The sequence below is a fragment of the Lycium ferocissimum genome, chromosome 1, assembly GCF_029784015.1.
Source record: "Lycium ferocissimum isolate CSIRO_LF1 chromosome 1, AGI_CSIRO_Lferr_CH_V1, whole genome shotgun sequence".
In the NCBI taxonomy this organism is placed as follows: Eukaryota; Viridiplantae; Streptophyta; class Magnoliopsida; order Solanales; family Solanaceae; genus Lycium; species Lycium ferocissimum.
The window spans coordinates 13,749,134-13,892,814 of record NC_081342.1 but is presented as its reverse complement, the minus strand read 5'-3'; the positions used below and the strand labels follow the sequence as shown (position 1 = coordinate 13,892,814).

Below are 143,681 nucleotides of genomic sequence, written 5' to 3'. Positions count from 1 at the left end.
TATGACATTTCTAGTCTTTTTAGATGATTTATTTCTTTTCCTATACTATTATTTTCTTTCGTTTTTTGTTTCCAATATGATATTTCATTTTTTCGACACGTTCCTCTCTTGTCGTTGATATATATGCGATGGTATACCCATCTTCTTGAAATTCTGAATCCATTCCCGTAAACATCAAATTAAATAATTTAATTTTATCTTTAAAATATAGTGAAAATGCATTTCACTTTATCATAACTAAGTGATAAAAGTGTAGTATATTAAAGATACATGTTTTGCATTAATTAGTTTATTAAACAGGGGAATGAATAAGTTTTTACCCATACATTTATCCTTCTTTACTCACATTCCGTCCCTTTTAAGTATAATATTTTACTTTTGCATAAGTGGGTTAACCGGGTGAATGATTCTCTTTAGGCATAATACATAAACATACCCTCAAATTTAGCTTCAGCTGGCAAGTACGGCCTCCAATTTTGAGTGTGCACAAGTAAGCACCTCAACGTATATAAAGTTGAACACGTAAACACAAATGCTAACATGACACATAAATTTTGGAGGTGTTTAGATGATAATTTTATAAGTTGGAGTGTTCAACTGACAAAGTAGAGACAAATCGAATTTTTTCAAGTTTTGCCATAGATTCCCAAAAAAAAAAAATTGAAAAACTTGATTTGGGTAAAGGTTTTCAAGTTATGAAAATGTATTTGGCCATAGTTTTTCAAAACATATATCACTTTTTATTTTGAAAAAGATGAAATATTATTTATACGCATAAGTTCTAAAAACTAACAAGAATACCAACCATACAAAACATACATACTCCCTCCGTTCACTTTTACTTGTCCACTATATATGGAGTTTGCACACTCCTTAAAAAATAATAAATGACGTGCATATTTTATCATGATACCCATATTAATTAGTGTGTTTATTGGATTAGAAAAATGATTTGAAAGGAGTAATTAATGTTAAGGGTAAAACGGGAAAAACGAATTAGTTTTCTCTTGATATGTGAAAGTAGACAAATAAATGTGAAAATTTATTTTTGGAATAGTGGACAAGTAAAAGTGAATGGAGGGAGTATTTGTTAATCCCAAATTATGCAAAACATGATATTTTAACAACAATTGCTAATAACACACTTACTAGCTACGACAATTCAAATTACAATACAAAGATCCATCCATGCAAGAAAAAAATAACAGTAGTAACAAGTTATTCTTTAATATAATCTTCTCACATTGTACGAACAATCTTCCCTCTATAAAAGAGACTGCTTTAATTGTATCAACGTGGTAGATATGACTTTAATGGAGGAACGTGGTAGAAAGAATTAGCTGAATAATAAATAGATAAGTTTTTTTTTTTTTGGGGGAAAATGACATAGGTACCTACTTAAGACTCTTTATTACAAAATATATAGATAGTTTTCCTTATTTACAAAACATAACGATATTTTACGAAACATGACGGATTTTCATATATTTTTCATTTTTTTAATTTTTAAAAAATATTTTTTTAAAAAATAAAATTATTTTTTTTTAAAAAAAATTAATTTTTTTTAATTTTTTTTTTTGCTCAAAGGCTTAAAAAATTATCTCAAATTTTTGTGTATGAAAGTTGTATGAAAAAATGTATGTAATGTGTATGGGTGAGGAAAATTTTTAATATAGTTTTCATACACAAAATTGTGAGCGAAAACTTTAAGCCTTGAATATTGTATGAAAGTTGTTACACTGACGTTGTAGTTGTATTAATTTTTCAGAAACCTAATATGAATTTTATATATGAAAAAATGTGAATGAAATTCTAAGTCTTGAGCGAGATATACACATTTCATACCATTCTCATACATAAAATTTTGAGCGTAATGTTTAAGCCTTGATCAAGATATACATATTTCATACGTTTTTCATACATAAAATTTGGGCGAACTTTTTAAGCCTTAAGCAAGATATACACATTTCATACACAAAAATTTGAGCGATTATTTTAAGTTTTGAATGTTGTATCAAAGTTGTATACAATGTTATTATAGTTGTATTAATATTACAGAAATCTAACATGAACTTTATACACGAAAATGTAAGCGAAATTCTAAGTCTTGAGCGAAATACAAATTTCATACCATTTTGATACACACAATTTTGAGCGGATGTTGTAAGCCTTGAACGAGATATACACATTTCATGCATTTTTTATACCGTTTTCATATACTAAATTTAGAGCGAACTTTTTAAGTCTTGAGCGAGATATACACATTTCATACATAAATTTTTGAGAGAAAAAAATAATTTTTTTAAGAAAATAATTAAAATAATTAAAATAATTTTTTTTTTAAAAGTATGTTTTGTATAGGACTTGTAATGTTATGTTTTGTAAATAGAAAACTATCGTCATTTTTCATAAATATTTCTCCTTAATATGTATATAGACGTACTTTACCCATAAATTTTTTTGTAAAATACAAAAGTTTGGGGTAGTTTTTAAAAGTTTTGAAAAGATCAAAACATAGATCTTGGCCCAAAAACAGGTTTGAGCCAGAATTTGGGAATTTGAAGATTTGTTTCAAAATCTGTCAAAATTGTATGACCAATCAAAGATTTGAAAACAAATCTTCAAAATATGCTCCCAAAATTTATGGCCAAATGGGAGCTTATGCACACCTAAAGTTAAAGGGTGTACTTACTAGCCGAGACGAAATTTGAGGGTCTCTTTATGTACCTTCTCTTTGTCGTAAGCATATGTATAAGTGGCGGGTAAATTTCATGAATGGTCACTTAACTGTCACTTTTTTTTTCACTAAAGTCACTTAATAATATTTTTTAACACAAAAGTCACATAACTATCACTTTTTTTCCACCAAAGTCACTTAACTATGATTTCTAACACAAAAGTTACAAAACTTTTAGCGTACTAACACAAAAGTCACACATGTTGAAAAATTCAACTGCCGATGGATAATTTTTTTTTTTTTAATCCAATAGATACAAACTCAATTAAAAAGAACCAACTCGATCCAAAACTCATGTAGATTTTAAAATATTAAAGAAACATAACCAATCCTTCACCAAATATACGATCCTTCTCTCTAGGGACTCTTAAGAAAAAAATGTGTGGAAATAAAATGTTCATTCTAGGATTAACTTTTTTCAGTTTGATAATTTCTTTTTCTTCATAATTGTAATGCAATTCAAAATCTTTTTCTATATGATTCATGTTCATGACCGAAAATAAAATGTTGTGGCTTGTAATGCTAACTATTGGATGGTATAATTTTCATGATTGTAGTACCCAAAAAAAAAAAATGTATCGGACGAAGACATGACCGTAGATATGTCCGTCTTTAATTATTTAATTATATACTAACGACTAAAATTTCTGGAGAATTGTTCTTGGAATAAAACTTATTTTCATAAATATTATATTGCTTGATGTAAATATTAGTTAACTTGATTAATTTACTTGAAACGATTTTTTTTTCCAATATAAGAGCATATTGACCTTTTTTTCAATATATATTGAAAAGTGTTATATGTTGTTGGATAGTAGGAAATTGAATTATATGGAGCAATAGTTATTACTATTTTAATCGGAGGTAATAATCTTGTGATTTTTTTTTTTTCGGATCGGGTCGGTTCTTTTCAATTGAGTTTGTATCTATTAGATTAAAAATAAAAAGAATATAAATATTACCCATCGGAAGTTGAATTTTTCAGTAGGTATGATTTTTGTGTTAATAAGCTAAAAGTTTTGTGACTTTTGTGTTAGAAAATATAGTTAAATGGCTTTGGTAGAAAAAAGTGATAGTTATGTGACTTTTGTGTTAGAAAACATAGTTAAATGACTTTGATAGAAAAAAGTGATAGTTATGTGACTTCTGTGTTTGAAAAGATAGTTAAATGATTTTGGTGGAAAAAAAATAATAGTTATGTGGCTTTTGTTTTAAAAAATATAATTAAATGATTTTGATGGGAAAAAGTGATAATTTAGTGAAATTTACCATAAGTGGGTTACTTGGGGAAAAAATTGAGCACAGAGAAAAACGAAGGAAAAAAATTCAGCTGGTAGTCAAAACTCAAAATTTTCTTAGCCCTAATGGAATCCAAGGGAGATGAAGCCTCCCATCAACACCCAAAACAAAGCAAACCCACAAACCATTCTCCATTTCCATCAACTTCAATCCAAGAATCTGCCTTAACAATTTCTATTCTGCCCCAAGAACTCATCACTGACATACTCTTAAAGCTACCAGTGAAACCCCTCTTGAAATTCAGGTGTGTTTCAAAATCTTGGCTTGCTTTAATCTCTAGCCCTCAATTTGTCAAGACCCATCTCAGTATATGTGCTAATGACAAGGACTACACCAACCATAGGGTTGTTTTGAAAGTAAATTCACCTGAGTTCAATCTCAAGGACTGTTCCCTTAACTCTTTGCTTTATGACCCTGTTACCGAGGCATTTGACTTGGGTTATCCTATGAAAAATCCCCGAAAACCCCTTAGATCTATTAGGATTGTTGGTTCTGTCAATGGGTTGATTTGTCTTGTCATCGGGGTAAATGACTTCTTTCTGTGGAATCCATCTATTAGGAAGTTCAAGAAATTGCCTGATCCTACAGATGGTTTCTATATCATGTATGGTTTTGGATATGATGAGTTTCATGATGATTATAAGGTAGTGGCTATTTGCAATAATCTGAGATATAACGGTTCACATCATGTTGAGGTCAAAATATATAGTCTAAAAAGTGATTCTTGGACAAGTACCTATGAGTGTTGGAGTGGTGGGGTGCTATCCACTAGGTGGGGTACTCTTGTGAATGGAAAGCTTCATTGGACTACAACAACTACTACTACTCGTGTTGGTGTGAATAATCCTAAGGACATCATTTGTATTGATTTGGCTGATAAGAAATGGGGAAAGGTGGAGCAACCTTGCTATGGAGAAGGAGATTTTAATTGTACGTTGTCCTTGGGAGTGTTGGGAGGTGATCTTGCTTTGTTTTATGATTATCTGAGAACTCACGCAGATGTGTGGGTTATGAAGGAGTATGGGGTTAAAGAATCTTGGACAAAGATGCTTACAATCAATTATCCCAATGATCCTACGGCGTATCTGTTTCTTCATACCTTTTGTATGTCAAATAAAGGAGAAATTTTGTTTGAGTTTGGATCATCTTTCGTGGTTTACAATCTAAATGATAACTCGATCAGAAATCCAGAGATTACCAACTGTAATTTCATTAGGCAGGCAATCATCTATATTGAAAGCCTAGTTTGGCCTTTACTGGATAAGGAACCAATAATTCAACAGCAATGAAGACTGGAAAAGGTTCAGATACAAGATGTATGCATTTGAGCTTTCAAAAAATGATCTAACTAAATTTTAGAACCTACCTATTGACAAAAGTAGTATTCGTCCAAGTTCAAAAGAAAATTTCCCTTTCTTCACGCGAATTTTGAAATTCTGCAATCCATTTTCATCATTCTCAGTGAAGAATGAATTCAACTTCTTGTTAGCCTCCATGTAATAATCATTTGGGGCCTGATGGCTTCTTGATCTGTCATGAAGTTTTAATTTCCTTCTTGATCATGTATTTGATCAAAAGTGTATCCGATTCCACTGTTACGCCCTGATAGGTATGATCAAGACATCATTATAGTCCACATGCAGACGTTAGGGACAATTAATCTACTCCCCGCTGACTGCATGTATGGCAATGATGAATCATGGGTTTCCCTGTTTTACTGCTCATTTTCTATGTACTAATATTATTTCGATGTGCATATAGCAAGACTTACCTACGTTCACTAATTGCATATCACATTTTGTTGGTAGGTTCAAGTCTAGTTCGTTGTGACTTGTGACAAAAGGTTGAACAGGCTTCTCCTTCACTTGAATGTCTGTTATATGTAATATCAGGTTGAGATTTATCTGAAATAGAAATTGACCGCCCTCTTCTACTTATACTTGTCATCTGTTAGTCTTGATTTGCTCCATTTGTAATGATATCTTGACAAAATGGAGAAACGGAGTGCAAAAGCTTATCTAAAGGAAAAGTAAAAGGGCCTCTATGGTAATGCATTTGTTGTTAACTTTCTGATCTTGGTTGAAAAATTTCTGTCAAACAAATTCCCTTTTAAGGCTTGAACGAACATTAAAGACCTATTCAATATTTGCCTGTTTACAGTTACAGTCAAGTTTGGAATTTAACAAAATGAGTCATTACATAGATTATATAAGTTATTACATAGAAATATCAAAACAAAAAGAGAAACAGTATGCAAAAGTAACGGCTACATACTTTGCTTGATTACACATAAGCACTAGTCCTGCAGGTTACCAAAATTGAAACAGAGCAACGGCTTATTCAAATGGTTGAAACTGAATTGGAGCAGAGGAAGCAAAGCTGTGCATATAAAGGTCAATTTTGAAGGGCAATCTCACTTTATTGTTTCTTCTGTGTGCCATATTGTTTATATGTTTATTTAGTATTTGTTACAACATGAAGGTCATGTAGAAAGTGTTCTGTTAGCGTTAGGATAACCATTTGCTTGCACCTTAGTTATGAAGGTAATTGTGGCTTGCCATCAAATTTGATGCCACAAACAATTATGCTTTGGGATATGTTTGCTTGAGCACTGCTTCAAAGTGGAAAGATAGTTGTTTTGTGTGTGCTTCTTGTGCTGTAAATACTGTTTAGTTACATCAGTCATCAGTTAGCAGGGGTGTAACTACATGGTCAGTAAAGGGTTTAACCGAATCCCCTTTTACAAGTTAATTACACTGTGCATTAAAATAATTTTCTTATGTGCATATATGTAAATTGTTGAATCCCCTAAATACAAGAAAAGCCTCTAGTATCGTGGTAAAGGTGGCTCAAAAATTGTTTTAGGTTGTAGGATCGAATTCCAGGTGTAAAACACTTTACCTTTATTAGAATTCCTGGTTAGAAAGACCCCTTGTTCCATGCTGGTTTCAGATTGAGTATATGGACCTATGCGATTTAGGTCGTATGCATCACATATGTGGTTTAAAGAGTTTAACTAATATCCACTGGTAATGTAGTATTATTTCCGCTATAAGGTCACATTTATCTATTATAATAGGTAAAACTCGCCTTACTTTCAACATTAGAATTACATGTTAGATATCTTTTGGATAACCTGATATTGTAGTCGTTATATGTAAATTAAACTCCTGGTTTAAAATATTTACTTGAGTACCTGTAAACTTTATCTTAGTTTCTCTCTCTTTTTTTTTTTTTTTTTTTTAAATAAAGTTTTCTCAGTTCTTCTTATCTTGTTATATCTCAGGTTGGCAACTTGGCTGCCCCAGTTGAAGAATGGACGGTTCTATGCCAGAAAGGGGTGTTGTCAATGTATTTAATCTATACTGTGGTTTCAGGTTCTTAATCAATTAATGAATGAGTTGAAAAGATTGCACCCTCTGAAGCTATTGCTTGAGTCTGGTCTTTCCAAAGTATTTATTCTAAATTCTTGTTTTTCATCCAAACTTCTTTCAGTGTAATTGTAGCTTTTCTGATTGATTATTTAAATTTTCATTTTTATTAGCTTATGATTGGTGTGACGAATAATACTTATAAATGACTTCTACAATACTTTTCACATGTTCAATCTTGCTACTTCTCTGTTTGGGGTGAGTTGGGAAATACTCTTGGAGATAGAGGAGGCAATCACTAATGGAGACCACGAGCTAGAGGTTGACAATAAGTTCTTTCAAAATTGACTATTCAAAAGATGCAAGAATATCCGATAGAGATTGACAATAAGTTCTTTCAAAATTGACTATTCAAAAGATGCAAGAATATCAACACCTAGGATTACCACTACATTAAATATTCTTACTCTACTTACCAAAGTATAATTTTCCTTTCGAAGGAAAATCAAATAAACTTTTGCATTGAACTTAGCTTCACACTGGCTGTAAGCATGGAGAATATATTGATTTGGAATCTTCAGCAAAAAATATATTGATTTGGAATATTACATTGTAGTGCATTCTTTGGTACTGACTTTTTATTTTTTACCACTATATAAATTAGAATCTATTGAAAATATTTTAAAGTGCATATACAGATGTATATATCATGAATTATAAGTAGTATTCGACTTAAAAAAACTGCATGAACATGAGTACAAATTTTCATCAATACAAGAAGTAACAAAAAATAAATCTAAACATACCTGGTATAAGAGTCTGTTTGGATGGGCTTTGAAAAAATAGCTTATAAGTTGTTTTCAGCTTATAAGTCAAAGAAAAAATACGTTGGGGTAGTTCAATTTTTTTTTTTTTGGCTTATGATAAGCTAAACCAAACGGGCCAATTATTTTTTTGGCTTATTTACGTACAAATGCGCTTTTTTGTTCGAAATAAAACAAAAAAGTTTGAAAACGAACATTTTAGTTGTTTTAGCAACTTATAAAATAAGCCACTCCAAATGGTCCCTAAATCTGCAACTTGCCTACTGCTTTTTCTGACAGAGAAGATTATACATACTCTTGATTGATAAATGATAAGTCCATTCATATAAATTGATTAGTGAGCAAAATTTAAGATAACGAGTAGGACAATTCATTTTTTTAGTTAATTTAGTAACGAAAGTAAACCAAAAGTTTTCAGTTTCGGAGATGGAATGATTCGGTGACAAAATCTGTATTCTTTCTATTGATTAACCTAGCCCCTAATGTGCACGAGAATATATAGAAGGAAGGTTTTTGTAAGACGTCAGTCACCCTCAAAACAAGGAAAAGTAAATAAAAGTAAATCTTTTCTTTTTGTGGACTAATCAGAAAAGTTAATCAACTCCAATAATTCTAAAACCTTTTTATTTAGGTTATGCATGTGGGGTGCTATAATTATTGAAAGGCTTGATATAAATCAAAACTCTCTTCCTCAATTATCCCTTTTGCTTCATAAGATGTATGCAAAATATTGTCAGGGTTTCCTTTGGGACCTTCCGTCCAGTGCTTGAATGGCTGCTTTTTTTCCGCCTTCACTGCTCCACGGCCTTACTCTTGAACATTCTTTTAGTAGAGATGGATGGATTGAGTCAAAATGGGTTAAATTAATAAGTGAATCGTGATCATCTGACAAAGTTTGCTTGAGTAAAATATATTGAATCAAGATGCATCAGTTAATGAGTTATAATTTGACTCGCCTATAGGATTTTACTTGTCTCATTTTGACTAAGCATACATTGGGCGAATTATACTCAGCAAATTTCTCAGGGGTTGTTTGGTTGATTGTTTTGACATGGTCAATCATAGTATAAATTTCCGAATAAATAATACAGTGTTTGGTTGATTGCATGCAAAAGATCACTGCATATCTGTTGCAACGTTTGGTTGGTTGTACCCATTCACGTCTTTAAGATTTTTCATAGGAATGACACTAAATAGCCGTTTTGTTAGTAGTCCCAAGTCGTGGATGGATGGCAATTGTTCTTATATGGTCAATCTTCACCTCTTGATCTAGCTTTTGGGTTGAGTTAGGCTCAAGTTCTATTTTCTTGTCATATTTTCTGGAGATATGCTAGGCTAGGATTATGATCCTTTTTTACTGCTTTATGTTGCTGCAAGTATTATAAGTGCAGAGCTCAACAAAGCAAAAAACTATAATTCTCTTTGTTGCATCTATTCCAATATACTTCTAGAAATTTTCTATCTTCCACTGTCGTTTCCCTTAGTTTTTTTCTCTTAAAAAACCAACATGTTTTAAGCACTCCTATTTAAAACATATCCAGTTTTAAGAACTAATTCAAATTTCATCTACTCGAATGATGAACTTTTACACGAACTTGATTCAAGTTTAGTGTGGTATAATTCAAGAGATGACACTTACAAGTGTCCTGGGAGGCAGAGATGTGGTTCTACAAACAAATTTAGTATATATGTTGAAGGTCTTGTTTCGTCAAATTTTCTGGAGTAAGTTTGAATAGCTATTGATCAATGGGGGAGGATGGAAATTCGTGCTCTTCGAGGTCTTGTGCTCATGATGAACTAACAAAAAATTTATAGGTAAATGATTCTGGAGATTTAGCAAAGAGGATAACAAAATTGTGCCAGGAAGTAATCAGTGAAAAAATTGACAGTAGCTTCTTTTATTATTATTATTATTATTATTATTATTATTATTTTTTTTTTTTTTTTTTTTTTTTACTTTTTTACAATTTTCAATCCTGTAGTGTTGGCGGTACTTGCTTTGGAATGGGAGGAAATTAGGTTTCTGGCAAGATGTGGTGTGTGGAAAGAGGAGTTCCCTCCTATCTGTCAAATTTCTCAATCCTTTAAAGCTGTAGTATCTGATTGCTGAATGACGAGCCCCAAAGGATGGACGATATAAGATGGAAGCCTAAAACAAGGGGAAAATTTATAGTTAAAGAAAATTACCATGTTCTCATGAGGAACGATAACATCTTAAAAAATTGGTAATTGATGTATGAGTCTTGTCTCGGATAATTTGATGATAGGAGGTGTCAAGTTATGCTGTAGATGCTACCTTTGTCAGGCGGAACGCAAATCTGCTGGTCATCTAGTTTTTGCATTGAAGGGCTACTCACAAGAACATGGTAGCTCTGGGACGTGTTTTTGAACCAGTCATCACTGAGAGCTAGCTGCTTTTTGAGGGCGGTACAGTTGGGGAAAATGTTTAGATGTAGATAATGTAATGCAACTTCTAGAATTTGTTGACTGTTAAGCTTTTATGTTAAGACTCAATTTTTTTTTTTGTACAAATTTGCCTGTTAATGAAAGCATTACTTTATCACAAAAGGATCTTTTGTATATGTTTACGAATGATGGAATTTGATCAGAAAAGAAACAAAAAGCTGGATCCTAATGATGGGATTTGATTTTATTTTAGTTTTAGAACTCTGTTGCAGAATTATTCTGCAGTATTTGTTAGCACCTATCAAATTTTCGCTTGATTTTGAATAATTACATGTTCAATAGATTGTTTACTGTATAGGATGAATTCGAGTGATTCAACTTCTCATGGAAGCAAGCCTTGGCATAGTCAATTAGAAGTGAATGCCTACACATTTGATCGGAAAAATAAGCAGCGTGTGGAACTCAGAAGTGAGGATCTGGCAATAGGACCCTTATAGAGAGGGGGATTATTGGTGATGCAATTAGTTTATCTGCATTGCAAATTGAATGCACTTATTCATTTATGAAGTTTATTGATATGTTTTCAGGATATATTCTAGACACTTAATAACTTCTAGTTTATGAAGTTTTCTTAAAAAGAGTCTTTGGTCGAATATGACTAAGTTGGAAATATCAATGCAGAGAAACATTATGTCCGGTATTCTATTTTCTCTTCAGTTCATGTGAATTTTCTCATGTTTCTATGATCAATATAACAGTGAAAGCAGTTGCGATATTTTCATATAATGGGTTTACTGTCGTCAGTGTAGATGATAATATATGCACATCTCTGGGTTTTAAGAACTTCAAACTGAATGTGCTGGCTTCTTGGAGTGTGATATTGCTTATATCAATAACGAGACTGTGTTAGTTAATTCTCGGACTATTTCCTATATAGAGAAGTTCCCGAATGTTCTGCATCTATTGGCACTTCTGGTGTATAGGTATCGAGCAATGGAGAACATTACTAGGACAATGTCATTAGCCAAGGATCCCACAGTTGTATTTGATTTGTTATTGGATTTTTGGGAGTTTGTTATTGGACTTCCTCTCTCAACAGGTCATAAGGGTATTGGATAATTCATTTGATTTTTGACAGTTTGCTTTGGAATTTTCCAGGCAGGGGCGGACACACGTACATTGAAGCGGTGTCAAGCAACACCAATTCGTCAGAATTTTTTTATTTAACATACGTATAAACAGTATTCAAAAACAGATATATATAATCAAAAGACACCGCCTGGCAGAATGTGTCGCGCAGTCTGGTGTTCCGGAGCTTTGTAAAATTGGGATAGAGGTTGTAGCATGTAAAGGTCGATTCCTGGTCTTCTCGGGGCTTAAAATGGGTTATACCAGCACAGCCATGGTTAATACAATATGATACGGATATATTATGAAATAATACGTAGCAACCATCCAAACAAGTTGTTATTATTCAACACCCATGCTTCACAACGTAAATCATACATACATCTAAAAGTAATTTGCATATGGAGAAGCAAATTGAAGAAACTCCTCATCACGCTCGAATACAGACATGTCTTGTTCATTCAACATGACGAATGCTTCGGTGCCATCATCTCGGTAGTTCAGCAAATTGAACAATTTATTGTAAGGACCAGTAGCTATGGTTGCAGCCACGGGTTTTCCCCAACCAAAATCAACATCATAAGAAGGAAATTTACACATACTGCTGCAAGTGTACTCATCAAATTCCTCCTTCTGTGGTGGCAATACTTTAGCTAATTCAAGAATTTCTAAGGCCCATGCATTTTCTTTGATATTATCTCTGGTCCTATATAGTTGTTTTTCTTTCCTCATGAGACCAACTATTTTTGGTAAGTTCATGTCTGCCTCATTGGAAATATGTGTAGAGAAGTGAGACAGAGCATTTCCAACAGAGTTAGGTGGTAACTTTGGCGAAATCATTCCTCACAAATCTGGGTAATGGGATTAATTTAGAAGGGACAAAGGAATTACCTGAGTTCGCCGTCGCTGCTTTAGCAGCACATTTGAAAACAAGTGCACTAACGACTTCAGTACTTGTAGGATTTTTCACTACTGTTTCACTAACAACATAGGACTTAAGTGCACTTATTTTTGAAGAGGAAAAAACATACCTTTTTTTTTTGTGTACAACCATCTAAATTGATGGAAATACAGGGGAATCCAGAGGACCAGTTGGTGGTGATGGAAAGGTAGTGCGGTAGTGCCAATTATGTAATAAAGAGGAGATGTTTTCGCATTTGGATCGCGAGTTAATGTTGCTCCAATCAATTGAAAATTGAAAACCATTGCATCCATCTCCAATCTTGGGTGACAAACATGTACTAACTTCAATTCCTCCACATTTAAAATGTGTTAACTGAATCACAGCCATGCCATAATCGGAATCATTCGCCCAAGCTACACCAGGAGGGAAGATTAAATCTTTGACACTACAATCTTTGTGATTGAGAACTTGAGACATAGGTGCATCAATTTGCAAGTTCAAGAACTCAACACCCTTGCATTGCAATCAATCGTGACGTTATCTTTCATGCTTCCTGCGTACGGATAATAGGAGACTAAAATTTTGGAGAGGCAGTTTTCAAGAAGTTTTGATATTTGGGCAGGTTTATTAGAAAGTGCACCTAATTAATTTTTGGAGTAGAAAAAACCAAAGGGTATATAAGTGTATTTGGCCTTGTTCAATGAGAGAAAGTTTGTGCCATTTTTGAGTGGAAGGTGTTGGAGAAAAAGGTTTAATGAGTTTCTTGGAAGCTCTTGTTACGACATCTAATGCATTAAGTGGGGCCATTTTTCTGCTAGCAAACCCGTATGTGGTAGCTAGACTCAAAGCGAGACTCTCAGATTGACCTGACGTTTCTTTTCTCTACTTGTTGATCGCTAAATCTTCTCAACTGTGGTTACACCAAATTCTTCACACCACAGTTTTATAGACCTTCTCTACAATGAAATTGATTTGCTGCATAATAAGACAAAGTACATCACCACGTATATAACTGTAGCGTTCCTAAAATCCAATTAAGTTTTAATATCTTAAAGCAATCGCGTTTACGAATATTGAAAATATTGTTTGGCTTAATAACGACGACGATGGATTAGAAAAGTACTATACGAACATGTTGTTAGGATCAAGCGCAGCTGATAGCAAGGACGCGACTTTATTACTTAACCAAGCCCACCAAGCAAGCGCCATGTTCGACCATGATTTCCACCCGGCCATCCCCGGCCCATCATCTGGGCCTCTCCATAGGCAAGATGTTAGTGTTACCCAACAATCCCCCCTTCCCAAAACCTGCTATATGAAGCATGTCTTCATGGGAATCGAATCCATGACCTTAGCTCTTATACCAATTGAAAGTGCAACAGCGGGGGCGATTGTAAACTATTTGGATTCTAATCGACTGATGATGACTAACAGTTGACTATCAGGCAAACAGTAATATTGAAACAGGCGGGTAACAGAATCTAATAGTGCAGAAAGTAAAGTGGCGCCATATACTTTTATACGGGTTCGAACTCAATGTAAATGCTAGTCCAAATCCTCTTGGATTGCAAGAGGGTTTCTCCGTAAGCTCTGAATTTGTTCTTGAGTAATGTTGAGGGTATATTTCCTATGCATACACCAGCAGTCTTTTTCTCTCTAGTAACAGTTGACATACAATGCCTCACCAAATAATATTTTTCTCTCTTCCTCTTTTGAATACACAGTAAGTTGACTAGCAGATTACAATGCTTATTAAGAGTAGAACAAAGAACTGAAAGTGCTTGGGATAGGATGTTCAAAGAGTGCTTAGGATAGGATGTACATTTTTATTCTTCTTCTGTGTGTCCTAAATAGTCTTCGTGCTTGATGTCCTAAAGGTACAGAGCCAGGAAACTCGAGAGATTTTCATCCTTCGAAAAATTTGATTAATTCTTTTTTTAAGAATCAGGTTAGAGCTTATTGATTGTTGAGTTCATTTCGTCTTGAACTTTTTTCCTTTGTTAACGTCGTTGATTTCATTTCAGTTCTTTTCTTGCTTGGATATTCTTCTTTCTATCTGTTGTGACAGATTTTCCTTTCCTTTGTTATGTCCTTGATTTGTTCTCTTGATTTGATAGTTTTCCTTTCTTTGGTTGTTATTGATTGACTTCCTGATTGGGATATTTGCTTACTTGATTGTCCAATTTGATTGTTTTCCTTTCCTTGGTTACTTGCTGCTGACTGGCTCCTGATTTGCTTCATTGATTGACGGTTGTCTCTTCTTCTAATTTCCTTAAGGAGTCGACTCTCCTCAAAATAGCTTGATGCTTGCGGCAATAATTCTTCCTTTTGTGTTGTTGATGTCCTTTCATTTGCTGCACATGTAGTACATTAGTTATGGACATAATACATAAGTGATCCTCAAATTGGCCTCAAATGGTAAGTATCTTCTCCAACTCGGCACACTGTGTAGACTCAACTTATCTCCACTTTGTCAGTTGAATACTTACAAAATGATCATCTAGACGCCTCCAAAATTTATGTGTCACGTCAGTGCCATGTCGGCATTTGTGTTTACGATTCAACTTTATACAAGTTGAGGTGCCTACTTGTGCACACCCAAAATTGGAGGGCATATTTGCAACCTGAGGCCCAATTTGAGGGCATGTTTATGTATTATGCCTTAGTTATGTCACCATTAAAAATAAATCATAACACATGTTAATACCTGGTTCGAGGATACATGGACAGAGTATGAATATTTAGGTGCGGTAAGAATGGGAGATGGAATTTTTTTCCTAAACCAACAGAATGATCATTAGCTAATTTCATTTTATATAATACAAGAATCACTCAACAGGTATAATACTTATAGGTCAATACTTGGGGTCACCTTCGTAAATGTTATGAGTAAATAAATGAAGATAACATATGATTGTCGTAGAATATTGAAAGCAAATACAGTGATGTTCACAAAGGGATTTTAGGCGTGGCTAGTACTATCGAAATCGTAGTTCGCGAAAGTTGGAAACTTTCTCGAAAGGCCACGAAAAAAGTTTTCAGGAATTTTCAATAATGCCAAAACACTTTAGAAAGAGGAAGAAGTTGATAATACAAATAGATTAATCCATGAGGAAGAAGTTGACAGTATAAATTTGGAGGAAATTTCAATAATGTACAATCCAAAGATACAAAATTACATCTACGTAGTCATATTTTTAATTTACATTCGCATAGCCAATTTTTCATGGTATACAACATTATACAACAATTACAACAATATACACTTACTGTAGAAAATGTATCAACCTAGTATAAAAGTGTATAATAATATCTAAGAGGTGTTTATACACACTTTTACATTGTTATACAATATTATACAACTTATACAAGAGGTGTTTATATATAAGAGGGGTTTATACATAATGTTTAGAAGGTGTTTATACACACTAATGCTACACTGTATAAGAGGTGTTTATAAACACTTTATCGAAATTCTAGATCTGGTTCGCCAGCGCAGCCCAAAAACATCGTTGACCTGAATTTCGATCTATTAAAACAGAGCTTTTTTAGGTTTTTGCTCTAAATCGATTTTTGGTATTTCGGTTTCCCACCCCACGATCGGAAACCCTAGATCCACCATCAACTATGGTTGGCCAAATGCCAATGCAATTGCAACCTCAGCCACCAACGACGGCTAGGTTCCTTATCAATAAGCAGAAAGCGCTCAGCCACCGACAACGGCAAGGTTCCTTTATCAATAAGCAGAAAGCGACGACAATGGTTTCGCCGATCAAATGCGTCTATTTTCTCGCTTCTCCTCTCACATGCAAAAACAGCGATTAGAGCGGTTAAAAAAAATAATTATGGGCTAAAGCGGGTAATACTTTGCCCTAATTGTCATTGAGTGTAAAAATCCCATGAAAATATGTGTGTGATATGCACTGATGAACATGACATACATGTGTATCTGCAATCTACTTACATCTAGATGAATGTTCATCATTCAAAATTAAATTGATGCCATGTATATCATTCTCCTTCTTTGATATTCACAAGGAATACACGATAAAGTCCGATTTGTTCTTTTTCAACTCGAAGTACAAGCAAATCCATGTCGTTGTGAATCAACAATGATGGATGATCGTCGTTGACATTGCTCGCTATTCTGAACAAAAATAGGTAACGTTGCCATCGTTTTCTTTGAAAATTGGTCACTGAAAATAGTATGAATATCTCAAAATTGGATTTAATCCCTATGGAAATTAGGGTTGTTCAAAACGGGACCAAAACCAATAACCCGAACCAAAAAAATACTATTGATTTATCTGTAATCGGTTATTAGTTTAACGGTTTAGCTATACCGGTTTAGGATTTTTTCTTAACGGGTTAACAATAATCTGATAATAATATTAAATTACAATTAATAATTTTGCCTTTTCTTCTGAAACTCATGCTCCTTGTAGTAGCTTGATGAAAACTTAAGTAATTCTCTTGCATCGTGAGGTCAAATAATTTGCTAAATAAGATCACGGTTTTAATAGTGTCTTCATAAAGTTGCGTGAATGCTGTAAACTAGTGAAACCCTTCCTTGGTTAAATTTAGAAGCCAGTTTCTCAAAGTATTTGTGCAAATTTATACTAAATTTTTCAGTAATATGAATCTTGCTACATACCCTTACTGAAGCTCTCCTTTTAGATTTGTTTGGGAAGGTTCTAGTGATTATTTTAATACTATTTCTGTCCCTAGTGCGGCTTAACTTTTAATTTAGAATTTGACAACGGTTAAACCGATAACCGAGCCGTTAACCGATTAACTCATGAGTCATAACTAATAATTAATATCTTAATGGATCTGTAACATTTTAGCTTATCTACCAACCGATAATCGACAAGCCGAACAGATAACATTCAAGACCGAATCGAATCACCCAATAAGCACCCCTGAATCGAATGACAACTTGGTTGAGATTTCTTCATTGGAGGAAACACATAATTATGTTCGAATGTTGTTGAGAGCCAGAATAATACCTATTGTTTATCTTAGGAATCATATTAATTGATACATATTATGAAGCATGATAAGGAAGGAATATTTATCTTCCTATAAATTGACGGTTACGGTTGGATTTTGGTATACAATGCCAAACTTTTTGGGCTTCAATTACTAAACATAATTCATGACTAAAAATATGCCAATAAATACTTAAGTTGTATATAGGTGTTAATATCCCAAGATTTAATCGAGAGGGTGTTTATGAAAAAGAAGACCGGAGGGGAAGGGCCTATTATAATTTATTTTTTTGAAAAAGAATTATAGTGTCAAAATATTTCTAAATATTAATTTGTTCCTTTTGACACATCAATCATTGGTGTGTTTCACATAAATAGTCTCACGGACATTGGTGTTCAAGAAATACATATCTTGTCAATTACAGTGTCTATGTTAATAATCTATATTGCAAAAAACGTTGAAACAGTAACTTGGAAAAAAATTCTGAAACAGAAAACAGAAACTAGACAGATTCTGGAAAAACAAAAGAGAAGACGAAAAACAGAAACTGGAAAAATAATAACAGTCTCTGAAAAAATATGTAAGAATCAAAATCGAGCCCACTGAATGCACGGTGTGTCCTTAAGGAAATTATTCCCCTCAAGTACTCGAGGTTAATGGAATACGTGCTCCCTGGATAGAACGATCGTACTCACCGATGTATCGGTACCTAAAACCACGGTGTCAGCGAATCACTCAACGGCAGTAAATCACACTAGAACGTATTTGTGCAGAAGAAGAAGAAGTTTTGAAGTTCAGAAAATTCGTAAGGAAAAATCTGAGGAATTAAACAAATTTATAGCTATGGTCCAAAAAGATTATCAATCAATCAGATCATTTGACCGAATCCGAATCCGAAGCCGAGCCGAGTGACGACGACGGTGCGCAGGGAGACCCTCTTCTTAACCCTTTAGCAACAAGAAAGAGGGCTTCTACTTTTAAGTAGGAGAACTTTTCTTTCCACTACCAATGAGGGACAAATGCTTATTTCATAAAGTAAGAGGGAACAACTCATCTCATTTTCCCTCCACTTCTTTTCCCTCCATTTCCCATTCAACCTATCAAATAAACCCAACAATCCCCCACATGAATGGGGAATAGCTATAACATAAAGGAATGCACGGACGAGTGTGTAATTTACAAGCAACGATTAATTGCATCTGGCTAAGTAGGTTTCCCTTTGAACTTTCCGTACTGAACATATGTATATCGATATACTCGGTCAATCTGTAAATTTGATATCTTTGAACCGTCGAGCTATGGTGTATACCTAGACAACCATATGTCACACAATCAACCCTTTACCGTCTATAGTTCTTACGGTTGTGCTCGTTTCAGCCATGAACACCTCCTGGTTTCATGAGTGTATAGAGAATGGGTTTTTTTACAATCATCCTCTTTGAAGCGACTTACACTTCACACTCACATAGGTGATTCCTAAACGTGTTATCGCGTAGATACACTATTTGATCAAACCTGCCAAACTTAGAAACCATTAAAAAACTTAAGCTTTATTAACTCGTTAAAAAGCCTTAATGTTTTATCCTTGTTCCTGAACATTGTCTTCATCACGAGAATGGATTGAGTTATTTGACAATGCCGAACCGTCAGTCACAACTTTGTTTGATCTCCTTGAACCTAGCTCTTGGGATCTCCAGTCTGCTAGGTAGAGTTACCGCCATGATGACTTGTCCTAAGCCTTAAACCCATTCCCTTAGATGATCTTTCAACCGTCTATCTAGTTAGGCCTTTGGTAAGTGGATCTAACACATTATCTCTAGACTTTACATAGTCAATAGTGATAATTCCACTAGAGAGTAGTTGTCTCACGGTATTATGTCTCCGTCGTATGTGACGAGATTTTCTGTTATACATAACGCTCCCTGCTCTACCTATTGCTGCTTGACTATCACAATGTATGCATATAGGTCCCAGAGGTTTGGGCCGGGAATGGAATATCTTCTAAGAAATTTGAGCCATTCGGCTTCTTCACCGCGACCTTGTCTAAAGCTATAAATTCAGATTCCATCGTAGAACGGGCGATGCACGTCTGTTTGGATGATTTCCAAGACACTGCTCCACCCCCAATTGTGAAAAATATCCACTCGTGGATTTAACTTCAGATGATCCGGTGATTCAATTTGCATCACTATATTCCTTAATCACGGCGGGATATTTGTTATAATGCAAAGCATAGTCTTGGGTATGTTTCAGATACCCCAAAACTCGTTTCATTGCCATCCAGTGAGTTTGATTGGGATTACTTGTGAACCGACTCAATTTGCTAATAGCACATGCTATATCTGGTCGCGTACAATTCATGATATACATGAAACTTCCCAACACTCTTGCATAATCCAATTGTGAATCACTTTCACCTTCATTCTTCTGAAATGTATAGCTCACGTCAATTGGAGTCTTGGCAACATTGAAATCTAAATACTTGAACATATCAAGTACTCTTTCAATAGAATGAGACTGCGATAATGCTAGACCTTGTGGAGTTTTATGAATTCTGATTCCTAAGATCAAATCAGAAACTCTTAAGTCCTTCATATAAAATTTGCTAGCCAGCATGCGCTTAATAGCATTTATATCGGCAATATCTTTACTCATTATCAACATGTCATCAACATATAAACAAATAATGACTTCATGATTTGGAGTGTTTTTAATGTAGACACATTTGTCACACTCGTTGATCTTAAATCCGTTTGCCAACATTGTTTGGTCAAATTTAGCATGCCACTGTTTGGGTGCTTGTTTTAGTCCATAAAGTGACTTAACAAGTTTGCACACTGCCCTTTTTTTACTAGGAACCACAAATCCCTCAGGTTGTTCCATGTAAATTTCTTCCTCCAACTCTCCATTTAAGAAAGCTGTCTTAACATCCATTTGATGGATTTCAAGACCATGTATGGCCGCCAGTACCACTAACACCCGAATAGATGTTATCCTTGTTACCGGTGAGTATGTGTCAAAGTAATCAAGGCCTTCTTTTTGTCTATAACCTTTGACCACAAGTCTTGCCTTATATTTGTCAATAGTGCCATCAGCTTTCATTTTCCTTTTAAAAATCCATTTTGATCCTAAAGGTTTATTTCCAGGAGGAAGATCAACCAATTCCCATGTGTGGTTGTTCAAAATTGATTCAATCTCACTATTGACTGCCTCTTTCCAGAATGCCGAATCAGAAGAAGACATCGTTGCTTTAAATGTTTGAGGCTCATTTTCAAGCAAGAATGTCACAAACTCTGGTCCAACGGAAGTAGATGTCTTTTGACGTTTTGCTACACCTTGGATCCTCTTCACTTGGTGCATTTTCCTTTGGTTCTTCCCACTGTCGTTTAGATATTTCACTTGACGACTCACATTCAGTTTTATACGGATAAATGTTTTCAAAGAATTCAGCATTATCTGATTCAATTACCGTATTAACATGAATTTCGGGATTGTCGGATTTGTGAACCAAAAACCGACAAGCTTTGTTGTTTGTGGCATATCCAATAAAAACACAATCCACATTTTTTGGTCCGATTTTTACCCTTTTGGGTAAAGGAACTTGTACCTTTTCTAAACACCCCCACACTTTGAAATATTTCAAGTTGGGTTTTCTTCCTTTCCATAGTTCATATGGAATAGATTGTGTTTTGTTGTGGGGCACCCTGTTGAGTATTCAGTTAGCTGTAAGGATAGCTTCCCCTCACAAGCTCTGCCGTAAACCAGAGCTTATTAATAAAGCAATCATCGTTTCCTTTAATGTTCAATTTTTCCTTTCCGCAATTCCATTTGATTGTGGTGTGTAGGGGGCAGTAGTTTGATGAATAATTTCATATTCTAAACATATCTCTGCAAAAGGAGATTCGTATTCTCCATCCCTATCACTTCTAATCATTTTTGTCTTTTTATTTAATTAATTTTCCACTTCGTTCTTGTATTGCTTAAATGCGTCAATTGCTTCATCCTTACTATTAAGCAAATACACATAACAATATCGAGTGCAATCGTCAATAAAAGTTATAAATACTTTTTCCCATCGCGAGATGGTATTAACTTCATATCACATATATCTGTGTGGATTAAGTCTAAAGGATCTGAACTCCTATTAATAGACTTATATGGGTTATGTTTAACAAACTTAGATTCAACACAAATTTTACATTTTGATTTATTACACTCGAATTTAGGCAATACTTCTAAATTAATCAATTTTCGCAAGGTTTTGTAGTTGACATGTCCTAAACGAACATGCCATAAATCATTTGACTCCAATAAGTAAGACGAAGCTAAATTCTTATTAATACTGTCAACAACCATTACATTTAGTTTGAAAAGGCCCTCGGTGGGGTAGCCCTTTCCTATGAACATCTCATTCTTACTTATTACAACTTTCTCACTAACAAGCACGCACTTAAAACCGTTTTTGACGAGTAGTGTGGCTGATACTAAATTCTTCCTAATTGTAGGAACGTGTAGAACGTTGTTGAGAGTCAGCACCTTGCCGGAAGTCATCTTCAGAAGTATCTTCCCATATCCTTCAACCTTGGCTGTTGCAATATTTCCCATAAAAAGCTCCTCTTCGGGTCCAGCGGGAGCGTAGGTTACAAATGCTTCTTTTACAGAGCAAACATGTCGTGTGGCACCAGAATCAAGCCACCACTCCTTTGGGTTTCCAACCAAATTGCACTCTGATAGCATTGCACACAGATCATCGATGTCATCAGTCTTCTCCACCATATTGGCTTGTCCCTTTTTCTTGTCCTTTTTTGGGAGACGACAATCTGGGGCTTTGTGGCCAGCTTTCCCACAATTATAGCAGTTGCCTTTGAACTTTTTCTTGGCTTGCTCCTTCTTTTGTCCGGTGAACTTCTTTCTTTTCTTACTTTTTGGGGCAACCTGTTCAACGATATTCGCTCCCATAACCATTGAATTCCCATGCGACTTCTTCTCGGCTGGTTTAGATAATTTTTGAAATCTCTCCACGAAGGAGGCAACTTTTCAATCATTGCGTACCACTTGAAATGCTTCATTAACTACCATACCTTCAGCATAAGGTCATGAAAAATAAGTTGAAGCTTTTGAACTTGGGTTCCAACGGTTCTGCTGTCTATCATTTTATAGTCTAGAAACTTGGCAACCACAAATTTTTTCAAGCATGCGTCTTCAGTCTTATACTTCTTCTCAAGTGCATCGCACAATTCTTTCGAAGTTTTCATAGCACTGTAGACGGTGTACAAACCATCCTCCAAAGCACTTAGGATGTAGCCCTTGCATAGAAAATCACTTTTGTTTCCATGCCTCAACAATCATAAATTTTTCATTGGCCGGCATATCTGCGGCAGGCACAGGAGGGTCTTCGTTGGTAAACTTTTGCATACCAAGAGTGGTAAGCCAAAAGAACACCCTTTGCTGCCATCCTTTGAAGTTGGCTCCAAAAAAAAAATTCGGTTTTTCCGCCGGTGGCACAAAAGAGTTCGGCTTGTTGCCGCAATAGTCGCAGAAGTAGTAATGCTTTCAATTGTCATTTCTTTTCACTGTCAAAATTGACAAACTGTTTTAATAATCTGAATAGCAAACTTTTCACAACAACAACGACGAAGTTTTTATGTTCTTCAAATCGTTGTGCAAGTATGAACTTTAATATTCCAACGAAGTTTTTATATCTTCAAGTCAGAACATTAAATTTCATACGGAATAGAAAACCACACAGGTTTTAGTCCCCAAAACAGAATACAGATTAATATATAAAATATAATTTCCTTAAGATTGTTAATAATTTGTATTGCAAAAAACGTTGAAACAGTAACTTAGAAAAAATTTCTGAAATAGAAAACAGAAACTGGACAGATTCTGGAAAAATAGTAGAAGATGAAAAATAGAAACTGGAAAAATAATAACAGTCTCTGAAAAAATATGTAAGAATCAAAGTCGAGCCCACTGTTTTGGAGTTCAGAAAATTCGTAAGGAAAAATCTAAGGAATCAAACGAATATGTAGCCATGGAAGTCAGACACGGGGATCCGGTTCACTAACGGGTCAGGATTTGGATAATTTATTTAATTAATTAAATAATTAAAAAAAAGATTATCAATCAATCGCATCATTTGCCAACGACGACAACAAATCGACAATGAGGAGAAGAGACACTAACTCTTCTTAACCCTTTAGCAACAAGAAGGAGTGCTTCTACTTTTAAGTAGGAGAATTTTTCTTTCCACTACCAATAAGAAATAAATGCTTATTTCATAAAGCAAGAAGGAACAACTCATTTCATTTTCCCTCCACTTCTTTTCCCTCCATTTTTCATTCAATCTATCAATTAAACCCAACAGTCTATCCCGTCGTCGTCGTTGTCCCTAGCTAAATTTGAATGCCAATTGACAAATCAGTGACTGTAATTTGAGACGGGGATGAGACGATTGTAGTGAGCTGGGACGGGATGAGACGGAACGATTTCATAACAGGATAGGGGGATGATCCGCCTGGTCCCGCTAATCTAATGGGACAGGACGCGGTAGGAGAGGGACGGCATATCCTGTCCCATTAGATAGTCTTAGTTTCAGGAAAATAGTCTCACGGACATTGGTGTTCAAGAAATCTCTACATATCTTGTCAATTAAATGTGCCTATCTTGCGTTGTCCCTACTAAATTTGAATGCCGAATTGACAAATCAGTGATTGTAGTTAATGTGTGCATAATTAGGCTCAACTTCCACACCATCTGCTCTTTTAACCAAACACGCACAGATCAGTGACTGTAAATTCATTATCTTCCTCACTACATCATTTCTCTCTATTTTTTCAATCTTCCGTATCAAGAGAGATGTTAGGGTCTCAGTGCTGCAAGAATCCACCAACATTAAGCTCAAGTAGTGGAAATGGGAGTGTGTTAGAACTTGGAGGGTTCAACACATACGTTTCTGGTCCTTCCACTTCCAAACTCGCCATTCTCCTCGTCTCTGACGTTTATGGTACCTCACCTTTAACACATTAGCATTGTGAACTATGGTTTGCGTAACTAGAGTGTCGGCTATGGCTTCGGTCAAACAATGTATTTATTTTTTAAGCACATCTGAACTATCACTTTTTCATGAGTTTCATACCCAACTATCAGTTGTTCCCGTTTCGTAGCTAGACTATCATCATCTATGTATTAAAAGTTAAAACGCACCTAGTTGAGTAGATGGTGATAGTTCGGGTAGGGAAAATGAACAACTGATAGTTGGGGTGTAAGACCCGCAAAAAGTTAACAGTTCAGGTGTGTTTTTTACCATTATGTCTTTTAAAAATTAAAACCCAATAACTTAAAAGGATTAAAATTCAGAACTCATAAGCTTCAAATCATGGCTCCGGCAGGGGCAACTGGTTCTGCTACATTTGCATTTCGATTTCTGTTTCTTCCCCCCATTTTTTGGTAAGATTAGCATTGTAGTTAGAGGTGTCCGCCAATCTTATGAGTAGAAAAATACACCAGTTAGAGCCCCTGCAACAGGATATATGTAATGGTAATCAAGTTATAATTTTTAGTTCTTAGAAGTTACTCCTAGTTTGCTTTGAGTTTTTCAAAGTTCAAGCAAATATGGGACAGTTAGCCATATATCAGAGATTCTAATGACCTCTTGATTTCCTCGTTTGGTTTATTATAATAGAAGGATTAACTGCTTTTTGTTTTCTTATTTTTATTTTGGAAGACAATAGCTTATGGTCATAATTCTTTGCAGGTTATGAAGCACCAAATCTGAGGTACGTACTGCTTCTCAAATTCAGCTTAGAGTTGTCGAATACCTTCTAAATTAGTCTTCTTACCCGCTTCAAGATTATTACTTTCTTACATATTTCTCTAAATATCCACTGAGCCAAATAGACTGGTCCCACCACACAGATGTGGCAGTAGTAGGAAAGGCTTCTCATTGTACAGATGGGAGTAAAGAAGCTAAGTCTAAATAAAGCGGATTCACATAATTGATCTACGTAGTTCAGGATTAAGGACTAGTTAATTGATTAATTGGTTGATTCATCTCAATACGTATACTTTTAGAATGTTTCTGCTTCTGTGAAACTTTCTATTCTTACTTCTCAGACGTTGGAATATTCTTTACTACCGCAACTCTTCCAGAAAATGAGTCTTAACTGCTGGCGACTCAGTGGTGTCTTATCTGTGAATCTTTTGGTTACATCAAGGGAAGTAGTTGGGGTCACCGTTATTTGTGTTTGTCCAGTAATTAAGCTGCAAGAAGTTCCTATTTTATCTCGAGCTGATCCCACAATTCAACTGCTTTTATGTAGGACGATCGCTGACAAAGTTGCAGCTGCAGGATACTATGTGGTGGTTCCTGATTTTTTCTTTGGTGATCCTTATAATGAGGAGAAGTCTTTATCACCCTGGTTTGAATTACATAAACCAGTATGTGTTCAGCATTTGTTGAAAGTTGAAACTTAATCTTTGTGTTTTAGTACTAACATAGCTATAGATTTGCCTCTTGAGAGTCAGAAGAGGCCATGCCATCAGTATCTCATTTCTCAATTCATTAAGCTGATCATGCGGGGGAATGTTCCGTGACATTTGTAGAAGCAGACTTGCTATCATGCTACTCATTGTTTATTTTGTTTTTCTTAGGATAAAGGATTTGAAGATGCAAAACAGGTTGCTGCAGCTCTAAAAGACAAAGGTATATCTGCAATTGGAGCTGCAGGGTTTTGCTGGGGTGGTAAGTTTTTTATCTTTATAGTTTTAGGGTTATTTAACCCTTGCCGGTACTAGGATATTAAGTAAAGAGAAACTTAGATCTAACATAGAAGATAAATATACTAGACCAGTAACATGTAAATTTTGTCATGAAGGTATTGCCTAAGGTACGTGTGGGGTAAGAGAATGATTCATCATGGAAAATTATTCAAATTTTTGCATTGTAAAAATAATGTTTGATAACATTTTGAGTATCTTTTGTTGATAGAAGTGAATGGAGCAACAGTTGGGTAATTTCCCTTGAAGAAAACATTTTTGACAATTCAAGGTAGTTAACCATTTTGCCCCGTGCCAGACAATGAATAATGTTATTTTTTTGGTGTTTGGTTAAGAGAAAATATTTTCCTAAGAGAGATTTTCCCGGAATGTAACTTCCCTTCACTTTCCTTTTCAACTATTCTAACTCTTACTCCATATGACTTGCTCCAACGAAACACTCAGGCATTATCATCAACCTCAACAGCCGGAAAAAAAAAATCATCAAAACCAATCATCAATCTTTAACAACTAGTTTTAGCAAATATTTCACTCACGAACCAAATGCAAAGAATGAAAAAGCACTTTCTTTCAGACAAACTCAACAGACCTGAATCTACATAAAGGGTCAATTTTCTTGTGATCCTGATGTCTAGTGCTTTTAACAGCAAAGGTAGTTATCGACCTAGCTAAATCTGACGACATTCAAGCTGCTGTGCTATTGCACCCATCATTAGTCAAGGTTGATGATTTCAAAGGTATGGCTGTTATTACTAAAATCAGCTATGATCAGATTAAGCTATTACTGCTGATTTTATACCGATTTGTTGCGCATTCACCCATTTCATTTGATTTTCTCAATGTCACTTGAATCCTAGATGTTATACAAAGTAGTGCATATGCTCTTTCTGTGTGGGGCATTTAGCACTCCGAAAACTTCATGTAGCTGTTTCTTATTCGTTTACGCCTCAATTCCATTATAATATGAATCTTGCTAATTATTTTATGTATATTCCTTGGTTTTAAGCAATTGATATTAACTGTTGTTTGAATTCTGATGACTACCTTGAACTGCATCACCATGAGATCCTTCCTTTTTCTCTTTTTCTTTTTCCTTTTTTCTCCACCTCACCAACTGATGATACATATTACTTGCAGAGGTTAAGCCACCAGTAGCTATTTTAGCTGCTGAGATAGATCATTTCTGTCCTCCAGAGCGTATTAAGCAGTATGAGGAGATTTTATTATCAAAACCTGAGGTACATGAACATCATAGTTGATTATTAGGCTTCTTTGAAATAATACTGCCCTGTTTATTCAGGGGATATATAAGTAGGTAACTAATTTGATGTATCTCTCATTGTGTGTTACAAGATTTTAGATTTACCCTTTTCTTTGCATTGCTCTCTTTCCTTCTCTAAATATAGGTGGACAAATTTGTCAAAATTTATCCTAGTGTTAAGCATGGGTGGACAGTGAGATACAATGTTGAAGACAAAAAGGCTGTGCAGCGTGCTGAAGAAGCCCATCGGGACATGTTGGATTGGCTTACCAAGCATGTCAAGTGAGTGCAAAGATACCTGGCAGTTGCAATTTCCAGTTAAGAAGTCTCAAAATTTGCTTATGATGATGTAGCTAAATATTGAAACGTACTATATGGTCTCATATTCTTTGTGCCTGCAAGTGTTTTAATTAACATGTGATTCTGCTACTGCTTGTCCTATGTATGTGTTATGAGTGCTTTCAAGACTGCAATATGCTTTCACATCTAAAACTGTTGTGGCCTCGGGCCTCATGATGGTGCGGAATCCAAAAGCAACAGATATAAAACCAGCATAATAGGCAGAGCTGACAATTAGTACTCAACTATTACTGAGGATTTATCACTGATTCTGACCGTTAAACGGATTTTTAGCTACATAAACCTACATATGCACCTGCTCTTAGGTACAATAATATGATAATTGAATGTGATAAAAGGAGACATGGTTGAACTAAAGTCAGTTCATCTCTTAGTTAACAGTATGTACTTAGCCAAGAACAGAATACGGTGAAAGTAAGGAGTCCATATAGGTGATACCAAGTAATTGCAATAAAGCTCAGTTGTTCTAGTGACATTTGATTTGATATTTGTTAGAAGCCTTTCAAGGTGTAGTCAAATCTAACTTATTTAGGATATGAAACATAGTTGATTATGCGATTTGTAGATAAATTAGATGAATTCAAAATTCAAGCAAGTTTTCTATCTGATTCAGTTAATCTCTAATATAAAGACATTGCTTCAGGTACAGTGAGAAGGGAAGTGGATTTAGCAGTGTCCGAGGTCCCCGTTCCTCTATGTGACTTGGCTATTACTTAGATGACACAAGCAAAGAACTACAATAAATTTGCAGTTTGCTTCATCAGTAGTTCCATACAATGTCAGTGTAGTGACTCTAGAGTTATGTTTGGCTCCATGAACAAGACATAAGATGTCTGGTTTAGATCTGTTCAGGACTATGTACGATCACCAAGTTATCGGACATGTACTTCTCAACTTGCTGATTGCCCTTAAAATGATTCTTAAGCTGGGTGTATAACCTGGACAAAACATTCAGAGAAATTTGTGGATAAGTCAAATGGCCAGATACTGGGCTGAGCTACCCTTGTCCAAAAGGAATCAATGGACAGCCCTTTGTCGGAAAATTACAAAATGTAGATAAGTTAATTGTTTTTTACGTATATGTGCTAGATGTTGAATCCTCTTGGCTTCTTCGTGTATTTATTTCTTTAGTATATTTTAAACATCCTTGATGAAAATCTTTACTCTGCCGCTGGCTAGGAACAATTGAAAGTCACTTATCATGACCGTAGCTTAATGAATTTCAACTATGGCAGAAGCATACAAGTGAAAGGATACTTTTGATTGGTTACTTTTAATTATGATTTGAGCCAGCAAAGGATTTATGAATGCTAAATTCTGGAGCTGCACATTTGATTAGTTTTGCTGCTAAATCATACTCCATCTTAATTAGCTGACTATCACTACTAACTAAGATATTTTATAGTTTAAGATTTCTGCAAATGAGTTCAAGAATGTGCATGTAGATTAGAGTTCAATGCCACTATGAATTTTCAAATACTTTTTAATTTTTCTAATATAATTAGATATTCTTGAGAGCACAATAAACTATTCCTGGTGAAGACATAAAGAGATTCACATGTAATGCTGGAAGAAATGCAAATTAGGTTAGTTACTTTTAATTATGGTTTGGGTCAGCAAAGGACTTGTGAATGTTATATGAGACGAAGGACAAGCATCAAAGCATTCAATCTCATTCTTATCTTCCGCGGTCCATCTTCCTTCTTGAGATTGATACTCCCTCCGTCCCAAAAAAAGTTGTGGTTTCGACTTGAAGACAAAGTTTAAGAAATAAAGTAAGTACTTTTTAAAACGTGTGATTCAAACAAGTCTTAGATATTTGTGTGAGGCAGAATCTTTTTATATTTAAATTGTTTCTAAATATAAAAAGGGAATGACAATTTTAAAGCAGTACTAAAAACAAAAAGTGACAATCTTTTTAGAGGAAGAATTTTTTTTACTTGTAAAAGCAGACTTTGTCCATTAATAGCTCCTATTGAGAAGATAAATTGCACACCTGGCATTCCCCTTGAAACGATCCATAGTGTTCGATTTTAGCTCTCTATCTCTGGATACTACATCGTACCCTGCCAATTCAAAGGATATCAATAATAACTTTACACTCTTTCTCTATTTCGTTATAATTTGTCACTTATTCACCGCTATATGCCTCTTTCCATAATTGACCGTAAGGCAGAATTTTGCCTCTATAATGATTTCGAATGGTATAAACAGAGGAGGACCCACATGGAAGGGTGGGAGTGCACTTTGGAAAAAATTATGCACTTTAATTGTGCACTCTAACAAACGAAACAGCTTCGGGCACGTCGTTGCAAATCGTCGCTTCCTCATACGTCACCCCGGATCGAACCCGAACGTCACTTTTAATTATTTTTTCGAGCCTATTTTTAAAAACAATAAAGCATTAAACGGTACCTCGCCGTATTCGGGACTTCGATTGTCACCACATGTTGCACAGCTGAGCTATATCTCTTTCATTTGCTTCATTGTGTTAAAATTTATTTATTACACATATTTGACCTATATACTTGTATTTTCGCCACTGCTATCCCATTAGTGACCGGTCTGACACGGTATTATTTCTCGGCCGTCATTAAATTTTTTGTTGGCGTTTATTTTAAGGTAATAGTACCCCCGCCGTCTTAAAATCCTGGGTCCGCCTCTGGGTATAAAGATGGAAATGCTTTCGTGGGATAGAGTTTTTGGAATAAGTTCTAGTAGGTGGTGAAGATGGAAAAATGACAAAGTTAAAGCGGTGACTATGAAGGTGATAGGTGGTGTCTTTTTAGAAAAGAAAATGAGGAAGTTTAACCGGAAAAGTAGGAGATGGAGCAGGGGTTACTCGAGAAGATTTGATGGAGAGGGTGTCTATCCGTAAAAGAAGACTAGAGAGGGGGGGCTATTGTACAACTACAACAACAACAACATGTTCAGTATAATCCCACAACGTCAGGGGCTATTGTATTTTTTTTTTTTTTTTTTTAGTGTCAAATGTCTTTTTAAGTACGGAAAAGGTCAAAATGCCCTTAAACTATGCGAAATTGAACAAAAATGTCTTCCGTTTATAAAAATGCCCTTATTGTTACTTAATTGGGTCAAAATGCCCTTTTCCTAGTAAACATTTTGTTTCTTTTCTTTTAAACACATTTTTTTTATAAAAATATTATTTTTAAAGAAACCTTTTCTTGTTTCTTGTCTTTTAAAATTCCTTTAACTAATAAAAAGTGGGAAGTAATTTTTCTCTTCTTAATCTCTTTTTACCTCATGTACTTTTTTAAGTGATAATATAAATCATATTTATAAGATCATAGTAACCCCATCATTAATTTTCATTAAGAAAATGATAAATTTTTCCTAATAAAATAGGATTTTTTTTTATTTCTTAATCTTTTCCGAATTGAAGTAGGATAAGCATTTCCTGATATAATTCTTGGTTTCAATTCAGAAAAGATTAAGAAACAATATTTTATTAGAAAAAGGGCATTTTTGACTCAATTAAGTAATAATAGGGACATTTTCGTTCAATTTTGCATAGTTTAAGATTCTTTTGGACTAAAGTACGAATTGCGGGCATTTTTATCTAATTAACTAACAATAGGGCATTTTTGTTCAATTATGCATAATCTAAGGACAATTTTAGACCAAACTATGAATGGAGGGCATTTTATTCAATTTCATTGATTTGTTCCTTTGACATGTCAAATATTAGTGTGTTTCACTTCACGTAAAAGTCTCACGGACAGCGGTGTTCAAGAAATGCATATCTTGTCAACTAAATGTGTTAATCTTGTCGCTAGCCAAATTTGAATGCCTAATTGACAATTCTGCCAAGTTAAAGGGGTTTATTCGGCCTAATCCTAGTTAATGTGTGCACCCAACGTAATTAAGCCTAACTTCCCTATATCATTTCCTCTTTTTATCCCAAGACACCCACAGATCAGTGATTGTAAATTCATTTATCTTAGTCACTAAATATCATTTTTCTCTCTCTTTTTATTTTTTCAATATTCCATAGATGTCAGGTCCTGAATGCTGCAAGAATCCACCAACATTAAGCTCAAGTAGTGGAAATGGGTGTGTGTTACAACTTGGAGGGTTCAATACATACGTTTCTGGTCTTTCCACTTCCAAACTCGCCATTCTCCTCGTCTCTGACGTTTACGGTACTACCTCTATTTCAAGATATGTGATGTTTTTGGTTGAGCACACGCCTAAGAAAACTACTTGTCATTGTATTTTTACTAACTTATCCTTAATAAATACTTTCATGTCGTCCCTGTGTTCACTTTTATTTGTTCACTATTTTAAAAATAAATTTTTACTTTTATTTGTTATTTTTGCATATCAAGAGAAAAACAATTTATTTTCCTGATTTACCTTTAGCAATAATTACTCATGTCAAATCATTTTTCAAATCTATTAAGACAATACACTAATTAATATGAATATCATGATAAAATACTTACTTCATTTATTATTTCTCCGAGGAGTCGAACAATGAAGGTTTTCAACTATGAGAAATTTTTGCGGTTTCTTATATAAAACTCTTTTTATTAAAGTCAGGGTAAAATTGGAAGAACACTCTCCTTTATTATGTGAAACAGCACTTATTTTGAAATAAAATCAAAAGATAAAAACATCACTTATTTTAAAATGGAGGGAGTACCCCAGCTTTAACCCATTATGGTTCTGCTCAATTTGCACTTTGATTTCTGTTTTATCCACCTCTTTTTTTGGGCAAGATTATTATTGTAGTTAGAGTTGAATTCCAAGTTTATTAGTAGCAAAAAATACAACAGTTAGAGCCCCGACAAGAGGATGTAATGGAATGTTAAAATTCTTTTAACTTCTAGTATTTTCGTTCTTACAAGTTACTCCTTTTTCGCTTTGAGTTTTTCAAATTCAAGCAAATTGTATAGAGATAATGGTTAAAAACACACCTGAATTATCACTTTTTCGCGAGTTTCACACCCCAACTATCAACTGTACCTTTTTATTACTTGAGTTATCACCATCTACACCTCGAGGTATGTATTAAAACACACCTCGAGGTATGTATTAAAACACACCTCGAGGTATGTATTAAAACACACCTCGATATTTCCTACTATCACCATCTATTCAACTAGGTGTGTTTTAATACATAGATGGTGATAGTTCATGTTGGAAAAGAGAGCAGCGGATAGTTTGGGTGTGAAACTAGCGAAAAAGTGATAGTTCAGGTCGGTTTTTGACCATTATCTCTATTGTATAACAGATATTAGTTATGGAACAGTTAGATGTATATGAGAGATTCTAACGACCTCCTGATTTCCTTGTTTAGTTTATTATGTTCGTAGGATTAACTTTTTTTATTTTGGAAGACAATAGCTTATGCTCTTAATTGTTTGCAGGTTATGAAGCACCAAATCTGAGGTACGTGCTGCTTCTCAAGTTCAGCCTAGTGTTGTCAAATACCTTCTAAATGACTCTTATTTCCCACTTCATGAGTTTTTCTTATATATAATTCTGTAAGTATCCATTGCACAAAATCAATTGGTCCACCACACTGATGTGGAAATAGTAGGATAGGCTTCCCATTGTACAGGTGGGTGTAAAAAAGCTAAAAGTGGATTTGCATAGTGGACCTAACTAGTTTGGGATTAAGGAATAGTTAACTAATTGATTGATACATCGCACAAACGTATACTCTTAAAATGTTCCTGTTCTTACTTCTCAGACGTTGGTATATTCTTTGAATCTTTTGGTTATATTAAGGGAAGAAGCCGGGGTCACCGTTATTTGTGTTTGTCCAGCAATTAAGCTGCTAGAAGTTTCCTTTTTTTTATCTCGGGATAATCAGAAAATTCAACTGCTGTGTAGGAAGATTGCTGACAAAGTTGCAGCTGCAGGATACTATGTGGTGGTTCCTGATTTTCTTTATGGTGATCCTTATAATCCTGAAAATACGGAGAGGCCTTTATCAATATGGATGCAATCACATGATAAAGTATGTGTTCAGAATTTCTCGAACTTGATCTTTGTCTTTTTAATAACATAGCCATAGATGTGCCTCTCGAGAGTCAAAGGAGGCAACGCCATTGGATCTCATTTTTCAATTCATTAAGCTGATCATGCTCGAGAATGTTCCGTGACATTTGTAGTGGAAGACTGGCTACCTTGCTACTCATTTTTTATTTGTTTTTGTTAGGATAAAAGATTTGAAGATGCAAAACAGGTTGTTGCAGCTCTAAAGGATAAAGGTATATCTGCTATTGGAGCTGCAGGGTTTTGCTGGGGTGGTAAGTTTTAAGGGTTATTTAACCCTTGCTGATACTACTCCCTCTGTCCCCAATTTATGTGGCACATGTCGAATTTCCAGAGTCAAACCTTTTAGTTTTGACCCTAAATTTGGGCATGGAATTTTTAAATTTTTTGAAATAAAATCTACATATTTGGATCATATTTTGAAACTACGTAAAAAGTACTGTAAGTCAAAATAATTGACAATTCAAAATATTTAAAAGACATGTGAAAAATATGGTCAAAGAAAAACTCGTTTGAATCTCGAAATCCTAAAGGTGTCACATAAATTGGGACGGAACTGAGTAGTATGTAAAGGGTCAACGTTCTTGTGATTGTTTGTGATCCTGATCTCCATTTTTCTTAACAGCAAAGGTGGTTACTGACCTAGCTAAGATTGACTACATTCAAGCTGCTGTGCTATTGCACCCATCATTAGTCAAGGTTGATGATATTAAAGGTATGGTTGGTGTTACAAATCAGCTGTGATCAGATAAAGCTGTTACTGCTGAGTTTATACTCATTTGTTGCATTTGCTATTATTGCGTGGGGCACTGAGATCCAGATGATTTAGTACTCTAAAACTTCATATAGCTGTTTTGAATTCCTTTATGCCTTAATTCCATTCTAACATGGATTTTGCTAATTATTTTATGAATATCCCTTGGTTTTAAGCAATTGGTATTAGCTGTTGTTTGAATTCTCATGACTACCTTGAACTGCATCACCATGAGATCCTTCTTTTGTCTCTTTGTTTTTTCATTTTTTTTCTGTTTGAACCTTTTTTTCTCCTCACCAACTGACAATACATATTACTTGCAGAGGTGAGGGCACCAATAGCTATTTTAGCTGCTGAGATAGATAAAATCTCTCCTCCCGAGCGTATTAAGCAGTTTGAGGAGATTTTATCATCAAAACCTGAGGTACATGAACATCACAGTCGATTATTAGGCTTTTCTCTGTCATCCTAAAAAGATTGATGTTTAAAATAATAAAGTAGGTAACTAGTTTGATGTATCTCTCATTGTCTTACAAGATTTAGATTTACCCTTTGCTTTTCTTTCTTGCCTTCTGTAAAAATATAGGTGGACAGCTTTGTCAAAATATTTCCTAATGCTAAGCATGGGTGGACAGTGAGATACAATGTTGAAAACAAAGAGGCTGTGCAGCGTGCTGAAGAAGCCCACCGGGACATGTTGGATTGGCTTACCAAGCATGTCAAGTAAGTACAAAGATACGTGGCAGTTGCAATTTCCAGTTAAGAAGTCTAAAAATCTGCCATCAGAATTACTACGTTACTAAAAATTGATCCGTATTTTACTTCTTGTTTGATGAGAAATTATCTTGCTATGATCATCTGAAATTTATTGCATGGACTCATATTCTTTATGCCTGAGAGTGGTTTAAGTAACATGTGATTCTGCGACTGCTTGTCCTATGTATCTGTTATGATAATTGAATGTGATAAAAAGAGACGAGGTAGACCTAAAGTCAAGAAATGTTTGATTTAAAAGACCTTTAATCTCTTAGGAAACAATATGTACTTAGCTACGAACAGAATACAGTAAAAGTAAGGAATCCATATAGGTGACACCAAGTAGTTGCGATAAAAAGTGTAGTCTAATCTAACTAATTTAGAATATGGGACATAGTTAATTACTCCCTCTATTCCAATTTATGTGGCACACTTTCCTTTTTAGTTTGTCCCATAAAGAATGTCACCTTTCTTTAATTAGAAACAATTTAACTTTAGAAATTTCCTTTTACCTTAATAAATGGTTTATAGCCACACAAATGTCTAAGGTTTGTTGTAGACCACAAATTTCAAAATTCTTCCTTTTTCTTCTTAAATTTTGTGCCAAGTCAAAGGGTGCCACTTAAATTGGGACAGAGAGAGTATGTGATTTGCAGAGAGAAACTAGATGAATTCAAAATTCACGCAAGTTTTCTATCTGATTCAGTTAATCTCTAATATAAAGACATTGCTTCAGGTACAGTGAGAAGGGAAGTGGATTTAGCAGTGTCCGAGGTCCCCGTTCCGCTATGTGACTTGGCTATTACTTAGATGAAACAAGCAAACAACTACAATAAATCTGCAGTTTGCTTCATCAGTAATTCCATACACTGTCAGTGTAGTGACTCTACTTTAGAGTTATGTTTGGCTCCATGAACAAGACATAAGATGTCTGGTTTAGATCTGTTCAGGGCCATGTACGGTCACCAAGTTATCGGACATGTTCTTCCCAACTTGCTGATTGGCCTTAAAATGATTCTTAAGCTGGGTGTATAATGTGGACAAAGCATTCAGAAATTTGTCGATTGACACAGCTACCCTTGTCCAAGTGGAGTGAATTGACACCCCTTCGCAGAAAAATTACACGGTGTAGATAGGTTTATTTTATTTTAAGTATAGATAATATATATTGAATCCCCTTGACTTCGTATGTTGACTTATTCATGCTTTAAATCTCCTTAGTGAAAATTCTGACTCTGCTGCTGGCTAGGAACAAGTGAAAGTCATTTATCATGACCATAGCTTAAGGAATTTCAACTACTGCAGAACCATGCAAGTGCAAGGGTATTTCAGGTGCTAGTTCTCCATAAGGAAACCAAACCTACAGAAAGCCAAAGTGCTACATTTCAACATCAATAGATTTGTCGGGTAAGTAGTCTCATAGAAAATGAAGTCTTGATCGGTCCGCAGTTAACTCGACAAGGATTTAACTTATACGCACCTACCATGTAAAGAGTTTTTACACTATCAGTGTAGTTTAACCTGTTCTTGTAGGTTACTAACCCAGCTTATTAGTTATTATGGATGTTTAGTTGTAGTTATCTTTTAGATGACCTGATTGTGTAAAAATTATTTTGTTCTTCAGTGTATAAAAGTTAAAAACTCATAAAACAATGCATAGCAGTCATGTAAGTATGAGACTTTTCAGTAGTCCCAGTGATAAACAATCATTAGAACACGGAAATAAAACGTGACCAGAGTAAGCACCGAGCTTAGTATAGCTTCCAGCCTCACATAGTATTGCATTTGCTTGGATTTTCATTGTTGAGGTAACTGGTTGGGTCATTCAGCCCTGACATGAGCAAAGTTGGCGGATAATAATCATACCCCGGTGGAAACATACTCGGACGATAATGCGGGTAACTAGCTTCTCTGCCATATAACTCTTGGTAAAGATGTGGTATCTGCCAAACCATAGAAGAGGCTTTCTCTCTCGCTTCTTTAGTTACACGGTCGTGAATAGATCCATGTCTTTTGTGTATTCTGCAAAAACGATCTCTGCAAATTGCTTCATCTACCCCTTTAGGGGGCACATAAGCTTCAGACTTGTGATACTTATCTGATTTTCTTGATACAAGCTCGTCAGCTTCATCCAAATCATCATCAGAATAATCGTGACACGAAGAATCTCTATTCGTTTTCTTCTGTCCGACTTTATTCTTGCCCTTGTCCTAGTAGGGATTAGGAGCTGCTGCATTTTGTTGATCAGGGGCATTATGTGTTTCTTCATGAATAGGGGGATGCCTGTTATAGGATATGAGTTCTGCTTTCTTTCCCATTTTGTTAGTGGTATTCATGAGTACAGAAGGATCAAATCTTCCTTTAATGGTAGCCAACTTTGTTGTTGGATCATACATAACATCAAATACACCTAGCATAAGAATACAGCATTAAACTTTCTACGATACAATTGATCTTATAATCAAAGAATTCATGCTCAGATTTGATCAATATTGTAGAACAGTAATGGGACTCGTAAGAAAATAAACACAGATTTAAATTTTGGACAAGTTTTGCAACATTTTCTTCAACTCCTTGGGACTTTATAGTAAGAGGACTATTTGATATGAAAACTGATAGATGAAAGAAAAGAAGATAAAACAAGAGAATTATACCTTCAACTTGTGATAAAACTTTCTTCAACTCCTTTGGACAAGCTTTGCAACAGTTGACATCAACTTTTATAACACAAACTTGCAGTGTTAAAGTGCATCCAAGATAAACACTCTCTTAGTTCACATATATACAGACATACAGTTATGAAAATATAAAAGTTAACTATAGTATGTAAGATGAAAAGAGATGCATCAAAATTGGTAAATTTTGAGAATGAACAATGTGGATACCCGATCATCAGGACTCTGTTCCATCAAGACAACTTGCTTGAGCAAATATAGAACAAGTGATTTTCCAGTTTGTCACTTACACTACCAAATAAGATAACAAACACAAAACATAGAAATAATTGGAAGAAGAAATTAGGACAATCCAAAGAACATAGACAAAAAAGAGCAAAATATTTGGCATGCAAAATTAGGGATACGAGTTTTTACTTCCTGGAATTTGAGAGGTAAAGCAGTAAATGGTGTCGTAAAAGAAAATATACTGAATGTATAGACAGAGATTTTAATTATGGAAAATAGCAGCAATTCATGGTAGGGAGAAATAATAGAGCCACACTATGATCGAACATTAATTACATAAGATTTGGCAGAAAATTTTAGTGCTAATATTTTGTAGTTAAAGCAGTCAATGTGGAAAAAGAAATGTTGTAGATACTGGGGATCCATGTTTAGTGGTTCTTACATGGATAGCAATTAAGGCTAAAAACCTGTTAATAGAAACTAATCGAACAAAGAATAGATATAGAATATGGTAAAAGTTAAAAAAAACCGTTTAGTATGACGTACCATCGATATAATATCGTGAGTAGAGAGGTATGGGTCTCATAAATTTAATGCATCTAAGTATGATATACGGTACACTAATGAAATTGAACTTAGCTGTTAGTATGAGTTTTTTCTCCATGTCGTTACCTTTTGACACAATTGTCAGTTTTGAATTATTAAGTATACAACCACGAATAACAAGTGAATGTTAATCTCCGAGGTGGTGTGTTAGTTAATGTCCGTATTTGAGCACTAGAACCTTTGTTAGTTCTTGTAAAATATTTCTAAATTTATAAAGCATTACATGACGAAACTTTGGAAATTTGTTATATGTTTATTAAGTGTTCATATGTTTAATATACATTTAATGCCTTATCTTATGTAATGTCTTTATCGCTAATTATGTCTAATCAAAGTACGTGATTACGTTTAGATTATTTATGTAGTTTTGACGCTAAAACTGTTTTGTCTATTCTCATCAGGGTACTATTCTCACCAAAATATAATACTAATACTTATGCAGTGTAGGAACTAACTACGAGATGACGACTTTGTATTATTAACTCCTTCCACATAATAATTTTTAGTATCATGTCAACCTTGCTGTTATCTAGAATGAACACAACGAAAAAGCTAAAAAATGTAGCCCGGAGATATTACAATAGCAAACCTTACAATTTGGTAGGTAAAATTTCCCAAAAGTGGTGGCAATTTGGAAAGGTCTTAGACACTGTAAGTTTTTAACATTCTTAATTTTGTCAAAAGACAGAAATGTCTTAGGGACAACATTCATATCAACAGCTCACATCACAGATTGCAGTATTCATAACATCTGCATACTAAATTTTAAGATGATGAAGAAAACCACTACGTGCAAAATGCATCTAGAATTACAATAAACAGTAAGAAAAATCAGAATTCTGCAGACTTATCCGCAGAAATGTGAATGGATCAATTTTGAACTCTAGATTTCAGCCACCACGAGCTTCTCTCCTCGTAGCATCATGAAGCAATTCTATGTCAACTCCATCTGGAGGCAACTGCACGTATCTCACCACCGATCCTCTGATGAAGCAGTTCCTCACCGACCTCTGTCACCATCAAAGAAACATGGAACATGTTTATTAGCATTCTGATGTGAAAAGGACTAAAATTCAAGATGAAATGTTTTTTTTCACTTTTCTGTTTTGGCATAAAGAAAGTTACGTAGAGGATGCAGAAACCTTTTTGAATCCTTGCAAGAAGCACAAGACTTTCTGTAATTGAAAATATTGATACTAGTACCAACTTGATGCAGATGAATATAAATGTTGCCTTTCTCAAAAGTACCAATTCAAAAATAATACAGGGGAAAACAAAAGGGCGTGTAGGTGGGGGTGGTGGCCTGGTGGGATAAAAATACACGGGAAGAAGAGGAGAACATACTATGTCTGCATGTTTCTCACTCTCCCTCTTCTGTCTTTCTCCCCTTTCTTTCTCGTTTTCGTAGGCTCGCAAGTCTTAAGTGGATATGCAAATCCTATTCAGCAGTCAACTCATATCACTAGTAGCATAAAGGCAAATTTAAGCTGACAGGTGGGATTCATTAGGCTAATAACTATGGTCTCCCTACTTACTAGTAGAATTGTTCTCTAATTTGGAACAGTTCCAATCTTTCATTCATAGTCTTGCACGCTTTTGGAAAACCTGATCAATACAAGAATGTTCTTACCTAAGTCATGGATATTTTTTAAAGAATAGGAATAGAGTATATAAGAGACTGACTATTGGGAATGGGTGATGGCTACAGAGCTTCTCATATAAATAGAAAAAGCAGAAAGAATCCATCATCTTTCTTTTTATGTTTGTAAATTCCAATTTATAGGGTTTATCGTGCGGAAGCTCTTGTTAGATCTCCTTTCCTTACTCTACAAGGAAGTGGGTGCGTGCCCCATCTCACGTGGAGCAGCGGAACTACTGTTTTCTTTAAATCAGAGGTGGGCGAGCTGGTGAGTGAATGAAAAGGAAAAACAGTGCACAAATCCAACCTAGCGGAGAGAGAGCATCAAGCTGAAAGGGGGACTATGAAGTTTACAATTGGTGTGGCTAGGCTTCAACCGCCAGAGCCCCATTGCATTCCCTACATCGCCTAGACATTTCATAATTTATGGTCCTACAGCTATTGTTGTTTCTGTTTCCAATTTGTGCATCTAGTCAAAATTAAAGGGCTGACAGAGTGTCGCTTCCAGTTCCAATTTGTGTATCTAGTCAATTTAAGGGCCGATAGAGATTGTCAGTTCCAATTTGTGTTTCAAGAGAACTGGATACAAAAGAAGTCCTAGCCAAAAAGACTGGAATAGTCGTGTGTTCCCTTGATCAAAAAAAAAAAAAGACTGGAATAGTAACATGCCAGAAATTAACATTATCACCTAAGTTTTGGTTCAAGGTGGTGAGACCACAAAGGCACCAACTACACAGCATATTCAATACGAAAGATTTTCATTAGAAAGAGTTTCATATAAAACATGTGTGGACGTGTATCTGGAGGGAGATAGCATCCACAGAAGCATGACTCCAATAAAGGACTTGGACGAAGCTTTGGAAGCTCTTAGAAGGCCTATGACAGGATCTCAAGTAAGAAGCTTCAAAACAAGCTAATTGGGATTCAATTTCAAAGAAAGAAGTGTCTAGTTTTGGAAGAAGAGCTCGAGCCAAGGCGAACCTTGACTTGAGCTTTTCTTCCAAAACTAGACACTTCTCTATTTGCAATTGAAACCTAATTAGCCTGTTTTGAAGTTAATTATTTGAGATCTTGTCATAGGCTCTAAGAGCTTCCAAAGCTTCATCCAAGTCTTTCATTGGAGTTATGCCTCCATGGGATGCTATCAGAGGCCATCATATTTAATTCCACCATAGGCATTAGAGCAAAGGTTTACCGCAGGCTCTCAACTTATGAGCAACTATCAAGTTGAGCGCACGCTAATAATCTGCAGTGTAAGATTAACTGTAGATTCTGCGCAGCAATGCATCGTTACAGCGATATTTGATTCTTACACTTACAACTTCATAGCCTTGCAATAAATAAACTCTTAAGTTTTCAAAGGATAAAAGAACGTAACGCTAGACCTGCTTAAGTAAAATTAGTACTTCATTCAACAGAAAGTTGAATAGATCATAGCATTGCGTACGACAAATGCGAATGAACGCTAAGCTTTAGCATTTCTAGGAGAAAACCGCAAATAATCATAGTCGCCGTGACCGACAAACCTCATCCCCATGTAGACTAAGGATATCATATCACAGTGAACATTAGTCACCAGAAATGTATACACACAGAGAAGTTAATACTTTAAATTGACCTTCTCGATTCACATATCCAATCAATATTAATAGTTTCTAGCAAAACTATCGGGTTCACAACTACGGAGTTCTATGGAAGCGAAAATATCCAGTCGTTCTATTGCATACCAAAAGCGAAAGAACTAATTCAGGAAATCTCGAATTGAGATAGAGATAGCCAAACAGAGGTTTTCAACAGATCGTACACACAAAAAGAGAAGGTGAAAAAGAGGCATCATGTAATGCATCTCCAAACTAAACATACGCAATAAACCGTATTTTCACAGATGAAATAAACAACATAAAATAAGAAGAACATAGTTACAAGAGAAAGAATAAGGAGGAATTACCATGTGGGGGTATTTGTCCTCATCAACAACCCTCGTGTTTTCAAGCTTAATGTTTAGATACTGATCAACTGAATGTAGTGTTCCTCGGATAGCCAAATCGTTCTTCAGTTCCACAGTCACTTCTCTTCCCACCAGATCCTTGAAATATGAGAAAAACAACTGCAAAACAGAGCGGCACCAAAGGCAAAACCAAGTTAGAACATAGACCAAATAAATTTATGAGAAAAACCTCAAATAAGAATTGATTCAAATAAGGTAAATAAACTTTCTACTCTAGAACAACCAAAGAAAACAAAGCATACATCAACTACATACAAATAATGGAATCGGCGATGATTAAAGAGGAACATACAGCAATAAGAAAGAGGGATCAGAAAACAATACCATTTTTATCTCTCAGGGAGTATCACTATGTTCTCTGTGTCCTTGGCTGCTATCTGCTTCAAAACAAATGAAGATTTCAGCCTTCTTTATAACACAATACAACAACACGACCTAGTTTGGAATATTATGAAGATTTGTAATACACTGAGGATTCACAAATTAAGTGGTTTTAGGCGGACCCATCAACCTACTACAACTCTCCCCTTTATCCGGGCTTGGAACTAGCAATGTAAGCTCACACAAGTAGAGTTATTGCTTAATACTCCCTCCGTTTCAATTTGTTAGTCTTACTTTTCTTTTTAGTCCATTTTAAAAAGGATGTCTCTTTCCTTTTTTGGCAACTCTTTAAATTTACCCCTCTATTATGAGAAAAAAACATTTTGATACATTCTACATATCTTTAGTTAACAACCACAAGATTTATAAGTCTTGTTTACTTTCTTAAACTCCGTGTCAAGTCAAAACCAGACAAACAAATTCTACATATCTTTAGTTAACAACCACAAGATTTATAAGTCTCGTTTACTTTCTTAAATTCCGTGTCAAGTCAAAACCAGACAAACAAATCGAAAAGTAGGGAAGTATATAGTATAAAGGGAATTATTAATCGTTCCAGATGTTAAAAAATAAAGTTAAATAGCACACTATACACACCTCAACGCCCTGTTTGTTTAGACTGAAGTGAGTTGTGGATATAAGGGGATGTTAATCAAATGGAATTAGGGTTTTTTTAATTACAGAGATAATTAAATGGAATTAGGTTTTTTTTTTTTAATTACAGAGATAATAGAGAGAGATATAAAGAGGGGACTTACAGCTCGACTTCGCCGGGGGAAGAGCAGGGAAGCCGGAGGGGCTAGTTTAGTGAGTTAACAAATACTTTACTACCAAACCGACTGAAAAACTGAGTCAACTTATATATATGCATAAAATTTGTTTGGACATATACCTTTTTCATGTTAATTATAATTAAAACACATATTTTTATTTTATTAAATTATACTTATTACTATATTATATAAGAGCAAATGTGAGGACTTTTGTAGTCCTCACAATAATTTCTCAATTTTTTAAAAACTTTTTAATTAATTACTTTTATGTCCTAATCTTATTTATTTAAGTCAATTTTTTTATTTTTTGTTTTTAAAGTCTCTTTTTCAAAAGCTATCGAACATGGGGACTTTTGTAGTCCTCACAATAATTTTCAAATTTTTTTAAAACTTTTTAATTAATTACTTTTAGGTCCTAATCTTATTTATTTAAGTCAATTTTTTTGTTTTTGTTTTTAAAGTCTACTTTTCAAAAGCTATCGAACCTCCTACCTCATTTTTCACGTTCTTTGATTTTCTGATTGGTGCTCGATGTCCGCATTTGAGCCCAATTAATCCAGATAATTCGCACTGCATCGCGCCTATTCGGGGGGAGCGCTACCTCCAAAGATTTTTTCCATATCCATGTTCGAACCCCTAATCCCTGATTAAGAGAGGAGCAGCTCCATCTGCTGCACAAGTTAAATTATGTATTTGTCTTAAAAGTTCATTGACTATGTATAGATTATTTATTTAGAACTAAATAACTTCAGAAAATTAGGATACATAAGTTATAATGTCAAATTCCGGTTCCAAATTTGATTTGAATTAAATAATTTCATCAAAATGGAAGTTAAAATATTAAAGGAGTGGAATGAAAATTTTGCTTTCATATAACTACCCACTTGTGGGACTACAATGGGTATATGGTTGTTATTGTTGTTGTACACTTGTTACTAACACAATGGGCCCGGGCTTAGCACGGGCCTCACATAACTAGTATATATATATATAGGGTCTTTGACATATATATACATCTTAAGGAGAAATATTTACGAAACGTGACGATAGTTTTATATTTACAAAACATAACATTACAAATCCTATACAAAACATGCTTTATATTTAAAAAAAATAAAAATATTTTTAAATTATTTTTTATTTTTTAAAAATCATTTTTTAAAAAAATATTTTTTTATTTTTTTAAAAAAAATATTTTTTTAAATTTATTTTTATTTTTTTAAAAAATTAATTTTTTTTTTTTTGCTCAAAAACTTATGTATGAAAGTTGTATGAAATGTGTATATCTCGCTCAAGACTTAAAAAGTTTGCTCAAAATTTAGTGTATGAAAAATGTATGAAATGTGTATATCTCGTTCAAAGCTTAAAAAATCCGCTCAAAATTGTGTGTATGAAAACAATATGAAATTTGTATCTTGCTCATGTCTTAAAATTTCGCTCACATTTTCATGTATAAAGTTCATGTTAGATTTCGTAAAATTAATACAACTACAACAACATTGTATATAACTTTGATACAACATTCAAGACTTAAAATAATCGCTCAAATTTTTGTGTATGAAATGTGTATATCTTGCTCAAGGCTTAAAAAGTTCGCTCAAATTTTATGTATGAAGAACGTATGAAATGTGTATGTCTTGATCAAGGCTTAAACATTATGCTTAAAATTTTATGCATGAGAATGGTATGAAATGTGTATATCTTCCTCAAGACTTAGAATTTCATTCACATTGTTTGTATATAAATTTCATATTAGGTTTCGAAAAATTAATACAACTACAACAACATTGTAACAATTTTCATACAATATTCAAGGCTTAAAGTTTTCGCTCAAAATTTTGTATATGAAAATTATATTAAAAATTTTGCTCACACATACACATTTCATACAACTTTCATACACGTAAATATGAGGTAATTTTTTAAGCCATTGAGCAAAAAAAAAAAAAAAAAAATTAATATTTAAAAAATATATATAAAAATTATTTTTTTAAAAAATAAAAATATTTTTTTTAAAAAAAAATATTTTTTTTATAAAAAATATATATATTTTCTGGAAAAAAAAAAAAAAACGAAAAATATATGAAAATCCGTCATGTTTTGTAATATATCGTTATGTTTTGTAAATAAGGAAAACTATCGTTACGTTTCGTAAATATTTCTCCTTAACATGTATATATATATGTAGTTTTCCCATATATATATATATATATATATATATATATATATACACTTACTCAATGTGCGTTACAATGTGCTCAACATATTATTTTCTTAATTATGGTTTTTTTTTAAAATTTTAATGGTAGAAACTATAAATTTTATATTTAAACTTAAATATGTAAATTTTATTTTTAAGAAATTATAAATTGGTGTCCAACTTCAACGTCAAATTAAGTAATTAACCTCGTACTCCAAATCCCTGAAATTCCAGGTGAAAAAAGAGTCCATGAAATTTGATTTTTTTCATGAATTCGTATCTACCTTTATTAGGAGTAACAATTAGGTCTTACATATATGGATTGACCTTTTATGAAGAAAAAGAAAGCTCAAAAACATAAAAGGTACATCTTTACGATGAAGAAGAAAATACAATTATATTATAAGAACGAACTTTTAAAGTGGATACATTACACATGGAGATATGATGCGGGAAAAAAAAACGTGGAGGTATGTTAACAGGATAAGAGCATAATTGGGTCAATTTGCTAACTGTGAAAGCACTTTTATCCTATTTTTACTAGTTCAATGACAGCTTTAGATCAAAATCAAACAGGTGATATTTCTATTTTATTTTCAATAGTAATTCAAGGATGATTTATAAGAATGTCTGGGGGTGAGCGGTCTTGATTTTTTGACCTCACTCACTTCATGAGCAAAACTTCAAAGTTTTGAGTTTTAACCTTGAAAGTTTACTCATAGAATGTGTGGGGAGGGGGGCAGGGGGGTTCAAAAATTCAAGACCATTCATTTTTAAGGCCATTGAGTGTAATTTTCTAGTAGTTTTTACCGCATTTTGGCTACTTTTGTTTTAACAGTTAAAAGAGCTTTGAGTCTCAGTTTTTTTTTTTTAAATATTATCAGAGTGAAGTGAAATTGTAAAGAGAGAAAGTACATGAAATGATGAGCACCACAGATGTGACCTAGTGACCAGTAAAATGGTGAACCATGAGTTGTCTTACTCAAATCCCAGCAGAGGCACAAAAGCCATACGAACCCAATACACAAGCCTATATCTTGAGCGTTGAATTACTTTTAATTGATATTGAGCACCCAAATAAATATGAAATAACAATACCACAAATAATGCAAATAAATTACGTGTTCAATTGACAAAACAAGAGCCAAAATAACAAATACATAAATAGAGGGAGTAAAGAGAAAACCTTATAGACAAATACACATTACTAGGAACAACATATTATATAGACGATTACAACAATATCAATGACATTGACAGACCGAAATTTACATCTATGTCACACTACAGCCTGCATCATGAAATATGTTCCTATCCTATTAAGGACCACAGTTTGGCAGTTACAACTTCAATTACAATCGTTGTTTCACACGTCGACCATGGACATCACCGCCGTCAAGAATAACCTCATTCCCTAGCTTGCTGGCAATGCCAGAATGTTCATTTACCCTAGCAACATACTCCAACAGTTCTGTGAGGACATGAGGACAACTTTCTCTCAGATAGTCAAAACCATCCGTTTGCATTACAGCTGCATAAACAGGATTCTGAGGTCAATACCAACTAATAATATAAATCAATCCGTATGAACTAATAACATAACTCGGACACTTGTATGAGCCAGATAAAGAGTCTGAGCAGCAAAGCAAGTAAAATCTAGAAACATGTTACCAAAAGAAATCTACTAATCAAACCACAATTTTCAATTGCGCCAACTTTGATCCAAAATGGTGGCATAGCAAGCAAAGCAAGTAAAATCTAGAAACATGTTACCAAAAGAAATCGACTAATCAAACCACAATTTTCAATTGCGCCAACTTTGATCCAAAATGGTGGCATAGCTATTGCAATTTTCAATTGCGCTAACTTTGATTCAAAATGGTGGCATAGCTATTGCAATTTGCACAAACTATTGTAAGAACGGCCTTTGGGCTTAATAGTTGAGCATCCATGACCCCACATTGACAAATGATAGCACCAAATTGTAGAGTAGCAAGTCCTCTCTCACTTTTTTACACTCTTTGGGCCTACACCTGAACCCTTTAGAAATAAGGACAACGAATAGAATTTCATTTCAGGGCTACTAATATAGACTGCAATAGTAGCGAGACATCTCCCGTTCCTAGTTAACTAGGACAATACTTTCAGAAGGACAAAACGAGAATTGTCGAAAATGCAATTAGAACTTATTCAAATCTTTTAAGAATAACACTTCGAAGAGGTTATTTGCAGATGACAATTATAAATGTGAACTTCCCACAAAAACTCAAGTACTTGAGCCAAATAATCCAATTGAATCCCAACTTTGATGTAGCATTCTAACATAAGTTGAATAGAAGAAAAAGAAAATTACCTCTTAGATTTTCTGGCATGGCAACAAATTTGAGACAGACAGATTTCAGCTGGAAACAATGGTGCTGTTCAGCCAGGGCTAAAGTGGTTGCAACAGTATTAATAGCAACTTCATCACACAGGTTAGCCTCGCAGAGCAACCTGAGCATATCTAACCCATAACGGTCAGCTGCCGCAAGCAGATGTTGAGACATCAAGGTTGTTGCCCATTTTGAGTTCAACCCTGTGAGTTCTTCCATGTCCGGCAGCACATCCCAGTACATGAAATGAAGAAGAGCCTGCCATCAACATACACAAGAATTAAGCAACTAACGCTAAATTAAATCACAACTCTAAATGAAAAGAGAGAATGCCACATCAAAATTGCAAATAAAAAATGTTTAAGTTAATATGAACTCCAGGTGGCTTCTCTATCAGCATCCTTTCAGCGACTTAGCTTCTTGTTGATATCATAACAAAATTATACAGCTTCAACAAGTACGCCAGATATGCAATGTTACCAAAGGCAAAAAGCATAGGAAGGCATTCTTGAGCTTTAAACATAAAGTGCAATCAAGTGCGGGTTCAGAAGAAATGAAGAAAATGAAGATAAATAAATATGTAATGCAAGAAAAAGTAACTATAAAATAAACAATAATTATATAAAAAGGAGTTAGAAGAAACTACACTTAAAATATATGAATAAAAATTATAAATCAAGTTCAAAACCCATTTTAAATATCTAAAACAAATGCAAGGATAAATTTTATGTATCAATATTCTCCTACTCCTAATCATACAAATACATCCGTAACAATTCATTGACACGATGTGTCATTCTGCTAGGTATATTTATGTTTAGTGTCACCCATGCCAATATATAGTAAATAGGCAAGATGTGCACCTTTAGTGCCTTGGTGCCTACACAGAAACAGCACCAGAAGGGAGGCAAAAGGCCTAGCTTATGTTGTATCTAATTTCAAGACTTAAAAGCGCCTCAAGGGAGCCTTTAAGAACACTTATCATGCCTAAAAGTCCCAGATCAATGTAATTAAGTTTAAGACCACTAGAATGCTTGGGACAAAAGAGTACAACACATTAGCAACATCCCAGATATGCAAGTTAAAGAAGTTATTTGACTGTTACTTGAATGAGTACTTACTACGGACAAGTCAACATGAAGTTGCATTTCTTATTACTTGCAGACAAATTCACAAACCACTTATACCCCGCTAAAGTCAACGGAACATCCCTATCATCTTCCATCTTTTGGAGATTAGAAAGTAAAAGCTAGAAACTTCAAAGCAAAATTACAAGGATGTATGATTTCCCATGAGTTTGGAAGAGTTAGCAAGTGGGTCCATCATACACAACTTGTTTACAGCATACAAAGTTTTTAAAATCACGACGATTGGTAAAATAAACCAACAAAGAGAAAATCATATAGTAGAACATAAAGAACTTTCTGCATCTTCCAAAACAGCTACATACTGACAGCATTTTTCAAGTTGAAACTGTCAATTAAATATATCATGCATTCTTAAAGAACAAATCCTTGTCCATTATAACCTTTCTAAACGCTTAATTATGGGTTGAAGAATGAACTACCAGGACTCCATAGGAAAGAAAAATTATGAAACCTAGTTAAGAGTGACAGAAACTATTTATCAAAAAGAAAGAGAAATTAACAAATAAATGGCAGGGTGCAAGTAGCATTGAAAAAATTGTCTGATCCCAGTGTGATAGAAAATGCAACGACAACTGAGATAATAAACAGATGAGGAGCTTCATAGTAGTACAGCTTTGGAGATATTAAGTTCAGCAGGTGGTATCTTGAATACTTACAGATTGCATTAATGATATACACTACAAGCAGTCAAACTAGATAACGGGGAAGGGGTGGGAGGTAGTACAAGGCTTTGACCTTAAAAACGGGGGCTTCCATATCTTCTACTTTTATATGCTCTGTATTTTGATCCTTCATTGGACCAAAAAGTTGTGCTCTGAACACAGGTGACCTTGCAGCAAGCACCAATTTGTGAGCAGCAAATATCTCTCCATTAACGTCAAAGTTTACATCTGTATCCTTCCCACTTTCAAGGAGCTGTCCAAAATGCAGTCCGATATCTGATGGAGATAGAGGGATGGAGTAAGTTTTAGGTCCTTCGGTGCGAGACCTCACTACACCAACACAGCAATGAACTTGCAGGCAATCATCCTTCAGGTAGTCTGATGATTCTAAAGCGGTTCTTTTAAAGAATCGCTTATATCCCCTGCAGAACCCAAATTCGGTCATGTAGATTAATACACGTTGCGTGTTGAACAAAAGAAAGGTTCCAAAAAACACGGCTAGAGAAGTTAAGATGTGAATAAAAAACTTTAAGTCAAATCTTGCAAGTGAAGACTGGTATGAAGTACTAATTTCAATCTACAACAAAACCACCAACAAGCTTCAACAGACTTCAAAAGATCATTTGACACACAGACTGTGCTCCATTTCTTAAATCGAGTAAATGAAAACAGAAGTTACACGAAAAGGAGCTACGGCATAAGCATGTGAAGGTTAAGGAGACAAGGACTAATGGGTCGTGCAAGGATAATGCTGCCTCCATCTAGTAAAAGTTCAGCAAGTCTATACTCGATTCCAGTGGCGGATTCAGGATTTTCACTCAGGGTGTTCGGAAAAATAATTGAACCTAAATATACACTGTAATATATGTTCAGGGTGTTCAAAAGTTAATATATGTACATAAACACATAAAATTTACCCTAAATATACACTGTAATTTTTTGTCCAGGGTGTTCAGGTGAACACCCTGAGCTCTTGGTACATCCGCCCCTGCTTGATTCACAAAGAGAAGGTTAAAACACTCAGTGTCACAAAATCATAAGCAAATCATAACACAATCCCATATATTTATAGGAGACAGAGTAGGTGTCAGTACTAGAAAATCTTCGTCTAGATTTGAGATGATTACATAGGAAAAAAACATTTTGGTCCTTTAATTATTATGATAATTTTGGCCTCTATTATCCAACCGTAAACATATAATCTTCAATTTCGTGTCAAATTTAATCAAAATGGAAATGAAAAGGTAACAACTTTTTATATCATGTTAATCACAATAAAAAATGAAAAGGAAGGAAAATCTTAAAGTCATTGAGGAATGAATATGATCAGTAGAACACGTGGATTGTTTAGAAAAGTATTGCTAAATGTCCATGAAACGTGTCGAGGCTTATCGGGATTTAAGCAGAAAGCACAAGCAAAGGCCACTTCTTTAGCGGAAAAAAAATACACAGATGGAAAAAATAAAGAAAATGTGTAATGCAAGAAAAAATAACAAGAACTACGAAAATAACTATGTGCAAAAAGGAAGAGAAAAAAGTCATTTAACTAAAGCATGTGAAATTAAATGTGATCTTAAAATAGTGATTCAATTGAAATATGATAAGTTTCTAATTCACATTGAGTGACTAATTTTCCAATTCTAAAATTTTAATTTCCTGTACCTAATCGCTAAATAATAAGCCGAGGCTCTATCGGAAACAGCCTCTCTACCTTCACAAGGTAGGGGGATTTCACTGGGTATGTTGTTGTTGTTGAACCGCTAACTAATCAATAAATATCATATCCATAATATTAAAGTTTGCTAGCTACATTTTGATTGAGCCAAAGTTACCAACAGCACATTTTAGCCTGTCTACTACACTGAAAGGCCATCTAAGCATGGAGAAGTGACCACTTCATATATTATTATGGCACAGGAGAATACCACAATGACATTCAATCTTTTCTTCTTAAAAGAATGTTATAGATGAGCAATTACTGCTTACTTCCTTTAACCACCAAACAAGAGTAAACTAACCAATTAATCGAGTCTCACGGGGTCAAGAAAAATCATAACCAACCCACAGCAAGCATTGTTTAGTAAATGAAATTCAATCACATTTTAACATGTCTGCACTGAAATGCCAGCTAAGCTCGGAGAAGTGCTAGTCTTAGAAAATGATCACTTCATATACATTATGGCACAGGAGAAACACCACATTGCTATTCAATCTTTTCTTCTTAGTTCTTACAAGAATATCATAGAAGCAATTATTGCTTACGCCCTTTAATCAAAAAGGATTGAGGTCGAGAAAACATAACTTCCAAAGAAGGGGTTGATTCCTCAAATGGTCACTCAACTAATAGCTCTTATCTCAGAAAATCACTTTTCTTCTTGGTTCCGATTTTCTTTAACAAAGGAAGTGACTTTCTGAGATACTAGTTATTAGTTGAGTGACCATTTGAGAAATCAACTCACCAAGCAAGAGTAAGCTAACCAATCAATCGATTCCCAAAGGGAAATGATCGTGGGGTCGGGGAAAATCATAACAAACCCACAACAAGCATTGTTTATTACATTGCAATTCAATCACATTATATCATACCATAACAAAAAAACTAAAACCAAGAACCCGAAAACAAAACTCACCACATACTCCCACGATATTTAAGAGTATACGGTCCACTCTCCAACGATCTCCCAAAATGGCTATGCACTTTATGCCTATCCTTCCCACTCTGATCAATCAAAGTCAGCTCAAAAAGCGCCCTAACATCCGTTCCTTCACTCGCTAACGCAATAAACAACGAAACATACGTAGCGTTATCTTCAACACTCTTCCCATCAGGATAGAAATAAATCGCCCACGTATAACCACCTACATTAAACGTATCTGAAGCTATATATTTCCCAATTCCAATCCCTTTAGACAATGAATAACCAGTGATCTTAAAATCATGAGAACCGTTTACGGTTTCAGTTATCGACGTTGATGCAGTGGATGAAAGCGAAGACGATGATGAGGAGGGTTTGGTAATTGACGAATTATCAACCCTTCCCATGCCCATCATACGTTAAAAACTGGAAATTTTCAATAATAACAACTCAATAGTCAATTAATTTTGTAATTGAGGTAAATTGGGAAATGTTGATCAGATCTAGGGTTTAGAAAAGCAGAATTCGAAGGAAATGAAAGAATTAGGGTTTTTCTGCGAAATTGATGGCTAGGCTCTGCAAATTCGGGTTTAATCTGCGAAAATTGAAGGCTAGGCTCTGCAAATTAGGGGGATTATCTGCGAAATTGATGGCTAGGGTCTGCAAATTAGGAATTCTGGAATTTTCTAGGGTTTCGTTAAAGGAAGAAGAAGAAAGGGAGTGGAAGAATTTTAATTTATAGGGGGGAGTTGTGCAAGAAAATGTGACGATTAGGTGATGAAGCTGTTGCGTCAATTTATTTGAACCTATTTTTTTAATTTATGTTAAAATAAATAACTTCTTTTCTAATTTAAAAATAAATTACTTTATGAATGCTTTACAGCCACATAAATTTTTAAAGCTTATTTTAAATCACAAATTTCAAAAAAATTTCCTCTTTCTTAAATGTCGTGTCTAATCAAATGAGTTCATATAAATTAAAACGGAGGGAGTATATGATTGAGTTGGAATACACGCGCTGTGTTTTGGGGGTTGTTGACCCTGCGGAGGAAAGAGGAATGTAACGGTTGGTTCTAAAAGGAGAAAGTCCTCATTAACGTTGTACTAGTTTACTGCCTTTGTCCCACATATTTGACTGACCATACAATTAAAGGGGAAACAAAATACTCTAATCTAAAATACTCCCTCCCGATAAAAAAAAATCCACTTAGCTATTTACACATTTCTTAAGAAAATACTAACTCCTAAATAAAAATAGATAATTTAACTAAACTATTTTTAATTAAATAAGCATTGGAATTTGATCATATAACACTTAATAGGGGCAAATATAAAAAAATAAGTTAATTCTTTCTTGATTTGCTAAATGGACTCTTATTTTGATTCGGAGAAAAAAAGGCTAAGTGGAGTCTTTTTTAGATCCGAAGGGAATAAGTGTTATCTTATAAATTTAAGATTAAAAATTAACATGTGTTTTCAACAACGCTCTTAGTATTAAAGAAATAATCCTTTTTAATATTGCTTGGTTTTCAAAAAATAAAAATAAAATGAAATAGTTTAGTAAACTCCACATTATATTTATTGATTTCTGATGGGCGTGATTTTTGTTAAGATGAGATTTACGTTTGGGATGGAGGGAGTACTAGTATATTCTCCGTCCAATTTAAGACTTATTTCCTTTTTTGTCTATCACATAAAAAAGACGTCTTTTAAATATTTAGTAAGTTAACAATTCAAATATCCTACATGAGAAGTTTAAAACAACGAGATTCCAAATATATTTAGTACATTATACACGTCTTTAATTTAGAATCACAAAATTCAAAAATCTCTTCTTACTCCGTAAACTTTGAGTTCAATAAATTGAGACACTTAAATTGGGACAGAGAGAGTAATACTTCTAACATTCCAATTTAGAAAAGAATAATGTTTGGGTCGTGTATCTGCGTCTAATCTACGATAGAAGAAAAGGTTCTATCTGAACAATTATTATTTTAGTTTATTTGAGATTATTTTTTATTGCTCAACTCCAAAAAAAAAAAAAAAAAAAAAAAAAAAAAAAAACATTCTTATATTTGAAGATAATTAATTAAGTTTTTATTTTTTTCTTTAAAAAAAATTGCAGCTACACATGTAATGTCGTATTTAAATTCACAAGTTTCAAAAAAATTATAGTCTATATATATATATAACACTGAAATTTTCAAAAGTCTTGGTTTCCTTCTTAAATTTTGTACTGAACTATATCAAGCAAATTGGAAAAGAGTTAATGTTGAATGATATGTCTAAACTATTACTTTTTGCGAGTTTCATACCTCAACTATTTATTGTTTCATTTATCTACCTAAACTTTCACTCCCTTTGTATTAAAAACACCTCGGTGTTGATTGTCGATTTGGAACAAATATTTCGCCAACTCAGCATCGAGGTGTGTTTTATATAAAAGGAGTAATAATTTAGGTAGATAAAAAGAACAACTAATAGTTAGAATGTGAAACTCGCAAAAAAAAAAAAAAAAAAAAAAAAAAAAAAAAGATATTTTATGTGTGTTTTTTACCATAATCTCATGGAAAAATGAAATGGTATAGGAGTTTTAACATATGTTTTGTTAATTTTTTTGTGATTTGAAAAGAACATTGAATAGGTTACCTTTATATTTGAATTTTTTCGTGATTTTCTAAAGTTCGAATTATTTACTTTATTATATGATTAATACAAGTATATTAAGGACAATAAAAGATATGTGATCAAGTTATGAAGTACTTTTTGTAACCAATAATTAATTGAATGTTCCAGCTTGCTAAAACTTAAATAAAAAAGTTATGAAGTACTTTTTGTAACCAATAATTAATTGAATGTTCCAACTCGCTAAAACTTAAATAAAACACTGTTGGGAGTAAAAAGTAAGTATTTGTATGTACAACTAGTTGATAATGGTCCTTAAAAAAAAAACCTATCCACTAGATCTGGATTTATATACAAGACAACTGTAATTTCATCATCAAACAATAAATTAAAATAATACATATTAATTTGCGGGATAATTAGGTTATGAACATATGGGTGTGTTTGAAATATAGGAAAATATTTTTAATTTTCTCACGTTTGGTTGGTTCAAATATTTTTCTCGAGAAAAATAGCTTTTTTAAAAACGAGATAAATGACATTTTTTTTTCCCCGTGATATAAATGACATTTTTTTTTCCCCCTTGATATAAATGACATCCCTAGTAAGAGTGGGGAAAATAAGTTTTCATATATAAGTAACATTTCAAATTTATCATCTCCTCCCACTACCCATCCCACCCAAACCTCATAATATTTTACTATATCCTATAGAAAAGTTCTTGAGATATATTTTTTTGATTATTTACCAAACACCAGAAAATAAACAGGAAAAATACTTGTTTTTCAAGAAATATTTTTCATTTCAACAAAATATTTGCATGAAAAATATTTCCTTCATACTGAAACACACCTTATGAATAAAATATACTAATTATGTAGGGAAAAGGCATAAATCCCTCCCTCCCCCTCCCCCCACCCCACCACAAACCTTGTCTGCTAACTCACTTTAACACTTTAATTTCACGAGCGTTTATGTACCCTTCTATTTTAGTCTAAAGTTAAAGTTATATACCCCTTAACGGGTGACATGGCAAATTATAAGTAATGATTTAAACGTTTGGTAAACTTTTTTTCTCCATTATTCAATATACTATTTGTCAACGAGCACCATATTAGTCAATACCACATTTATGATTACATTTCTAGTTGGATCGTGTAGCCATTTTCTTCATTATCGGTTTGTCAGGACCCTATTGAGAAGATACATATTTTCTCTCCAAAAACTGGTCATAGAATGCTTACAACTAAAGTGTTGAAAGTGGTTATTAAGTCGGGTCCTCTCATAAGGGGTGCTAATTAGCCCGTTAACCTACTAGCTTGTCCTCCTTCTAAATCTTACCTATAATGTATAAATACACCATTATGGGTATAGGAACAAGTAGATTTTCCACATTAACAAGACGGTAACACTAAGAAAGAATCTATGCATCATCCGTTAGAAGATACTAGATGGGCGTGGCCCGTGCTCACAATCCACAGTTGCTGTTAATGTAGCAGTTGATGGTCAGGGGATAATTCAATATTTATCAACTCATGGAATGGACATCAGCAGGAAGCTATGATTTGTTATATATGAAAACTGGATACCATAAGAAAAGATAATTACATTGTTTAGCATAACTATATGCAAATAACATCTTCAAGTACATCTTTATTTATCATTTCATATGAGCAAGAGCTACAATCTGCTAATCTAGTAGCCAACCTTTGCTATTGCAAAAACCACATAGCAGGGAGGTATTTTGAAGTACTGGAAAAAAAGGTAAAACGCCAATCACTGACTAAGGAAGTTGAAATTCAGAGGAATGCATAAATAGAGATCACAGAGAGATAACTTCAAAGATACATCTATCATATTTCATAAATCAAATGACAAATCTAATTTTGTTATAGGGTTTAGATAATACAAAGCAGGACCTTATCTTTCCTATTTAGCTTAGTTGTTACACTGAAATCAGTAACAAACATTTAAACATAATAAGTTATGTGAGTTAATGATAGAAGAAGGTATATAAACATCATACCATCCAAACAGCCCAGTGAAATCAAGCGATGGAAACTTGTCCATTTTGAGATCTTGTGATACTTTTTTCAGTTATTTTTTAACTTTTAACTACTAGATCTCATAAAAAACTGCCGCTATTACCAAGTTCAACTTGATAGGAGAAAAATACAAACAACAACATATCCTTATCTAGACATCAAAACATGATACACAAATTTAGTCAATCAACAACTATATCTCAGTTCCAAATCAGTTGGGAACTCTCGAAGAGTTAAAGAAATTAGCTTATTGTTGTTTGGTTGTAGTGCAACTATTTTTTCCTGGCTGCTTCTCTAATCCCTGTTGTGCCAGAAATTGGATTTGCAGTAGGCAGCAGCCCTTGCTGATCATTGATGGAAGCTTCATATATGCACGATACTGAGTCACTTAATATGAGGCATTTGTAGTTATCAAAAGGTTTTGATAAGACTTTGAAGTATCAATATCTGATATTGTCGACATGAATCCTGACTTTCCACAACCTTTTTAGCAAATCATGTCTTTGTCCTGGGGCCATGCATAGCTACATCATGTAGAAATATTAAACTAAAATTACTGACTGACAATGTAACTTTAGTACAGGAGCCGGATTTACTAAAACTGAAAGAAGCCTACGATCTTATGAGGAAATCTTATTTCCAGAATAAGGATATGAAGAACGTTTAGGGTGCAGAGAGATAGGTATGAAGATTTCATAATCAGGCTAATACCTATTAGTTTCCCAAACAAAGAAGAGAAATAACTTCATTTCCAGTCTGTTTTTTCTCATGTTATTGTAAAGGGATTCATCCCCAAGAGATGGTCACTGCCTTGAAATTGAGTTTCCGTTCTCTCTTGGCTTATTTTACAAGTCCACTCACCCCCAGTTTTATATTCAAATATGTGAATTGTGAAATATCTGTTTTTAGCGCTCAATTTAATTCAACTAAGATTGGCTCAGTTCCTGCTGTCCCAACGAATAATTAGTTGCTCATCTAGATATATCTGCCCTACCAATTCTGGTATGTCCTTTCAAAATTTATTCTCAAGATTACATGTGCTATAATTGTAGCAGGACACCTTCAGTAACTAATCATGTAATACAACAATGAAACTTTACTAAATCCAACTGATGGCTACACAAACATGGCATTTGGTCACCAAAAGAAAGAAGAAAAAGGAGATCAGAGCCTCCTACATGAACATACAAATGCAATATTAAATGTGGCATCCTCTGCTCAAAATATATGAAGGGGATCGCCAAACATGTAAATCACTAATACTAACAAAGATTCACATATCATGTAAATTTAGAGTAAAATATAATTAAAATATACCACATTTGTTAAACTGAAAATAGCTTTTAAGTGTCAACAATTTCAAAATTTCCATTTTGTACAAAAAAAAAAATTAAAGCTCATATATTATCTCCAATATCAGAATTATTCATATCATGCTTCAGGTGCTTTCCTAATATTTGTCGATCTTTTCTAATATAGAGAATGCAATTAATTTATCACATGCCTTCTTAATTGATTTCTCAACTTGCCAAGAATTCCAATTAACAAAAACTTCTCTGATATTGCTTGACAATGGATGAACAGGTGGTTAATGGACATTCTAAAATTCATAGGTAGCAAACCATTAAATAGACTTAATTAAAGAAATGATGAGAAATACAGATAAAGAAAAAAATTGCGACAAAAATAGTTGCTAACATCAGTCCAACAGCTCTTCAAACAATTAAAAATGTAACCGACAAACATATGAAAGATTTAAAGAATTTGTGAGTGCCAAAGTAGAATGCTTTCAAACATAATCTAATCTGTGAGAAGTTGATAATGACAGGAAGAATATGTGCAAAGTTTATTTTGGGACAAATTTGTAATTACACAATCCTATGTATACATGTTTTGTTTTACGAATCCATAGACAAATCTAGAATCTGCCCGAGACATCTACTTTTCTCTCTCTTTCTTCTCCTTTGGTATTCAACTCTAATTTTCTTTATGCATGTCTTTTACAGTTTGATTTTTCGTGCTACCGGTGACCATGATTGGCTCTTTCTCAGGTTAACAGCTAATTTATGTTAGTTGTGCTAAATTCTAAGCCTACTTAACCATCAAACGGTTATGGTCATGTATGTCAACCGATCCCACATTTAGTCTTGTAAAATGATCTTGTTTAAGATGCTGAAGATTTTAATCAAATTTTAAGGTACCTCCACCCAAATTAAAAAATTGCACTGGAAATGGGGAAAGTAAGAAACCATCTCACAACAGGAAGATAAGTTGGACATTTTTGTGTCCTATCTCAAGAAAAGACCACAACAAAATTTAGCAGAAGGCTGCATATCTACTTACGTGTGAATGTGCAATGTTTGAGGCTGCCAAAAAACGCGGAATAACGTGCATATCATCTTCGGCTGACAAAAAACGCAGAATAACCTGCATATCATCTTCGTTACTTCATCCTCTTTAGTTCCCAATGATCAGTCCTCCCTACCGAGCAAAGTTGAACAAACTTGATTCCAAAAACATCTCTTTTGTTGTAAGCAAAAGTCACAAAAATAAGGACGACACTTCCTGCAATTAAACGGCATAAAGATAGTCAAAAGGAAAATCTTCAAAAGTCGATCAATTGAACTCGTAAGTATTTGAGTAGGCCGACCTTTTTACGCTTTTTTTCTGGTGTGGGTGGTTGACCTTTCACCTTGTGCTTGAAGAGTCGATGCAATAACCGCTTCCTCCATGTCCACCGCACTTGCGCTTAGAGGCTTCATCTTTTTTGGTGTTCCTCGATTAATGCTAGGTGGAAAGATAGTTTCCCCTTTCTACGTAGGGCGTAATTGATACGATTGTACGTGTGTCGTTCGAGCTTCTCAGATGACTTTCTTAATCGAATTAGGAATGTCTCCGACAACATCTTATGAACATGGTCAATGGGCAGGAGTTGATTCTGTAAGTGAGAAGAGTCATTTCTTAGATTTAATAAAATATCTAATAAGCATGAAACTGATGTGAATGCTTATATAGATAGTGTTTTGCATGCTGAAACGATTTAGTTGTGGCTGATTTTTGCAGAAATAGCAAATCAAAAACATATATGAAGTATACTACTACATATAAATAAGGGGCAACATTGACCAAAGTTGTTTCAAATATATGTTCTGCTGTCATGGAGAGCATCTTCTCAGCTATAACTCTAGAAATTACTGCTGTAATCGACCCACTGCCATCAGTAAAATCAATTTGGAAGGTACACCTACAACCATATTGCGTTTAATAGTTGTACACATATGCTATATTTTGTCGAGATGAAATTTATATGTAGGCCAAAGTCATAGATGGACCCCTGAACTTGTCCTGATTTTTCATTTAGACCCCTTAACTGAAACGTTGACCATCTGGACCCTCGAACATAAGATAAAATGTGCCATTTGAACCCCTCGTGCCAGCTGGGCACACGCGTGCAGTCCACTTGCAGTGACATCTGCAACCATATTGAGTTTAATAGTTGTACACATATGCTCTATTTTGTCGAGATGAAATTTATATGTATGGTGAAAACGCAATGCCGAGGCACTAATGTTGTCTGTCGATTACACTTTGTGCATTCAAATTCTCTTCTTTCTTTCGTGCGCTTTTTTGTTTACATCCTAAACATTCAAGCACACAAAATTTCTGCAAGTCATTTGAAATAAACATTTCGGCCTCAACATAGAAAACTCCAATCTGTCAAGGAAGATGAAAAGCAAATGTATGTTATTCTGTTTCATGAATAAACCTATTCACATCTAGATAAGTGAAACACTTACTGAAGTCTTGTGTTGAAATTTCTGCAATGGGGATAACTTGCTACTGAGTGGGAGTTACTACGAGAGACGTTGATGACGCAGAGAAGCTGGCTGATGCATAACTTGAAAGCATGTGTTTGTTTGTTTTTGCCCTATTGTCACACCAAATAAAGTATTCAATATGCTGTTCAGGGGCAAGTTAAAAAGTAAAGATGAAAAGTCAGTACCAGTTGATAAGCTCCAACGCCTGTGGGTAAGCAGGATTTATGTGTATTGTTGAGTTGAATCTAGTTTGCAGCGATAAACGTGTATGGCACAATGTATGTGTAGTGTTGTATTAAATAAAAATATGTAAGTCAAATATTTTAATATGTGCATACCCTGATACGAAGATATTCCTATATTCCTTCCAAGGATTACAAGGAATTCTTCATTCTTTCCCATTTTAGCTTGCAGCTCAGTTTCTTCAATTTCTCCGAAGTCCTCCCATAAAGTGAGAAGAAACTATTTTTTCCTGAGAGTGCGGAGAATATAATACTAATTTTTTTAGCATCTATCGTTAGGATATCAATATACTTCCAAAGGAAAATAAGGGCATATAATTTGAAATAAATGTTGTACTTACTGATTCTCAATAACAATGATCTCTCGGCACCTGTTTTGATTGAGACCTGCATATTTTGGAGGGCCACAGCGTAGAACAACTCCTATTATATCTGCTAGTAAGATATAAGGTAATATAATGAGTGCGTACATGTACAAGCATATATAATTGAGCATGCAAGTAATTAGCAGGAGCGGTATACCAATTTCTACAGAAGAGTGGGGAGTCATATGAGCAATGCGGTCAAAAGTTGTGATATTCAGCTTAGTTGTTGGTGGCAGTGGTTTCTCATGCTCTTCAGTTGGCTTGACATGTTCAATTATAGCTTCTTTATCGAGTACCCAATAAAACTTGTGTATTGATTTGCCGTATAAAGTGGGCGAAACTCTTAACTCTTGCGGCAAAAATCAGATATGTCTCCGAGATTTGAAGCTTCTCTACATAATGCCCAATATCATCACCATACACAACGGCCCAAATTTGTTGCTTCTGTAGAGTTCAGTATGTGTCTCAAATGCACGCAAATTATACTACCATATAAAGAAAATTAAATGATAATGCTATAGATAACATTACTCTTCATCTTCCAAAACTAAATTTTGGAATCTGATTTTCTTCTCAGGACTTTCTCGCTCACGGCTCAAGTCCACAATTTGGACTTTGGAAGTCCAATCTGGCATGTCGGTTGTTATTTGATCGATGTTTAATCTTGGTGCCATATGTTTGCCAATTGTATAACTTTATTTACAATAGTACTGTCAAGTATATAAGCCACAAATTACAAGAAATCAATTTATTCAAGATGCGTGTCTGTTTTAGTGAAAGGAATACACAATCCCAAACCATCGATTGGCCCAAAAAAAGAAAGTCATCAAATGTTAACACAACTCAAACAACTTGCACAAAAAAAAAAAAAAAAAAAATCAAAAAGAAGAAAAGGAAAGAAGGATGCTCGAGAAGTGTAAGGACACTCTACTTGTACAGCCTATATCATTCAAATTCTAGTGCTATCAGAACTTCTGGGCTATTCAAGTTCCATCAACTCTTTGTACATTTTGGCTTTTCAGTACCCTGCAAATTATTGAAGAGGGCACACACAAGAAATAGTCAGGGCAAGTTCCTGTTAAGTGTATCAACTTCACTATTTGCATTTCTTTAACAAAAAAAGTATCTTTATTTTATTATGGAACATCATAAGTTGCTTAATTATACATAAATGACTCCAAGAATCTACTGGCAGATACATCGTAGCATCAAGTAGCATTAGATAGTTCTACGTAAGATATTTCAACATAAAATTATTGTGGCAACATATAGGTTTGAAGAAGTTAAATTGGACCACTGATCAAAAAGAGAGGACCAAGTGACACAGGATAAGAAACACATCAAATAATGTATAAAGAGAAGGTTTTTTTATCGGTAAAAAGTAATCTTATAAGTAACAATGACAAATAGATGTCAGGGCGATACAAACAAAAGTAGGTGACCTCTACAATTGTCGTACCAGAATACTATCTTTCTGCCATCACCTGAAACAAAGCATATGTTGGTTAAAGAATTCCCACATTCCTCTTATATCCAGGTTCATCCAAAGAAAAGGAAGCAATCAAGTGAATGGCAATGATTGATTTATTAAGCACCTAAAAATGAATGTTAACTTTCAAAATACCGTTTGGGAGTAGTTGATTCCCACCATCATGATAGGTCGACTTAATTAACTTATAATTAAAGGAAAAGAGAGAAGCTCAAACTGACCATGAATACACAGTATCTTTGTTTTCAATTGAAATAGATTTGTCTCTTGCATATTAAAGTTTCCCTTAGCATTTGAACCTTTTACACCTTAAGAACATTAGTAAAAGCAAAATGACATCATGTGAGTTCCTGAACTGTATGTACTTGAAGGAGCTAATGACTCACTGGAAGTTCTATTAAGTTCTTTTCATGATTCAAATTACGGGAAGATGAAATCTCCGATAGTGGGAACTAGGAAGAGAACCTATTCCGCCAGAGGATAAGGAAGTGTAGAAATTTGAAACACAACCCCAAACACTATCATGAAGATTTAGTTTATAATCTGTTGCAATTATCATAAATAAAAAAAGGAAAAATTAAACTCTGATTACCCAAAAAATAAAAAAAAAATAGATTTCTATTCAGTAGATATCCCAAATCATACGCTCTAACATGCACCTTGGGTTTTCTTGCTGGTTTCCTCTAAATTCGTTGTTTGCTCGCGCCTAAGTAAGACTTACAGGTAGGCATTTCCTATTCTTTCGACAATAACAAACCTACAATTAGGTGTGTATAATAAGTAAATAGAACCTGGGGGGAAAGGCAATCAAAATAAGAAAGGGATAAACTAATTTTCAAACATCCATGAGTAAACCCAGCCAATTTTTTTTTTTTTTTGGTAACTAATAACTTGTATTAATAAAACCAAGTGAATATTTACAAAGCAGCCAAGCTACAACACAGCTTGCTAAATCCAGTGGGAGCACCCCTTAGAACTACAAAAAACTAAAAGGCTACCTGCTAATTACCAACAGTAGCATCCTTACATATCCAACCAGTAGCAGCTAGTCTAGAACACAAAATACTCTATTAGCCTTCACATCAGAATTTGCACATCATCAACCTAGCTTTCATTGTCGGACTAGCTCGAACAGTGCAGATACAGGCATTTTGCTTTAGCATTTTGTTCCCCTTGTGTCTCCCCTCCTTCAAAGACTCTAGTGTTCCTTTCTATCCAAATGGCATGAATATATTCTGCATAGACCATCTTAATCAATTGAGCTTGTTTGGATCTGCCTTTGCTAAGCTGCAGAATAGTCTGGTAGTGCAGCATCCAGTTGTGAACTCCTGGCCATTGAAATTGCATCCATTTCATCAATCTCTTCCACAACAATTGAGCAAAACAGCATTCAAAGAAAAGATGATCCCTAGTATCATTCCCTGTGTGACACAATTGACAGACAGGATCAACTTGTATGTTCCATTTCAAGAGTCTGTCAGCAGTAAGTAGTCTATTCTGAACTTGAAGCCACATGATAAATACTGCTTTAGGCCTCGCTGAGTTCTGAAACAACAAACACCTCCAAGGGAAACCCAGTCAAATTACGAACACACAAGTACAAAATACTACAATAAACTACCAAACCACTAGGAAACCTATCATATACCCATCAAAAGTAGTGGAATAATATACCCAATGAAGAAAACAGAGATTTTTTTTTTTTTTATTACAATCACTTAAATTAGTCAAAAAAAAGAAGAAGTTGGAGTATAAGCTAATGACATCAAACTAACAGATTGAATTTAAAAGGAGTGCCATTTAATAAAAGCAAAGAAAGTTTTAATATCCACATATTTAGAAAAATCTTGAACAAAGGAAAAAAAAAAAAAAAAAAACCAATTTCTTAAACTGGTGTTGCCCCTTCTTTTTCTTCATAAAATTGTAAAATTGGAAGAAACCTAAGATTGCTATGAATCCCAAATTGCTGAAAATAATTCTACAATAAACTACCTAACCACTGGAAAACATATCATATACTTATACAATGAGCAGGAAAATAAAAGTTAGAAAACCTATCAATCTTCCAGTTCTGAGCTTTTAATCTTCTTCTTTGGTGATTGTGGAGCTGGTATGCTAACTTCTATAACTAAGTTTTCTTAAACCTCAACCGATACATGCCTACAGCACATCCATTTGGATGTAAGAGGAGTATCTTGAACACGTGAGGAAGATTTTCAATGGAGTTTCCTGGATTTTGGGAATTAAGTAGTATTATATTTTTGGGTTAGGACTATATTAGAGTTATATTATGATATGAAGAAACAAAGAAAGAGATTTTTGAGCACTTCAGGAAGAGTTCGATGGAAGAAAGTGAAAGCATCTGAGTGTAATAAAGGAATGAAAGATATAAATACAAAATTGTCCTTGACAAACATTTGTATTTACTTTTATACCCTTGTTGGTTCCATAAACTCCCACTTCTATATAAGGAGAAATTTAAGGTGTGGACAAAGGGAGTTCATCCGCTACGTGAAGATTCCCGACGGCCAATGACACGAGTCGTGGTTGTTGCAGATCCGCTTTCGCTATAGAGACTAGATGACGTACGCTCGCGTCGCGCACGCCCAACACTTTGATTATAACAGATCTATGTAGACAGAATACAGTATAATTGTAAAGATTTATGCATTGGGTAGTGATAGCATATATATTTTATATTGCTAATAAACATACATAAGTTTGCACTGTTTTTATGCATATATATATTTGTCTATTACATTGATGATTGCACTGTCTATGCATATATATATATATATATATATGCATATCATTTTAATTTAGTACAGTAAGCAAAGAGAGATTCCAAAGAGATTTGCATTCACGATGAGACAATGTGCTACCTCAAAATAGAACCAAAAGACGCTAACAACAGTCAATGTAATATACATTGTAGTAATTAAATGAGTTAATTAAAATTATCCAACCATTTAAAGTGAAATTAATTGGTTATAATAATAAATATTTGAGTATTATTCTACATAAATTATATGTATAATAAAGCTTTTTTCAATAAAAATGTATAATCTTATTTGCCAAATATAGTGTATAGGTAAAAGTAATATACATTGTAGTAATTAAATGAGTTAATTAAAATTATACAACCATTTAAAGTGACATTAATTGGTTATAATAATAAATATTTGAGAATAATGTTACATAAATTATATGTATAATAAAGCTTATTTCAATAAAAATGTATAATCTTATTTACCAAATATAGTGTATAGGTAAAAGTAAATAAAATAATGTATTTTAAGGAGATAAGATAATTATTTTTATTTATATAGATGTATCATGTGTTAATTTTCATAATAAAATAATAAAAATGACAAAGAAAATTTTTAAGACATTTTATTAATAGGTGAAAATTATTCATGGAAGAATGGAACAAATAATATATGCATTGTTATGTAAAGAAGTTTTTCACTATCAAATTTCATTTATTTATTGTGCGTAATATGCCTTATTTTAATATTATAAATCTCATTTTATATTTTTTAAATGATGTGGATAGGTGAATACCTTTTAAATATTTATTAGTATCTTTTTATTATTCTATTACAATAACTCTTTTGTATGGTAATTACATGTGCTAATAACAGTTAATTCTAACTTTTATGTGTACATTTCGTTTCAATAAGACAAAATTGGAAATATCACCTCATTAAAAAATGAAACATAAATGAGTATAATCAACAATGACACAAAACATTTAAGAGGAGTACTTGTGGTGGGGTAACGTGGGGCCACGTGAGATGTCACATCAATTGAGACACACTTAGCATTTATAGAAAAAGAGGCTTGGGTTTTTGGTCATAAGGAATTTATGTCCAAGCTTTGAGGCTTACAAGCACAGGTGTGCAATGCATGATTTTTTGTGAAATGATTGTGATGCTCCTCAAAATTGCCAAGCAAGCATGTTGATGATACACCCGTGCTGAGCACGGGCCCAATATGGCTGAATACAAATTTTAGATGGTCCTAACCAAAACTTTAGTATAATTTAATAAAGTAACATAACTTATTATCTTTTAATTATGTGAACATTCATTTCTTAAGTTGTAAAGCACTAAGAATCTAACATTCTCTCTGCTTTTTACTATCGCTTATTGCTATAAATTTATTAGGTTTGCAAAGATATATATTTGCTTCTTAGATTGAATTGTATTTTATACAACAATCGTGAGTCATTATACATTATTCTCTCAAGATCAATCATTTCTTATTTAAGACTCACAAATAAAAATTAGAAAGTTCGGTGCGATAATTCAAATGCGTAATTTATCTCGATGACAAGAAAAAGTTGTTAGCATGATACAATATTTGCTTCGTTCTTCTTTCATAATTACAATGATATATTGTTAATAAGTACTTTAATCATTTATATCAATTTAGTGAAAATATTATTGTGTAGTCTCACATCATAAATGTATTTTCTTTAAAATTTAATTTAAATTCTACTAAAGTTTATGTTATATAGTTACATATCAAATTAATTTTTTGACCCATATATTTTTCTTTTATTTCAAAAATTTTTCTTATTAATGTTAATTGGTTATATAATTTCTCAAATTGCAATTATTTATTCATTATTTTGTCAGTTTTTTAAATAAAAATCCGCTTGAATCTTTTTACTTATATTACTAATAAGTTGTATGTTCAAAACACAATTAATATAATGCTGTAGTTTGGGCTCCGTATTCAAAACTTTATTATATTAATGTTTGCTACGAATTTCTTCGAGATGATATTTTTATGTGATTTATTAATAATTTTTAATAGAGAAGACTTGTTTAAAAGGAAACTATTTTCTTTTAGGACATTAATCTCTTTTCACATTTATTAGAGTAAGAATAAAAATGAAAAAGTAATTAAATTCTATCTTATTTTAAAATACAAATATTTTAAGTATATTTATTTTAGTAAATATAACAAATAAATGACACGGCGAAATAACAAATTTTACAACAGTTAAATATCTAGATTAGATCACAGGCTAATATAAAAAAAAAAAAAAAAAAAAAGGAAATTCTATGGTTTGGCTACTTAACCTTTTGAAGAAAAACAATAATATGGGGTCCACCTTTTTTGCTGTACAATGAAGTCACCATTATTGACTTAATGAGGGATACTTTGGGAATTACATGGATAAGTCATTGTTTTTGTTGCACAATGTACAACTGTTCTGAGCTGGATTTTATTTTTGATTATCGCTTTGGGACCCGACTGTTGACACCCAACTTTGGCTCATCCTGCTTGAAATTAACGTTTCAAAGACAAAATGCAACTGTTTACACATTTTTCAAATTTTAATACGATTTATTGATACTTATCCTTATTTATTTATGCAAAGATTAGAAGTTTTGTCAATTTATTGTCATTTGAATTAATTTCAATAGATCATTACTTTTTCAGAGTCATCTGTACAGATACAACACAATAGTACAATTATATCTCAGTATATAATTTTTTATTTCTTTACACCACATTACATTTTCAAGTATCAATCACATTTTTATTTACATTTTTTAAAATTGTATATCAATACTCGCATTTTTATATGTATATTAGTTATATTTTAATACAGTTCGTTAATACAGAAAAGCCGGAAGAGTTTATCGCAACACAATTAATTCAGAAACACCTTGTGCAAATTACCGAATTATCGCTCAGTGTACAATTAAAATCTCATCTACCCCTCATATGATTTCTTTTTCCTCCTTTTTTCTCCGCGGGCCAAACGTTTTCCCTGTTTCTTGACTTTTCTCCCCTTACTTTTTCTCCACCCGCCCACCTTTCTGTCTCCTTTTTTTTCCCCACTCTCTTCCTCCCCTTTTTGACTTTTCTCTATTTCTCCAAAATTACAAAACTGCCCTTACAGGAGTTGACGACGATCCTGCCTAAACTCACACTTCTATATAGTACAAAAGTCCATAAGTCTCCTAACTGATATTTTACGATTGAATTATTACATTGGTATCAGAGCCTTTTAACCCCCTACCACCCAACAAAAAAAAAAAAAAAAAACCCTTCTCCCTTCCTAGAATCTTGTATGAAGTGAATTCATTACTCTCTTGAGTGATTGACATAAAAAAATAGTGCAACCATATATGTTCAAGTCATTTTTCGATTGGACATTATTATACATTGTCAAACCCAACTCAATCACCACGTTTGTCATTGACATCCTCATAGAGAAACTAAATTTGAGCAAAGTGCTCAATTTCATTACTCTTGTGTTTTCTATCACACTCTTTCATTATTTTTGTATTTGTTTTCCATCAGAAAAATGATAAAATATATTAAACAAGCATGTGTATAATATCACTCCATATAAATTTAGTTGTCTCGTGGCAAAGAGATATCACTCTTACGAAGGATAGAGGTAAGAAATCACGCAAAATTTAGGCTTGTAGAGGGAGGAGAGGGGGGTGTTGTTGTGGGATTTCAAACAAGTTTAGGAGCCAAAATATGTATTCTCCTTAACATATTTTACGATATGGAAGTATGAGAGTCGATTTAAATGGAGAAAAACTGACAATTTGGATATAATATAATGGTAATTTTAACCTCTTAAATTTTTTCGTTATTGTGAAGCTTTTTACTGGGAGTAGTCCTTTAACATGACATACATTGAACGGATAATATTTTAAAATCACAAAAGATGACACTTCTCGTCCAACCTAGTAAGCGTTTGGACATGCGGTTTAAAACCATGAGATGAAATCGGCGTTTGGACATGCATTTCATCTTATGGTTTCAAACCATGGTTTAAAAAAAATTAATATAAAACTTGACCCATAAGTTTATATTTTATAAAAATAAAAAATAAAAAGACTCATATGTTGGTAAATATTTTTAACAATTACTCCTACGAACCTCATTAACTTCTACCAAGCTTTATTTATATCTACCATGTGGGAGGATTATATTAAAGAGTAGTTACATTACTATTCATGTTAAATTTTTATTTTTATTGAACTAAAGTTTGATCAATTGATGTTGTATTTTTTAGAAAGGCCTTCTAGTAGCGTATTAATTTTATTATGAACTATGACTTGCTCATTTGGTAAGATTGTACAAGAATTGGGAATGTTTTGATAGTTTTCACAACTTGTGGAGTTTTTATGTCTATAAGAAAAAGGGAAAAGTATTCAAAACACACTCAAACTATGGCCAAAATTGCCATAACACACCTCAACTTTGCGGGGGTCCTATGACCCCCCTGGACTTATTTTTTGTGTATTATTTTCGCTTTTCAATCGGACAAAGTCACTCAAACGAGTTTGAGTGTATGCACGCGTCATAAAATTAAAATCGACGGTCATTTTCATTATTTTGGTTTCCAAAATTTGAAATCCAAAATTCTCTCTCACCTTCCACTCGATTTCGCCATATTAATCACTCAAATACCATTTTAAGCGCAAATCGGTGTGAATCATAGTTAAACTAACTTTAGGTGGTAACATCGCGGTGGATTTTGACCCGAAATCGTCGATTGATCTTCAAGCTTTTAGTGAACCGAAAAATACCAGGTTAGTCTTGTTCTTTGTCAGTATTTGTACGCATAAAGTTTATTTTTTTCCATATTATATAGGATTTATGGAATTGTCGTATGAATTTCTAGGGTTTGTTAAAAAATTATGGGTTTTTCCTAGTTTAAATTGGGGTTATTTGGGGTTAAGAGATGTGTAATCTTATGTCGTGTAAATGTATTCTTTTTGTCAGTAATTGCGTCCAATTTATTTTCACCCCAAAATGTGATTTTATACATCGTTTGGCCTTGTATTGTCGGAAGTCGAATTTAATTGTTGTTATTTGATGTGTGTGGGGGTTGTGATTGTTGTTGACCATCTATTGTTATTGTATATGTGTGGTAATCGATTGTTTGTACTATTACTTTTGAATTGTAATTTCGGTATGAGTGGGTTTGTATTAGTAACGTTGAGATGGTATCATGGTGGGGTTTTGGATGTTAGTAGTGGCCAACCAAAGTATGAGGGTGGACAAATAACGAGTTTTTGGATATTGATGTGGATAGGTTGTCCTTTTTTGAACTAAGGGATTATATTAAAGAACTAGGGTATACTACAAGTTGTTCATTTTGTGTTAGGATACCTAATAGTGATAGTGTTGTAGAAATCAAAAGCGATAGGGACATTTTCGAAATTTCACAAAGTTTTGAAAATGGGGATACTATCGAAATCTATACTGTCACATGGTTGATAATTTAGATAATGTAGATGGTCCCGTTGCTTTGTTGGAATACACTAGCCCCGATAGGAATCTTTAGGCCGCTTTTAATAAAGAAAGGGATGGGGGTATCAAGAAGGGGATGGGTTTTGCTTTTAATAAAGAACCGGCAGGCGGTAACAAAGCTATGACGGTCAACCGATGGTAGTGGCTCGAACAATTGTTTTGCTTTGTCTACTGACATGGCTTGCCAGTAGTAGGATAATTGATCTTGCTCCAAGAAAGCATATAAGGTCGGTGATATTCTCGGGGACCTTGGTCACAAAGCAAGGAGGAGCGAGGTGGAAGGGCAAAGCGACAATGACATCGGCTTGAAGAGATGAGGGTAAATAAAAGGAAAAAAGTGACAACCCCGAACTCGCAGACAAAGGATCCGTAGAAGTAGTGTTAATATGTTGGTAGTTGGTAGAACAAGTTAATGTAGTTGTTAGTTTTTGCGATTCATAAACAAACTAAAGTAGCTGTGGCTTAGATGCTTGTTTTGTGACATTATGCTACTGCACGCCAGAATGTTGCATCATCATGAATGTGATGCACTACTTTTGTACAAACTTATATTGGTGCAAGTGTTTATATATAGCAGGGTCTGTTTCTATTATTAAGTCCTGTCTCTTTCAGCAGTAACATCAGTGCACATGTTTAATGTCCGGTCCAGAATGTCTGTTTCTATTTGAAATTGTTGGTGCACATGTTTAATGTCCAGAAATGTGCAACCTATGTTGGTCTGCAATTTGTTCTTTTTCAAACTCAGCTTTATGGACCAAGTGAAATCGTTGGTCATGCATTTGAACCGCATTAATGTTGCTCACCAAATACGGTCAAGCATTTTGAACAAAATTAATGTTGCAAACCAAATGTGGTCAAGCTTTTGACCGGATTTAAAGGTGGTCAAAAACAGCTAAGGTGGTTGGGGGTTAAGTAGTGGGGAATTTATTGCAAAAGACATTATAAATATAGGCTTTCACTTACACAAGTTTATGCCGATCCGGCATAACTTTGATAATTCCTTCACAAGTTTATCTGATCCGGCATAAAAGTTTGCCTTTAAAAGTATGCCCCATCGGCATAAACTTGTTAAGATTTACCAAACTTATCTTGCCGTACGGGGGCATACTTATACCTTATGGGCAAACTTTGCCTTAAAGCATATATATGTATTTTTTCAAGCATATAAACCAAAGTTACATGGAAAAGTATTATCTTTGTAAAAGTTTTTTGGATGGAATAAAATAGACTTTCAACCAAAAAAAAAAAAAGTTTGCCTTATAAGGCAAAGTTTAAATTTTGTATGCCCCTCCCAGACTTTTAGTTCTTGGAGGAGGCGACTTTGTCTTGAGGGGACATTTAGTTATGCCGGATCCGCCATAACTTTAACTTTTTCTTAAAGATTGTATTTGGATCCGCATACACTCCCCGATCCCCCGCTTGCGAAATTATTTTTTTATTTTATGCACACGAGCGGGGTTCGAACCCGTAACTTCATACAAAATGAAATACAAAGTTGGTGCTCATACGCGCTCTATCAAGGATGGAAAGAATTTATAGATGCTAACGGATTCGGGACGGGGGATATATTGTGTTTCAAGGCACACGTGTCGTTGCTAGAGACCGGATACACTTCCTTGTTGAAAAAAAACGAGATCATAGAAATAGATTAGACGGTCTCCGTGTTTTCAATTTAAGCAAGGTTTATGTTGGAGCACATGTAACACCTTTGATTTCTAAATTAAAGGATTTCATTCATCAATTTCAAACTTACATTAAACACAAAACAAAAGAAAACTAGAAAGGATTCCTAACATACATTAACCACAAGACAAAATAAAATGGAAAAGTAGTTCTTACCTAACATTAACCACAACACAAAAGACATTTTTCCAAGCACTGCCTACCTAACATCAAGCACAAAACTAAACCATTCAACTTCAAAAATACAAGAAACACTAAGGCAATTGGTCATGACAAGTTGAAGAATTTCCTCGCATTAACCAACCGATCCAAATACCAAAACAAAACAAGATACAAAATGTGAAAATCAAATTAGAGCTAAAGTTGTTGATCCCCTTCTTTTTCGATTTTATCTCTTTTGCATTTTCAATTTCGCCCGATTAATCACACTTGATTGTTCTTCCATCTCCTTCATTTTCATATCACTTGAGATGATTGTTCTTCCATTTCAATCTCTTTCAACATCCTTGAATTTCGAACTTCCACATCCTTCTTCCATCTCCTTAATTTTCTTTCTCTTTGGCTAATTCTCCATGCATCTCCTTCATTTTGTTCACCAACTTTGGAATAATGTATTTCGATCTTTCATCAACTTTGGAAAGATCCCTCCATCGAAAAAAAATTTACACTTCTTCGAACCATAGTAGGCAAGACCAATATCTTCTTCCGGATCGTTGTCGGACCGAAGTCTTCAATGGAGCAACACACCATGATCGCATCGCACCTCCTCATTCAACATTGGATCTTCATTGTCCATACAAAGCTTATTCAAATCCAATCTTGTTTCTTCCATAGCTAACCCGAATTTTAATCGGGAAATTTGGGGAAAGAATTGTAAGAATCCAATCTTGGGTAAGAATTGAAACATGAAGAGAAGAAATTTACCAAAAATTTGGGGAAGAACTTAATGCGTGGAAGAAGAAGAAGATCTAGCCGTTTGTGGGGATTTAAGATTGGATTGGGGAATTAAAAACGTTATTTGACGGCCAGCGTGGCAAATATACACCGGTCCATATAGTTTTTATCATCTCTTACGCGCCGAAGGAGAGTAGCTACACTTTGCTAGTCCAGGTCACCGGTTGAAAGCGAAAATAATACACAAAAAATAAGTCCAGGGGGGTCATAGGACCCCCGCAAAGTTGAGGTGTGTTATGGCAATTTTGGCCATAGTTTGAGTGTGTTTTGAATACTTTTCCCTAAGAAAAAATACAACTTAAGATATCCAAATTACATGTCCAAACATGATTTCAAACCATGTCCAAACAGCTCCCTAATAGAGCCTTGGGTGACATTCTTTAAAAGCTAACATTAACATGCATAATCCTTCAAGTTTAGAGAACACAAGTGCTTTTGGTTTATCCTACTGGAATTCCATATGGATTTCACTACAGGTTGCAGAAATCGATCATGTGCAACACTAATTGGAATGTCGAAAGTGGAAGGTGAGTTCATTTCGAGCAAGTATGGTTTTCGGGAACTATTAACAAGTCGATTTTTCTAAGTCTTTTACTGACCAGGATCTTACAGACCTCCAATTTGGAAAACCAACCTCTGGGTCAATTTTCAGTGTTTTTTAGCAGTGATAATTAATTCGTACAATTAATTACTCTCATGATGTTAAAATTGTAATTCCGTCATGGTGTTTAATTCATTTTAAGAGTCCTTTGGTTTTTGCATATATGGTCTTTTTTTTACTTATATCTTATGTTTTCTTTATTTTATAATTTAGGTTGTGGTATAAAATAAAGACTAACTTAACTTATAAAGAACAAAAGATACAAAATGATCAAATAGGTAAAACAGTTCGTAATACTGTTACTATTGCTTTTGTATTAATATAGCTTTTTTTATTGTCTCAACATTACATATGGGCCTCCTATCTATAGGAGCAAAATACAATGGATAAGTAACCAAGTAGACTTGGTGACTAATCCATAAAACTTACACGTATGGATGTCCAAGATAATATCTTGGTGCATAAGATAATTAATGCACATCCACTACTTGGGATATTTACAATACTCCCCCTTGCATGTCCATTAATAGATGATGTGCCTTGTTAAAACCTTATTAGGAAAAAAACCTGTGGGAAAAAGTTCCAATGAAGGAAAAAGAGTACACATATCTAGAAATACGCTTTGAGGGTTGCCTCATTAAAAACCTGGGCAAGAAAACCCAATGGGACAAAACCTTGGCATAGGGAAAAAGAGTGCAGCGCGTATTATACTCCCCCTTATCAAGACCACGATTCGGGTCAGAGCTTCGCATTCCAATCTTGAATATCATCTTCTCAAGAGTTGAAGTTGGCAAAGATTAAAGTGAACAAATCACAGGATTGTCACTTGAACGGATTTGTTGTACATCAATATCACCATTCTTCTGGAGATCATGTGTGAAGAATAACTTTCGTGAAATGTGCTTCGTTCTATCTCCTTTTATGAAGCCCCCTTTTAGTTGAGCTATGCATGCAACATTGTATTCATATAATATCGTGGGTACTTTGGTATCACATTTCAAGCCACATCTTTCTCTGATGAAATGTATCACTGATCGTAACCACACACATTCTCTACTTGCTTCATGTATAGCTATTATCTCAACATGATTTGATGAAGTAGCTACAATAGATCGCTTTTGTAGATCGCCACGATATGGCAGTACTTCCGCATGTAAACAGATAACCCGTTTGAGATCAAGCTTTATGTGGATCAGATAAATAACCTGCATCTTCATAACCAACAAGATCTATACTGCCATTGTTAGCATAAAACAGACCCATATCGCTAGTTCCTTTCAGATATCGCAATATATACTTAATCCCGTTCCAATGTCTCCGTGTAGGAGAAGAGCTATATCTTGCTAGCAAATTAACAGAAAATGTTATGTCAGGCCTTGTAGCATTAGCAAGATACATAAGTGCACCTATTGCACTAAGATATGGTACTTCAGGACCAATTAGCTCTTCGTTTTCTTCCTGAGGTCGGAACGGATCTTTGCTCACTTCAAGTGAGCGAACAACCATAGGAGTACTTAAAGGATGTGCATTGTCAAGTGAGCGAACAACCATAGGAGTACTTAAAGGATGTGCATTGTCCACGTAAAATCGTTTTAAAACTTTCTCAGTATAGGCAGATTGATGGATAAAGATCCCTGCTGCGAAATGTTCAATTTGCAGACCAAGACAGAGTTTTGTCTTTCCAAGATCTTTCATCTCAAATTCTTCCTTCAAATATTCAATCGCCTTTTGGAGTCGCCTTTTGGAGCTCTTCTGGAGCTCCAATGAGATTTATGTCATCAACATAAACAACAAGTATAACAAACTCTGAGTTTGTTTTCTTAATAAAAACACATGGATGTACGGCATCATTTATATAACCTTTATTTATCAAGCACTCACTGAGGCGATTGTACCACATACGCCTTGATTGTTTTAGACCATATAATGATCTTTGTAATCCGATCAATACATTTCCCGAGACTTTGAACCAAATGCTTCAGGCATTTTATATCCTTCAGGAATTTTCATATAAATTTCATTATCAAGTGAGCCATAAAGATAAGCTGTAACCACATCCATCAGATGTATTTCAAGGGTTTCATATACAGCTAAACCGATGAGATATCAAAATATTATAGCATCCATAACTGGTGAATACGTTTCTTCATAGTCGACGCCGGGTCTTTGAGAGAATCCTTGTGCAACAAAGCGTGCTTTGTATTGCACAATTTCATTTCTCTCATTTCTTTTCCGTACAAAGACCCATTTGTGCCAACTGGTTTTACACCACTAGGCGTTTGGACTACAGGTCCAAAAACCTCACGTTTAGCAAGTGAATTCAATTTCGATTGAACCGCTTTCGCCATTTTGGCCGATCATATCTTCGTCGACATTCTTCGACGTATCGAGGATCCTGATCCTCACTGCCTTTCATAATATTTAGTGCAACATTATATGCAAAAACACTATTCACCACAATTTTCGAACGATTCAAATTGACCTCATCACCAGTAGAACTTAATGATAGTTCTTTACTTACTGGAGTCTCGGGTGTGCTGATTTCTTCATGAATATTAGGATTAATCAGATCTTGAATCTCTTCATGAGATCCTTTCATAGTGTCATTTTGATCATTGTTTGTATTTCTTTTTCTAGGATTTTTATCCTCGAGCCTATGGCCTACCACGCTTCGTGCGTGGACGAGATTCGCAGGCTATGACACTAGTAGATTGTCCTTCGAACATCAATTCGAATAGGCACATTCTCCTCTGCAGTGGATACGCGACTTAGTTATTCTTTTCAAATCGAAATGCGTCCGGCATTTGATTTGCTATTTTCCGCAAGTGGATGATCTTCTGGATCTCCCCGCTTCACATAAAAGCACGTGGATCAAAATGAGATAGTGATGAAACTTTCCACGCAATTTCTCTTTTGGTTTCTTCTTTTCTCTCTCCCCCTAATTATGGGAAATTTGTTTCATCAAAACGACAATCTGCAAATCGTGCAGTGAATAAATATCTCGTTAATGGTTCAAGGTAGCGAATAATAGAGGGTGATTCAAACCCAACATATATTCCTAACCTTCTTTTCGGAGAGTGCCCATCTTAGCGTGTTGTGGTGGTGCTACCGGGCACATACACAAGACAACCAAAGATTCGAGATGAGCAATATTTGGTTCATGACCAAATACTAATTGTGACAGGAGTATTTATTATAATGAGTCGGTCGAGACGAATAAGTGACGTACGTAAGATAGCAATGACCCAAACGGTAGTAGGCAATCGTGTTTTCATAAGTAATGGTCTTGCTATCAATTGCAAACGCTTAATAAATGACTCGCAAGGCCATTTTGGGTATGAACATGAGCTACAGATGTTCAACCTTTATCCCAACCGATAAACAATAATCATCAAAAGCTCAGATGTAAATTCTCCAAAGATTATCGAGATGTATAGCCTTTATAGAATAATTTGGGAACTGTGCCCTTAAGCGTATTATTTGTGCCAATAATTTCGCAAACGCCAGGTTGCGAGACGATATGAGGCACACATGAGACCATCTTGAAGACGCATCTATTAGAACCATAAAATATATGAATGACCCACAAGATGAGTGAATAGGTCCACATATATTCCCATGCACACGCTCTAGAAAAGCAGGGGATTCAACGTCAACTTTCATTGGTGATGGCCTGGTTATCAATTTGCCCTGATGACAAGCGGCACATGAAAATTCACTACTTTCAAGAATCTTCAGGTTCTTAAGTGGATGCCCATTTGAATTTTCAATAATTCGTCTCATCATTATTGATCCAGGATGACCCGTTCGGTCATGCCAAAGCACAAAAGTTCCTGAATCGTTAAACTTCTGGTTTACGATTGAGCGTGTGCTTCAATTGTACTAATTTCTACATAGTAGACAAAAGGAAGACAAAGTTGGTAATTTCTCCAAAACATATTTCTGGCCGGTGACATTCTTTGTAATAATAAGATATTCATCATTTGTTTCATTTAATGTTTCGACGTGATACCCATTACGGCGGATATCTTTGAAACTCAACAAGTTTCGGGGATCTGGTAAGAGAATAATGCATCTTCTATAACAAGTTTCGTCCCCTTAGGTAGAAATATAGTAGCTCTTCCGAGCCTTCAATTAATTTCGAATTTCCGTAAATCGTACTAACATTTCCTTTTCTTAAGCAAGTGAGAAAAGTATTTCTCATCTTTGAATATGGCATGCGTTGTTCCACTATCAATCACACAAATATCTTCATGATTGGTCATTGATCCAAATAATAATTGAGGATTTTCCATATATTCTTCAAAACGAAAGAATAGACAAAGTAAACATCGAAGTAGATATTATGATTAGACAAAGCATTACACACGCTTTATTACATATATTACTATTAAACAAAGCATTACACACACTTCATTTACATAACTATGGAAACATAACCACATTAGCTAATACAAACGACATGTATGAAATATCTAAGCTATTACAGATCCATCACCGATCGTATGATCTATTTTCCTTCAGGGTGTTCAAAGAAATCGCCACATCTGATGTACGAGTTCAACATTATCTTCGTAAATGAAATTTGCTTCGCATTCTTTCGGCCTTTTCGAGGAGGCTTGATACAACTCAACTAGGTGCTTTGGCGTACATTTACGTACGTGACCAATGCCCCTTCCCTCCACATCGAAGCATTTATTTTCTTCGAATTTTTCTTTTACAATGCCTTCCACGTTTTCCTCTTTCTTTTTACACCGCCGGTGATGAAGGGTATTATTTGTGCAATACAAGAATCATGATTAAAATTCCTTCCTCGACCACGCCATGACCACGACCGGAGCCACGACCTCTTCCACGCCTAAAATTGTGAAAGTTTGCCTCATTCACTTCGTGAATTGGAGCAAGCATTCGTAGGTCGACTTTTATGATTTTTCATTAATAATTCGTTATGTTGTTCAAAGAACTAAAAGATGTGCAATGAGTTCACAATATTTCTTGAACCTCATTTCTTGGTACCGCTCATTGTTGCAGAGCATACTCGAAAGGAAAAGTGGAGAATGTTTTCTCCAAAGATATCATGCTCAGTAACATTTTGACCATATAATTTTAACTGAGAAATAATTTTAAACATTGTAGAATTATATGCCTTAATAGATTTAAAATCTTGTAGCCTTAAATGGATCCAATCATAATTTGCTTGTGGTAGTATGACCATCTTCAGGTGATCATATCTATCTCTCGATCATTCCACAAATAAAGAGATCTTTAACCGTGAGATATTCCATTTTCAAATTCTCATCAAGATGATGGCGGAGGAATATCATTGCCTTGGCACGGCTCTTGTCCGATGCCTCATTTTTTATCTTTGATGGTCGTACATCCGTCGCATTAAGGTGAATCTCGATCAAGAATCCAAGACATATAGCTATTGCCGATATATCTAAGGCTACAAATTCACGTTTAGTAAGATTTGCCATTAGTTAAGGAAAAAGTAAGTCAATACCTTCGAAGCGCTTTTAAAGATTTCTTTGCATTTATAGCCTCGTCGATAACACAGATAACATAAAGACTAACTTAACTTATAAAGAACAAAAGATACAAAATGATCAAATAGGTAAAACAGTACGTAATACTGTTACTATTGCTTTTGTATTAATATAGCTTTTTTTATTGTCTCAACATTACTTATGAGCCTCCTATTTATAGGAGCAAAATACAATGGATAAGTAACCAAGTAGACTTGGTGAATAATCCATAAAACTTACACGTATGGATATCCAAGATAAGCACAAGATAATATCTTGGTGCATGAGATAATTAATGCACATCCACCACTTGGGATATTTACAACAGGTTGTATATCTAAGCACATGAATTGTCAATATTCTCTAGGTGTGGTGAAGCACAGGAGTACAAATGTTCATAGCTGTATGTTGTGGTCACAAATCGTTTGGGTTTGTTGAAAAGAAGTGAGACAGAGATCTTTTATACATGCTCTCTTCTAATTTTGTCATTTCTTTCTTTTTTTTTTCTTCCTATTTTGTCCTCATGATAATTTTGTTATCAGAGAATGATTTTATTATTTTGTAAAGAAATAAAGAAATTAAAGTGTAAATTTAAAATAAAGAAAAATATAAGGTATATATAAATCACAAAAAAGAACATATATGCAAAAAACAAAGAACTCTTAAAATGAGGCAACACCATCACGGAATTACCTTTTAACATTATGAGAGTAATTAATTGTACGAATTGGTACGATTAATTATTTTTTATCTTTTTCTACATGAATTATTTCTTACTTCATTCGTTCCCCACTTATGTGATGCATTTCGACAGGCACATAGTTTAAAAAAATAATTAAATATATTATGATCTAAAATAAGTAATAAATATTTGTGTGAATATAAATCTCATTAACAAAAATAAGAAGCTTAAATTTAAATTATCTCTAAATATAAAATTTAGACAAACTAAATATTAGAGTGCATCACATACATTTGGACATGAAGGATTTCTGTTCTCATCGATTGTTTCATTTTTCTCATCAACCAAAATTTAATCTAATATTAACATTTAAACATTTCCCCTATCTATGTTGCTTTTCTTTAACCAATAACAATATGAAAAAATACCAATAAGAGTTGTGGTATAGTGGCTGGTACTACTCCATCCTTAATCAAGAGGTCTCGAATTCGAGTTTCCTTGGGTACGGAGTCACCATTACTAGAGAGTGCTTTGTCCCCCAATGTGGGACTACTTGGCACGAATCGGAATTTAGTCGGGTTTCAATGCGGGTACCGGACACCGAATGGAAACCAAAAAAAAAAAATGAAAAAAAGAAGACGTAATCAACAAACAAAAGAATCGTTAAATATTACTCTCTCCGGATCGAAAAGAGTGTCCACCTAGACATTTACACTCCCCTTAAGCAAATCTATTTCGAGACAAAAATAGATGATTTGACTAAAATATCTCTTAAATATCAAATTATAAGATTAATTACTTCTTAGTTTAATAAGTAAATATTCTTTTTGAACAAAAAATAAAAGCTAAATGGTGGCTTTTTTGATCCGGAGTGTATTTTGCCAACACTATTGTAATTTTAGTCGGCAACCTAAATCTCAGATACTGCATTCTCTGTTTGACTTTGAAAGGTGCACCACTTGATTTATTGTGTGGTAATTTATTGGTAAACAAAATTATGAATCTATGATTAAACCTCCACCACATCTACTAGAACAAGAATCCAAAAAACATAGAAAAGGTCGAAACCTTTGTTTGTCTTTATTCAAGAAAATCCAACCAAAAAATGTAACCCGTTAATTCTCAAGAACCAATCAGACAGACCACACGTCTCTAATTTTCTAAACCACTAAATTGCAATAAAATCTTAGAGAAACTTGAGGTAAATAGCAGGATAAGCCCCCCCAAGATATGCTGTGAGTATCAAAATAGAAAGAGAGATTTTAAGGATCAGAAACTTAAGTTTAGTTTAGTTTCTGAGGTTTGGTTTGTCTCTTAAAGATGGTTGAAGGTTGTCTTATGGCTTCTAATGGTTATCCTCCTTGGTTATTTTCACCTCCAGAGCAGAACATAGGAAGGGTGTCAAAGGTAAGTTAATTTAATAAGTAACTCTTTTATTGGTTTTGTTTGTTTTCAAAGATGTATGATATTGTAAGTTTGTAACTATCTTAAGTTTGTAACTATCTTTCTTTATCTGGATTTGTTCACTTTTATAGTGGATCTCTACTTAGTTTGGGATTGAAATTTAGTCACTGATTGATTCATTACTTATTTAGTCACTGATTGATTCATTACTTGATGAAATCAAATTCTTTGCAGTTTTAGCTAACATGGTATTTTTGGCTTGCTTATGTGGTTTTCAGGTGAAATTTAGTTGGTTTTCCGAGTCATAGTTATTTTCTGAGAGATTATCTATAGGTTGAGTGACTTTATATTGACAAAAAATAGTTTAGTGACTTTTGTAGAATATCGTCCAAGTTCGATAATCATTTGAGGAATTAACTCATTTGGTTGATAACATATTTCGTTATGTCAATTTGTATTTCTTTTTCATAGTTGATTTTGTTGTTGTTTTGTTTCTCCTGGAACCATTGGGCTTTGCTGGTAGACGGGGGTTCAATTGTTAAGGCATGGGATATAATTATATGATTATTTAAAAAAAAAAAAAAAAAAAAGACTTGATGACGTAGTCCGATTCAGATGATCGTTCCAATTTTGTGAGATTATACGGTATTAATAAGTCAAATTTTCATTACAACTTTGGAGAGGCAGTGGTTCACCTCGTAATATATGTACTTATATTTTAATTTTGTTTCTAAATCTTCTATACATATATGTAGTTCGACTGCAACTTGTTTATATGCTGGCATGCTCTATGTTTGGTTCCACAATATGCTATGATGGTTGAAATGAAAAGATAGGTAATGCTAGTTACTTTTTTTTTTTTTGTCTTCCTAGCTTCCTTCAAGCCTGGATTCAAATATTATTGTTGGATTATCTGACTCGAAAAGCAAGACATCATGTGCTTATCATCTTGTTGTTCTACTCTAGTCTTATGAGTAGAAGCATGTTCCTTTGCAATTAGAGATGTGTTATTTACATTTAGAGTTTCAACTTTTTATGGATTTGCTTTAATTCTGGGATATCGAGTGACATGCACCTAAGATATCTTAGGTGTAAATAAAGTTCTACAATCTTATGCTTGTGTATTTAAGGCCTGTGTCTGATATTTGTTGTTGTCCTTGTTATTTAAAGAATTGCCGAGTTGTCTGGCACTTAATGAGCAGTTTATCACTCTACTATTCTACTCTAATCTTAAATGTTATGCTTTCGTTCTAATTGCAGGATAGTCTTCCTTTTTATCCTATTCCTGGAGTGAATCAAGATACGGTGAAGTCAAGTTGTGCTAGCCTAAGGTTGAATCAAAGACTGGATTTATGGAAACCAATGAGTCGGTTATTGGCAGGCAATCCCTTTGTTAGGATCCTATCAAGCGTTGAGGGACCAGTACACATAGATGTGCAAGGTTCATAGTTCACACTTCCTCAAAATTTTTGCTTAACTTTTGAGTTTTAATTACTTGATGGTCTTAGATGGATCCATTATTGCTCATGAGAACTACTCGTATCTTTTTAATACTGTACCATGCTGATGACCCCTAGCTTCTGGGCTTTTTCATTTTTGGCCCGTTGGCCGGAATTAATTACGGGCGCTAGCCCAAGCATACAAACCTATACACTGATTATGTATATTTATGTATATTTTATGTATAATTGTACTTAATATACAAAACATATACATTTTCCGGCTATTATTTCATAGAGCAGTCCAAATATGTAATTATCCCCTATCTTTTTCCGCAGACAATCACTTGAACTCAGTGCTCTTCAGCTTTGGGATTGCTGAACAATGCACAAGGCAGGAGAAGATTCTGAAGTACCTTAGGTCTAGATCAAACGATGTAGAAAGGGGTGGAATAGATATGTCTATACTCTTAGATCTCATGGGCCCACTGGCACATGCGATAGACATGCATCAACAACAATTTGCTTCTTATATCGACCAACAATCTCATGATGATGCTAAGTCTCCGCCATCTCTTGTTTATCCAAGTGCTGCACTCCACCTATGGGAACCTTCTTTAAATTTGATAGGACTCAATTCTGGAAATATGATTCATTCTGATGGCCGTCTATTAGTTAGTGGTGCCAGTGCTAGAGTTGAGATGAAGGACATACTTTCAATTATCTCCGAGTTCTACTTCTCAAAGGACTCAATCAAATGCACAAAACACGCAATGCTGGTTCCATACTTTGACAGGTAGCAATAGTTTCTCTGCTTGACTTCTATTCGAAAGTTTTCATTAAGTTGATTAGATGTGACTAGTGTTTTCTTGGTCATGTGGTTTATTGGCTTTTCTCCGCTGTATTGGTACTCATCTCTGAACAAATGTAGCCCATAAAAACTTTCTTTCTGGCATGCAGCAAAATGCTGTGGTTCCGACACTCAAATATAGAGATATCGTAGCTAAATTATTATTTTTCAAACTTGAATAGTTCGGCATCCCAGTCGAAGTGAGTTAGTGCCTTGTCTCTCAGCTGCTACTTTAAGGTGACAAAATGTGTTAGCAAAATATAAGAGTACAATGATAACGATTATCACAGATAAGGACTAGAATGGGAAATAGTTAAAATGAAGCCTCTACCATTAGAGCAGTTGAGTTACTGACAGGTGAGTTGCTCAGAACCATCTTCTTCTTCATCAATTGAGACAATATACAATCAGAGTAGTGGCACTAAAATCATCCAGCATGTTAGTTTCCCTGTCTGTTAATACTGGAAAAAATGCATGTATTTGATAAAGGGACCACAGCACCTCAAAGTTTAAGTCAAGTTGTTCGCTGTGCAGGAAGACATGCAAGACAAAGGCTAAAGGTGAAAGTACTGCTCAGAAGCTTGACGTGAATGCAGCATCTCTAAGGAGGTATATCTCGCATACTCCCTCTGTTTCAATTTGTTTGTCTTACTTTCCTTTTTAGTCTGTTTAAAAAAGAATGCATTGTCCCTAATTTTACAACTCTTTAATTTCAACATTCCACATGGCAAGTTTAAAACCACAAGATTAAAGGGCATTTAGGTACATCCGTGTAAAGTCAAACTAAGACAAATAAATTGAAATGGAGGGAGTAACATTTTTTCATGCTCTTTGTTCTCTTGGCTAGGTTTTCCTTTTAACGATATCCATGACATGGAAATCTGATTCAAAGATTTATTTAATCTATGATTTGTAGTTTGACTTTCTTTAATATTTTCAATGATTATTTGACTGGTAACTGTAGCAGGATCCATGTTTCCCGTATCTAGGTTAATTAGTTTCACTTCTCAGATCTGACCCGCAAGGGTGGCTCAGTTGGTTGAGCATGGGGCTTTTATAATGGAGGTCTCAGGTTCGAAACCCCCTGCCTACGACAATAGGGGATTTGCCTTCTGGGTTGAGCTCGTGCATGGGGCTTGCCTAGTGCGGGTTATCTCTTTGTGTGGTTTGCGAGCTATTGCATAGGAGCTGGGTTTACCCTGTGCGCACCTTCGGGTAGCGGCTGTGGGTTTCCATGTCATCCAAAAAAAAAAAAAAAAGAGTTCCAATTTTCAGATCTGAGGTTTGCCTTTGTATACTCTGCAGTAGTTTACTTGACACAGTTCTAGCTGTATCTTTACTTGACACGTCTACTAAAACCACCTGACGACAAGTTCTAGTAGTATTCGTATAATTATTGCAAATTACTGACAGGGAAATGAATTCAAGGATCTAAAAGCCCTATATCAATATTCAGACACTTCCTTGAACAGATTTGATCCATATGAGTTGTTTACTGTACTCGGCTTATTTAAATGGAGGAAAGAAATTTCAACTTTCATGTGTAATAGCATTGAGTTGCATGAGCACTAATTTCGTGTAATTTATAGTTTACACAACCACAAGAAAGATCTTCTCTCACAAGTTTATACTTTTTTACAGTCCTCAGAAAACTAAGTACCAGACATCACCCCAGAAAAAGAGCAACAAGAAAGCAGTTAAAGAGAGCGATATCTACAGAAACAATTACCTCCATGCATGTGAAAGCCTTATGTCCATAATAGTTGACAAGAAACGGCATGGGAAAACTGCAATACTTTCATTGAAGAAATCAGGTCCCCAACTACCACAATTTCTGACCACGTTCTCTGCTAGCATAGCTGGAACCGGCATAGCTGTCCTTTTCTCTGTTGTCTGCAAACTAGCTTGTGGAAGAATTGTCTTTTCTGCACCTAAATTGTTGAACACCAGTTTAGGCCTTGGACTTATATGGCTTTCTTGGGCTGTCAATAATTTGAGGGACACCGTTGTTGTGATCAACAGAAGTCCAGGCAAGTTGGATACGATAGAGGATGACATGATGAATAATTTGGACAAAAATGTGAAGGAAATCTACTTCAGAGCTGCAACTTTGCTGGCGGTTGTAGTATTGAGGCTTGCTTGATTTCAAGAATTCAAGATTTAGAGACTGTAAAAACATGCGCAACTTGGGGGACGATATCAGTAGCTGATTTCGGGACATCCAACTGTAATATAATAGCTGAGCAGAAAGAAATGGACTTTAACAAGCACTAAATATACCTAGTGAGTAAGAAACCTCAAGCCTTTTCTGCTCGTCCAGTTTGTGTCGTAGAGGATAGTCTTGTAAAATGACGTGAGCTAGCATGAGAGTTTTGAGCTATTGGGACAATTAAGAATTTTTGACATTATATTCAGGAGCCAAGTTTTTATTCATTCAGATCGAAGATTGACATTTGCTAACCCTTTTTTTTTTCCACTAGAAGGATACATTTACCACTTACCGTGAGGACATAAATGATACAAAACGCTGTTCTATAAGGTTAAGTATGCATGCTTTTCCTTCTGGACACATTCTTGAGAATATTGTGATTGCCTTATCAATAGAACTCTATTCTAAAAGTGATTTCACCCGAGATGCCAAGATGATGAACGGATCCTCCAATCAAGGATTCAATATGAGACTGCACAAGATTCTCATTTCCTGAGATAAAACTCATTAAAAAGCAAAGATCCAATATAGGGCTTCTGAGAAACATTTTTGGCGAGGTTGTTCATCTCATTTCTATACCTACTGTCAAGCCTAAATATCTGGTACACAAAAACTTTAAAATCCTTAATTATTTCAGACCAGTAGCTTGAACACGAACAGGCCATTAATATGTTCAGATTTGTACTAAGTTGTGCCCACTGTAGATTTTACATTTAAACCCCAATTAGAAAATGTACACTTGGAGCATTCATGTTTTACCCATTCATCATCTGCACAACATTTTACCTTTAGCAGCAGCTAGAAAATCAGGAAAAGAGTCTGCTGCTTGCAGTTAAACAGATCGGGCATAGATGTGAAGGAAAGTTTAAGGCCATCAGACTTGGTAGAAAACAGACCATATACAGAACACCTGAGAGAAGAATGCAAGCAAACAGCTCGAAATGATATTAGGATTTATTGTGTACATTCGTATCGTGCAGCATCTACCATGGAGTTCCTCGTGAATGCAAAAAACCATAGTTCATTACACTAAAAAGTTTATTATTTAGAGTAATTACTGCTTATGAACTATAAGATGCTACAAAATGGACTCCTTCCTCCAATATATTCAATCACACAACACATGGACTCTCTCGCCATTGCAACAAAAAAAAAAATTGTGTCAAATGATGATTACATTTAGCAATCGTCACGTGTATTGTATTTCCGCAAGTAGAGCAATAGAATTTTCATTTGTCAACCCCTCTCGAGACAACCAGACTGAAACATAAGTTGAATTTTCTGTGAACCCTCAGCTCAGTACTTTGGAAACAACTCCAGCACCAACCGTTCTGCCACCCTCTCTCAGGGCAAATCTTTGTCCTGAAAAGTTACAAGGTAGATGGAATATAAACAATCAGATGTGTTCTATTCAAAGAAATGCTTTCTTCTTCAACAAGGAAAAGTCTAATTAAATGCCATAACGTGACTTGAAGAAATACTTGTTCTATCTATGAATAACAATCCAATCTCTTAGAAGATATTTTTAAAACACATGCATAATTATGAGGCAGCACTTCATACAATTTGACATGACTCAATGACGGACTAAATCATGTGGAAACTTCTAACACGCAAAAGACTAGCTGCATAGCCAATGCAGCCAAGGGGTCAGCATATACCTAAATGATTGCCCTTATTTCGGAAATCATTGCAGCCTCACAAACTAACTTTAACTCACGTGGCACAGGAGAGCAATTTTACTCTAAAGCAAAATGAACGCAAGTACAATGCCATCTAACCATATAATCAGTGACACTGAATGTATCATTTTAATTTTGCTCTATGCAAAGACCAGAGTAACTATACTTTGGTCTAATATCTTGAACATTATCAGTAGGTGCCCAATGTGTGAAGAACAATCTGAAGTTGCTGGCCACCTCTTCTTGCATTGTAGAATTACTAGTCAGTTGTGGTGCATGTTTTTGGCAATATTTGGCATGTCTTGGACCATGCCAAAAATCTATTTTTGAGCTACTAGAATGCTGGATCATAGAGGGGCCATGCAAGAAATCACAAAAGGCATGGAATACCATCCCTCAAGCCATTTGGTGGGACTGTATGGCTTGAAGGAAATAGCAGAATTTTTCAAGGCAACAGAAGAAACAAACGTAGCCTTAGATAAAGATGTATATTTTTGATAGCTTTTCGTGCAACCTGGCTATGTACACGATGAAGATGCAATCCGTGATACAATAGAGGATTTGCATCACAATCTGTAATTATGTTGTGGCAATGGGTTAGTGCAAGTATTTATAAAATCCTTGATTACTTATCAAAGTATATCTTGAACATTAACTTTGCCCAATGAAGGGAAAAGAAGACAAAGATTCAATTCCTAAGTTGCAAATAATCCAATATCTGCATAGTAATAGGTAGAAATAGGGGTGTTACTGGTTCGGTTGGCCAGTTATTCCAATATTTACACTATACCAACTTTTCAGTCATCTTTCCAAACCAATCCAATCATCTTGGCTCTCTTCTGCTTCAGTTCTTAATTTTAGGTATTCTATTTTAAGACGTCAAATAGGAATATGAGTGTTACTAGGAATCACACTTGTTATATAGAATACTAATGTTTAGATGTTCATTTTATATTTTTTTAGAAAGATTATATGTCAAATTTATGTGTACTATTTTTGTCCATGTCATTGGTGCAGTTCTAGACTACCTGTCTTTATGGGGGAAAAACCAGTAAATCGTTTCAGTTAGGTTTAATTCCCAGTGTTGTAAAAAAAACTGACACTCCCAGAATCAAATTCAAAAACTATGTATCAAATGAGTTTCACTGTACATCAAGGTTAACATTAACACTTAACAGGATGGAAACTTCTGACGAAGTGGGACAAGGCATCGATTCATCGTGATGTCGAGAATCCAATTATTTTGAGAATGAGATTGATTATCGAATTAGCAAGAAAAATATTGAAGGCAATGTAAATGTTCCCCAAGTGAGGTGATGATTTCTTTTTAACAGGAAGAAAAATAACCAGGCTAAGCACAAGTTAATATAAGGCATGCCAAAAAATCTCCAGATCTCAATAAAATAGTGTCGCACCTTGTAACTGACACTGACCATTTCAGAAATATTGTCACTATGCAACTTCGATGGGAGAAAAGAAGAATTACAACAACCGAGGAAGAACCCTTACTCCACAGATAAGCAAAATCACGAAAGGATTTATAGAATAAATTTACCTGTTTCAAGAGGAACTGGAGATATCAGCTCAAAAGTCGCAGTAACATTATCACCAGGCATAACCATCTTGACATTTTCAGGCAACTCCACTTTACCAGTAATGTCAGCAGTCCTCATGTAGAACTGAGGCCTATAGTTTGAGAAAAAAGCAGTGTGCCGACCACCTTCATCCTTTGTTAGTACATATATCTCCGCCTCAAATTTCTTCGATGTTTTCACACTACCAGGCTTTGCAATCACCTATAGATAAAATGCTATATAAGATGCTGGAAAATACACATGTACACAGTTACATTATTCAGGTAATATATCGCACTTTGACTTCATGAAACATCACATTATCAGACTTGAACAAGTACGATAGCTACTTCTAATAAAATGTTAGGGGAGAAACAAACAAGCGACCAATGTAAAATGTAGAACAAAAACGAAATCAGATGGAAAATGCTTAGGTCACTTTACGAGTAACAGACGAGTGAAATTCTGACTTACCATTCCTCGTGTAATATCTTCTCGTTTTAAGCCACGTAGAAGAAGCCCGACATTATCACCAGCCTAATTAAGAAAATAAAGCAGAATAGAACACACATTAAGTGATGCACGAAAACTATTAGAAAGCCGCATGGATTGAGTCAAATTCTTACTTGACCATTATCCAAGATCTTCTTGAACATTTCAACACCAGTCACTGTAGATTTTAAAGTGCCCTATAAAAGAAAATTGATAACGTGAACATATGCTAAGAAAAGCACATTAATAATTCTAATATGAAAGCACAATAATGTCACTTTACATATACCGGCATTAACAACCAAATAAAGAACCACAATTTCTCAAAACTACACATCCAGCTAAGATTAAATTAAGCATCTTCAAGATTACAATAATAGCGAACCACAACCTAAACTTGCTATTATAAGGGGTCCACAAGTAACAAATGTACGCCTTTCTTGGCTGGCAAGTGTAGGGAGCAATCCTAATAGATAAAAATTTGAGGAGGATTAAATATATTAGTTGGTGCTTTAGTGTAAATATTCAGGAGACTTTTTGGATAATTTACTTCCACTTCCTTCCACATTGATAGGTGGCCATTCAAGCCACCTTGTGGCGTGAGATCTTGAGATACCCCTGACTGCAATAGGCCATGCTGGGCACAGTAAAGTTGGCACTTTTTAGTTGGACATCTAGAAGAAGGAAGAGAAGTCAAAGTCCACGAGACATTGAGCCACTAGAACTATGTAGGTTGTATGGAAACAGAGAAATAGAAGAGCTTTTGAAAAGATAGAGAACCATTATGCGTACTTGATCTCATTCCTAGTTTCTTTTTGGTGCATTCATGAAGTTACAATGGGTGTCTATAACTTTGCTTGTATAGAAGAGATTTTTCAATACCTTGTAACAAAATTTATTCTTAACTTGTCAGATTGTGAAAGATTACATATAAAAACCTATAACATCAATAAGTAACATCGTATTAAATTGGTTACTCATCAGGCATGGCGTCATTCATCCTCAGGCTTCAACGCAGACAAATAGCAAAGATCAAAGTCTAGATCACTAGCAGCGGAAATTGGACTCATGTTACGAACCAATATATTCTCCCCCTAAAGAAAGTAGGTAACAAAATACTGAATACGGTAACAGCTAACCTGCATCAGCCCTAAAATCTCCACATCCTCTCCAACTTTTATTGTTCCCTGTTCAATACGGCCAGTAGCAACAGTTCCACGTCCCTACAAAAATTTAACAGAAAAAGATCAGTATCGCATTAGAGTCAAGGTTCAAGCATTAATGTTTTTTCCTCTTATGGAAATGAAAGATGGACTGCTACAAAAATTCCTTTTTCTACCTTTCTCAGAGCAAAAGGATTGTATTAAAATAACCAGCAAGAGGTATAGTATCACAGTATAAAGGGTAAACTAAAGAAAGAATAGCTTCTATGAATATATGGTTTTTTCAGCACTAAAGATACTACAGAATTTTCCTCCACAAATGGCTGGAACTATTCCCAGTTGTACAAGCAGTTTCAGTTATCTCCAAAATATTAGACTGTTATTTACAGTTTAAGGCTCTAAAACCACATGCATAGAGGCATAGAGCCATATCACCCATTTAAAGTAGGAGATAAACCTCAAAAATGAAGTAGAATTCCAAGGACAGGAAACAAACTGAAAAGAGCAAAGTAGTTTTGACTGATCTCTGGATAAACACGAGCTACTAGAATATCAGATTACCTGAATTGAGAATACATCTTCTACTGGCATTAAGAATGGTTTATCAAGTTGACGCACTGGATCTGGAATGTATTCATCTACAGCATCCATTAACTTTAAAATAGCTTTCTTTCCAATTTCTTCATTTGTTCCCTGTAAAGCAGAAAGAGCTGAACCACGGATGATAGGAATTTCATCCCCAGGAAACTTGTAGAAACTAAGCAGTTCTGCAAGAAAGGAAATCTCATATAAGGAAATGAACATAACAAAGTCATAATAGCTGCAAGCCAGTTACCAGGACTTCAGGTTCTGCATAAGTAATAATACAATTGAAGCAAGTACTGGAAAAGCTGGCGCACCCCGAAGCTCCATTTCAACAAGTTCCAGCAGCTCAGGATCATCAACAGCATCAACTTTGTTTAAAAAGCAGACAAGTGATGGTACACCGACCTGCAAAGTATAAGAAAAAGCAACAATTAGAATCACCAAAAATAATCTATTTATGGTATTTCTCTGGTCTATCCACGAGTATCCACCTGGCGGGCAAGAAGAATATGCTCCTTTGTTTGTGGCATAGGTCCATCTGGAGCAGATACAACTAGGATACCACCGTCCATTTGGGCAGCTCCAGTAATCATATTCTATAGATTAAAACAAATGATTAGCAATTGAATAAAAAGAAAGTTTAGGAATTTAGAGCATATTGGAGTCTGTTATTAGCATTAACAACAGAATGACAGATGTATAACTTCATTTTTTTTTTGGGTGCAACATGGCTATTGCAAATGATAGAGACGCCATGGTTGACTTCTTGAGCTTATTACACAAACAGTAATGTAGCCCATATTGTAAATACAGCACTTGTTGATGAGATTATTACAATACTTTTAACAACTAAAAAAAAAAAAAAAAGGAAGTTTAGGGGGGGGAGGAGTTACAATTATACTTGAAATCCTTTTTTTAACATCAAGCAGCAAAAAAAAAGCCTTGAATCTGGGAACGTATTATATTTCAATTTTTGCTTCAAAGAGCCAAACAGATTCACCTTTAGGCAGCAATTGTTAAGGAACTTTTATGTCTCAGAATGCGGACTTTTGCAACTAGACTAACGTTTTTATTGTCAGTCTTCATAAGCTTTATTTTCAAGAAGAAACAATCACCACAAGAAACAACATAAGGTGTGACCAAACAAGTATGAAGGGATCTTACGAAGGAGAACAAGTTAAACCATCTCCCACTCCAGAGAAAGATTGTCACTGTTGCTCCCAATTAACATTACTTTTCTTGTTTAGAGAGCAGAAAGCACTTGAAGAACCATTAAACAATGAAAAAACGAGAAAAGATCCCACCAAGAAAGGGTTGAAAATTTTTGATATTCCGAAATCAAGAAAGTAGTAGTGTTTTTTACATTAAGTGCTCCTGCATAAGTCAAAATTTATTCACACCAAACCATATATTTTCAACCGGAGAAAGTGAAGCACTCACAATATTAGTAAGAAAAGTTGAATGATGTCTACCGTTTAGAAACTTAACAGGACCTCTATTTTGCCACAGTATTTTAGCCTCTAAAAATACAACTCCGTCCATTTACTATGCATTGACACTCTTACTTTGCAACATCCTAAAATGTATTAATTCTTATACCATCTCATTCATTGTATTTTTACACAGATCCACGTTTTGGTTATTTTTCAATTACTACTAATATAATATACAAGTCAGAGTTAACTCCTTAAACTCAGTAATCAGTCAATAGTGTTAAATAAATGGGACAATATTTAAGGTAATGAGGATAGATGGTCAATATGATGAAATTCCTACTTACTTTAATAGTTTCTCATCAGGAAAATAGCAAATGGAGACGTTCAATACTATGAACGAATAGAGCTTATAGTTTTTAAGTATTTTCAGTTCTTGTTCACACAAATTTTTAATCTTAAGGAACTAGTATATTGCTTAATTACTGGCTTTACAGTCAGTGAAATAAACTCTCAAATGATACACAATCAACTGAGAACAATTCAGACAAGCCATAATTAAATACCCCTACACTCTTAACAGTCGCGTTAAATAAAAAATGTGGAACGAGAACACTACAGTAAAAATAGGTAAGTTTGCATCTCACTTTAACGTAATCTGCATGTCCTGGGCAATCAACATGAGCATAATGTCTTTTAGCAGTCTCATACTCCACATGGGCCTACAAAACATCAGCTAAAGCATCAAATATAAATAGATATTAAGAAACGTAACACCACTAAGGAAAGAGAAGTATCCCCTACTGTGGCAATAGTAATTCCTCTCTTTTTCTCTTCAGGGGCTTTGTCGATTTCATCAAATGCAATCGCCTTGGCCTTTCCTTCTTCTGCTAGGACCTAGACAAGGCACAGTCGCTTATCAAGCAATTGGTAGCTTATATAATGAGAGTGGAAAGAAAGGAAAACCATAAAAAGAAATGGGACTGAAAATGTTTGACATCATTCCATAAATAACACTCCATCCATTTCAATTTGTTTGTCTTACTTATCTTTTTAGTTGGTTTCAAAAAGAATGCCATTTGCTATATTTAGTAACCCTTTACACCCAACATCCTACATGGCACATTTAAGACCACAAGATTCAAAGGAAATTTTGGTACATTACACACATCTTTAGTTAGACCACAAGATTCAAAAGACTTCTTTACTTTCTTAAACTGCGTGTCGAGTCAAACTAAGATAAACAATTTGAAACGGAGGGAGTATGTTTCGACACAACGTTAAAAAATTTCAAGAATTCAAATCCGTTCACTGCTCTATTTTAAACTTTGATGTACTATTTTCTACACCAAAAGTAACCATTAACATTACTTTGATACTTTAATCCATTACCGCAAGTATAATACACTAATCAATTTAACATTTCTAATCTCCTAGCCATATAAAATGAAATGCAGGCAGAAATAATATGAAAGGTCCGACCACACTAACCCTTGTGATTGCAGCAGTAAGAGTAGTCTTCCCGTGATCAACGTGGCCGATAGTTCCCACATTTACATGAGGTTTTCTGCAAGAACATATAATTAGATATTGACAAAATTCAGCTTAAAAGAATCAAAATGGCTACAATTTACAAAGCGAGGATCACATAATCACAAGCCAAGTGGAAAGGAATAAAGTTGAACATTTTATTTAAAATTACAGGAGTGACACAAAATAGTAAGTGGATCAAGTGAATATTCAGCCAGCCACCAATGATTTAAAATTCTGAATCCACCTCGGGAACCAAAACATACTACACATTTGAAGCTTGTTTGTATGACTGTTACCTATTGTATTGTGTTGTTTGTTTAAATACAATGTTTGCTTTGATTGTTACTTAAATTTAATGTATTGATCGTTAAATCCATCGTTATGTAACGACGAAAAGTCCCATTTTGAGCAACGACCAATTTGTTGTGATCGCGTTTTTACCTTATTTTTTTCCTCATTTTGTCTTTGCTTATTAGCAAATAATCCTATTTTATCCTTAACCCTACCTTTTTATAAAAGCTCTACCCGGTACAACTTTTCTTGTAGGTTTATCCTTCAAATTGCTGATGTCTACGGAAATGATATAATGTATCCAAACATTGTATTCACCAAAACAATACATTAAGATACAATACAATATAATACTCCCTCTGTCCCAATTTATGTGGTACTTTTCGCTTCACGAGATTCAAACAGCATGAATTTTGACCAATATTTTAACATGTATCTTTTCAACAAATTTTTGCAACTTACTGTACTTTTCAAATATATATATATATTTTAATCTCAAAATACGGAGTTAATCTAATACAATTTATCTTCAAAGTTTAATCAAATTGACTCTTAAAAAGCGAAAAGTATCGCATAAATTGGGACGGAGGGAGTAATACATTATGAAACAATATGTAACAACTATCCAAACAGATTCTTAGGGAGAAACATGTAAATTTACAATGTTGAGTTACTGTAGAACTACTTTTTCTGCAGAACCAACCTCTCATGTTATGTTATATTATATTATACGTTCTCTATAACAGCAATTCGCTACAGCAGCCAAAAAAAAATATTGGAACGAACAACTCCGTTATAGAGAGGTTTGACTGTACACATGTAGGGAGAAATAAGTAAATGCACAATATTGAGCTTGAAGTTTTAAGTTTTTTTAAGCTTACGTGGATCAAGTGAATATTGAGTAAAATGGCTACACACTACACGTTATAGGGAGAAATAAGTAAATATCACAATGTTGAGTTACTGTAGTTGGAAGTTACTATAAGCTTACGTTCGAGTGAAAGTGGCCATGGATCTCCACCATGGATTAGAGAGATTAGTAGTTGTTTCATTTGCATTTATAGAGTCGGAGAGTGAAAACTGAGTGGAAACTCTAGAGCATGATGAGTAGATTTGAGGGGAGAGTGATAACACGCGCTTCGAATTTGGATTTCTGAATGCGACTGACGCCATTGATGGAGGAAGCTGGAAGAAATGGTGTGTTTGGGGGTTTTGAAGGGTTTAGGTTTCTTTACAGTGTGTGATTACTTCGTTGATTGGGCCTGCTTTGCTAAGTGGCTATTCATATGACATGGGCTTTTTCTTATGTAGGTCCAGCAGCATCTGACGAAAATTTCATAAATAGTTATAGTTTAGAGCGTAATTACGAAATGAAGTTACAGTTTGTGTATTTACAAAATGCAGTTATAGTTGTTGTATTAAGTGGAAAAGCTATATCAGGCGGTTATCGGTTGTATCAGCGAAAGAGTTGCATTAGGCGGGTATCAGTTGTATCGGTGCATATTGGATTATCTGAAATCGCGCGAAAGAGTTGTATCGGTGCTGATAGATACGTTTCATGATTATGTTTTCGAGGATTTAGATTTTACTTTTCCAGTGTGTGTTTCTCTAGCTGTCCAGCAAGGTTTTACTTGCGTGGAGCTAAAATGACGACGTTAAAGTGTTTACATCGTTGATTGGGCTTAGTTACTAAGTAGCGTATCGTATGACATGAGCTTTTTCCTGTGTGGGCCCATGCAGTTTTTCTTTTTGCAGCCCACGGAGTATGTTTGGTTACGTGACTCTCATCAGTGATCGGAAAATTTTGATAAATAATCACTTATTTTTATGGTTCTTTGTAACTCAACCACTATTTTACTAGTATTTGAAATTTATAGCCTGTTTGTCCAATCTTTTAAAATCAGCTTATTTTGAAAAGTTATTTTTGATGAGAAGCAATTTTTGCTTGACTAATTAATTTGAAAAACATTTTTATGTAGCAATTAGTGTTTGGCCAAGCTTTTAAAAGTGTTTCTAAGTTTATTTTCTCAAATGTGATTGAAACAAAGGTAGTAGGAGCTTGTTTAGATTGACTTATTTTAGGTGTTTTTTTAAAAAAAAAAAAAATTTAAGCACTTTTGTAGTGTTGGTGAGATAAAAAAAAAAGTCTTTAAGTACTTTTCTTTAAGCCAAAGTAACAAAAATAAATCAAAAGTCATAAATTAGAATTCCTAAACTTATGAATTATAAGTCAAAAGTCATAAACCCATCCATTCAGACTCTAAAAGAGTTTTTAAAATATAGACACAAACACAAACCAATATGCCCGATTTTGTTTTTCTCTTTAGTTATTTCCCTATCAATTATCATATTGTACCACCTAGGCACCTAACACTTCACAAATTTTACTGTACTGTCCAATAATACATGGTTCCCCAGCTTGGACATGATGTGGAGAGTAGTCCATAAACAAAAATAACCTATCCCTTCGATAAGTTGGAAGGACCATATCGAAAGAGAAATATAATAGACTAATTTGGCAACTATGGTCTTCCCAAGCTGGAAGAATCAAAGAAAAATCTTGAGCATTTTGTAAGTATTCGTTTCATATATATATATATATATATATATATATATATATATATATATATATATATATCATATATCATATTATACTAAAAGTGGGAAGCTCTTACCTTCAAAGTCAGATTGTCATTTTGCCCTTGCTATAAATTAAATTAATAAATTAAAACGTAATAAAACATATAATTAATTAAATATTACATACTAATATTGGAACCACTTAATGCCCTAATACAATTCACATTTCGGTTTAATGAAAATTAATTAAATCTAAATATTTTATTTTTCACCATTATTTCTACTACTATCATTACTTTCATTTTTCATTATTCTACTACCAATATTAATAGTATTACTTCATCACAAATTTTAAAGGGTTCGTCATCATTTCGTTTTAGGATTCATACTCGTTAAATTAATTTTACTTTATATACACTAATTACTATTTGTCCTCACATAATATATTTGATCTAATTTAAAAGCCCATACCTTAAATTCATTAGCCCCAACAGCCCATACTTTGAATTCATTAACCCACCAGCCCACTTTTCTTTCATTCTCCTTTCACCCGTTTCAGACCAGCCCAAAACAGATCAGCCCATACCCGCCATTTACTCGACCCGACCCAATTTTATTTCCTAAAAAAAAAAAAAAAAAAAACCCTAACCCTTCAGCCGACACCCTCATCTCTCTCGTCTCTCCTCCCTCTTCGTCACTCTCTCTCCACCATTTTTGGCTACAACTCAGCTCCCTTTCAATAATGGCAGAATCGAACAGGCCTATTTTTGTGCAATACCCTCTGCCCTCCTTATCGTCTTCTTTCCCCCACTCTCTTTCTCCTCCTTCCATTTTAGCAAACCCTACGCTCGCCTTTAGCAGTGGCAGACCTGTTGCCCTCATTTTCGCGTAAAAAACTTTCCCTTCTTGTCTTCAACGTTCAAGTCAACATAAAGGGCCAAATTATTCTGAAATATTTTTGACTTCCAACGGCTCTTTGAACTTGATTTGGAGCCAAAATTTCAAGTTTCAAAAGAAGAACCCTAGTTTTCGTCTGCTATAAAAAGGACCTTAAGTCCATAGCCGAAAAAAAAAGGGGATTTGGGGGGGAACCATTTTTCCTAATCATTTTATAATCACTATACCTGGGAACACCCATTTGAAAAATTAAGTCGTTTTACATTTTTGTTATAAAAATGTAGATTTACGCCCATTTCACTGCACTCGAAAGAGGTAAACAAATCTTATTTCGTTAGTTTAATTCCGGTCCTTAGTAGTTTAATAAGTGCTTGTATGTCCAACACGTTCGTTGTTTTAGTGGGTTTGATTTCTGCTTAATAGCGGAATAGCATTATATATGCTCCTGTTTAATCGGTTTACTTTCGGTTTGGTGGGCAATAACATTTGTAGATTCATGCGTGAGTTTGGTTTTTAATTTAATCTTATATTATTTGATGCCGTGGTCATTTAGCTCTACATGCGTTTGGAAGATTAGTCATATATAGACTTTAAAACTCGTTTGCATATTTTGATTAAGTTATGAGTTAGTTTTATGTTAGCAATCCTCCGTTCTCATCCATCTTTGCAATTTTATATTCCTCTGTGTGTTTTTAGTATTTTCATTTGCTTAACTTGGTTTTGCTACATCTGTTTTCTATTGCTTGTCTGATTTGGTTGTCGCGTTCTAGGGTAATATCTATCTTCTGTCTAGTTTAGTTATCGGGTTAGTAGAGTTTAGTTACCAATGTTTAGTATAGTATTTATGTCCCGTTAGTTTGATTATCATATTTAGTTCGTTTAGCCTAGTTGTTGTATAGTCTAGTATGAACTGCCATCTCTGTGTTTAATTTAATTTTGGTCACGGTTATGACAATGCTTATTTCCAGTTACTGGTTCAGATTTCCCCTGGATTAAGTTTGGTTCTCAGTTAGTGGGGTTCTGTGTTGTGCAGCCGTTTGGAAGTATATGTTTTTTAGTAGTTATTGTTTCCCCTTTACTTTCCAGACCTTTTGACCACCTTCAGTTATTCCTTTGCTTAGTCTGGCTTTTAGGGACATGTTTTAATTGAAATAGGTATCCTATGTATGTCGAAAAACATGTTTTTCGGCTGCTGTTTAACCATCCTCCCCTGGGTTGTTGGTTTAGTGGTTCAATGTCTTGAAATATGGTACTGGTGCGATGCTGCTGTGCATAGGCAGTTCCCCTTGCCCCCTGTTTAAACGTGACCATGTCATGTGCCTTTCCTTCTTTTTTGAATCAGCATGTCTTCTGTCTTTTTTTTTAAAGTCATTATTGTTGAAAGAATCAATCAGACATTAGTTTAACATTTACGGTCTCATAAACTGCTGAAACTTTCTTTAAAATCATTTTCGAGATTTAAAAGACGAGTATCACCCTGTCTGCTTTTCCCTGAAATATTCTCCTGACGTGTGTTCTCCGTACAGCTGTATACGTCGACTGTAATAGGTTTGTTGGTTGAAAATACTGCTTTAGATTAACTTGGCGACTGCAAATTTGCAACAAGTGTTTACTATACTTGGCTGGATTGTTTCTTTATTTTTGGTGCATATTTTGAAGAGAGATTGCTGTTTATACTTACCCTACTGTTTACTATATAATGGGTTGCCTCTTATATTACCTTTCTTTGTGTTTCGCATGTACACACCGGAGTCAAAGAGTCTTACTTTAAGACTCGATATCATCCCGCAAAGGCCTGGAATGCATATCTACTCCGTCATTCACATCTTCCGCATGCGGTGTTGGACTAAAAGCCCAATGTAATTTCTCTTCCTGAGTCAGCCAACCCACAGCATATATTAACTCCGATGGGCCGAAGCCCAACAGCTGTGGACAGCAACAGTCCAAAAATGGGCTGAATCCATTTTATCATGATTTCCTCTTCTAATTTATTTCTTGTGCCTTTAATTTATATTGTGCAAATAGTATTTCTTTCTGTTTGTTTGTCTTAGCTAGAATGGATCTTAATAGAATTAGCGGCTTAGTGTTAATATAATGGGCACTTAATTCCACTAATTATGGTTATTTCTATTTATATTCTAACTATCCATAATATCTATAACATTTATTTGAGTAATTGATTTTCAAATAGTATACCTATATTTTTGGATTAAAGGAATCATTTTTCATTCTTACCATCTTAAGAATTTCGAAAACGTCGCTAACACACAAAATATGAATCCGGTTATATTTTGTAAACATTTCAAGATTTATACAATTACACATATTTTAGCTGAAATTGGTTAAATAAAGAGTAATAAAAAACAGAAAGGGATTTATGGCCTTTTCATCATATTTATGAATATAAGTCTAGGTATTTCTACACCGTCATATTCGTATAATATCATTTGTTTTTGATCTAAAGATCACATTTATCAAATCATCTTTTAAAGGGCTATTATTCATAGATAAATTATCTCATTTTTTAATCTTATTTTTTAATAACATTACTATTTAAGACCTTAGCAACATTTATAAGCTATTTTCCAAACATTTAAAATATTTATACTTAGCCTAATTACATTTAAGTCCGGTCGGATTAATCATTATTAATGGAACCTTGAGGATGCCTAATACCTTCCCCTTACCTAGAATTTTGGTTTCGTAGACTTTAAAATTAAAATCAACTTTAGGTAATAACTTTAATAATTTTAGGTGCCCTAATTCACCATAAATAATTAGGTGGCGACTCTTAACTTTAATCAACCCCGGAATTACCCGGATGTTGTAAACTATTTTGACCTAGGTTAAAATAGGGTATGACAATGCCCTAATACAATTCACAAATGAAACAAATAGCCCAATACATTCCATCCGTTTTCTTATCTTTTCACTATTTATTTCTCTTCTTTCATTCTCCTATTCAATTTCCTCTCCTCCTTTAAATCCTTTGTTATATTAAATTTCAGTTATAATTCATTCCAATTCTTTAGGTTACAATCTCATGCATTCATCACTTATCATGTCTATAATATTCTAATCATATCATATATTATTATATAAGTGGGAAGCTTTTGATGACAATTTATGAACGACCATTCTACTCGTCAATTTAATAATATTCATTTAACATTTTTGTATAAAAATGTAAATTTACATTAAAATAAATACTTGATAAAGATAAAATTGATTACATTCATTTTATGTACAGGACAAAAAAACGTTACATTAAATGTAGTTATTGTATGATTGCAACAACCATTTCACTTGTCTTTTTACATTCTTTACCGTCTTAGTTATTAATGTAGTTATTGTCATTTAATTGTTTATTTCTTTCATCTTCCAAGATAATGGAGTATTAATTCTTTGCACAGCCTTTTCACTTTTTTTTTTTTTTTCACTATGAAAGTGTGATCTATCAAACTCAAAGTGAAAGTTTTCACAGTTCTATTTTGCTTTGCTCCAACGTCGATATTTTCTATGTTCTTTTAATGGTATCGTAATTTTTTTTATGGAAATGTAATATGTCCAATTTTATTTTGTGTTATATAACTCTTTTTTCATTAACGTTAGTTATGTTATTGACCATAAGTTCATTAATTTGGTATTTAAAATTGGGCTAGTTTAATTAAAGACGTAGACCTCTAATTGGAGGCCACTACTGGTACACTTTAATGGCATAAATGAGTCAAACTATTGATGAGTGGTAAATAGCCATTTCTATAGTTCGATATAAATGAGTCATTTCTATAAACTCATAAATAGGAAAGTTTTGACATGGCGTAAATCGACGAATGGCATAAATTTCTCTCCATATTTGAGCCTTTTCCGTATTTTCTATGTTCTTTTAATGGTATCGTAATTTTTTTTATGGAAATGTAATATGTCCAATTTTATTTTGTGTTATATAACTCTTTTTTACAGATTATGTTATTGACCATAAGTTCACGGTTACTACTTACACTTTAATCGGAGTGGTCAGTATTTCTCTCCACAATTTTTACATGTTTTTTTTTTTTTTTTTTTTACATTATGCATTTGAGTTCACAGTTGTGGGACAAATTCTTGATTTTATTATTTTATTTACTCATTTATTTGTTTTTCCTTTTCAAAATTTGGAGATTTGGTCAGAAAGTTCCTGTTTGGTATTCTTTTTTTCCCTAGCTTACTATGTTCTTTAAAATTTGGTGAAAATTATTGTGAGGAGGTTGTATGGTCAAGGTATGATTTAATGGTCACTTAAGTAGGTAAAAATCACAAGATGATATTTCAACATTGGAAAAAAAAGTTAGGTGATTTTTTCATTTGAATAAGCCTTGGTTCGGAAATTGTCCGATACCTGTGTTGGCAGAAGGTGGTAACTGATAGTCCTAGCGCACACAAGCTACACGGAGACCATCTAAGGTTATATTGTGGGTTAAAAAGTGAATTTTGTGAGCCTTCTTGTTAGATCATGAAAAATAAGAAAAACATTTGATATCCGAGCCAACTTGCACGCATCTTAACTAATTCATTAAGTACAAGCCGCTGCTAGCTTTCACCAACAAAAATACCAAGTAACACCATCTACGTGATACTATACTCAAGTTTAGACATATGAGGAAAAAGAAAACAAAATCACTTAGCCTTTTTCAGATTTGTACTCTAATCCCCCATGGATCCTTCGAACTTTTTTGACCAGTGACACGTTTAAGTGCAAAAAGTGCTCTTTTCTTTTTCATTTTTTGATTGATCATAAAAATGAGAAACAAGTTGAATACAGAAGTAAACGGCAACTATGCACTTCTGCAACCTCTTTGGGCAATAATAAGAAAATAATTGTCAATACTTTTTCTTCGAGAACTTGAATATTAAAGTGTTAAAAAAATTACGCGGAAATAATTAGATTATTGTTCTTTTCGAGAAACTTGAAACTTTAGAAGGATAAATATAAGAAATTTATTCAAAAGGTAAAAGTTATAGGGGGAAAAAATTATATCAATGACTACCGCAAAACTTCTAATTTTCTTGCGCTTTCTAATAGAGTGTTTTCATATTTTCAAATAGTATGTTTCCTAATAACCTAAAAGGTTAACTCATTACACATCGTACCCATGAGAATAATAGTCAAAATACTCCCCAACGTTTGACCAAAATGCCAACTACACACCGAACCTTTGCTTTGGTCCTATTACCCCTGGACAATTTTTTTCAATATTAAAATGCCCTTTTTTTTGCCGATGTATGATCTAATATGACAACCCCAAATTATTAACGCTTGTCCACACGCGCACGCCCACGTGCCACATCTTTAATTTTCCCTCATTTTTTATTAATTTCCCCCCTTCCTCCATCCATTTACTCTTCTTCAAAAAAAAAAAAAAAAATCTCAATTTTCCACACTCCATTTTCAGTATGAGGATCCAAAAACCCATACCCAATTCTCCTTCATCTTCATCAACATCATCATCATCATCTTCTTCATTAGGAGTTGAAAAAAAAAAATCACACCAACTTCCTCAAATTTGATCCAAAAAAACTCAAATGTGAAAGAAAGCTTCCTAATACCAAGTAGAACAAAGTTCATCCATTAATTTGATCAAACAATTAAGAATTTAAAGAAACCCACTTGGTGTTCTTCATAGTTTTCTCCAAATTCCTAACAATGGAGTTTAATTTTCTCCCAAATCAACTCAAAGAATTAGTGCTTAGCTTAAACAACTCCAACCAAGCAACAAGTAGCAACTCCAAACAAGCAACTTTCAATCAGATTTTCTTTAACAAGATTAGATTTTCAACCTTTTTTTTTTTTTTTTTTTTTCGGTTTTTTTTTTTTTTTTTTTTTTTTTTTTTTTTTTTGAATTTGATTTGGGAAAAAAATTCAAATGTGAAAGGAAGCTTCCTAACACCAAGTAGAACAAATTTCATCCATTAATTTGATCAAACAATCAAGAATTTAAAGAAACCCACTTGGTGTTCTTTATAGCTTTCTCCAAATTCCTAACAATGGAGTTTAGTTTTCTCCCTAAATCAAAGAATTAGTGCTTAAACAACTCCAACCAAGCAACAAGTAGCAACTCCAAACAAGCAACTTTCAATCGATTTTCTTTAACAAGATTAGATTTTCAACCTTTTTTTTTTTTCAGCATTTTCGTTTTTTTTTTCTTCGAAAAACTTTTTTTTTTTTTGAATTTGATTTGGGAAAACAAGATTATAAGAATAATCACTATCCTAGCTCTAAATTTATAATGGGTATTATTTTGACCAAAAAAATGGAGATGGGTGTTAAATAGGGTGAAGAAGAAGATGAAGTAACCTAAAAATGGAGGAATTTAAATTTATCTATGTGGCATCTATGTGGCGATCAGTTGGCATTTTAAAACACATCGATGCTTTTTTTAAAGGCTATAACGCGCCACCGAGCGGTGTAGTCACGCTCTTGTCCACATCGCGTGAAAAAGGGGCATTTTAATACTGAAAAAAATTATCCAGGGGGATAATAGGTCCAACGCAAAGGTTAGGTGTGTAATTGGCATTTTGGTCAAACGTTGGGGGGTATTTTGACTATTATCTCTCGTACCCATCTAACTAAATTTAGTTATTCAACTTTTCATATTATATCTAATCACTTAGTATACAATAATAAAGTTATTTGAATTAGCTAATTGTTCATCACTTTGAGTTTATAATTTTTCCCTTCAAATTTATTAGTATTGTAATTTTGATTTTATCTATACCGTTTTAAAAAGTATATATTAATTAGTATGAAGCGCACATGCAACGCACGTGTCCAAAACTAGTATTGTGTGTGTGGGGGGCAACATCTTATCTATGATTTATCCAACAAAGAATCTTCCTCATCTGAACTCTGAGGTGCCACATAAATATTCTTTCTTCACTTTGTTTTCCGAGTATTTCTATCTTTACAAATTACAATGCATGGTGGGATATATTGCTTTTTTAGTTTATTCTTCTTTTTCCTTTTTCACATTTACGGTTTCAATATCCCCGTTTTCTATTTCTTTATTAGTATATTCTTTTATACCCAAGGAAGCAGGGTGTTCGCAACTTCGCATTATCATCAGGGGTGAAGCTGGTATTCTAATTACGGGTTTAATAATTCAATCGTTTTGACGGTGCAAGACTCTGTATTTGTGTTAAAAATCCATCTAATATATATAAATAATGCATAGAAAGTTAGAAACCCAATAACTTTTTTCTTTTTATTTTTTAATATTTAAAATTCATAAATTCAAAATCCTAATTATGTGTTTGATTACCGTCTCTCAAAGTCCCCAACAAAAATTAATGATATTTTATTTCTTACAAGCAACAGCTCATTGAAATATTACTGAAAGTGCAGTGCTACTTTTAGACTTTGAGGCCGTATCGTATCTGATGCCATCTGCTTTTTATATGGTCATTGGCGATGATGTCAGCTACTGTGACGTAGGTCCATCTTTACCAAGTTTGCACTTAATTATAGCAGCAGTCCCTTCAGCTTCAAGTGCGTGCTCTCTAAGTTTTAATACTCCTGTTTAACTGGACATGATATTTAAGAAAAAATAAATATTTATGTGGCTGTAAATCATTTCATAAAGTAAATTTATTTTTAAATTAGGAAAGAGATCATTCATTTTGACACGAATTAAAAAAAATAGATTCACATAAATTAAAACAGAGAGAGTATTATACATACAGAGCTGGAAACTTTTCAAAAATATTAGGTTGATTGCACCCAATAGTTTAAAAAAAAGTATTTGTGAATGAATTGTACATGATATTTCGTGCGTGCTTATTTATAGTTTCGAAGCTTACCAAATTGCACTTTATTAATAGTTGTTGCGCTCATTTTTCTTTAAGAGTTTAAATAATATACACCGTAAATATTTTTTATACTATCAAGTTATCATAATATATATAACATAGCTGATTTTCAAAATTTGAAATTTTATATTTTGAGAAGACTTACTGATAGATATATTTTGAATAAATAAGAAATTATTTATATTAATAGTGTATAAAACTTTAAATGCGTCTGTTAAATAAGAAAACAACAGAAAGTCATCAACGCGAATATATCCCCTAATGACTAGCCAGACACCTTGTGTGGAATCTTGGAGAAGTTTGTTTGCTAATGGCCGATGAGGAATATCTGCTTGAAATTTGGCCTCTATGAAATTAAACTGTTCACACCAACGAGTGACACATGATTAAGTTTTAATATATATAAATCTAAATTAAATTCCTTACTTTCCCCTTATTTATTTGCTCTTTCCAACCCTCTTTGCTCCATCTCAGATCACACATTAGCTACTATTTCCCAAAGTATAGTTCCCTGTAATTTTGAAGAGTACTCGAAATGGAAAAGAACCAAATCACCACCAAAAACACAGAGTCCCAACGTGTATGTGAAAAGATTTTCAGAGTAGTGAATATAAGTCCAGCTTTTCGACGAATTTCTACAGTTCATCCACAGACACAAAATCCCATTTCTGCTACTAATTCAGCTACCAAGCCAATAGTAGCAAGCACAGATCATCACAGAAATGACCCTGCTAAAGCCACCAAATTCAAGCTAGTTGCTCAAAGTGGATCCACCATTCCTCTTGAGTTAAATGGCCAGAAATATCAGAACATGTCTAGTACTGCCTCTAACATGGTATTGTTGAATTGTCTGACCATTTTAATTACTTATTACGTCTCAATACACTCGCTCAGTGTGTGTGAGTCTAATTCTTTTTCATTGGAAGTATTTTTTTGCTAATGGGTTGTCGTGAGACTTGAACCCAAAATCTCTTACTTGATTTAATAACATGTCTAAATCTTTTGGCTCATTAACTGTATTCAGCGCCGGCTCAAGGGCCAAGCAAGTCAAGCATGGGTTGAGGCGCCCCATTTTTTAAAGTTAATATCCTCAACGTTTTATTTTATGTGATGTAATTTAACTTGATATGAAATTTAAGAAAGATTTTTTTTTTAAAAAAAAATTGTGATATAAAACAAGTCATAAATATTTGTATAGCTACAAATCATCTCAGTAAAGATAAAATAAAGAGTTTAAGGATAAATTGAAACAATAGAATTTTATTTTGATATCAAGTTATCAACTTAATACTATCTTTTTCTTTAAATTTTTAAAAATTAATTTTTTTTTTTTTTACCTCATAATAGTATAGCAATATTTTTTTTTTATCAGTATCAAAATTCAAGTATGTCAATCATAAGCATGAATCAAGTTACTCAATTTTTTTTGTTTTTGTTTTTTGAATAAGGCATTTTATTAAAGTTTAGCTTTAGGCCCCTAATATTCTTAAGTCGCCCCTGTATTGATTTGTAATACTTTTCGTGTAGAATTTAAATAAGTATATTTTATTTTAAATGTTTTGAAGAATCTACAAGCGAACACAGGCAAAATTGAGTATTTTGATCTTCATACTCTGAACCCTCTGATATAAATTGGGACACAAGGGGTACTTGTTATGTGATCAACACGCTTTCTCATGTGTGAGCCTAATTCTTTTTCATTAGTCAAATACGTGAAATTTTTTGTTTTGCTAATGAATGATAGTGAGACTTGAACCCAATTTCTCTTACCTGATTTAATAAGATGTGGAATTGAGTGATCATATAATCTCGAAAAATTAAGTTGTTACTCTTTGCGCACTTTTAATTACCGTAGTTAATTATATTATGTCTCGACAGGTACGTGTAGAATATAATCACATTGCAGGAGAAAGTGCCACACCCAAGTTTAAAGCTGAAACTCTGAAACCTGTGAACAAGCTCCATCAGCAGAATCAAGATCCTTATAAAGGCGCGAAAGTTGAACCTCATGTGAACAAGTCCCCTGTAAAGAACATGTTCACTACAGTTCATTATCAGATAAATGAAGGACCTAAAGATGATAATGAAATATTTTCTAATTATATCGATCGCGTGAAAAAAAAGATGAGAAATACGTTTGATGATGATTGATGATCATAAAGTCTCTCACTATGTTGGCCGCTCCAAGTTCAAGACCTGAACTACAACTATTGCTGGTGGGAACAAAGGAGCTACTTGAAGAATCTTTGCAGAGTTATGTGTATGATTGTTTATCCTTTAAATAAGAGAAATTTGCTTTGTTTATCCTTTAAATAAGAGAAATTTGTTGGGTGCTATATATATGATTTTATATATAGGTTCGTATATGTGTTAGAAAGATCGAAACTTGGATAAGGGTAAATATCTCAAAAGGTTATTGAATTTTGAGAAATTATGTAGGAAAGTTATTGAACGTTGCTACATATCAATAAAATCACTCAACTACATATGTCATCAAAAAATCTGACATGACAATATTAATTAATTATTTTATGCCATGTAGACGTGGGCCACACAATATATAAAATAAAATAAATTCATATTTTTAAACTCACACCCACTTACCAACCCTTCATCCAAAACCCATTTTTCCCTTATCTATACTTTCTTCTCACTGTTTCCTTAAAATTAGGTTAGATCAAAATAATTACTTAGCCAATATAACTTAGAGAGAAAATCAAAATAATTATGGTAATTTACACATATCTTATTACCTCAAAAATGAACAAGTTCCTTAATTCTTTGTACAAAACCATCTCAAAGCATGCAAAAAAGCCACACGGAGATGCACATAGTACTACTAGTCCCCTAGCAATCATAAATATTACCACGATACGCCCAAAATCACAGTTAATTGTTACCACTACAAATCAGTTAACAAATGCACATATAACATTAACCACGCAAAATTATAGAGTCAGAGCCCTAAAAACTAATATATCCTCAATGCCAATCTCATTAACAACCTTCAAAAAGTTCTCCATACGCAGCTCTAAAGCCTTTGAATTTTCAGAAAAAGATACACCCAAATTCTGAAATGAGAAAGATCGAAAGAATACTTAGTATTAAATATATGCTTTAGTACTACTAAATGCTTAATCATTAAAATAAGTTATTGCGTAAAGAACAAAAAAAGATGTCAACGAAAACTCTAATTTTAACTCCAAACAAATGGGTGTGGGTATAAAGATATGGAATTATTTTATTTTATTGTGGGGCCCACGTCTACATGGCATAAAATAAATAATTAATATTGCCATGTCAGATTTTTTTGATGACATATGTAGTTGAGTGATTTTTTGAGATAATAGGCCAAAGTTGAATGATTTTACTGATATGTAGCAAAGTTCAATGATTTTACTACATAATTTCTCAAAGTTCAATGACCTTTTGAGATATTTACCCCTTGGATAAAGGAAAGAAGCTTTAAAGGTTTTGTGTATAATAATGAAATTCTACTAATTTATGAGACATGTTTACTTTATCATCTTAAAGGACTTTTGATGGGAGTACGAACTGTGTGTATTATTCTTCATTATAATATGCTAAATATCATACCATCGTAGAGACTATACGAGTATATATGATTGAGGCAGAGTTGTGAGGTTTAAGGAGAGTGCCAAAGATTAATTTTTTCAATCGGAAATACTTCGTGCATCCATAATCAACTTAAACAAATGTAATCGACTTATAGATTGAATTGCTCAGATTGACTTTAGTATGTGCATGCGAGTTGGTGTTTCCGATTGTAACAAGTGTAAAACACAAGAGATGATAAGTTGCAACATGTAAATGAGAAATGATATTTTCATGCTAGTTCGACAAACGTACAGTCAATTTCATTTATAAAATTGATTGTCAGATTCTCCATCATTCAATTTATTATTTTCATTTATGAGATTTTCCTTGCTATTTTCTTTTCAAGCGTGGGTCTTGTTTGATTGCTTGATAGTGATCTTGCTCCCTTTCAGTCGTAGAACATAAATTCAGCTGAGCAGATTTGAATAATTCTTCCGATATATTATGTTTTCTTTTTGACCAATCCCATCCATTGTTGATACCTGCCTGTTGAAAATTATTGAGTTCATTAGTTTAGAAGACTTTTATTGTTGAGACCTACCTGTTGAAAACCATTGAGTTATCAGTCAACGTAGTGAGTTGACAAACATATTGAGGTCTCGGGTAATAATGACGTCTCGGGGTTCATTCTTCTTATGCGTTCAAGCTTGGGTGGACAGAATTACATTTAGTCTCGTTTTAAATTTCAGTCTACCTATATATGACTGCGACTATTTAGTGTCGTTGTTTTGTTTCATTTTTTTGGTTTTGTTACTATTATTAAAAAGGAAGAAGTGATTTAGACATATTGCTGTCTTCCATTTCCTTAGTTTCGGCATGCTCCAGGAAGAAGGGATTTAGTTGGCATCATAGACTCTCAAAGGCTCCAAAACCAATCACTCTGCTATTCTTATACAAAGCAAGAGAACACATTGTAGGCAAAGTATACACTTTTTAGACTTTGAGGCCACCCCTTTCTCACATCTTTGAATTTGGATTTCTGAATGCGACTGACACCATTGGAGGAAGCTGGAAATGGTGTTTGGGGTTTTGAAGGGTCTAGGTTTTGTTTTCCAGTGTGTGTTTCTCTGGTGCCCAGTAGGGTTTTACTTGGGTGATGATGAAACGACGACGTTGGAAGGCTTACCCTGTTGACTGGGCATGCTTTGCTAAATGGCTATTCATATGACATGGGCTTTTTCTTATGTAGGCCCATCAACATCTTTTTAATGGACTAAAATTTCTTAAGGGCAATTCGCTTCTTTTGGGGTGGTCTTTAAATTTTGCCCCTCATATTTGAAATCTTTAAATTTTACCCTTCATGAAACCCATAGTTAGAGTTCGAACCCCGCAAATCGCCAAAAATTTTAAAAAAATTTGCAAAGCGAGTTTAAATTTCGCTATGCCCCTCCGTATACTTTTTAGTTATGTTTAACTAAAAATTACTTGGCATAAAAAAAACTTTGCTCGGAGCATATATACATATATTTTTTTAACTTTTCAAGGTAAACTTTTAGTTATGCTTAACTAAAAGTGTGCCCCATAAGACATAACTAAAAGTATGCCCCATAAGGCGAAAGTTTTCCTCAAGGCATAACTAAAAGTTTGCCTTATAAAGGCAAAGTTTAAATTTCGCTATGCCCCCTCGGCGTAGACTTTTAGTTGTGTTTAACTAAAAGCCGTCTACTTAGGAGAAACGTACTTTTAGTTATGTTTAATAAAAAGTCCGGGTGGCGGACGTACTTTGCCTTTTATATATATATATTATTTTTTTTTTTTTTTTTTTACTTTTCAAGGTAAACTTTTAGTTATGCCTTAACTAAAAAGTATGCCCCAAAAACATAACTAAAAGTATGCGCATAATGCGAAACTTTTCCTTAAGGCATAACTTAAACTTTGCCTTATAAGGCAAAGTCTATGCCTTAAGGAAAAGTTCTTGCCTTATGGGGCATAATTTTGTTATGCCTTAACTAAAATTCTGCCCCATAAGGCATAACTAAACTATGTCTTAGGAAAAATTCTGCCTTATGGGCAGACTTTTAGTTATGTCGGATCCGGCATAACTTTAGCTTTTACTTAAAGATTGTATGCCGGATCCGGCATACACTCCCCGATCTGCGCCTTGCGAAATTATTTTTTTATTTTATGCTTGAGCGGGGTTCGAACCCGTAACTCATGTACTCGCCCACCTTTCCAAGCGAAGGGCACAACTTAAAGACCACAAATATGAGGGGTAAAATTTAAAGACCACAAATTTGAGGGGCAAAATTTAAAGACCACCCCAAAAGAAGGGCAATCCTCGCAAAAAAATGATTTCATAAATAGTTATAGTTTAGAGCGTAATTACAAAATGAAGCTACAGTTTGCGTATTTCAAAACGCAGCTATAATTGTTGTATTAAGTAGAAAAGCTATATCAGGCGGTTATCGGTTGTATCAGCGAAATAGTTGCATCAGGCAGGTATCAGTTGTATCAATACATACTGTATCATCTGAAATCGCTTGAAAGAGCTGTATCAGCACTGATAGATAGGTTTTCAAGGATTTAAGTTTTACGTTCCAGTGTGTCTCTCTCTGGCTGTCCAAAGACGGTTTTACTTGGGTGGAGCTAAAACGATGACGTTATAGTGTTTACATCGTTGATTGGGCTTAGTTACTAAGCGGCATATCATATGACATGGGCTTTTTCCTATGTAGTCCCATGCATTTTGCAGCCCACAGAGTACGTTTGGTTACGTGACTCTCATCAGTGATAGGAAAATTTTGATAAATAATCGCTCTTACTATTTTATAAGTATTTGAGATTTATAGTCTATTTTTTCAAGCTTCTAAAATCAATTTATTTTGAAAAGGGTTCTTTGAAAAATTATTTTTAACGAGAAGCAGTTTGTGTTTGGCTAATTTATTTGGAAAGTATTTTTATATAGCAATTAGTGTTTGGTCAAGCTTTTAAAAAGTGCTTTTAAGTTTATTTTCTCAAAAGTGATTGAAACAGAGGGAGTATAGTAAGAGCTTGTTTGGATTGGCTTATTTTAGGTGTCTTTTTACTTTAAGCACTTTTGTAGTGTTGGGTGAGATAAAAAAATGTCTTTAAGCACTTGTTTTTAAGCCAAAATAACAAAAATAAATCAAAAGTCATAAGTTAGAATTTCCTAAACTTATGACTTATAGGTCATAAGCCCATCCAAACGGGCTGTTTTTCAAAAGTCATAAGCCCATCCATCCAGGCTCTAAGAGCCCGTTTGGATGGGCTTATAGATGTTTCTTTCGTTCCTTTTTTTCTGTTTTCAGCCATTGTTAGAGTGTTTAAAACAAGATCTAATTCTCCATTTTAATGGCGGAAAGAGATACTCCAAGCAGGAATACTCGAGGTAGTCCTGATGTTTATGATGGTCCTAGTTTCTCTTTGGGATTTTCACAACAAAAACTTGTAATTGCGGGAGAGGAACGCTAAAATTGCCGAGAGAAGAAGCAAGAAGATTCATGACCCATCAAGGATGCGTCAACTTCAACCGAATGAAGTTGCAAAACCGAGCAAGCAAAAAGATGATGTACCGAAAAAAAAGGTTCTAAAGTTGCTCAACAAAATAAGAGAAAAGTAACCAAGCCTTTTTCCGACGTTAAGGGTAAAAAGGTTGTTAAAGATGTAGATCTGGAAGAGGATGAACAAGTATTGATGAATTTTTTCGATTTTGTTGTTTTGTATTTCACTATATTTCTGTATATTTCAACATAATTGGATATGCAATTCAGATATTAATGAATTTTTTCGATTTTGTTGTTTTGTATTTCACTATATTTCTGTATATTTCAACATAATTGGATTTGCAATTCAGTACATTTCTGTGTATTTAATAAAAAGTATATGTGCATCAACTGTAGTTTATATCATATACAACATAACTGTAGTAGCTGTGTTCGTAGTTAACTGTATTTCATTATATTTCTATATATTTTCACAAGTACGTATGGTTACTATTCTGTACTTATTTATTTTAAAAGCTGTGTTAGTTGTCTTATGCAATTTTTTTTTTTTGTGTGTGTATTTTTGTTGTATATATATATGTTAATTTTGTTGTCTGTGTCTATGTTTTATACAATTGTTTCTGTCTTAACTTAGTGTTGCCGTTTTATTTTAGGAAACTAAATTCTATGTTAAGAGTCATCCTCAAGGGGCTCCATCGATGCAACGGTACACGAATATCGAGGTGTTCAAAGATCTCAAGAGTAAGCTAACTGTTCCACAGTTAGAGATCTTTTCCAAGACAATATTTGGGAAATTCCTCGGAATACGGACTCGGAGGTTCAAGCACAGATTTTTAGGTGCTTTATGGTAAGAGAGCTCAAGGAGAGCACTTCTGATTGCTTTACAATTGATATAAATGGTACCATATTGCGATTTACCATGAGAGAATTTGCCTTTATGAACGGGCTAAATTGTGTAGCCGATGAAGGACAATTTACATACGATGAGGAAGAACCGAATAGGATTATGGTTGATTATTTTGGTGGAACTAGGAGTAAAGTAAAAAGATTGGAGTTGATTGATTGCTTTAAGAATAAGTGTTGGGGAGATAATGATGAGGACGCTTTTAAGTTTGCAATTTTGTTTTTTATAAACACATACATCTTTTGCGGTGAGCCTAGGAAAACGAATATACCAAGGGTTCATTTTGAAGTGGTTGAGGATGGAAGGTATGTAGATTATCCATGGGGCAAAGAAGCTTTTACCGAGTTGATTAGAAGCATCAGCAAGAAGTATTCTGCCACAACACAGTATTATAGGACCCATGGGATGCCACTGGCTATGCAAGTTTGGCTTTATGAGTGTTGTTCAAGAGTTCCATCGTATCTCGCTCTTAAATCCGGAAATTCCATTCCAAGAATGTTGAATTGGAGGTCCATTGACAGTCAGCCAAAATACAATATTTTGATGGAAGGCATTTTTAGAGACGGCAAACAGTCGGTAATATTCGAACATTCTCTCTCTTATTTTTATGTTTTTCATAGCATTTTATTTTGCAATTATGCCTTACTGATTTTATTTGTACTCCACTGATCTAATTGTCGTATTTTTGCTTTTATGGTGGTTTTTTTCCTGATTTTTTGCATTTCATTATATTTTTGTGTATTTCCTTTATCACAACGTAACTATTTTGGGGTTGTACATTTCATAATATTTCCCTGTATTTCATTATTCATAATGTAAGTGTGACTAGTTTTATAACACACTAATTAAATATTTATTTGTTTCTTCCACAGAGATGTACATTTGCAAATACAATCCCTACTAGCAGTGAGTTGGAGAGCCTCCAATTGCCCGATGTTGTTGTCTGTCGAGATACAGTAGACAAAAATGTCTTAGTTGATGCCCATGAAGGTACCCAAGTCACAGATATGCCAGTGGATGAGTATGATGATTTCAGTACTACTCCCCCCCCCCCCCCACCTTTCTAAGGGTAAACAGCAACAACGGACGAATCAGACAGATTCTCCACTTTCAAAGAGACGCAGACAACTTCCTGCAATAGCTTCCACATCAAAGAAACAACAAATCCATACCGAACCACAAATAACTTTGAAGAAGAGTCACAAGGAGCAAAAGGTTGCTCAAAAGCCTATTTTACGTAAGTACCGCTTCACCAAAGTTGAATGAACAAATGAATCGACCCCAAAACACCCTGGTCCTACGTGATGTCCCTACTGCCTCTATGAAATATGAAATGCAATTGCTAAGGAAAGATTTTCAAGTTTTGAAGGAATCAGTAAGTGATTTTAGTTACGAAACAAAAATCTTTTTGGTGTATTTAATTTAATGTTTGTTAACAAATTGAAATACTGTTTTTGTTTAAATATTAGGTCGTTGGTGAGTTCACAAGTATTGGCACTGAGTTGTCCAATCTTCGAACTTTCATGGATGACAACTTCAAGAAGCTATTTGAAGCAATCAAGGGGAACAATTCTGTGGACAAGGTAAATGTGTGAAATAGGAATTGAACAAACATTTTAGACCTTTATCGCGAAATACAATTAATATTAATTCTTTTTTTTCATGCGAAAGCGGCCGATAGTGAGCGCGGTACATCAAGCGATCTTTGGCTACAATTAACGCCCCGAAGAAAACTTACGTCATGATTCTACCATTCAAACATCTCCGCCGAAACATGATGATGACTCAAATAAGGCAAAATGAGTTTGTGACGTGAAATCCATCGTTTAAAGTTATGTTGTTGTGCATTGCATGCACAAAAAAGTATATGGTTGCCATGTTCCAGTCTATAATTTTAAGGTTATGTTTTCCTCGGTATTTTCTATTTTACAAACTTTTTGTATTTTATGGCGTTTCGTTTGTATTTCACTGATATACTTCTCTGTTTCTTTGTATGTCACTGTATTTCTATGTATTTCTACCCCCACAAAATCAGTCTACTCCTGATTGTATTTCTGTGTATTTAGTAATTTTCCAACCTTATATTTTTTATGTTATGATTTTGTTTTAAATTTTGATTTTTCCATATTCCAAAGGGTGTTGCACCAATGTTACATGAGGAAGTTCCGGATATTGTATTGACCGGCGAAAATTTAAGAGCAGACACACGTAAACCTTCAACTGAAGAGATTAATCAGGCGGATGAAGGATCTTTCAACTCAACAGAGGTAAATTTTACATTCAATCTTATAGATCTTTCAAGATACTGCTATATTTAACATATATTAAATCTTTTTTTTTTTTTTTAGGGAATGGTCGCAGAGATGCTCATTGAGTTGCCTTTAGAAATTCGTGTACCAGAAGCAGGTGCGGGAATACAAGCTGGGGACATCACTGATCATTCAATTTTAGAGACCCCACCCAGATTCGATGACAACATTACTAAGTCACAATGGTTGATCCCTGACGAAATGTTACCAAGCCAAATAGGTTCGTCAGGATTCTCTGTGTTTCATCAAACGGGTCACAAAGGATTTGTTATGCCAGTAATGTCCGCTGACAAAGGAATACAAGAGGCAGTGATTAATGCGGAAGTTGTAATTGCTCAACCAGATGTTATTCCAACTAGGATAGTCAAACCTAGTAAATACTTCAGTTCACCTTACATGACCAATTACGGCTCTGCAGAAGCTTCTGTTCAAGACCCCACACCTTCCATTTTTAAAAAGAAGCATCCTTTTGTTGAAGATCCAATTAATGGCCCGCGAAATACTTCCCTTATTCAACAATACCGGAATTGGCTCGAACAGGATCTGCTTCTAAGGCATGATAAAAAGTAAGTTTGAACGTATTTATCTTTTTAATTTATATATTCATTCAACAAAGTAAACTGTTTACGTTGAAAATAACTGATTGTTGATATTTAGAAAGGGTAAGGAAAGCCGTTACAAAAAGAATATGCAAGCTTTGGATCCAGATGACATCAACTTTGGCTTCAATTTTGGTGTGGTACATGTTGATGACAAAAACTGGTTCTATCTCTTATCAATAAATGACCAGTCTTGGAATGACGAGGTGCTATATTTCCCATTTCCTTTTTATTCCTTAATTTTACAGTGTCTATCTATCTGTTTTTTAAAGCATATTTCTCTATATTCCTTCTATGTATTTCTCTGTATTTCCCCGTATTTCTATGTATTTCTTCATTCAAACTGCATATTTCTCTGTAACAGTTTTTAGTTTTTCTATCAAACAAGGTCCGTATGAAATTTAATTTTACCAATATGCATTAAACTTATTTCATTTTTTTTACCAGCATATTGATGTCATTTTTTACTACTTGCGGAAGAAAGGCAAGTACGACAAGGATAACAGTTTCAAATTCACAACCGTTAACTGTATGTTCTTCTCCAAAATTGATGAAATTCATCGTGCATATGCTAATCCGGAGGGGACCAGTAGTGTTACCAGTTCGGAGAACGAATATGCGAGTACATTAACGGGCATAGGATACTGGCTAATGTGCCATGGCATACAGTTGATTGTGTACTCATCCCTGTCAACATCAAAGAGGAAAATCACTGGATCTTGATTGTAGTGCATTCACTGACAGGTATTCCTACTTTTTTTTTTTTAAATTCATTAAACAACCTGTTAACCGAGTTGATGTACTATTCTTTTACGTGCAGGCGTCTGTACATTTACAACTCATACCGAATTGCTGGTCATGATGCTGTTGTTAGAAGAGAAATACACAAGATAGCTACTCTATTGCCACATCATCTGCATTTGTCTAGATTTTACGAGAAAAAAAAGGTATCGATTGGATTAACCACCCATCATACAAGGGCAAACAATAGACTGATGACTTTGATGTCATGTATGTGAACGACTTGCCACAACAAGCCTCTGGCAGCATGTATGTATTTCAACATCATAGTTTCATTTTTTTTTTTTCAAAATTCTCAACCAATAATAATTTTTTTTTTCATTTTCAGGGATTGTGATGTGTATGTTGCCGCATTTGCTGAATACTTTTGTTCTAGACGAGGCGTTCCATCTGAAATTGATGCAGAATCACTACGTAATAGATACGGGGCATTACTATGGCAATACGAATGGCAAAAGGCTGATTTGAATGCCTTCAGTGACAATGAACTGCCGCCAAGACCAGTTAGGCCTGCCATAGATTACAACGCGGTCGACACAGTAGTTGTTAATTAGTCCACTAGGGTTTAATGTTGAATCGTTTTTCACAGTATTGTTTTGCTGACCAATTTTGTACATTTTGTTGTGTTGTTTTGTTAAGAATTGACAAATTGTAGTGTTTTTTTATTAATGACTTAACTAATTTCTTTCACGACTATTTTTTGCTTAAGCCTCCCATGTTTATATTTATCGTTTAATGAAAACAGCTTTTGGTGTATTTCAATATATTCCAATGTATATACCACTCTACAATTTAACAAATTATTCCAGGTGAACTGTAATACTTCTGATATATTTCAATGGATTCCAGTTGACAAATTGCAGTGTTTTTTCATCAATGACTTAACTAATTTCTATCACGACTATTTTTTGATTCAGCCTCCCATATTTATATTTATTGTTTAATGAAAACAGCTTTGTGGTGTATTTCAATGTATTCCAATGTATATACCCACTCTGCATTTTTTAAGAAACAGGTTCTGATATATTTCATTGTATTCATGTGTATATAGGCCTAATTGTCACACCCCAATTTCCGATAGGGTGTGATGGGCACCCGACCCTTATCCAGGGCCGAGCGAACCCTCGGACTATCGTAACACACGTACTCACATTGGGCCATGGCCAAATCATAAATACATAATTTCAAATCAAATACAAACTTGCGAACGTACAAAATCACTGTATATCACATATCACAAAACGACGGCTTATAGAGCGCTCTGGCCCGACTCTCGATATACATGACTGCATGCGCAAAGTCTCTAACATGACTCGGATATCATAAGATGCACAAGCTCGACTCGGCGGCACTCGGAACAAGTGGAGCTCGCCAATCCCGCCGGAGCATTCCCCTGCTAGTGTCTTTAGCTCACTCCGAGTACTGCCGCGGCATGAAACGCGACCCCCCGAAGAAAGGGGGTCGGTACGGAATATGTCTTGAGTATGTAAGCGAAAACGAACCATAGAAACAAAATACGGAAGATAGACATAATATGCAAAGTATCAAAATATGTAATTAAAATGCAAATCATGCACACGCTCTTAGAACGGTGGTCGCCCGCCCATGTCGTTGGCGCCACGCCACGAGCGTCACACCGGAAGATTTCGGATCTCCGTAACCGACAAATCCCCGTAACACATCATAGCCGACCGTACACACCGCATCACAGCATCACACCAAACGGAACCCGGCCCTGCGGAGAGGAGCTCGGCGAACCGTAGCACGACGCATCACACGGAGTTTATCATATCGCGCACGAGCATAACCGGCCCGGGACTCGGTGAAGGAGGTACAGCCATGAGCACGAGCGGAGTCGTGAGCATACATATGTATAAAATCATAATCATAAATCATAAAGTAAGTAAGAAAATTCATATGCAAAAGTCCAAACGAAACGAAACTTACATTTTTTTCGAAAGTCGTCCAGAATAGGCATAGAAAGGTCGCGGGCCCCACGGACGGGTGTCGACCCCCGCCCGAGCCCGACTAGGGTAGGTAGGGGAAAGTTATGTCTTATAAACATACATATTATGTTTGGGGGCGTTCCGAGCTCGTATGTAAAAGTTACGGACGTTTGAAGTTCGGGACCTTTTGTAGTCAAAATCCTTTATAAGACTTTTAAAACTAAATCTTTTGAAAACAAGAAAACCTTATTTTGGTCCCATCGAATAATAGATCTTAAGGAACGAACAAAGTACCTATCTGAGCTCGGATTCTAAGATTGGAATTACCCCAAGGCTCGGGTCATAGCCTAGTAGTGCTAAGACATGCCAAAGAAAAAAAAGTGAGCTTTACATACCTTGGCCGCCCTTTTAGCTAATCCAAACTTGCGTCTCAGCTTCTCGCGATCTACAAAATGTCATTGAACATCCAACATTAGCCGTAAGCATCGAAGAATCTCATTCCAAGCCATTACTCTTCTACGGAAATTTCGACAGCACCTCCCCTATATATTCACCAACCCCGAGAATTCAACTCGGTTAATGTCAACAACAACCAACCCAATAATCATAATAACAACATTCATAACCAATTCATAACACATTCTAAACAAGTCACGCCATATTTCAAAACAACCTATGCAATACACAATGCACCCGAAACCTCCCAACTTCATTTGGAACGTTCATAACATATTTTCTACTTTCCAAACCCATAACTACACCAACAATTCCATATGCTACAACATTATTTTAGTAAATTCAAGAACTACATTAGGATCACATTACCTTCTCAAATCAGCCCGCACAATTACGACTTCAACATAAGTCATTAAACCTTCATTTTTATTACATAATCCGCAACAAACAACTACCAAAATACAACATAAAATTTATTCATCCAACTCCCCTCCAAATCAGCCCTCACGGCCGCACCTTCAACATACAACATTCCATGCATTTCATTCATTTCTTCATTATATAACTTATAACAACAACAACCAACATACAAAATAACATTTGTACATCATTCCTACATCAACACACACATACACGGCTATACTTCAACTTCCATGTTTTCATGATTTTAATCCATTTCCACACTTTACAACATACACAAATCACTCATAACATAAGAAGAATAAGATTGAATCATACCTTCTCCTCCCAATTCTTTCTCTCGGCTAGGAATAGCTATAACATCAACGAATGATTTTCTTGTCCTAACAACCACTCCACGTCGACGAGAGCCTTTCGATTAGTAAGAGAACATGAAGGAGATATTTTTCCCATGAACAAAGCAAGGGCGGGGTTCGGCCAGCCATGGCAGCCGAACCTCCTCTCTCTCTTTCCTTTTCTTTTTCTTGATTTTTCTAGACTCCAAATGATGAATTGTCTTGTTTCTTCTTCACACACCCATATATATATATATATATTTATGGGCACATGCCTAGTCATGTGCCCCTTGGACGTTTTTCTCCTCCTTATTTGTCTCCAAATTTCTTCCATTTTCTAGAAATTCCTTTTAATAAAAAGACAACTAATTCCTTGACAATAAATGATGAAAATCTTACCTTGACTTGTCATCCTTATACCTATATACACATATAGCCTCTACAAATATAAGTTGAGCACATAGGTCCCCTTTATGGCTTCTCCAATAAGTCATACAAAAGAATAGTTTCCTTTCCCTCCAAATTTATTCAAACTTCTAGAATTTTCTTCCAATAATAAAAGATGACTAATATGATTAACATGTCATCTAATTCCATATGTATATATTTCAAGCATCCATGTGGCCATGGCCCACCTCATTCTTATTTCATGAAACCTTTAGATTTTTCCATAATGCATTCTTCGTTCCAAATTCTTCCTCGATGCTTCCTTCCAAACAAATCATAAACCATTTGTCGTAAAACTACGTCGAGAGATAACCTCGTCCATAATTCTTCGCAACCGACTTAAAAATATTCCGACGTGCGAAATGCGAGGTATAACATTCTTCCCCCCTTTAGAACATTCGTCCTCGAATGTTCGACTAGTCATACGGGGTCTCATAAACGTCTCGGGGGAGCTCCCTTTTTATAGCTACTGCTATCCTTCACACTATCCTTTAGGCTATCCAATACCATTCTCATGTCATACTCTTTTTCTTCATGCCCGTCCGTTTTCTGGTGCCCCGTCATTCGAGGTCTTTTGTAAGATTTCCCACATTGCCTCAAACGCCATCCTAACCTTGTACATTATTGTTGATTTTTTTTTTCGATCCCACTAGCTTACTTCGATAAGGGGGGGGGGGGCCTCCTTGGTAGCCCAGACGTCCATACCAACACATTATCATACCAACCGGTTTCTCTTCCCACTCTTGCATTTCTCTTACCCGATTCCCCCCTTTAGGGGTATGCTTATACCATTATCCATCCATGCCTGTCTCTTATCTGCACACGAGAAATCTTATACCACCTCCAGGTCGTTCAGAACATACTACTCTTACATAACCCTTTTCTCATTTCCAAAACGTGTCCTATGCGTTCACATTTTATCCATATCACCTCCGTCATTTTTCTAGCGTTTATTCCGCCTTGTTTCTTGCCTTCCTATAACTTAGTCCTTCACAATCCTCCGCTTATAGTACTCGTATCCTCAATCATACATCACAGCCCATTACTACACTGTTGTCTCGCTTCCTTTTTATTCCTTTCTTTCCCTAACTCCTTCTCTTCGCCGACGACTCGGCTGATATTCCCCGCGCGTCCTCTTAAGGTTTCTGGTCGCTCCACACGCTCTAATCTCTCTTAAACTACCTCAATTTCTTATTCACTCCTTACCTCTGAATTTGTAGGATTTTCAGAAAACTTCCCAGGGGGGTCACCCATCCTGGAATTGCTCCCACGCCAGCACGCTTAACTTTGAAACTTTAATGGAATACGACGCTTTAACGCCTTCCTGACTGCGTCTTCCTCACCGCATGATCTTCTACACATAATATTGGGTACGTCGAAATTTTATCATATTCCCAAAACGCCCTCACGACACATCCGATATTAACACGTCCCCATTCGTCACAATTCTTCCTCCTCCGTACCCTCGGCTTAATCATATCACTTTATTCGACCCTACCAGTCCTTTCTAAATCACCGCCTAGTAGCACAAGTCCTTTCAAATTTCCCTACTACCATATTTCCACCGATGCCTTATTTACTACTTCACCACTCACTCCGCAGTTAACTTATTCCTAGAAGGTAGCCGTACTTTATAGCTCGGTCAGCTCCTATCACTACTATTAACCCGACTTTTTTCAAAATGTTTTCCAACTCGTATCTCGTTCTCGTAGTATTTCCAGAGAAATTTCGGCAGAGTTCCCTCTGGATTTCTTATCATTCAAAAACCTGCACGCAGGAAATACCAACAGCGCCTCACAGGGCCATCATCACATATACATTCCACATCATATTGTATCGCATCATAGCCACACAGGGCCCTCAATATTCACAAAAAGCCGAAAATATTGAATTTACCTCATATGCTCCACACGACCACACATATCGCATTTTCTTGCTTACCTTCCTTTTCAATCTCCAGCTTTGCCTTCCAATCGCATACCGACACCTTACTTAGCATATATCTTTCGTATCTTTACTTGCCTGCGCGCTTTGCAACCTTCCATACCACTAGTCGCTTCCGCCTGTCAACGCCAGTCCTCTGCCGGAATCAAAGGTCAAGGTCGGGAATTTCCTATAACTTGGCTCTACAGCACGATCTAAGATGCCAAAAATGAGTAACCATCCTAGATGCCCGTAGCCTCCGTTTATAAATGTGGCGCGCTTCACACCATAAACGGGACTCTACCGGACACGACTTTGCGACAACCCCCTGGGACGGACACCTTTCACTGATACCACTTTGTCACACCCCAATTTCCGATAGGGTGTGATGGGCACCCGACCCTTATCCAGGGCCGAGCGAACCCTCGGACTATCGTAACACACGTACTCACATTGGGCCCATGGCCAAATCATAAATACATAATTTCAAATCAAATACAAACTTGCGAACGTACAAAATCTGTAATATCACATATCACAAAACGACGGCTTATAGAGCCGCTCACAACTGACTTCTGATATACATGACTCTGTCTGCAAAGTCTCTAACATGACTCGGATATCATAAGATGCACAAGCTCTGACTCGGCAGCACTCCGGAACAAGTGGAGCTCGCCAATCCCGCTGGAGCATTCCCTGCTAGTGTCTTTAGCTCACCTGAGAGTACCTGCGCGGCATGAAACGCAGCCCCCGAAGAAAGGGGGTCAGTACGGAATATGTACTGAGTATGTAAAGCAGAAATACAGAACCATAGGAACAAAATACAGAAGATAGACATAATATGCAAAGTATCAAAATATGTAATTAAAATGCAAATCATGCACAGGCTCTTAGAACGGTGGTCGCCCGCCTGTCGTTGGCGCCACGCCACAGCATCACACCAGAAGATTTCGAGGATCTCCGTAACCCGACAAATCCCCGTAACACATCATAGCCGACCGTACACACCATATCACAAAGATCACACCAAACGGAACCCGGCCTGCGGAGAGGAGCTCGGCGAACCGTAGCACGACATCACACCCAGGAGTTTATCATATTGCGCATGACGAAGCATAACCGGCCGGGACTCGGTGAAGGAGGTACGACCATGAGCACGAGCGAGTCGTGAGCATACATATGTATAAAATCATAATCATAAATCATAAAGTAAGTAAGAAAATTCATATACAAAAAGTCCAAACGAAACGAAACTTACATTTTTTTTTTCGAAAGTCGTCCGGAATTAGGCATAGAAAGGTCGCGGGCCCCACGGACGGGTGTCGACCCCCCGCCCAAAAGAGCCCGACTAGAAAACCTTATTTTGGTAGGTAGGGGAAAGTTATGTCTTATAAACATACATATTATGTTTGGGGGCGTTCGAGAGGCTCGGTCCCATTATTCTTAAAGTAATATATCTAAAGTTAATTTGTTTAAGTAGTGCTAAGACATGCCAAACTTAAGATTCTAGGTAAGGGTTCAATTACAAAATGTCATAACATCCAACATTAGGGAAGGTATTAGGCACCCTTTAAGACCCATTAACAATGGTTAACCCGGGTAATTCCGGACTTATGATTAGTTAGGCTAAGTGTGAATATAGTATTTTTAAATATTTAAGAAAATATCTTATAAGTATTCTTAAAGTTATTTAAAGTAAAACTTGTAGAAAATAATAGTTGCATAAAGAGTTTAGTTAAAAATAAACTAAAAGAAACAGGACATGTGATGTTTATATGTATTTGGAGAAAAGTGAGTTATGCCGACTCACAAATTAAAAGAGTTATTGTAAGATTAATGTTAAAGAAATTTTAAAGGTTTCATATAAAGACTAGTAGTTTAATATATATATTGTGCTAAAGTTGTTTTAAAACAAATATGTATTTCAAGTGTTGGAAAGGAACTAAAGTGAAACAGTTATCCGTTGAAACTAATTTGCCTTTTATTTCTTAGAATAAGCTAACATTAGTGTAAGATTCGTGACGTTTTAAACTTCTAAGGTAGTAAACATAAATTATGATTCTCTTAGCTAAAAGATGTAGTCATGCTATTTTGAAAATCAATTACTTAAATAAATGTTGTAGATACTATAAATAGTTTTAAAAAAAATAGAAGTGAATGTAATTTGTGGAATTAACTACCCATTACTAAACTAAAGATCCACTAATTTGCTAAAGTTCGTCTAAATTAACAAACAAAAATGTTAGCCACACAATACAAGTTAAATGTAAGAAAGAAATAAAATGGAGGAGTGAGATGATTTAAATGAGTTCATCCCATTTAGGACTGTCACTCTCTGTTTCATTTATGGGCTTCGGCCCAAAAATGGGCTAAATTATTTCCCTGTTTGTCATCGTTTATTGGGCCTTGGACCAATAATTTCATATGGGCTTTTTAATCAACACCGTTTGCGAGGTGTGGATCGGAAGAAATTCGTTGGGCTTTTAGGGATGACCTCGAGTCGGGGATGTAAGAGTCCTTCAACTCGTATACGATGTTCATGCACAAACGAAACAAAAGGATTAGTAGCAATCAGCAAATGAAGTTAAAACATATTAAATATAACCCAACATAAAAACATTTATGTATATCTCCTCCAATAGGCATAAAACAAATATGTTTCATGTATACCCATTCAAATAGGAACTGTATAGGCTAAAGTTATTCAAAATCAATGTTTTCAATACGTATACAATACAATGACTTGAGCGTATAATAACATACAAGATTCGAACAAAATGCGTTCTAACACCGGTAGAAAATGGGCGGTCATCCATGCAAACATACTTCGATTTTGAACACACCAAAACAAATAACAATTTGATTGTAATCAAAGCAGAACAACTCAAAATGTAATAACTTTGTTCAAAGATAAGTAACAACGGTGGAGGAATAAGGCTTTTATCGGATAGGATGAAAAACTGATTTCAAGAAACCGTCCTTAATTTGAGAAGTTTAACAAATTAATCATTTCCCATCATGCAACAAGTTTAAACGAATGGAAACATAAGAGGGAAGATGATTAGCTTTAAACTTAAAAGCTTTAAATAAGTAACAATAGTAATACGAAAGTAGAGTTAAGACTAAGATTTACAAAATCATTACTAAACCATGTTTACTTTAACCTCTTATATATAATAAGAAACATAAGCAAAATATTGAACCAGAGACAATCTCTTGAAGTTTTTTAGATCTTAAAATAAATAAACTTTAACGTAAATCGACCACTTACCATGTATATATACATGATGTTTCCTATTAATGTAATAAACAAAACCAAGTGATGTGTCATAGTTTGAACTAACACTTAATCAATAACATAGAACTTTTTGGTTGCTATGAACCAAAAGAGTAGACCATACAAATGTTACATGATATTGCTAAACCACCAAAAATAAGTCTTGATTTTCAAAACGGACCTATGAAAGCAAGCTTATGTCCTAACCATTTGAATCAAAAAGGTTTCACTAATAATACAAGTCAAATGAATCAAAATGAAAAGACGTGATTTATTTTCAGACTGGGACGGAAACCAGGCCTAATACATATGTCCTAATAGAATTGAGCATAAACATAAATAGAGACCACGAATCACAAGGACGACATCGTCAATGAATAATCCACCTATCTAACCTAGTCATTAGTCCTTAAATAGGTATGGTTAGACATTTACAATAAACACTTTGTAAAAAAATCATGGGACAATGTTGAGTGCCACTATATATTTGAATCATATACAGACATACCTAAGATATACACGCCACGGTGCCATATACGGATGTATATCAAATATATAAACTTGACATGGCCTAAACATATATCTTATGTATATTCGATTTTAAAAAAAAGGATTCTAAGTCTTGAAATTCAACCTCCAAACTACAATAGATATCTTTCAAATTCAATTAAGCAATTATCCTATCCAATCATTTCAACATCAAACAAATAATATAACGATAAGAAAAATACACGTTCACTAAAGAAGTATAAATGAATAAAGCAAATACTAATCATAAACATCCCATTGATAACAAGTGGCATGATTGTCATTAGCAGATCATCCACACGCGAACTTATATGAACTTGCTAATATTACGAACCACAAAGCTAACAAATCTTGCACTAAAACAAGACATAATTAAATCAAACGGAGATGCAAACATATCGGGCTACTTAACTTGAAATAAACTTTAATCATAAATCAAATATAAACGAGAAGCTAAATCACCTAAAAACTACAAAACATACCAACACATAAATACTAATAAACCACGATATAAATAAATTAATTAAGAAGAGGATTGTTTACATTTTCGAGCGCGGTGAACGGGGTGTCGATGTCGGATTTAATCTACGCTCGAACTCGAACGAACCCGAACTCGATTAAAGTATTTAAAGTTTCAAAAACAAAAAATGAAAATTGAGTAATTGTTGGTCGCGGCCAAAGTTCGCCGGAAAAAAAAAAAACAAGTTTTGTTTTCTTCGAAAATTGTTGGGTATAACAACCAAATCGTGTAAGCTTTATGTTTTTGTAGGTAGATATTGATTCCGGATCTTGTGATCTTTTTTTCCAAAAAATTCCCCCCTTTATAACCGAGTTCCTTCTAAATTTATAGAGAGAGGGAGGAGAGAGGAGCGTAGGAGAGAGAGAAATGTGGGGGGACACGGAGTGCGGCGGTGAGTGGAGGAGTGGGGTCGTGGTGAGTGGAGGGGAGCGGAGGTGCGTGGGAGAGAGATGAGAGAGGAGCGTGGAGAGAGAGAGAGAGAGAGAGAGAGAGAGAGAGAGAGAGAGAGAGAGAGAGATGAGAGAGATTTAGGAGATGAAAGAGAGATTAGGATTAGGTTGTATAAACGTAGTGGGCGGGGGTCGGGTAAAAAATGGGATTGGGCTGAAATGATTTAAAGAAATGTGGGCTGGTCCAATTAATTAAAGTGTGGGTTTATTTGGTTAAAAATATTGTGTTTGTATTTTGGGCCATTAATTTGGCTGAAAATTAGTGGATTCTTCCTCCGCTATTTAATTATTCTTGGGCTTCTAATTTGATAAATAGTACAATATATGATATGTGAAGATAATTAACAATTAATATGTAGAAAATAAGGATTTAGCAAAGTGTTGTCTTGTGATTAATTTGACGGGTCCGAACCCAAAAAATGAAACGATGACAAACATTTAAAATTTGTGATAAAGTAATGCTCATAATGTTGAAAATAAAAGTAACGATGTTAATAGTAGTAGTAATAAAAAATAGTGAAAAATAAAGTATTTAGCTCGTCGAAAATTTAGAAACCCGAGTAAATTAAATAAAGCGAGGGACAAAATTGGGTGTCAACGGATGCCCTCTTCGACCGGAGATGATGTAAGAATCTTTGGGCGAAGAAGTTGACGTAGTAGCCAATTTTGTTCCGACCAATCAAATATGAATTTGTAAGAAAGTACGGTTTAGGAGAATTGGTGGAAAATATTATGAGGACCGAAGGAATTATGGAAAATTATGGCCGAACCTCAGTTTCAAGTTGCCTACATATCTCGGGTTGCACGAGAATCAGGCCATGTGTAGTTCGAGAGTTTTTTGTGGATTTATAACTGTGCGGGGGTTGTAGACAGATGACAAGAATGTTCGAGAATGGAACATATGTTTATAGCCTCCTAATTATAAATGTGGTGCGCGCAACACACCTTTAAGTAGGACTCTACTAGACACGATGTAAATTCTCCAAAAATGCCCCGAGTGTTGAGTTATGGAAACGGCGGGGATGTGGAAGGAATGTAAGATTGTGAAAAGAGTTGATTGAAATAGAGTATTAGTAGGGAATATGAAAGAAAAATTGACCTACGTGGCACGTGTTTGTGGACGTAGGCGGAGTTGAGTTCGAGAGTAGATCCGTGACCTTTGCTTGTGAGTTTGATATTCCTCTTTAGCACGTTTGCCCCAGTTCACTGCGTAAGATAAAGTTCCACGTTGCGCTGTGTCTCTGTAAGTTGTACTTTCTGTCAAAGACTGAAATTCATGTCAAAATTAGTAATAAAGTTGAAAGTATAAAATTATAAAGAGTGTAACATGATAGTAAATATGAGTGTGAGAGTGAGGATGAAGCCGTGTGGCTTATAATGAAGCAGTGTGGCCAAATGTTGTCTCTGGTTGTCTTCAGGGACTTGAATGAATGCGCGATGTTTATGCTGAATATCTCCAGTTGTATTTGAAGACTTTAATGATAATAAGGCCTCCGGCTGTCTTCCGGGACTTGATGATAAATGATATCTGCGGAATTTAAAGTAAAGTCGTTAAAGTAGGTAAAGTGGATGGTAAAGTAAAGTAGTAAAGTAGAGAGTAAAGTAAAAGTGTAGCCGTTCGGCTTATGCAGATGAGGCCGTGTAGCCATGTGATGTCTCCGGTTGTCTTCGGGGACTTGATGAAGATTTCCGTAAAGTTCGGGGTAAAGTTGTAAAATATGTAAAGTAAATGATGATAGTTCGTCTCAAGGTAAAGTTGTTAAAGTTGGTAAAGTTGTTAAAGTAGAGAGTAAAGTTTTAGGAGACTTGATGATAATTCTGTAAAGTTCGATAAAGTAAAGTTAATGAGTCTCCGGTTGTCTTAAAGTTGGAGACTTAATACAAATCTGTAAAGTAAAGTAAAGTAAATGATGAAAAGTAGAGAGTAAAGTAAAGTCTGTAAAGTTCGGGATAAGTAAAGTAAGTGATGTCTCCGGTTGTTTTTGGAGACTTAATGTAAATCTGCAAAGTTCGGGATAAGGTAAAGTAAGTGATGTCTCCGGTTGTTTTTGGAGACTAAAGTAAATGATAAAGTTCGATAAGGTAAAGTAAGTGATGTCTCCGGTTGTTTTTGGAGACTTAATGCAAATCTGTAAAGTTCGGAACTTAATGATGATCCTCCGTTGTTTCGGAGACTTAAAGTAGATTCTGTAAAGTTGGTAAAGTGGTTAAAGATAGGTAAAGTCAATGATAAAGTAGAGAGTAAAGTTATAGTGTAGCCGTCGGCTTATGAAAATGAGGAGGGAATGATGTATAGCCGAAATGATGCCCCCGGTTGTCTTCGGAGACTTAATGATAATCCCTGCAAAGTTCAGGATAAAATCGTTAAAGTTGGTAAAGTAAATGATAGAGTAATTCCTGTAAAATTGGCAAAATAAATGATAAAGTAGAGAGGGGTCAGTGATAGTATAGCCGTTTGGCTGATGATGTTGACGGTGTCATGATAAGCCAAACTAGCGACACGTAATCCTGATTTAATTCATCTTCAATCTCGATAACCTACAAAACAGGTATAATTGTTAATAAAGTCATAAAGTTATTGTAATAAAGAATGAAAGTAGAGATAAAGTTGGAAATAAAGCCGTTTGGCTTTTAAGGCGAGGCTTCTCGGCTATGTTTGATGGACTTGACTGTTGGTCTCGTGGCCTTTTAATTCCTGCACTCAAAGAAAAATTCTTAGTTTGGGAGGGGGAAGTTGATTCGTGTTGACTCGAAGCTTGACGTTGTGGGCACTCCATTTGTTGTTTGTTTGGATCTTGTGGTCTCCGTTCAAGCCTCGGTAGATGAACAGTAGTGAAACAATTGAAAGAAAGTATTTCATTTGAAAGGTAGGTATGTAAGTATATGTATAAGGAAATGTAACTATACGTATATAAGCTGTGAAATATATATATATGTAAATGTATGTATGTAAGGAAAGATATATATGCAAATGTATATATGTAAGTAAAGATATATATGCAAATATATGTATGTAAGTTGTAAAATATTTCTGCCAACCTCGGATTGTGACACAATTGAAAAGTCATTTGTCTATACTATTTCCTCTCTGGTAGTCTTAATCTTGTTGATGTCCAACCATTTTTGTCTATACGTTTCCAAAATATGCCCCAGTTTTGTCTCAGAAGGGTGTACTAAACTCATGTTGTGGTGCGACCGAACCTTGTATAGGTTGCCTACGTATCCCGCCAAAGGAATCAGGTCAGAACGTAGTTCGTACGACACGCGAAAATGGTTTGAAATTTTCTAATAAAGGGACCGAACCCGATGTGGATTGCCTACGTATCCCACCAAATAAATTATCAAAGTCTTATTATAAGGCGTACAAAGCCCAAATGAAAATGATTAAGTCCTATTGTAAGGCGGACAAGCCTAAATTAAAATGTTTAGTCAAATATAAGGTATAAGTCACTGTATTGTAGACTTAGGGTAGATAATTTACTTTAAAGTACTAGTCTTGTCTTTATATATTTCTCATGTGTATAAGTACTAATACAAATTATTTCTTGTCAATATAGATTTCTTAACCGTACTTATATAACGTAATTAATTGATTCTTGATTTGTATATCATGGCTTTGACGTATTACAGATTTGTTATCGGTTATATACGTCTATTCTTAATTACGTATTTTAAAAATAAACAATACGTATCTATACACAATTCCGAATTTTTTTTTTTTTTTTTTTTTTTTCATATGATTTTTCGTGGCCGACATGCTTTATAAAAGCAGCCGTCCACTTTTCAAAAAGTCTTTTACCCCTCAGGTGAAACCCCGATGGCCGACAACTTTATGAAAGGAGCTGTCTACTTTCCAAAAGCAAAAGCAGACGGCATCTTCAAGATCAGCCGTCCACTTGTAAACATCCGTTCATATAGAACCAATGCTGCATATACGTCTCTGGGATCCTTCCTTATGAATCCAATCCAAGAAAAAATGCAAGGTAATTCAGGACACTACGCTATCGATCATCAGTATGATTTCGCTTTTGATGCTGCTAACAATCCTTTGATGATGGATTGTACTCTTGAAGATCCATTTTATTCATCTTTTTATAACCCTACCCCGGGTGATGGTCATATTCTGAATATCTATTTGTATACACTAATAGTATTTGTTCTAAATAAATTAGCTAATGTATTATAATGTTATGGGTGCAGGGATGTGGAGCGAAATGAGCGGTGGATTTGGATTAAGTACCCAATTACTTGGGAGAACTGAGAACCAGGAATTGTTGTTATGTGACAACAATCAAGAAAGGATAATGACTAATGATCGTGTTGAGGAAAAAGGGAAGCAAAAAATGTTGTCTCGAGAAGCAATTTCAAAGTACTTTTACATGCCAATAATTCAAGCAGACCAAGGAACTCAATATTGGGGTGACATTTTTGAAGATAAGATGTAGGGATTTGGGGATTCGAAGGTGGCCACATAGGAAGTTAATGAGTCTTCAAACACTAATCAAGAATGTTAAGGTTCACTCTCTATATATACACATCTTTTATACACTCTTGTTTCAATTGCATATAATATTATGGTGATGAAAAAAAAAAACCTTTTTTTATGTAATAATATTATATTTTCTTAATATTTCGTTTAGAAAAAGAACGTTAAGATTTATTCTCTATATAAACATGTAACCCTTGTTTCGGTTATGAATATTTACAGGAATTGAAGGGGGGGGGAAGGAAATGGTATGGAACAAAAGTGGAAGGATGTGATAGATTCATTAGAGGAAGAGAAGAAAAGGATGGAAGAAATTCCAGACATGGAACTTGAGGAGAAAACAAAGAGATTAAGGCAATATTGTTTCGGGGCTAACCACAAGAAGAGAAGGCTTATGGGTATGGCGAATGCGGGCTTCTTTTGGTACTTACTGCGATAGTGGTCCGATTGCGGACAATGATCTTGCTATTGGTTATGGCCATGGAGAGGAAGATGATGAAGATGAAGTCATTAAGTTATTTCTTGCTTGATCGTTTCACTTCCAAAGAGCCCAACCTTGCATGATTGAACTTTGCTTTTATGTTTTTTTTTTTTTTTTTTTTTTTTTTTTTTTTTTTATGTGTTCCTATTAGCTACTCGAAGAAAGTAGTTGGGACAATGGTACCCTTTCAAAATTAATCGGTATTAAATTGGCTTTGCCCTTTGCTTTATCTGAATCTTGCAATTGCTGACTTGATACTATGCGATATCCTTGTAAAATAAAACGGTTGATTTTGCATTAAACACAAATTTCAACTTCCGTCTCTTGAAAATCCGATTTAGTTCTCCAAGATTCTCATCTTTTGAAACGCCCGTGTTCATTCATGTTGGATAGATTTCGTGTTTTGAAGTCTTGGAGAATCGTTAGAGACCACAATGTTTTCCAAACCATTTGAAATAGGTGCCGGATCGGACACGAATCAACCTTGGGGGGAATAATCAAAATAAATGAAAAACCTTGTGAAGAAAAGGATGGTTAGTATAGTCGAATAAACTAATGGAATAATAAAAATAAAAAGAAACACATAATGCATAGATGTACAACACAATTGCATAGAAAACAAAACACATATAGCAACAAACACATATTGTATGGCAAATAATTCAAATAAAGTCAAACAAGTTGTCAAAGAGATGATATATCAAACAATAACGCGACCTAATATGCACGTCTTTGTGCGCGCAGGTAGGCCTAACGTTTGTTTGAAGGGTAAAGTGTGCCATAATATGTCATTCCATTGCTTTTGATTAATTAAACGAATTCTATTTCCCAAAATAAAGTAATGTAATGTAAATGAGTACAACATAAAATGTTTCCTAATCTAAGTAAAGTAAATACAGCTTCTATGTCTAAGTGTACGCTACGCGATGTCCTTGGTATTCGTCACTTGTTGTACTCCAATGCGGATCCATACCTGTCATAGAAATGTTAGTTGTTCCCTCCCTCCTAAAGTTTAATTAGTTAAAGCAAATGGTCCATGTTTAGGCACAGTTATCCTTCAAACATGCACATAAAGTATGATTTAGTGTCACTTGGGGTCGTGGACCCACTTGGACGTTTGGGTAAAGTCATTTAATGGATTTAATACACCAAGGGTATTAAACCTCCTAGTCATGAAATGTATGCCCCTAATAACGGGTGTTGGTTTAGCTCTATCTTAGGCCGACTAAGAGTTGGCTTCCTATGACACAAGGTTCCCCCAAGTGGACAACTTGGGAGTGGAAAGTCCGTGACGGTCGTTATATCGCACCGCCGATCGACTAAATCCACTAGATCAATCCAACTAAAGGGTAATTTAGTAGTGCAAACCGCGAAGCCGTTTTAAGTGTGTGAATTTGTGTGAATTTTCAAACAATGACAATTAATCAAAGCAAGTAAAATTTAAACAGTTTATATCAAACAAGCAATCAATAAAGCAATTAAAGTAAAAAAATTAAAACAAGCACACAAGCCTAATTAAAACTAAGTCCGTTATGGTTAGAACCTAAGTGAGTCCCCAAATGAGTCGCCAAGTCGTTATACCCTATTTTAACCTAAGGTCAAAATAGTTTACAACATCCGGGTAATTAGGGTTATTTAAAGTTAAGGAGTCGCCACCTAATTATTTACGGTGAATTAGGGCACCTAAGGTTTATTAAAGTAATTATCTAAAGTTAACTCTGTTTAAGGTCTACGAAACTTAAGATTCTAGGTAAGGGTTCAATTAGTCTAAAGGGAAGGTATTAGGCACCCTTTAAGACCCATTAACAATGGTTAACCGACCGGACTTATGATTAGTTAGGCTAAGTGTGAATATAGTATTTTTAAATATTTAAGAAAATATCTTATAAGTATTCTTAAAGTTATTTAAAGTAAAACTTGTAGAAAATAATAGTTGCATAAAGAGTTTAGTTAAAAATAAACTAAAAGAAATAGGACATGTGATGTTTATATGTATTTGGAGAAAAGTGAGTTATGCCGACTCACAAATTAAAAGAGTTATTGTAAGATTAATGTTAAAGAAATTTTAAAGGTTTCATATAAAGACTAGTAGTTTAATATATATATTGTGCTAAAGTTGTTTTAAAACAAATATGTGTTTCAAGTGTTGGAAAGGAACTAAAGTGAAAAAGTTATCCGTTGAAACTAATCTGCCTTTTATTTCTTAGAATAAGCTAACATTAGTGTAAGATTCGTGACGTTTTAAACTTCTAAGGTAGTAAACATAAATTATGATTCTCTTAGCTAAAAGATGTAGTCATGCTATTTTGAAAATCAATTACTTAAATAAATGTTGTAGATACTATAAATAGTTTTAAAAATGGAAGTGAATGTAATTCGTGGAATTAACTACCCATTACTAAACTAAACCCTTAATGTTACTAAAGTTTATCTTAATTAATAAGCACAAATGTTAGTCACACAATACATGTTAAATGCACAGAGAAATGAAAAAAATAAAAGGAATAGGAATGATGCAAGTGGGCTCAGCCCATTAAAGAATGCTGTTGTCCGCTACTGTTGCCGTTCACATTTATTGGGCTTTGGCCCAAAAATTATTTCCCTGTTTGTCTGCAGATTGGCTGACACAAAAGAGAAATTGCGCTGGGCTTTTTAACCCAACACTGAATGCGGGAGGTGTGGATAACGGAGTAAATGCGCCTTCCAAGCCTTTGCGGGATGACCTCGAGTCTTAAAGTAAGACTCTTCGACTCCGGTGTACATGCAAACAAAGAAAAATTACATGAGAAGCAACAAAAGATGATAATAGACGAGTCAATGCTTGGACCACAAACAAGATATCTCTCCTCCAAAAACAAAACAAAGATTAGTATGGCAAATACGATAAACACGAATTTACGTATATCTTAGTATATTCAAAATCAATGTTTTCATACTTGACAATACAATGGACTCACAAAATTCGAAGGAAAGTGAAATTTATATCAAGTTGTGAAAACTCAATCAAAAATGGGCGGTAATCACAACGTCCAAAATACATAAACAAACACAAATCTCAACAATTCGTGATTGTAATCAAAGCAGAAAACGACTAAAATGTAATACTTCACGATGTTCAAATTTAAAGGTGGAGGAGGTATAGTATAGACATGATTTCTTAGTTTTCCGAAAGCTTATTTTAGAGTGCAAAGGATAAGTAAAATTAATCATTTCCCATCATCCCACATATGGCATTTACGCTCAAATCGAATAGGTGATAATAAGGATACCGATTATCGAGATGAACTTAAAAGCTTTAAATAAGTAACAATAGTAACAAACTAAACATAGCACGTATACAAAACAGTCCTTTAGACCAATGTTTAGTTTAACCTCTTATATATAATAAGAGGGAAAGCAAAATACCAACCAAACAATCTCTTGAAGTCATTTTTAGATCTTAAAACACTCAAAACAACCACGTTTAAGCAAAATAACGACTCCCTTACCAGTTCTATTTTTATGCAGGGATTCAGTTTGAACATATAGCAAACCAGAGCAGACTTTGAACTCACCAACTATAAGCGAACGATTAACATAGAACTTTCTCTGTTTATGAACCAAAAGAGTAGACCATACAAATGTTAACTCCTACTGACAGAAAAAAAAAAATAAGTCTTGATTTTCTTTTACTGCCAACAGCCTTAAGCTTATCTGATCATTTGAATCAATGAAAGGTTTCACTTCAAGTCATGAGAATCAGAATATGATATCCGTGTAAAACTAGACGTGATTTATTTTCATACTCATCAGGCAAAAATAGAACTAGGCCTAATACATAGTTGCTAATAGAATTGAGCATAGAACATAAACTAGAGACCAGATCGAATCAGCAAACGACATCGTCATATCATATAATCGTTTCATCCTATCTAACCCAAGCAGATTACCTTCATGTCAGAGTATATCATTTGAATAAACATGGTAAAAAAAAGGGACAATGTCGACCTGTTTCAATCATATACACAACATACCTAAGATATACACGCCACGGTGCATATATCAGATGTATATCGAATATATATTTTCTTATTATCTTGACATCCTACTGTATATCTTATGTATATTCGGCTTTAAACCGGTTCTAAGTCTTGGAAATTCAGTCTAAACCTCCAAACTACAGTATACGCCTTTCAAATTCGTTTTAGCAATTAAGATCCTATCCTAACAGATCCCAAACGTCAAACAAATAATATAACGATAAGAAAACTACACGATCACTAAAGAAGTATAACTGAATAAAGCCGATACTAATCATAAGCATCCTAATTGATTACAATCAGATGTCATTAGCACGATCATCCACACACGAACTTATATGAACTTGCTAATATTACGAAACTGAAACAAAGTTAGACTAAATTAAGACGCGAATTAAATCAAACGGAGATGCAAACATGCGGGCACTGTTAACTTGAAGTTAAACTTAACTAACATAAACCCACGCAGATATTACTGAGCTGAAGCTAAATCACCTAAAACTACAAAACATACCAGAACACATAAACACTAATAAACCACGAACACTGAAATCGAATTTAATTAAGAAGAGGATTGTTTACCTCTTTCGAGCGCAAAGGAACAGGGTGTCGATGTCGCGAATCTACGTTCGAAGACGACGAACAGAGGGTGTACCGATTAAACCCAAAATTCCGATTGTATGAAAATATAGTGATTTATAGTAATATCCGGCTAAAGTTCACCAGAAAAAATGAAAAATCAAGGTTGGAAGATGGTGGGTGTCCCCAAACACTGCATCCATTCCTAAAATCTGAAAAACCCTCCAAAACATTGAATAATCTTTTTTTCTAAAAACGCTGGATTATTGTCCCTTCCCCCCATCTGTTCGATCTCCCTCTCCTTTTATAGAGTGAGGAGAGAGGAGCGTATGAAGACAAGGAGAGGTGAAGAGGAACGTGAGGCGTGGGGGGGGAGGAGCGTGGGAGGGGAGGAGTGGGAGAGGGAGCGTGGGAGAGAGATGGTGAGAGAGAGAGAGCGAGAGAGAGAGAGAGAGAGAGAGCGAGAGAGAGAGAGAGAGAGAGAGAGAGGGACGGTGAAGTTGATTTGAAGAAAGAGAGAGAGAGAGAGATAGGGATTAGGTTTAGTTTGGCTGAAGTTGATGAAATGAAGGGAAATGGACCGATCCATTTTGGATTAGGTTTGTTTGGTAGTCTTCCTCCTTCATTTTTTTATTTTTTTGGGCTTCTAATTTAATAACTAGTACAATATAATATGTGAAGACAATTAACAATTAATATGTAGAAAATAAGAATTTAGCAAAGTGTTGTCTTGTAATTAATTTGAGTTAAAAAAATTGAAACGATGACAAGAATTTGTATTTTGGGCTCATAATGTTGAAAATAACAGTAGATATTAATAGTAGTAGTAATAAAAATAGTGAAAAATAAAGTATTTAATTAGAAACCCGATTAAATTAAATGGGGGACTAATTTGATAATATAGTACAATATATGATATGTCAAGACAATTAACAATTAATATAATAACAAAATAAGGATTTAACAAAGTGTTGTCTTGTGAAAACAATTTGACACAATGCACGAACCCTCCCAAATTTGGAACGAAACATATGACAAACATTTAAAATTTATGATAAACATTATTTTAGTCATAATGTTGAAGGATTCACATTACCTTCTCAAATCAGCCCGCACAATTACGACTTCAACATAAGTCATTAAACCTTCATTTTTATTACATAATCCGCAACAAACAACTACCAAAATACAACATAAAATTTATTCATCCAACTCCCCTCCAAATCAGCCCCTCACGGCTGCACCTTCAACATACAACATTCCATGCATTTCACCAACATACAAAATAACATTTGTACATCATTCCTACATCAACACACACATACACATAAAATTTATTCATCCAACTCCTCCAAATCGCTATACTTCAACTTCCATGTTTTCATGATTTTAATCCATTTCCACACTTTACAACATACACAAATCACTCATAACATAAGAAGAATAAGATTGAATCATACCTTCTCCTCCCAATTCTTTCTCTCAAGCTTAGAATAGCTATAACATCAACGAATGATTTTCTTGTCCTAACAACCACTCCACGTCGACGAGAGCCTTTCGATTAGTAAGAGAACATGAAGGAGATATTTTTCCCATGAACAAAGCAGGGTGTTCGGCCGACCATGGTACCCTAACCTCTCTCTTTCCTTTTCTTTTTCTTGATTTTTCTAGACTCCAAATGATGAATTGTCTTGTTTCTTCTTCACACACCCATATATATATATATATATTTATGGGCACATGCCTAGTCATGTGCCCTTGGACGTTTTTCTCCTCCTTATTTGTCTCCAAATTTCTTCCATTTTCTAGAAATTCCTTTTAATAAAAAGACAACTAATTCCTTGACAATAAATGATGAAAATCTTACCTTGACTTGTCATCCTTATACCTATATACACATATAGCCTCTACAAATATAAGTTGAGCACATAGGTCCCCTTTATGGCTTCTCCAATAAGTCATGCAAAAGAATAATTTCCTTTCCCTCCAAATTTATTCAAACTTCTAGAATTTTCTTCCAATAATAAAAGATGACTAATATGATTAACATGTCATCTAATTCCATATGTATATATTTCAAGCATCCATGTGGCCATGGCCCACCTCATTCTTATTTCATGAAACCTTTAGATTTTTCCATAATGCATTCTTCGTTCCAAATTCTTCCTCAATGCTTCCTTCCAAACAAATCATAAACCATTTGTCGTAAAACTACGTCGAGAGATAACCTCGTCCATAATTCTTCGCAACCGACTTAAAAATATTCCGACGTGCGAAATGCGAGGTATAACACTAATACAACTTAATATTTCTTAAACGTTTCACTCATATTTCATTGTATTGTTCTAAGTTAATACGTATTTATTATGAAAATAAAGGTAAAAAAAAAAAAGCAGAATACAAAGATGAACCAAAACTTTCTTTATTTAATATTTTTGGGGATAAGTGTTTTTTTAAAAAAAAAACAATTACAAACTAAACATCTACTTCTTACGTGGCTCATTAGAACAAGAACGCCTATTGTGATCGAGACGTCCACAAGTACTACAAGCATTCCTACGTTTATCAATCATCATCTCCATTAATGGTTTATCTCACTTCTTCTTTGGCCTTCCTGGGGGTCTCTTGTATCTTGGTGGCAAAACAACTTCATCGCATATGTGTTTGGGAATATTTCACTCACTCTCGTCAGGCAGAGGATCCACCGGCACATCATACGTCTTAATCACTGTCTTTGGTTTGAATAGGTCTGAGCAATATACATCAGGCATAAGACTTTTACTCTTTAATACAAATTCCCGTATGCATGTGGACATGGTATCTCAATCCATTTGGAACATCCAAAGAATCGCATGTTTTCTTTTTAAGGTCAATAATGAAACACCTTGCCTCATCATTTACGGTATACACATATTCAGTTGATGGTTCAACCTAATCAAGAAGAAATGTGTCAGACCAGAATACATTGAATATTAACAACGATAAGTAATGTGAAATACATGGAAATGTACGATCCAAACAGAATTACTTAAGTACCTTCTAAAATATACTGAAATATATTGAAATATATGTAGGCAGACTTCAACAAAATAAAACAGTAACATACCGTCATACGTAGAGATTTACATTCGTTTATTGATAATAATTGCTGGAATGCTTTTCCAAGTGTTGTGAATGTGTATGTACCATTCCTCCTATTAGTGCAATTCCATCTCCCAAACATCTTCCTCACTTCTTCAAGAAAATCTAAAACAGGCAACTCCCTTGCTGCTACCAATTTTCCATTAATACATTCGGCTATATTTGAGGTCATTGTCCATCCTCTGTTAACGGGTGAATATAGTCGGGCCCACTTTTCCCTTCCAGCATCCTCCAAGTACTCTTTTACCCAAAAATCAACCTTCTCAATCTTCTCCATCAGCTTATCAAACTCAGTCTATGCTTTTGCAAGTGCATAGAATACAGGACTCAATACTTCACCATTCGACTTGTATTTCGTGGTCACATTTTTCCATAAATGCCATATGCACGCCAAATGTGGCACAGTTGGATATACTCTAGACACCGCCTTAATGATGCTCTCATGTCTATCTGATATAACACACATGTTATCCCTATTCCCATAAGCTTGTTTGAATCGCTCAAAGAACCGGTCCAAGACTTATCATTCTCTCGAATCTATCACACCATATGCCAATGGTAGAATATTACTCGCACAAACATGTTTTTGTGTATTTACAGTGAAATATAGCATAAATCATATTGGAAATACACTGGAACTAGAATGAAATATAACGAAATATACCAAAAGCAGAAAAAAATGTATTTAAACATTTTGGCACCTACCTGCACCATCCAACATGCTGGCTGATACAAAAGTACCGTTATATGTAGTTTTAAGGTGGGAACCATCTACTACAACTATTGGCCTACAACACTCGAAGCCTTTTATGAACGCTTTAAGTGCTATAAACAAATACAAGAACTCATTTTGTTGTGATTTGTGCATTCTCACATGTGATCCGGGGTATGTTTTATCCAATATGTACACATATCCCGAACTTCTTGTATGACTCATTGGTTCTCTCTTAATTCATTCATTGCCTTTTCTCTAGCCCTCCAGACCGTCATATAAGAAACATCAACGCCATACTCATTTTTTACGTCGTCTACTATATCACCAGGTGTATATTTCCTCTTGTGATTTGCTATTTTTGGCTTAACAACTGACGCCCCAATCAACCAACTTGTTGCTTGCCTTTGGGAATACATTTTGTCCTTCAATGGACACGTATGTTCGTCATGAAAAGATCTCACTCTGAACATTTCAGAGTTCGCAATACTTGAAGCTCTGAATTTCCAATGACAATCAGTTGAACAGCACACCAGAGTGTAACTACATAAACCAATACAAAAAAGAACGGTCGATTGAAGTTTCAAACACATACACGATCCTAAATACATTGCTTTTATATACTGAAATGGTTACATAATGGAATTAAATCATACAAACAGCGCGTATTTCAATGTATTTAATTAAATCCAACTGAAATATAATGTCACTACAATAGTTTATGTAACAGTATTTCAATATATTTCGTAGTATATTTCAATGTATTTCATATTTTTTCGGACTAACATACCTTATGGCATTCGACCTCTCTGTCCTGAAATTGAATCTTTTGCGAATTGCATAATTCGCCATAACATTCTTCAGAGTGTCCTTATCTTTGTAGATTTGATCAACAAAAACATCTTTATGTTCCTTGTTCGAAATTATCAAGTTATCGTTGTTTTCAAATAAAACAACCTTGCTTTAGCACAATCCGACGCATCCAAATCATTTGAATCAACTACGTCCATAGCATGCATATAATCATTAAAT

General features: G+C 34.6%; 11 protein-coding genes, 1 long non-coding RNA gene and 1 pseudogene across 25 annotated transcripts; 7 read left to right on the top strand and 6 right to left on the bottom strand.

Moving 5' to 3' along the window:
• Positions 1-4,010: 4,010 nt before the first annotated feature.
• On the top strand, positions 4,011-7,627 carry LOC132049175 (F-box/kelch-repeat protein At3g23880-like). 2 transcript variants are annotated; one of them, XR_009413063.1, is made up of 3 exons: positions 4,011-5,352; positions 6,345-6,429; positions 7,323-7,627. XR_009413063.1 is itself a non-coding variant. In XM_059439880.1 (2 exons), exon 1 carries the CDS (start codon positions 4,102-4,104, stop codon positions 5,323-5,325), a length of 1,224 nt encoding a protein of 407 aa, XP_059295863.1. In that variant the 5' UTR covers positions 4,011-4,101; the 3' UTR covers positions 5,326-5,352; positions 7,323-7,627. The 2 variants fall into 2 exon arrangements, 1 of the variants encoding a protein (XP_059295863.1); XM_059439880.1 differs by lacking the exon at positions 6,345-6,429.
• Positions 7,628-12,075: 4,448 nt separating this feature from the next.
• Positions 12,076-14,872, bottom strand: LOC132049165 (acyltransferase Pun1-like; annotated as a pseudogene).
• Positions 14,873-24,194: 9,322 nt separating this feature from the next.
• On the top strand, positions 24,195-29,333 carry LOC132049138 (endo-1,3;1,4-beta-D-glucanase-like). Of its 4 annotated transcripts, none has more exons than XM_059439833.1 (8): positions 24,200-24,670; positions 25,421-25,442; positions 25,986-26,103; positions 26,317-26,407; positions 27,090-27,179; positions 27,580-27,680; positions 27,849-27,985; positions 28,707-29,333. In XM_059439833.1, the coding sequence occupies exons 1-8, from the start codon at positions 24,523-24,525 to the stop codon at positions 28,762-28,764; spliced, it is 765 nt and encodes a 254-aa protein (XP_059295816.1). In that variant the 5' UTR covers positions 24,200-24,522; the 3' UTR covers positions 28,765-29,333. The 4 variants fall into 4 exon arrangements, with proteins under 4 accessions (XP_059295839.1, XP_059295816.1, XP_059295831.1 ...); XM_059439848.1 differs by having other exon boundaries at positions 24,203-24,670; positions 27,849-28,020; XM_059439841.1 differs by having other exon boundaries at positions 24,553-24,670; positions 25,780-26,103.
• A 2,436-nt stretch (positions 29,334-31,769) lies between these two features.
• Positions 31,770-37,957, top strand: LOC132049088 (endo-1,3;1,4-beta-D-glucanase-like). Of its 5 annotated transcripts, none has more exons than XM_059439769.1 (9): positions 31,770-31,929; positions 32,079-32,226; positions 33,457-33,478; positions 33,926-34,052; positions 34,254-34,344; positions 34,716-34,805; positions 35,168-35,268; positions 35,431-35,567; positions 36,337-36,827. In XM_059439769.1, exons 2-9 carry the CDS (start codon positions 32,079-32,081, stop codon positions 36,392-36,394), a joined length of 774 nt encoding a protein of 257 aa, XP_059295752.1. In that variant the 5' UTR covers positions 31,770-31,929; the 3' UTR covers positions 36,395-36,827. The 5 variants fall into 5 exon arrangements, with proteins under 5 accessions (XP_059295752.1, XP_059295759.1, XP_059295766.1 ...); XM_059439776.1 differs by lacking the exon at positions 36,337-36,827 and adding an exon at positions 37,818-37,957 and having other exon boundaries at positions 31,771-31,942; XM_059439752.1 differs by having other exon boundaries at positions 31,772-31,942.
• A 1,725-nt stretch (positions 37,958-39,682) lies between these two features.
• On the bottom strand, positions 39,683-43,990 carry LOC132049121 (sm-like protein LSM2). Of its 4 annotated transcripts, none has more exons than XM_059439793.1 (4): positions 43,896-43,990; positions 43,081-43,133; positions 42,697-42,855; positions 39,683-40,119 (listed from the first exon to the last, which is right to left on the bottom strand). In XM_059439793.1, the coding sequence occupies exons 2-4, from the start codon at positions 43,081-43,083 to the stop codon at positions 40,000-40,002; spliced, it is 282 nt and encodes a 93-aa protein (XP_059295776.1). In that variant the 5' UTR covers positions 43,084-43,133; positions 43,896-43,990; the 3' UTR covers positions 39,683-39,999. The 4 variants fall into 4 exon arrangements, with proteins under 4 accessions (XP_059295776.1, XP_059295786.1, XP_059295795.1 ...); XM_059439803.1 differs by having other exon boundaries at positions 43,081-43,136; positions 43,896-43,987; XM_059439812.1 differs by lacking the exon at positions 43,896-43,990 and adding an exon at positions 43,735-43,806.
• A 3,215-nt stretch (positions 43,991-47,205) lies between these two features.
• LOC132049080 (BTB/POZ and MATH domain-containing protein 2-like) lies at positions 47,206-53,710 on the bottom strand. The gene is made up of 4 exons (XM_059439743.1): positions 52,923-53,710; positions 50,366-50,714; positions 48,464-48,740; positions 47,206-47,641 (listed from the first exon to the last, which is right to left on the bottom strand). The coding sequence occupies exons 1-4, from the start codon at positions 53,342-53,344 to the stop codon at positions 47,463-47,465; spliced, it is 1,227 nt and encodes a 408-aa protein (XP_059295726.1). The 5' UTR covers positions 53,345-53,710; the 3' UTR covers positions 47,206-47,462.
• A 6,783-nt stretch (positions 53,711-60,493) lies between these two features.
• Positions 60,494-61,882, bottom strand: LOC132068858 (uncharacterized). Of its 2 annotated transcripts, none has more exons than XR_009417551.1 (3): positions 61,184-61,882; positions 60,636-60,809; positions 60,494-60,558 (listed from the first exon to the last, which is right to left on the bottom strand). It is a non-coding gene; the product is annotated as an uncharacterized LOC132068858 (long non-coding RNA). The 2 variants fall into 2 exon arrangements; XR_009417554.1 differs by lacking the exon at positions 60,494-60,558 and having other exon boundaries at positions 60,565-60,809; positions 61,184-61,305; positions 61,390-61,882.
• A 2,631-nt stretch (positions 61,883-64,513) lies between these two features.
• On the bottom strand, positions 64,514-65,027 carry LOC132062267 (uncharacterized). The gene is made up of 2 exons (XM_059454870.1): positions 64,657-65,027; positions 64,514-64,562 (listed from the first exon to the last, which is right to left on the bottom strand). The coding sequence occupies exons 1-2, from the start codon at positions 65,025-65,027 to the stop codon at positions 64,514-64,516; spliced, it is 420 nt and encodes a 139-aa protein (XP_059310853.1).
• A 17,207-nt stretch (positions 65,028-82,234) lies between these two features.
• Positions 82,235-87,388, top strand: LOC132049071 (uncharacterized). Its single transcript, XM_059439731.1, has 5 exons — positions 82,235-82,665; positions 83,923-84,103; positions 84,441-84,897; positions 85,486-85,560; positions 86,593-87,388. Exons 1-5 carry the CDS (start codon positions 82,579-82,581, stop codon positions 87,092-87,094), a joined length of 1,302 nt encoding a protein of 433 aa, XP_059295714.1. The 5' UTR covers positions 82,235-82,578; the 3' UTR covers positions 87,095-87,388.
• A 694-nt stretch (positions 87,389-88,082) lies between these two features.
• LOC132049061 (elongation factor Tu, mitochondrial) lies at positions 88,083-97,116 on the bottom strand. The gene is made up of 12 exons (XM_059439724.1): positions 96,905-97,116; positions 95,581-95,656; positions 94,894-94,986; positions 94,737-94,811; positions 93,148-93,252; positions 92,971-93,061; positions 92,633-92,838; positions 92,048-92,131; positions 91,043-91,105; positions 90,891-90,953; positions 90,398-90,638; positions 88,083-88,522 (listed from the first exon to the last, which is right to left on the bottom strand). The coding sequence occupies exons 1-12, from the start codon at positions 97,084-97,086 to the stop codon at positions 88,452-88,454; spliced, it is 1,350 nt and encodes a 449-aa protein (XP_059295707.1). The 5' UTR covers positions 97,087-97,116; the 3' UTR covers positions 88,083-88,451.
• A 10,548-nt stretch (positions 97,117-107,664) lies between these two features.
• On the top strand, positions 107,665-109,526 carry LOC132049046 (uncharacterized). The gene is made up of 2 exons (XM_059439717.1): positions 107,665-108,070; positions 109,114-109,526. The coding sequence occupies exons 1-2, from the start codon at positions 107,771-107,773 to the stop codon at positions 109,384-109,386; spliced, it is 573 nt and encodes a 190-aa protein (XP_059295700.1). The 5' UTR covers positions 107,665-107,770; the 3' UTR covers positions 109,387-109,526.
• Positions 109,527-115,323: 5,797 nt separating this feature from the next.
• On the top strand, positions 115,324-116,800 carry LOC132068846 (uncharacterized). The gene is made up of 2 exons (XM_059462601.1): positions 115,324-115,797; positions 116,094-116,800. The coding sequence occupies exons 1-2, from the start codon at positions 115,324-115,326 to the stop codon at positions 116,286-116,288; spliced, it is 669 nt and encodes a 222-aa protein (XP_059318584.1). The 3' UTR covers positions 116,289-116,800.
• A 565-nt stretch (positions 116,801-117,365) lies between these two features.
• On the top strand, positions 117,366-118,714 carry LOC132068838 (uncharacterized). Of its 2 annotated transcripts, none has more exons than XM_059462589.1 (3): positions 117,366-117,488; positions 117,570-118,096; positions 118,192-118,714. In XM_059462589.1, exons 1-3 carry the CDS (start codon positions 117,369-117,371, stop codon positions 118,310-118,312), a joined length of 768 nt encoding a protein of 255 aa, XP_059318572.1. In that variant the 5' UTR covers positions 117,366-117,368; the 3' UTR covers positions 118,313-118,714. The 2 variants fall into 2 exon arrangements, with proteins under 2 accessions (XP_059318572.1, XP_059318565.1); XM_059462582.1 differs by having other exon boundaries at positions 118,188-118,713.
• The last annotated feature ends 24,967 nt before the right edge of the window (positions 118,715-143,681 follow it).

What these genes read in the sequence shown, in the direction of transcription:
- LOC132049175 (XM_059439880.1), top strand. Translation starts at nt 4,102, where the DNA reads ATGGAATCCAAGGGAGATGAAGCCTCCCATCAACACCCAAAACAAAGC.
- LOC132049138 (XM_059439833.1), top strand. Translation starts at nt 24,523, where the DNA reads ATGTTAGGGTCTCAGTGCTGCAAGAATCCACCAACATTAAGCTCAAGT. An exon ending in CAAGGTTGATGATTTCAAAG is followed by an intron (nt 27,180 to 27,579) that starts GTATGGCTGTTA and finishes TATTACTTGCAG; the next exon opens with AGGTTAAGCCACCAGTAGCT. An exon ending in TGGCTTACCAAGCATGTCAA is followed by an intron (nt 27,986 to 28,706) that starts GTGAGTGCAAAG and finishes ACATTGCTTCAG; the next exon opens with GTACAGTGAGAAGGGAAGTG.
- LOC132049088 (XM_059439752.1), top strand. An exon ending in CAAGGTTGATGATATTAAAG is followed by an intron (nt 34,806 to 35,167) that starts GTATGGTTGGTG and finishes TATTACTTGCAG; the next exon opens with AGGTGAGGGCACCAATAGCT. An exon ending in TGGCTTACCAAGCATGTCAA is followed by an intron (nt 35,568 to 36,336) that starts GTAAGTACAAAG and finishes ACATTGCTTCAG; the next exon opens with GTACAGTGAGAAGGGAAGTG.
- LOC132049121 (XM_059439793.1), bottom strand. An exon ending in AGGACAAATACCCCCACATG is followed by an intron (nt 40,120 to 42,696) that starts GTAATTCCTCCT and finishes TGATGGTGACAG; the next exon opens with AGGTCGGTGAGGAACTGCTT.
- LOC132049080 (XM_059439743.1), bottom strand. Translation starts at nt 53,344, where the DNA reads ATGATGGGCATGGGAAGGGTTGATAATTCGTCAATTACCAAACCCTCC. An exon ending in AAATATCGTGGGAGTATGTG is followed by an intron (nt 50,715 to 52,922) that starts GTGAGTTTTGTT and finishes TGGGTTCTGCAG; the next exon opens with GGGATATAAGCGATTCTTTA. An exon ending in CATGCCAGAAAATCTAAGAG is followed by an intron (nt 47,642 to 48,463) that starts GTAATTTTCTTT and finishes CTGTTTATGCAG; the next exon opens with CTGTAATGCAAACGGATGGT.
- LOC132062267 (XM_059454870.1), bottom strand. Translation starts at nt 65,027, where the DNA reads ATGTGGCTTCAAGTTCAGAATAGACTACTTACTGCTGACAGACTCTTG. An exon ending in AATGCTAAAGCAAAATGCCT is followed by an intron (nt 64,563 to 64,656) that starts GTATCTGCACTG and finishes TTTGTGTTCTAG; the next exon opens with ACTAGCTGCTACTGGTTGGA.
- LOC132049071 (XM_059439731.1), top strand. Translation starts at nt 82,579, where the DNA reads ATGGTTGAAGGTTGTCTTATGGCTTCTAATGGTTATCCTCCTTGGTTA. An exon ending in ACATAGGAAGGGTGTCAAAG is followed by an intron (nt 82,666 to 83,922) that starts GTAAGTTAATTT and finishes TTCTAATTGCAG; the next exon opens with GATAGTCTTCCTTTTTATCC. An exon ending in AGTACACATAGATGTGCAAG is followed by an intron (nt 84,104 to 84,440) that starts GTTCATAGTTCA and finishes CTTTTTCCGCAG; the next exon opens with ACAATCACTTGAACTCAGTG.
- LOC132049061 (XM_059439724.1), bottom strand. Translation starts at nt 97,086, where the DNA reads ATGGCGTCAGTCGCATTCAGAAATCCAAATTCGAAGCGCGTGTTATCA. An exon ending in GAGGAATTACTATTGCCACA is followed by an intron (nt 94,812 to 94,893) that starts GTAGGGGATACT and finishes GATGTTTTGTAG; the next exon opens with GCCCATGTGGAGTATGAGAC. An exon ending in ATATTCTTCTTGCCCGCCAG is followed by an intron (nt 93,062 to 93,147) that starts GTGGATACTCGT and finishes TATACTTTGCAG; the next exon opens with GTCGGTGTACCATCACTTGT.
- LOC132049046 (XM_059439717.1), top strand. Translation starts at nt 107,771, where the DNA reads ATGGAAAAGAACCAAATCACCACCAAAAACACAGAGTCCCAACGTGTA. An exon ending in CTAGTACTGCCTCTAACATG is followed by an intron (nt 108,071 to 109,113) that starts GTATTGTTGAAT and finishes ATGTCTCGACAG; the next exon opens with GTACGTGTAGAATATAATCA.
- LOC132068846 (XM_059462601.1), top strand. Translation starts at nt 115,324, where the DNA reads ATGGTTGATTATTTTGGTGGAACTAGGAGTAAAGTAAAAAGATTGGAG. An exon ending in TTAGAGACGGCAAACAGTCG is followed by an intron (nt 115,798 to 116,093) that starts GTAATATTCGAA and finishes TTTCTTCCACAG; the next exon opens with AGATGTACATTTGCAAATAC.
- LOC132068838 (XM_059462582.1), top strand. Translation starts at nt 117,369, where the DNA reads ATGTTACATGAGGAAGTTCCGGATATTGTATTGACCGGCGAAAATTTA. An exon ending in GATCTTTCAACTCAACAGAG is followed by an intron (nt 117,489 to 117,569) that starts GTAAATTTTACA and finishes TTTTTTTTTTAG; the next exon opens with GGAATGGTCGCAGAGATGCT. An exon ending in CTTCTAAGGCATGATAAAAA is followed by an intron (nt 118,097 to 118,187) that starts GTAAGTTTGAAC and finishes GTTGATATTTAG; the next exon opens with AAAGGGTAAGGAAAGCCGTT.